The sequence below is a fragment of the Esox lucius genome, chromosome 22 (genome assembly GCF_011004845.1).
Source record: "Esox lucius isolate fEsoLuc1 chromosome 22, fEsoLuc1.pri, whole genome shotgun sequence".
Taxonomy (NCBI): Eukaryota; Metazoa; Chordata; class Actinopteri; order Esociformes; family Esocidae; genus Esox; species Esox lucius.
Genome location: NC_047590.1, coordinates 13,054,813 through 13,164,020, shown reverse-complemented (window position 1 = coordinate 13,164,020; position 109,208 = coordinate 13,054,813). Strand labels below are relative to the sequence as shown.

At 41.3% G+C, this 109,208-nt stretch overlaps 8 protein-coding genes across 12 annotated transcripts; 6 read left to right on the top strand and 2 right to left on the bottom strand.

The window, feature by feature from the left end:
* Positions 1 to 23,480: 23,480 nt before the first annotated feature.
* Positions 23,481 to 25,451, bottom strand: LOC105019766 (Sin3A-associated protein, 18kDa). Its single transcript, NM_001303923.1, is given in 4 exon segments — positions 23,481 to 23,901; positions 24,648 to 24,770; positions 24,889 to 24,998; positions 25,278 to 25,451. Coding segments are annotated over 4 exon segments (471 nt in total). The 5' UTR covers positions 25,350 to 25,451; the 3' UTR covers positions 23,481 to 23,735.
* Positions 25,452 to 31,997: 6,546 nt separating this feature from the next.
* On the top strand, positions 31,998 to 33,427 carry LOC105019792 (gap junction beta-2 protein-like). The gene is made up of 2 exons (XM_010886215.2): positions 31,998 to 32,482; positions 33,082 to 33,427. The coding sequence occupies exons 1-2, from the start codon at positions 31,998 to 32,000 to the stop codon at positions 33,425 to 33,427; spliced, it is 831 nt and encodes a 276-aa protein (XP_010884517.1).
* Positions 33,428 to 36,083: 2,656 nt separating this feature from the next.
* On the top strand, positions 36,084 to 43,234 carry LOC105019767 (gap junction alpha-3 protein-like). 2 transcript variants are annotated; one of them, XM_020042200.3, is made up of 4 exons: positions 36,084 to 36,324; positions 37,750 to 37,812; positions 38,639 to 38,823; positions 38,995 to 43,234. In XM_020042200.3, the coding sequence occupies exons 3-4, from the start codon at positions 38,755 to 38,757 to the stop codon at positions 40,369 to 40,371; spliced, it is 1,446 nt and encodes a 481-aa protein (XP_019897759.2). In that variant the 5' UTR covers positions 36,084 to 36,324; positions 37,750 to 37,812; positions 38,639 to 38,754; the 3' UTR covers positions 40,372 to 43,234. The 2 variants fall into 2 exon arrangements, with proteins under 2 accessions (XP_019897759.2, XP_019897760.2); XM_020042201.3 differs by lacking the exons at positions 36,084 to 36,324; positions 37,750 to 37,812 and adding an exon at positions 38,393 to 38,452.
* A 2,662-nt stretch (positions 43,235 to 45,896) lies between these two features.
* On the top strand, positions 45,897 to 73,289 carry pspc1 (paraspeckle component 1). Of its 2 annotated transcripts, XM_010886172.4 has the most exons (9): positions 46,052 to 46,444; positions 48,536 to 48,837; positions 48,946 to 49,041; positions 49,149 to 49,345; positions 49,504 to 49,588; positions 49,700 to 49,805; positions 60,484 to 60,541; positions 63,826 to 63,980; positions 64,613 to 73,289. In XM_010886172.4, the coding sequence occupies exons 1-9, from the start codon at positions 46,052 to 46,054 to the stop codon at positions 64,826 to 64,828; spliced, it is 1,608 nt and encodes a 535-aa protein (XP_010884474.1). In that variant the 3' UTR covers positions 64,829 to 73,289. The 2 variants fall into 2 exon arrangements, 1 of the variants encoding a protein (XP_010884474.1); XR_004575146.1 differs by lacking the exon at positions 60,484 to 60,541 and having other exon boundaries at positions 45,897 to 46,444; positions 64,613 to 64,727.
* Positions 73,290 to 75,680: 2,391 nt separating this feature from the next.
* On the top strand, positions 75,681 to 79,581 carry LOC105019770 (zinc finger protein 135-like). The gene is made up of 2 exons (XM_010886174.3): positions 75,681 to 76,155; positions 77,517 to 79,581. Exons 1-2 carry the CDS (start codon positions 75,963 to 75,965, stop codon positions 78,095 to 78,097), a joined length of 774 nt encoding a protein of 257 aa, XP_010884476.2. The 5' UTR covers positions 75,681 to 75,962; the 3' UTR covers positions 78,098 to 79,581.
* A 3,858-nt stretch (positions 79,582 to 83,439) lies between these two features.
* LOC105019771 (rho GTPase-activating protein 20-like) lies at positions 83,440 to 97,932 on the top strand. 2 transcript variants are annotated; one of them, XM_010886175.3, is made up of 15 exons: positions 83,440 to 85,285; positions 86,876 to 86,961; positions 89,098 to 89,268; positions 89,374 to 89,523; positions 89,658 to 89,699; positions 89,809 to 89,977; positions 90,084 to 90,150; positions 90,294 to 90,482; positions 90,571 to 90,752; positions 90,866 to 91,030; positions 92,753 to 92,877; positions 93,764 to 93,953; positions 94,877 to 94,979; positions 95,130 to 96,070; positions 96,149 to 97,932. In XM_010886175.3, the coding sequence occupies exons 1-15, from the start codon at positions 85,190 to 85,192 to the stop codon at positions 96,923 to 96,925; spliced, it is 3,453 nt and encodes a 1,150-aa protein (XP_010884477.2). In that variant the 5' UTR covers positions 83,440 to 85,189; the 3' UTR covers positions 96,926 to 97,932. The 2 variants fall into 2 exon arrangements, with proteins under 2 accessions (XP_010884477.2, XP_010884478.2); XM_010886176.3 differs by having other exon boundaries at positions 83,441 to 85,285; positions 95,130 to 96,061.
* Positions 97,933 to 98,460: 528 nt separating this feature from the next.
* On the bottom strand, positions 98,461 to 102,185 carry LOC105019772 (adrenodoxin-like). Its single transcript, XM_010886177.4, has 4 exons — positions 101,641 to 102,185; positions 100,557 to 100,681; positions 100,271 to 100,400; positions 98,461 to 99,769 (listed from the first exon to the last, which is right to left on the bottom strand). Exons 1-4 carry the CDS (start codon positions 101,817 to 101,819, stop codon positions 99,661 to 99,663), a joined length of 543 nt encoding a protein of 180 aa, XP_010884479.1. The 5' UTR covers positions 101,820 to 102,185; the 3' UTR covers positions 98,461 to 99,660.
* A 618-nt stretch (positions 102,186 to 102,803) lies between these two features.
* Positions 102,804 to 108,216, top strand: wu:fa56d06 (uncharacterized protein LOC795664 homolog). 2 transcript variants are annotated; one of them, XM_029116677.2, is made up of 16 exons: positions 102,804 to 102,862; positions 103,161 to 103,198; positions 104,077 to 104,280; positions 104,376 to 104,507; positions 104,614 to 104,808; positions 104,974 to 105,108; positions 105,194 to 105,346; positions 105,512 to 105,646; positions 105,732 to 105,884; positions 106,050 to 106,184; positions 106,270 to 106,422; positions 106,645 to 106,779; positions 106,887 to 107,005; positions 107,109 to 107,243; positions 107,365 to 107,476; positions 107,872 to 108,216. In XM_029116677.2, the coding sequence occupies exons 2-16, from the start codon at positions 103,162 to 103,164 to the stop codon at positions 107,943 to 107,945; spliced, it is 2,007 nt and encodes a 668-aa protein (XP_028972510.2). In that variant the 5' UTR covers positions 102,804 to 102,862; position 103,161; the 3' UTR covers positions 107,946 to 108,216. The 2 variants fall into 2 exon arrangements, with proteins under 2 accessions (XP_028972510.2, XP_028972511.2); XM_029116678.2 differs by lacking the exons at positions 106,050 to 106,184; positions 106,270 to 106,422.
* The last annotated feature ends 992 nt before the right edge of the window (positions 108,217 to 109,208 follow it).

Genomic DNA, 109,208 nt, shown 5'->3' with positions numbered 1-109,208 from the left:
GACAGAGTCAGTCTCACCTTGCAGCTCCCATTTGGCCCAAGAAGCACAGGTTTCTGAACTGTGTCTGCCTACCCGACGGTTCTTCATGGTGTCTGCCTTTTACCAAGCCAAATGTCAACTCCCACACCTGTGACCCTGACAGTTGGACCTCTGGGTCTAGTCCCTAAGTGGCCTTCGAGGGAGGGACCGAGGTGCCAGTCGTCTTGGGTCTTATGCCGTTCACTCGCAGTGAAGAGCGGTACCGAAATCAGTAAATTTAGCATTTGGGTATTTATAGAACGGGTGGTGGGGCCCCTGGCTTCTACACTCCTGTAGGGGCCTAATCAGGCATGATTGTATTTGTCTTTACAGACATGCTAGACGCATGCAGAATCCCCATAGCGTTCCGGTGCCTGATTCCCTCCCTCATGGAAAGAAAGTTAGAGACATATCTCAAGATTTGGCTGTGTTGCATGATTGTGGAATGTTGACACTGACTTTTAGTGCATAATGGAATGCCATTCTTGTTGCCATCTCCCACTGAATTAACCACCTGCAAGCAGTTTGCTGTGATCATCCCCATAGCCCTGTAAAAAGACGATCAGACATAACGTACCAGATGGGCTCTCTGATCCAGAGGGTAAATGCTGTCGACGGTCCTCCTCTACTGTTCCACAGTAATATCCAAGCTGTCCTGTTACAAACCCTCCTCAACTATGGACTGAGCTGATTCAGAGGCCACATCCTTCTTGTATAGGAGAGAAAAACATATTAAAGGTCCCATGACATGCTACTTCTTGTAGGCTTTAATATAGGCCATAGTGGTCCCTAGTACTGTATCTGAAATCTTTTTTCAAAAATTCAGCCTTGCTGCAGAATTATAGCCACTACAATACAGTCACAGAATGAGCTTCCTTCAAACGGCCCGTATTGGTGTCTGTGACTTTAAATTTTAATGAGGATGAAAAAGGCGGGGCAAGGTGGTGGGTGGGCGGGGCATGGTGGTGGGTGAGCGTGGCCTTTACTATCTTGCGGCAAAGGTAACGTGAATGTTTACCGGTATGTCTGGATCATATTGCAATGGCAAGAAGACACATTGAAGCATTTCAGTTTGACCCAGAATCCGATCCAGATGGAGAAGCAACGGATGAAGAAGTTGCAACTCAGCGCCTCCAGAAGGATGTTTCCGAATGGTTAGTTAAAAATATTATGTCTATATGATACTTTGTTAGGATGTCTGATTATCATGTAAGTTAAAGCTAAAGCTAATCTGCTTTTGCCTTTTCATGTTTCTCTGATTTGTGATGATTTTAAAGCTGTGTTAGCATCTATATCAGTAAATATTCTAGTTTAGAGAAGAGGGTTTTTTTAAATGTAAAAATTCTCCCTTCATATCATGAAGTCACGTTCCACAAGATATATAAAGCCTATATATTTATGTGCACGCAGGAGTAAATCATTTTGTTGTGTAACATTATGTACATAGTCGTCGGTGAAATGTTTGCCACAGACATGCAAAACTTTGGGAAGCTGTGTAGGCGCTTTTCCGGAGAAAATGAAATCATTCCACTGGTTCTTCTGTGGCATGTACGAAGGAAGTAAAAAAAGGCTTCGTTGCTCATCTCTACATCCTATTACTGAGCAATTATTGTGTTTCCTTCGCTCAAAAGCCATGATGCCCCTCCTCGTCGCGTAGACAAATTGAAGTCGCGCTCACACACATGTGTGCCTCACACCTGGCTCTATTTAAATTCTTTCTCTGGGCGGACAAAGCAGAAAAAGGGGAGTTACCATGGGAGTTAACAATTTCTCCTTGCGACGTCACAAAGAGACGGGTCCAGATCAGCCTGTTTGATTCTCCGTTTTCTCCAAGTCAGAGAAAGATAGAAAATGCTCAATTTACACCGAATGGAATTTTTTGAAAATTTGGGACCATATATAGGCTAGGTGAACTCATATTAATGTTAAAAAACCTCACAAAATGAAAATTTCATGTCAGGGGACCTTTAAGAGTTCCAACGGGCCACTAATGATTTGCTACAGAGGACTGATATCGGGGGACTTTTGCGTTGTTGGGTATCATCGATACATGAGTAAGCAGGATCCCTGGAAGCTAGGCAAGTTCTGAATTGTATTCACGTAAACGGAGAGGCTTCAGAAAAGACTGACCGGTGATATTACCACAAAGAGATCATATATCCATTTAGATAGCATTAAAGTCCCATCAGAGAAATTCCATCCTGTGAATCAGGGGAGGGCTAAAGAGCCCCAAGTCTTTTGTAGATAGAAGAACTAGTTTTGTAAAAATCTACTTAAAATGTTTAAAGCCTCATTTCTATCTTGTTTTTACTCTATAAACAGTATAACGGTTCTTTCGAAGCTAGGGCTCTAAATGAACACCAGCCTTTTAGTCATTTCAGTGAGTTGAAAGGCATTCTTTCATGAAAGAAGATAAGATTACTATGTATGCGTATATACCATATGGTGTACCTACGTAGTATCATGCAATATTATCGACAGAGAGTGTAAATAAATAAAAGCAGAGATGTTGAGGTCAATACTTGCAGGCACCAATTTTCCAAAACTACAATTAGATACCACCTCCATGTCAACAATATTTAAATGTCTGGCCAAAAGAAAGACTCTATTCATGTCAAGACAAAACATCTGACTATACAACAATATTGCAAACAAAGTTCCAACAGTGTTTAATGCTCCAGGTCCTGACGTTTACTGTACGTTTTCATGAGGGTATCTTGGATGTAAATGTCAGTTTTAAAACACTTCCCATGTGGAAAATCAACAAATTGCATTAGACCTTTTCATGCTGTGTCACACTGTTACCAAGGTTATGATCCGAAAAATCCAACCAGAAGTCAGGTTGTATGAAACGAGAATCTTAATTTTTTTTATTGTGTGATTTTTCTTTCTAACATGATTTGGTATTAAAGAATAAATATCACAGATCTTAAAATAAAAACACAAGCTGTACTTTTATTTTTCCATGTTATTCATGCTTTTGTTTTTTTTAAGTTGGCTCTCATTTGACTTCCACTCACTACTATAAGGACTGCTTGCGCTTGTTCATTACTCCTTTTACAAGTGCCTTGTGTCTTTCTTAAATCAGTACACAAGTAACAACCTATGCATCAGTAAATTGTGATTTGCTCAAATAAGCCTCACATGGAAAATAAGCACTTATGTCTTCTGCTGACAAAATTCTACAGTCACTACTTGCCATAAAGAAGGTAAAGAAAAAAACCTGCCAGAGAAGATGTTATGGTCAGTTGGGCCTCTGCCTTCTCCCCCTGCTCTGCTAGCACAGTGTGCTGTTTCATAACCCGGAAGGACAGCACCCATCACAAACAAACGCAGGACTGAATACTGATTAACCAATCACAGCCCACGCATTTCCAGCTGCCTGTCGCCAGGAACATTTATTGGCCACCATGGCAACCATCAAAACACCGTTGACGGGCAGAGAGGGAGGAAGTGGAATTAATGGGAAGAGAGAGGCTACCTGACAGTGATTACGTTGAATGAGAGAACTGGGTAATGATAAGTGTTCTGTTTTCTAGGGACGGAGTGTTGACATGGGATGTGGGAGCAACCAGATGTTTTTGTTGATGAGGATGTAAGAGAAAAAGATTTCTCAACAAAATAAATAACACACACACACACATGCCTTGAACATTCAATATTATATTACATGGAATGAATTATAATTCACTTGCTATGAATCAGCAGAGAATATGAAATGTGTATGAATCCAGGTGAGCATTTATGTGTGGGTGTGTGTTTGTGCTACCGTTTTTAATTGGATGTGATATCAAGATGGCCTAATGTCACGTTCTCTCTCCAGCACTAGCTAGGTGGCAGACACTTGAGCAGCAGCTGTCTCCCTAAGGCTGTCGGTGTCTGCCACACTGACACTCCTCTGGAATTTTAATATACAGGACCAACACTATCAACACTGCCACTCCTCTGGAATTTTAATATACAGGACCAACACTATCAACACTGACACTCCTCTGGAATTTTAATATGCAGGACCAACACTATCAACACTGACACTCCTCTGGAATTTTAATATACAGGACCAACACTATCAACACTGACACTCCTCTGGAATTTTAATATGCAGGACCAACACTATCAACACTGACACTCCTCTGAAATTTTAATATACAGGACCAACACTATCAACCCTGACACTCCTCTGGAATTTTAATATACAGGACCAACACTATCAACACTGACACTCCTCTGGAATTTTAATATACAGGACCAACACTATCAACACTGACACTCCTCTGGAATTTTAATATACAGGACCAACACTATCAACACTGACACTCCTCTGGAATTTTAATATACAGGACCAACACTATCAACACTGCCACTCCTCTGGAATTTTAATATACAGGACCAACACTATCAACACTGACACTCCTCTTGAATTTTAATATACAGGACCAACACTATCAACACTGCCACTCCTCTGGAATTTTAATATACAGGACCAACACTATCAACACTGACACTCCTCTTGAATTTTAATATACAGGACCAACACTATCAATACTGCCACTCCTCTTGAATTTTAATATACAGGACCAACACTATCAACACAGATACTGCTCTTGAATTACAATCTTACAGGACCAGTACTATCAACACACACAGACATCCGGAAATACAATCACAGTCTGAACCTAGACTGCCAACACAGACTCTTCTCTGTAATTACGACATACTGGACCAGCACTGTCAACACAGACACTCCTCTAGAATTACAATTATAGTCAGGACCAACAACATCAACACACCTCCGGAATTATCTGGATTGTTCATTCGCTGATTGATTTATTGAGGGATTTATTAAAGCTCCGCATTTGCTGTTGTAACTGTTGACCATGATCACCTGGCAAAGGTGGAACTGTCACTTGTTCAGGCTATTGCAGGGATGTCTGTGTGTCACAACATAACATCCATCCGTCACCGTGGCAGCGACACAGGGAACCTGTTCTGATTTCCGAACCAGACGAGTTCCAAAGTGGGAGGCATTGCCATGGCAACCACACGCCATGTCGGCCCCGTTGGCAAGGATATGGACGGGCATGGATACCGATTCCAGCGAGCCATTGGTCAGAGCGGGGCGGCAGAAGAGGGGGATGGAAGGAGGGAGGGAGAAGAGGGGTGGAGGGAGAGGAAGTGAGGGCGACAAGGGAGACGTGACTGCGGGAGAACGGAACAATCAATGAAGGAGACAAGAAGAATGGCCTTGAGTGACAAACGGAGACAGAGGCAGAGGCTGTGCGGAGGGGGAAAGAGGAGGAAAACAGACTGAGGGTAAAGGTAAAGGAGTGAGAGAGAGAGAAAAATAATGAGTTTGAGTCCGGGGGGGGATGGGGGCACCTAGGGAGAGGTATACAAGACTGTCATTATCATAAGTGAAAGCCTGTCATTTTGGATGCAGGTAATGGATGTGCCCTTATTCCGTCAAACAAGCCAGCCAGCTGTGTGTGAGTGTACTGATGTTGACACTGTAACTGGGTCAAGGCTGCTGTGAAGTCACACAGCTGGAGGGAATCCCAGGAAATCTGACTATGTCCAGATAGAGAGGGAAAATAGCAAGGGAGAAAGAGAGGGATGAATAGATGACTCTGGAAAAAAGAAAGAGGGCATTTTGTCCCCTGTACAGGAGAGAAAGAGAAAAAGGACTGAAGGGAGACACAGGAGAGAAAGAAACAAAACAAAAAAAAGGCTATTTAGTACAGTACTTATTGATTTATGTTGTATATTTACCACTCTGACAGATATTTGTTGTACATTTACCTCTCTGCTTGATGTACGTTGTGTATTTACCTCTCTGACAGATGTATGTTGTATATTCACTCTCTGCCAGACATATGTTATATATGTACCTCTTCTAAAGTTTGAATTTACAGTATAATCAATAACTTTAAAGTGACAATATATTCTCAGCCGAAGATACAGTGGGGAGAACAAGTATTTCATACACTGCTGATTTTGCTGGTTTTCCCACTTACAAAGCATGTAGAAGTGTGTAATTTTTATCATAGGTACTCTTCAACTGTGAGAGACAGAATCTAAAACAAAAATCCAGAAAATCACATTATATGTATGATATGTATGTATATATATGGGTGATTTTTAAGTAATTAATTAGCATTTTATTGCATGACATAAGTATTTGATACATCAGAAAAACAGAACTTAATATTTGGTACAGAAACCTTTGTTTGCAATTACAGAGATCATGCGTTTCCTGTAGTTCTTGACCAGGTTTGCACACACTGCAGCAAGGATTTTGGCCCATTTCTCCATACAGACCTTCTCCAGATCCTTCAGGTTTCAGGGCTGTCACTGGGCAATACGGACTTTCAGCTCCCTCCAAAGATTTTCTATTGGGTTCAGGTCTGGAGACTGGCTAGGCCACTCCAGGACCTTGAGATGCTTCTTATGGAGTCACTCCTTAGTTGCCCTGGCTGTGTGTTTCTGGTCGTTGTCATGCTGGAAGACCCAGCCACGACCCATTTTCAATGCTCTTACTGAGGGAAGGAGGTTGTTGGCCAAGATCTCGCGATACATGGCCCCATCCATCCTCCCGTCAATACGGTGCAGTCGTCCTGTCCCTTTGCAGAAAAGCATCCCCAAAGAATGATGTTTCCACCTCCATGCTTCACGGTTGGGATGGTGTTCTCGGGGTTGTACTCATCCTTCTTCTTCCTCCAAATACAGCGAGTGGAGTTTAGACCAAAAAGCTCTATTTTTGTCTCATCAGACCACATGACCTTCTCCCATTCCTCCTCTGAATCATCCAGATGGTCATTGGCTTGGACGGGCCTGGACATGTGCTGGCTTGAGCAGGGGGACCTGGTGTGCGCTGCAGGATTTTAATCCATGACGGCGTAGTGTGTTACTAATGGTTTTCTTTGAGACTGTGGTCCCAGCTCTCTTCAGGTCATTGATCAGGCCCTGCTGTGTAGTTCTGGGCTGATCCCTCACCTTCCTCATGATCATTGATGCCCCACGAGGTGAAATCTTGCATGGAGCCCCAGGCAGAGGGAGATTTACCGTAATCTTGAAATTCTTCAATTTTCTAATAATTGCGCCAACAGTTGTTGCCTTCTCACCAAGCTGCTTGCCTATTGTCCTGTAGCCCATCCCAGCCTTGTGCAGGTCTACAATTTTATCCCTGATGTCCTTACACAGCTCTCTGGTCTTGGCCATTGTGGAGAGGTTGGAGTCTGTTTGATTGAGTGTGTGGACAGGTGTCTTTTATACAGGTAACCAGTTCAAACAGATGCAGTTAATACAGGTAATGAGTGGAGAACAGGAGGAAAACAGGTCTGTGAGAGCTGGAATTCTTACTAGTTGGTAGGTGATCAAATACTTATGTCATGCAATAAAAATCTAATTAATTATTTCAAAATCATACAATGTGATTTTTATGGACAGAATTTCTAGGTGCAGCCAGGGGCCGGAGGGTGTCAGGTTTGGGGACCACACGATTTCGTCTCTGCTCTTTGCGGATGATGTTGTCGTGTTGGCCCCTTCAAACCAGGACCTTCAGCATGCACTGGGACGGTTTGCAGCCGAGTGTGAAGCGGTTGGGATGAGAATCAGTACCTCCAAATCCGAGGCCATGGTCCTCAGTCGGAAAAGGGTGGCTTGCCCACTTCAGGTTGGTGGAGAGTTCTTGCCTCAAGTGGAGGAGTTTAAGTATCTAGGGGTCTGGTTCACGAGTGAGGGAAGGATGGAACGGGAGATTGACAGACGGATCGGTGCAGCTTCTGCAGTAATGCGGCCGATGTATTGGTCTGTTGTGGTGAAGAAAGAGCTGAGCCGCAAGGCGAAGCTCTCGATTTACCGGTCAATCTACGTTCCTACTCTCACCTATGGTCATGAGCTTTGGGTCATGACCGAAAGGACAAGATCCCGGATACAGGCGGCCGAAATGAGCTTTCTCCGCAGGGTGGCTGGGCGATCCCTTAGAGATGAATGAATGAATGAATGAACAATGTGATTTTCTGGATTTTTGTATTAGATTCAGTTGAAGTGTACCTAAGATAAAAATTACAGACCTCTACATGCTTAATAAGTATGAAAATCTGCAAAATCGGCTGTGTATATATTGGTTTCTTCACTATGTAACGATGTCCCTTTAAAATGTCCCTTATCAGGGATAAATATTGGGGACAATAAATATCGTAAGCAAATGAAGCACTTACTTCATGTTAAGTATTTGGTTGCATATCTATTGTGTATAGTAAGTGCCTGAAGTGTATGAACCATTGACCTCACAAGGCCCTGGGTAACCATTGACCTCACAAGGCCCTGTGTAACCATCGACCTCACAAGGCCCTGGCTAACCATTGACCTCACAAGGCCCTGGGTTACCACTGACCTCACAAGGCCCTGGGTTACCACTGACCTCACAAGGCCCTGGGTAACCATTGACCTCACAAGGTCACAAGGTCAGCATTTGCATTATTTCTGGAGATTGAATTTGTCAGCAAAGACCTTTCCACTTTTTGGTCCCCAAAATGCCCAATTGGATCCATTGTTTTGCTGATGAACTGCCATGTGATTAGTTTAGATTCATTTGCTTATATTTTAGCAGACAAAAATATTCTGAACACTTCAGAATTAATTCTGCTGCTGCCATCAGCAGTTTGTCAGTGCCAAGAGAGATAATATTTGTAGCTTGCAGTGTAGCCTTACAGTTCTGTTGGTAACATCTATAGATGGCTGAATAATCCACACCTACCAGCTGTTGATTTAGCTAAGCCTTAGGATTTGGCCATCTTTCTGATTGACCAATATTAACAAAAAAAGCCCTTGACTTTATTCACACATTTATGGTTCTCCTATTGATAGTCACCACTAGCAGAATCCAAAAGAAAATGCAAAGATTAAAATCAAGATAAGATATTGACAGCTCTCTTACACCTGCTCAAATGATATGATGGAATACACATGACTAAACAGAAACCAATAAACAGAATCCAGTTGTCCCTAAAATTATATTTTTGGACAACATATAAACATTGCTTTCATTGGGGAAATGGTGAAGTCAGCATGTACAGGAATACCCACAAATTAAGGCTGAGAATCTACACTTCAACCTTGTAGTAATTGTTTGATTTCAAATCAAAACCTTTGGGTTATAAAGCCAAAAGAAAACAAAAAGTATCACTGTCCCAATAATTACAACAGGCTCTGTATATTTAGACAGAATAATTGAAAGCAGAAAACGAAGGAATGACTGGAGTGAAAGCATGAGGAAAGTTGTGTGGGGGGGTATAAAAAGTCTACACACCCCTGTGAAAATGCCAGGTTCTTGTGATGTCAAGGATAAATCATGTCAGAACTTTTTCCACCTTTAATGTAATCTATAACGTGAACAATTCAATTGAAAAACAAACTGATATCTTTGAGAATATATATTTTTTTAAATCAACCTAGTTGCATAAGTGTGCACCCCCTTAAACTAATACTTTGTTGAAGCACCTTTTTATTTTTTACAGCACTCATTTTGGGTAGGAGTCTATTAGCATGGCATCTTGACGTGGAAATATTTGCCCACTCTTCTTTACAAAAGAGCTCAAAATCTGTCAGATTGCGAGGACATCTCCTGTGCACAGTCCTCTTCGGATCACCCCACAGATGTTCAATGGGATTCCAGGTCTGGGCTCTGGCTGGGCCATTGAGATGCAACTATGAAAATGTCAGGAAAATCCTACTAGAACAGCTGAGCTTTATTTGTGATTAATCAGAGTCACTTTAAATGATGGCAGGTGTGTAATGACTTCTATTTAACATGAGTTTGAATGGGATTGGTTAATTCTGAACACAGCCACATCCCCAGTTATAAGAGGGTGTGCACACTTATGCAACCAGGTTATTGTTTATTTTACCCCTCGAAGATTTTAGTTTGTTTTTCAATTGAATTGTTCACATTATAGGTCACATTAAAAGTGGAAAAGGTTCTGACATGATTTATCTTTGTCTCATTCTTTTACATCACACAAACCTGGCATTTACACAGGGGTGTGGATACTTTGTATATCCACTGTATTATTGAGGGGCCCCACACAACCCTGTAAGTGTTGAATTGGAAGTATTGGAAGACAACCAGATAGTGGAGAGGATGTGCTGGAGGTTTGGTCTAATATAAACATGATGTTAAAGTCAAAGATTAATTTGGAGAACACAAGAACTATAGAAGATCAACATCTTGGACTCTTGTAAATAAAGAAAGTTATCCCTTGACTTCCGGTTGAATACATTTTGTTTGTGGATCAAAAGTGGACAGAAGCCAACAACTTATAATTACACTGACATTTCCTCCTTCATGGCATTGATCAGAATGCTAGGCCCACGTGAGCTCCCAGCTTCTAACATACAATGTAAAAGATATCTAAGTGATACCTTTCAAGAACTGTTAAATAACTTGAGGCAATTAGCTGGCCGAAGTCCACCAAAGAGTCCCAGGAAGGCTGACACATTTAAATTTCAGTAATATAGCAGACAGTCATCCAGATCATAAAATAGCTTGATGGGGCATACACACAACCAGTAGTATATGTACTTACTCCACGAAGTAGGTATCAGCAAAAAACTGAGAATAATACAATTGTATTCATAAGACACAAACCTTTATAAGACAGTTGTTAGTGTATGTCAGAGTCAGTAAGTCTATGGTCTTAATGACCGGGCATACATTTGATTTGTTCCGAATATAGAAAGACAATGACTCATTCTGGCCATTGGGAATTATTTTCAATGAAACATGTCCTATGTTTAAGACATTGTTGATGACTCTGGGAATAACTAATATTCAACTCAGAAATAGGGAAAGAGAGGAGGGCTGAAAGGAAAAAGGGAAATGAATGAAAAGGGAGAGGGGGAAGAGGAAGGATGGAAGGAAGAGAGAAGGAAGAAGAAAGAGGAAGGATGAAAGGATAGATAGAAGGAAGTAGAATAGATGGGATTAATGCATTATTCAAGATTTTCAGCACTGGAATCTGGGTTTTGATTGTTGGGAAACCAGCCCTTAGGGAGCCATTGAATATGATATCTAAATGCAGAAAGGTCCCAAAATACTAATAACCAGAGGGCTCTCCACAAGGATGGGAACAGACTTGATCTGCTGCGAAAATCATTCACACAGTTATGGAGTTTATAATTGGTATAAGGGAAGCACGAAGAAGAAGAAAAGAAATTACAGCCATCAGCGTTTGATGCATTTCGCTCCCAGCGTCTGTTTAAGTTTAATTTAATAGAGGTACTATAAAAAATAATAAAAAAAACAATAATCAATCACAGGGAAACACACATTTCAATCAGTTGAAATTAACTAACAAATAAAGTGTGTCATTATCACTGTGAAGATCTCGTGGAGTGTCTGTGTCAGATTTATGCTCAGTGGTTAAAGGAGACAAAGGATATGTTTGCTGACACTCTTATTAAAACTGAATCCTAACATATCTTTCCCCAATCCAAGTCTAGATACTGGAATCATCAGCTGAATGAATGCCTGGTCTATTTCATTTGCCAGGGTGTGCATTCATTTGGACATACTTTTCAACATACTGCTCATTGACAAAGTCAATGTTAACACTGTCACGGCTCTATTCAAAGACAAAGACAACATTTCTGAGAGAAAGTGCACTGCCAGAAGATCTGTCACAAGGAACAGATGTACAGCTGAGAGTGTTCATGTTCACAAACGCGTTTTTTCAAAATGTGTAACACTTTATTTTCCAAAAAAAGAAAGACAAGTTAATTGAATTTCATTCCTTAACAACAATCACAGATTATTGTGAACCAGACAGTCATAATCAAGTTAAGACCTGTCCGTCCAAGTGACTGTCTATTAGGTGTGTTTGTGTGTGTGTGTGTGTGTGTGTGTCCGTGCGTGTCAGACCACTTCCATTGGAAGAGGATGTGTGTGACTGGAATGGTTATCTGTGTGTGTACAGTGGGCTGTCTAGACAAGATGACGAACCACACACAGTGTTCATGTTTTTCCCCATCTATCTCTGAAAGACAGACAGGTGAACTAGTTCATTAGATAGAACTCAACAACATTCATCATCAAATACAACAGATACAAAAGGATGCCAGGAAAGTCACATTCACACACACTTTCTCACACACACACACACACACTACAGGGGTCCCCGTGGAAGGCACAGAGGGAAAATGTCACATCACATTGCATCTACTGATGTTGTACAGCATGGGTCCTGATATCATCTAGAACGGGAACAAAATATGTCACAATACAGGAAATGTCACAGCACCTAAACACAAACAGAAACAGATTGCGTAGCTACAGGTTTTCATCAAGAAGGGGAATAGCCACAGCTGTTTTGTGTGTTTGTGTCTGTGTGTTGGCTAAATGTCGACATAACCGTGTAATAACAGCAAGTATAACCTGTTATAAGATTGTCATGACACAGTTATAAACCTGTAGTTTACTGTTAATTCATGACGGCACAAAAACCTACAAAACCAACTACCCAGTGCAAACAGTTCAATCCAACACCTTACTTGAAAATAAACTGAATAAAAATATGCCCAAAACTTGTAGTTGATTTTCAGTAATTTTACTTATTTACAGTTCACATAAGGAAATTAGCCTACCCCAAAAAATGATTACTCCATAATTTATGGATTTCACCCATGATTAGGAATTGTGAAAAATGGCATAAACACTTCACGTGTTTCATTATTATATTATTGTTCTGTGTAGTAGCTATGAGAAGCCACAAAAAGGCCAACAATCACTCTAAAGGAGCTACAGAGTTCAGTGTCAGGAAGCGGAGTAATGGTGCAGCGATCAAACATTTCAATAACTCTGCATAAAACTGGTCTGTAATAGCGGTTGGCAAGAAAGAAAGCATGAGATTGACCCATCTGCAATGTAGAAAAACATTTTGTTGTAAGATGAGACCAAGATAGAGCTTTTTGGACAATACTGAAAGTGCTATGTGCAGAGCAAAACTAACACTGCTCATGCTTCAACACTGACTATACCTACAGTGAGGTATGGATGTGGCAGCATCATGCTGTGGGAATGCTTCTTATCAGCAGGGACTGGGCATCTTGTTATAATTTAAGGGCAAATGGATGGAGTAAAATAAAGGGAAATACTGTAAGAAAACCTGCTTCAGTCTGCTATAAAACTGTAGTTTAGGAAGAGATTTAACTTTCAACAGGACAATGATCAAGCACAAGGCCAAAGCAACATTGCAGTGGCACATTAACAAAAAGGTTAATGTCCTAGAGTCGCCCACTCACTCCCAGTCAGTCCTGATCTCAATCCCAATGAGAATATGTAGCACAACTTGAAAAATGCGGTCCACAAGCATCAACCACGAAGAATGGCCCAAAATCAGTGCAAATCAAGTACAGACATATAATAAAATAAATACACCCTCTGGAATTGGAAAGTACATAACGAAAGACTTGAAGCTGTTATTGCAGTGAAAAATGTCTCTACCAAACATTAAGGATCATTTTTCACTTTTTCTTACAAATATTTTTAAAATATAAAAGTTTAGTCACCCTACAGCTCCCTTTTGAATGTCAGTGTGTCAAGATAATTTTTGGCCTAGTGGTTAGGTTTTGGGTACATTTGGGAAGAGAATTTTGGTTAGGGTTAAAAATGTTAGTTACGGTTGATGTTAGGAGTTAAGGAGTTATCGTTAGGTGCCGGTTAAGGCGTTAGGTTTAGGAATTAGGGGAAAAAAGTACTTGATTTTCTGGGGTCCCCACCAGCTAAGTAGGCCAAAACCTAAAATGCCTGTGTGTCTGTTCCTGGCTTCACTATATGTTAAGATGAAGGTCCCCACAATGTATAACCTGAAAATGCACAACCCACAGGTTTGGGTTTAAGGTTTGGGATAGGGTAAGATTAAGACATGGGCATAAAAAATAAGTAATGAACCTTAGGGCTTGGTTTGTGGTTAGGTTTAGGGGATAAGGAAAAGAAGGATTCTTTTGTTCTGGTCCTAACAAAGATAGAAAAACTAACTGTGTGTGTGTGTCTGTGTATGCCGAGTATTATTCCACACCAGCCATTTGTGGCTCACAGCGCTAAGCTTCTGTATCAAATTAGATTCCATCTGCATGGCATACCAAGTGGATGATACCAAGTGGATGATACCAAGTTGATGATGAAAGCATACACAGTAGCCTCATTTGAGTATGGCCCTTCTTTGACTCAAGGTGTAAAGATCAGTAATGGAAGATTATCTTTACACCTTGCTACAGTAATTTACAACACAAACTGTACATTCACACACAAATTACACAAGTTTGTCTTTCTATCCCTTCGGGTACCTTAGGCCTAATCTTGACCCAAAAATCCATGTTGCCTATTCCCTAGCCATAAACCTAACCCTTACCCTAATCTTAATAACCTAGCCTTCCACGCTCTCCTTACCGAAAAATACCAGAATAGCATTAGCTACGGGTTGTTTAGGGGGATTGTACTGTGAGTGGCTAAAGTGAGAATGAGAAGACTGCTCCCCAATATAAACCAGTGATCATCACCTTTTTATTCTTACTTTGTTTAAGTTTTTATCTGTATATTCAGACTCTGGACAACAACCCTAATATAGTTGGAAAACCCCTTTTGATTGTACACATGAGGGGAGGTAAGATGTACCCTAAATATCCATTATTTCATAGAAAAATAAAATAATTACAAAAAAATCTGTCATGTTAGTCATTGCTTTTTTCCCTGTGAAATAAAGCATGTCTCTTACTTCCATCATGTGCACAATCAGACAGCCTTGTCCATCTACAGCAGACCTGTTGACCAGAGTTATAATAGACTCATATAAACAAAATCAACTAAAAGTACTAAAAAGACGGCAAATGTAACACTGATACTGACTGACAGACCGGCGAGAAATTTCCAACAGGTTCTTATTCAAACAATTAATCCAAGTTCTACATAACATGGTAAAAGCCAAATCAATACATTTCTGTTTGACTAGAAATCATGGTTTGATTGTGCGGATTTGAAATAATTGAATAAATAATAATTGAATTATCCTAAATATCTTGAGAGCAGAACCTTTAAATTAACAGTAAATTTTGATTTAAAAAACTTTCCAACACACACTTTCCAACACTCTCCATTGTATAATGTTGAGTAATGGTTAAGTGTGTTTTCTGCTGGGAACAATGTGCTTATGTTCCTAAATCTCCAACAGCGTAGACTGATGGGTTTATGTCCTTAGGGAACGTGATGTAGTTTGCCATTAGCCTAAAAGGCTCTTGGGGAGCTTTTTAAGCATCTCAGAAGCATCGGAGTGAAATGGCAGCCATAACACCCACTGGTTGCATTGGTTTACACTGAGGGCTAATACACTTTCCTGAGGAAATTGTAGTAAAAAACAACATAAACAAGCCATATCTACCATATTCCAGCCTCCCTTCAAATAAAAAGGGGAAATATATTCATAAAAAATTTGCTTGTAATATTAGCCAACATTGAAATATTGTTCAATTAATTGTTAAAAATCTGTAACGTTTTGTTAGTGATGCTTAAGGAGCAAGTATACCAAGGCCCGATGGCCATTACATTGACTGCATAGTGGCCTCACACTATATTTTGGCCATACTGAACTAATGGGTTTGAGGAATTTCAGACCCCATCATAAAAGCTCAGAGGCATTCATCCTGATCCTGCCAACCCTCTCAGACCCTGATCTCCAGAGGCAGATGTGTCAGTCCCTCGCTCCCTCCCGCACTCCCTCTCCTTTTCATTCGCGCTCTCTTCCCTTGTCCCTTTCTTTCCTCGTCTCTTTCCTTTCTCATTCTTCTTCTCCCTGTCTTTCTCTCTGTGCCTCTCTCTCACAGGACAGAGCTAGAGGAGACAGGCTTGACATTTACAGCGTCCAGCCCTTAGACAGTTCTCCCTGTGGGGCTACGAATGACAGCACAGCCCAAAGGATTCTGTGTGCGCGTGTGTGTGTGTGTGTGTGTGTGTGTGTGTGCGCGTGCGCACGCGTGTGTGCGCGCGCAATACTGTGTGCGCATGTTCTTGTTGCATCGCAGCCTCTAAGCGGACTCTTGACAACCGAGCAGTATACAAAATGATAAAAACACATATGGCCTTGTGTAGTATATTAAAGAATAACAGACATCAAAAGATCCCAACTTGCTGTTGCCTTCAGGATGAGTGGGAAGTTAGGGAAAGTCAACGATGTCGGAAAGCGTATGTCGTGATCAAGAGCGGATATTCTGCATGCTGTGAGTGAGCCTCGTGTCTCTGTCTCAGGGTAACAGCGTGGGGCCTTTCTGCAGTGGACTGTGCATGTCTAGTCACCACCCTCTAATCCTGTCCTCCAGAAACCTGTGGAAAAGCTCCATACAGAAACAGAACTCTCCAAAACAAGGCCTTGTGGTCCTGTGGAGCTCCGCAGAGTGCAGGATGCAGCTTGCACCAATTAAGGGCTTGAGCAGCTCCCAGACCCATTTAGCTATATATAACTTCACATGGACCATAAGCCTGCTGTTAATCCTCAGGAACTAATACATTACCGTTAGCAGTGAAATTAGCATGAATGACACACTGGGAAATGTAAATGTCCAATTAGGTCTGTGTAACCCTTTAAGAGACCATCGTTAACCTAGATGATCTAATGAGGCAGGGAAAGAAGGAGAAAGAAAAGGTAGAGAGAATGAGAGAGGGAGAGAGAAAGAGAGAGAGACAGAAGGCGAGAGGAAGAGACATGGATGCAGGGCTTCAGGTAATTATTTTTAGTAAGAGCATGAAGCTCTAATGAATTATAACTAAATTAGCACAGCTGGCAGATTTCAGCATAGAATCTAAATACTGCAGTATCTAGTGGCATCAGTGTTATGTGTTTTTCGATGTGCTGTCTATCTTTCTGACGTTAGTTCTGCAAAGGACCTCGACCGACATGGAGCTTCCAGACTATAGCAAGGTTGTTATACTGAAAAAATACAGCAAGTGACAAAGCCAGTCTCAAGAGGTGCACTTTTCTTCACGGCTGTGCCTTCAAAGGAAAAGATTGAGAAAATAATAGATTGAGAAGCGAGAGATAGAGGGCTTTGTCGCTATGCTCTTCAGTTCACATCCCATTGACCTCTGCTGAGAGTGCACATGTACATGCAGGCAGGCACACACACTCACTAGAAAGGGGTGTGAAAGATGTAGCCCTGCAGCCATTCACCTCCTGCCATCTGATAACGCCTCCCCAAAACCTCCCTTCCAAAGGAAAGAAAAACATTGAAGCTGGTGTGATGTGAATTCATATTAATGAAGTTAATTATTTTAAACATTATGCTACCAAAGATGATCCTCTGATGTACTTTTGGGCCTCAGGCAAGATTTGGATGGGGGGGCTCTCCACCTCACAGTAAATTTAATTTCCTTTAACTCTACACATTTTGCCATGAGGCACAGAAAACATTTTAAAGCATGTTTTCTCCCATTATACATACTTTGACATGAGAATACAGGGCAGTGAGAACAATTGTAATAGGGGCCAGAGAAAACAACTGAATTGTTCAACTAATTTCCTTCAATCCAACCTATTTTGATATTGGTTGGATATTTGTGTTTGTATTTTCAAAGCTAATTTCCTGACATTGTACACATTACACCATGACTTATATTATATTTATATAGCCACCTAAACATTGCTTGCAGACGTGACTAATTGAGTAGCCTCTTAGACCAGGCCATGGAGGCGTGACAGGATTTGGAGGTATGTCCTCGTGAGACTACTAATTTAGTGACTGGCTAATTGAGTGATTAAGATAACAAGAGGAAAAACTGCTGATCCACAGCCACATTTTGAAATGACTTGATGTATTCTACTACTTACTGTCACAAGTTGTGACCCCGATTCATTTGGATTTTAATTGGTAAGGGGCAGCCCAGCAGCTCGGAGCAGAGCTGGCTACAGCCAGGACTCAACACAAGCGAAGATGTCATAGAAATCTTCGCTTGACTCAGGAGGGTCAGGCTTTCACTGTAACACATGTATTCCAGTGAAAACCTCCTGGTGGAGCAAGTGGTGTAATAAGAAGCAGAACATCTTGATCTCCAACTCTTGCACCTCCTGTGGTGTTGTTGCGACAAGGCCGTAATCACATATTAAACAATTCAACATTGGGATGGAAAACACTTAAACTCAAGCTGCTCTCTCTTTGTTTTCCCACAGCCCAAGAATGTCAGGTCATTTTTGTGGTGGCAGAGGCTTTATTTTTTCTCTTATTTTTTTTCTTGCTTAACTGTCATATTTTGTCTGCAGGTTTTCGCTCTCACCTTGTACTTAACTGACTAATTAGGTCACTAATTGGTTAGTTTCTACCCCCACGTGGTTGTTTAGGTCTGAACTGGGAACCAATTTAAAGGAAAACCCAAAAACATGCAGACACATGGCCCTCTGTGGAACCGGTTTGAGACCTCTGCTGTATGCTGTTAATATTACTTGTTCATTCAAGCTTAAATAAAATGCAACATTTTGACTGCATGATTTACATTTTTACTCAAAATTTATCCTGATAAGGATACAGGTTGAAATACATCCTGATTAGAATCTACATTCCTTCTCAGTACAGAAAATGCAAGAAAATGGTGATTGGTAATAAGTCTGAAAAATGTGAATATTTTATATTCAAAATGTGACACTTTATAAGAATCCAGGTTGAAACGCATCCTGATTAGAATCTACATTCCTTTGGGGAAAAAAAAAAAAACACTGTTCCTACTCAGTACTGAAAAGGCAAAAAATTATAATATTGGTTATAAGTCAGAAAAATTTGAATCTTTTATATTTTCAAATGCATTTTTTGTTGATATGTTTTGCTCAGGCCGTTACAAGGTAAACAACATATTCGAAATGCATTTATTTGTTAAAGTAGTTCTTTGGAATTGTTACAGCACTTAAAATGTGGGTGAATTGCATAATATCTGATAAATAATATTTATTGAATTAAGTCCAAATCCTAATCTATGTGCTATTGCAGGCATTGCCTTCCTGGGACAAATACTAAGTTGGCCATAGTGGTAGTGACTTTATAATACTAAGGGAGTGACCCTACTAGGTAAAGTATTTCTCAGATCTTTTGAATTTGGCCTATCAAAATACAGCGGGACGTGGCTTGAAATAGAGCTGCATTCCGATTGACCTTGAAGGGTTAAAACTCGTTTCATTAGAATCATCCACAATGTGAGATGCTGTTTATCGACTAAAGCTCAGCTTTCAACACCTCAAAGCTCAACAGGAAGCTGGGGGCCCCGGGGTTGCCCTCGGAGACGTTTACTCCACACAGTGATAATCATGGGCCTCAGCCACCTGAGCCAAGGGCTGCAAGCGTTGCTATCAGACAGTTCCGGCACATTATATCCAAGATAGAGCAACATAAAAAAAAGCTTCTACCTCTAGGCCATCAGGCGGTTAAACTAATTGCCCATCTGCCCAGCACACTGCTCTGCACCTTACAGCCTTCTGCGCACACACACTCACACAAAACACACACTCATGCTCATATTTACACACACACACACACAATCCAATATTGACCCCTATGCAATTCTAGAGATATGAAAGGATCTGACAGGTTTGAGTAATCTGGTAATACTGTCCATCTCCATGTTGCCCTCTCATAGGCTAGGTATAACATTCACCATATTACTCATCTCTACTGGAATCAACAGGTGTTTGGGGTATAGGGATTTAGGGTATATGAGTTGGGGACCCTCCCCCTTAAGATCATACACCGACAGAAGAATCCACTCCCATAAACATTCAATCCATGTTGCTGTCCCCCGAATGTCCTGAACACATGGTACTCAGGCCCGGTTCTGGATGTCCTGCCGCCATGCTCATGTCACCACGAAAATATCAATACTACAGTGTCAGTATGCAATGAATGACCATCCATGTGGTGGGGTTACGCATTTGGCCCAAATCAGTACATTCATCATCACAAGGGAAAGGACAAATGTCACATAGATTAGGTTTTCTAAATACACTGCATTAACTGGACATGATTATGGCCTGATGGTTGACTTTCTTCTCAATACATTCGGTGGGAAGATCATGGCAACATAGTTGCCGTTTCTCTTAATACAGTGCATTTATGGGAAAAGACAAGTGTCATGAGGCTGAATCTTTTTACTGAGACATGGTTGACATTTGTTTTTGTTTCTCACTCATCGTAACAGATGGAAAAAGGTCATATAAAGTGTCTCACAAAAGTGAGTACACCCCTCACATTTTAGTAAATATTTGATTATATCTTTTCATGTGACAACACTGAAGAAATGACACTTTGCTACTATGTAAAGTAGTGAATGTATAAACAGTGTAAATTTGCTTTCCCCTCAAAATAACACAACACACAGTCATTAGTGTCTAAACCGCTGGCAACAAAAGTGAGTACAGCAAACTGCCAAAAATGTAATTCCAATTAAATGTTTATTTTGCATTGACTGCAATGAACTAACAAAAACATTATACAGTAGGTATTATGTATAATACCTACTGTATGATGTAGGTATTATGTCTCTTAATGTGACATTGGGCTGCATTAGGGAGTTTATAGTCTCTGAACATATAAATAAATATATAGGAGGGAATATATATTTTGTACTGTCATACATTCTTTAGTCAATGAGCAACTCCCCTTGCAATTTGCCTTTTGGAATAATGACTTGGATTTAATGAATTGGTCTGATCAGCTCTGAAAAATATTTTGTTAAAAGGTTTAATGTAAATGATCAAAAGACCTAATAGTGTAAAAAATATCCGAATTATACTGCCTGTCTAAATGAAGCCAGAGAGAATTAAGAGGCTGAGAGAGAAGTCTAGGGACTTTAATAATAGGATTCCTTCAAACACACCTGCTGCTTGCAAGAAAAGTCATTTAATGTCAGCGGCCCGTATCGGGGACACAGACAAGCACACACACACTCACTCACTGGCCTCAGTCCCTTGAGCCTGCAAGGTAAGGTCAAGGTCAGTGAGCCAGCCTGATGCCAGGGTCTGTGACTCAGGTGGCTGCCGGTGGCACAGATCTGGAATCAACAAACTCAAACCAGTCTAAACATTTACCATAATTATTTATTTATTCACCCAATGTATAAAATAATATTTTAAAAATGTATTTTTTATTCACCCATTGTAAGATGCGACAATAATGTTAATTTACTATATTAGATTTTGTCCATTTTGTTTTCAACAAGGTTTTTAGCATTAAAACTATAATAGACAAAGGCAAACCATAATCCGTCTATAACTCGGTTGGCCCAGCCCTAGCAGTCCAACAGCACCATCGCACACAGGGCAATAACTACTCATCTTAATTAGCCTATTAGACAGTCCTCAGCCAGAGTTACTGAAGAGGGCAATCCAGCAGCCCACTGAGAAAGAAAAACACACATCTTGGCGTGACCACACTGCATGCGTGATGTGATAGATGAGGCTGGATGTAGTCTACGTGCCTGCTAATTTCATAATGTATTATCTGAAATTGTAATTCAATTTAGAATATTCACAGATATTAAAACCTTTCATCTGTTTAACAAGGGGATATGTGTGCAAGTGCTGCCTCGTTCATTCATTAATTCATGTCCTGCCCATTTCTGATCCCTCTTGCCTACTGTTGCCGCCGTGTCTGTCTCTAGATCTAGTCTGATAGATCGAGCGCCTTACCGAAGCGGTCCGGCAATCATTGGTGCGCTCGCTCCTAAATTGCCAATTTCTCAAGTGCCACACACACGGTCGGGGGCCAACTATAAATAGACCCAGTGATTGCTCTCAGAGAATAAACAAGTTTTTTTTTTTTTTCACACACTCTGACAGCTGCATGTCGAATGAATGAACCAGAAGAGTGTGAAAGCGGGCAGAGAAAACACTCGAAATGGGCTTGTCTTTACATCTCCTCCCATTTATTCGTCTGGATCTTCCGTGTGTGTAAGCCAGGTGGAATACCGCAGCAGTTATTTGCTTTGATCTAAAATGGTTTGCTACTCCGATTCAAACGTCAGTTGGGATTAAAGCTCATTTTCTCTGAAGCATGGGTCTGTTTTGTTATTCTCTGTGAGGTCACATCTCATTTCAGAAACACAATACCTATTAGGATATCCCAGAATATTTTAAACTCAAAAAGCTCAGTGACTAAACCACTGAACGTACATGACAACGTTTGAGGCTGTAAATCAACAGATTAATAGTGCTGTGAATTAGCCTTACCTAAAAGCATTACAATAATGTTTATCTGGCAGCGGGTAATTTGTTGGTCAGCATGTCATTGTTTTAATTGTATTTGTCAGCTGCAGTATAGAAAACATTGGAGAAATTAAATTGGATATTCGTATCAAAACCACAGAGACTGAGATAAATACATGCTTCATTAAATATGCATTAAATTGTAGCACATTCATTGGTAGATAACTGGACAATTGAGATGTCTCAGCAGAAGATATTAGGAAAAACGCACATTAATGCACCTCAGGGCAAAAGGCAGTAAATCAATAACACATATATGCCTGATTTTAATGTCACACATGGTTCTTACTTAATTGGACATATCTTCATGTCTAATGAAGTCCTCATTGGTGTCATGAGCGTCCATCAGACCGCTGCACCAAATAACAGTAACATTAGGCTAAGTAATGTGAAGTAATGACGGATAACATTAGTAGCGATGCGCGATCAATCAACCGACCTCTAAATGAAGAAAGGAGCAAAAGGTTTAAAAACAAAACTCAGCCAGGGGCTTATTGGATTAGAAGTCATTGTCACATTCTTTCATCCAGACATCAACATACATCAAAAAATTGGCACAGGAAAGCCAATGCAACAACCAGAGAAGACTTGGTATGCTTAAAGCTAGGGTCATCCATAGAATTCAAACAAGAGTCCCCAGTCAGCAGATGTGTTTTCTGTTGGCTCAGTCATCTTTTTCCATATTAATGTGTTCAGTAGGTGCATTTGCCAAAGGAAACATCAGCTTGAAGAGCTGGACTGGGGCCAGGCGGCAGAGGGCTTCCCCATACGGATTTGGATCAGCTGGACAACAGGCATCCATCACATCTGTGAAGTTCCTGTCAGCCTGGCATTACTTCCGTATTATACTGGCCAAACAGAAATGTGGTGTCTGGTAATTACTGTTAACAGCTTTATTACTCCACTCTCCACAAGGAAGAGCACAGTAGGGACACAAACAAAAACAATTTCAAAGTCATGTCTTTGAAAAGGGATGAACTGGGTTGAGAAAAAAAGTCCCCAGACGGTTGCCTCTGTTAGTGGGAGTTGGTCTAGACTGGGTTATCAGTATTTGTTTATTAATACTGCCCCCTAGAGAAAGCATAACAGCATTGCAGCACCTAAAACCACATCAGGTATCATTCAAATGCCCTTATTGTATACATGGTACTGCTGTAGAAAAGAACGACAGATTTTGTTAAAGGCTACTTTATTACACATTATCCACGCAGAGAGACAATCTTAAAAGGGTTCCATACGTTGTCTGATAAAAATATCACCTATAAGATAAAAAATACAAAAATGATGCATATGGGTGCAGTAGAATCTGGAGGATGGTGCTATGGAAAGTCAGTCTCCTGAGTGAAAGTAAGACTCAAAGTCAGTGTGTTCCAAAAAGGCTTTTTGTATGTTTAGAGGTTGTCTTGTTTGGTTGAATGTTGTGTGTGTCTGGGTTCAGAAGGGCCTCCCCATTCCCATGCGCGGGTTTTGTGGCGGGGCTCTGTTGGGCGGTGTGATGGCTATGTCGAGGTAGTCCCCTATCTGGAAACGCTGTGACTGTAGCGTCATGGAGTCATTCTCCCCCTTCCTGCCTGACACGGTGTTGCCGATGTCTTTCACTCTGTAACCATAGAGACCGGGGGTGAGACAACCCTACTTCCACAACAAAATCAATAATCAACAATGATTTGTTTCTTTTAAAAAGGTGAACATATTTAACTAATTGAACTAATCCACTTAGCATCATGCCTTGATTAAAGGAACAATTAATGAAGCGCAAAGCAAGCATCAACTACCTCTAATGTTTTGATCCCAGAGAATCCACCATGTCCATGATGTTCTGACACCATTATATAACTGAGTTGTGGTGTCAGCCTCACGATTATAGTTAGAATTGGCAAGTACAGTAACATTCCATGATAAGACATTTCACAATAAATGTGCAGAACACTTGTAGCCAGCAGTGACTTCACGCAGTATGTTAACCGCAACACTCAAGAGTGTTTTCAATAGACCGTTCTGATATAATGGGGCAGGTTTAAGTTGCAGAGCAGTGCCCAGGAAAGTTTGCTGCCGCAGACCGGAATTGGAACATTGACATCCATTTTGCTTTTGATTTGAAAGGACAGCATCAAAACACAGGGATTTAATACATTATTGAGCAATGTTCGACAATGTAAACAACGCCCAATGTATCACAGCCATCCACCCATAATGACTTCTTTGTCACAATGTGAATCTAAACAGATAAAGCAATGCATCCACACTCAACTACAAAGCTGTTGCTAGCATATGCGATAAGACTGCCATTACATTAATGAATTAAAGAAAAGTTCTAATAATTGGGCTCCAGTGTAGAATACTAACCTGTAACCATTTCTTTGGGGGTCGGGATAAACAATGGCAAAGCCAAAGTGTGTTCCTTTTTTCCGAGATTCAGGGTACACCTCCTTCACAAGGCTGGTCAGCTCCTTCAGCGAGGCATCCATCCTTTAACAGAAAAACACATCAGCTATTTCATAACGATACTATAAATTGTTGCCAAGGTACCCCGTATAATATACATGACACGAATGCAAGAACGATCATATCTATTATATTTTCTTACCATGTGTAGATTTGAAGCTCACTGGAAGGGACTTGTCCTCGGGCAAATTCATCGACTCGGTGATGCCTGCCAGTGTTTGTCGTAAATACCCGCAGCAAAAGGGGGCACGTCTGTAGAAACACACAAAATTAGACAGCTTGTTAAGTAGCTTCGTGTCTAACCTCGACGAAAATGTGACAGTAAAAATAATATGAAACTTACAGCTATATGGGTTTAGTTTGCAGTTGGAGTAACTTACACAGCTCAACGCAAGGTCTCTAACAACGACTGAGTTCGTAAGCTAGCTAGCTACCACAGTAACTTGATGCTAGTTACAGTACCGTACTGCAGCTAATATTGCTGGTTTATAAACCACGTGAATGAAACGAATATAAAGTGCTTATAGCTACCTTTTCCCGGTCTATAGGCTTTTCTGTGACCTTTCGAATTTCTTCTTGTGTAACTCTTGATTCCAAAGCCATTATAACAAATATTTAAATGAATGAAAACGTTTTGGTCCCTGTAGAAAATGTGCAAAACACGGAGCCAAATCGTTGTTTCCGTTTCCGCCTTCATGACGCACCACGATGATGACGTTTAACATTAACAATTGTTTAATAAAATGTCAAAAAAAAATACAGTTCGTTTTATTTTACAAAAACTTTTTACATTACAACCATTTCATCTTAGAAAGCCCATTAAATATATTTTAAGATAACATTTCAAGTTAATGGTTGTATCTCTATTCATCTGTCAACAGATGGCGTAACACAATTAGCAATTTTTCGAGGATGCATATAAGTCTACATATTAAAATAAATGGAATATGCCGCATTAAAAGGAATTAAAATTTTACAAATGAAATAATCGACACGTATTCACGTGATAAAGGTCTGAAATGTATCTTGTCAAATACAAGTTATTTGGACGGTATAACACTGAAGAAATGACACTTTGCTACTATGTAAAGTAGTGAGTGTACAGCTTGTATAACAGTGTAAATTTGCTGTCCCCTCAAAATAACTCAACACACAGCCATGACTGTCTAAACCACAGGCAACAAAAGTGAGTACACCCAAGTGAAAATGTCCAAATAGGGGCCAAAGTGTCAATATTTTGTGTGGCCACCATTATTTTCCAGCACTGTCTTAACCCTCTTGGGCATGGAGTTCACCAGAGCTTCACAGGTTGCTACTGGAGTCCTCTTCCACTCCTCCATGACGACATCACGAAGCTGGTGGATGTTAGAGACCTTGCGTTCCTCCACCTTCCGTTTGAGGATGCCCCACAAATGCTTAATAGGGTTCTGGAGGTCTGGAGACATGCTTGGCCAGTCCATCACCTTTACCCTCAGCTTCTTTAGCAAGGCAGTTGTCGTCTTGGAGGTGTGTTTGAGATTTACTTTCTTACAGAGTACACTGTATGGACAAAACCATAATATGTATGATATTTTTCAGCAAACTGCAAAAACGTAATTCCAATTACATTTCTACTGTATGATGTAGGCATTATGTCTCTTGGTGTGACATTGGGCTGCATTAGGGAGCTTATAGTCTCTGAACATATAAACAAATATTTAGGAGGGAATATATATTTTGTATGGTCATACATTCTTTAGTCAATGAGCAACTCCCATTGCAATTTGCCTTTTGGAATAATGACTTGGATTTAACAAATTAGTCTGATCAGCTCTGAAGAATAGTTTGTTAAAAGGTTTAATGTAAATGATCAAAATACCTAATAGTGTGAAAACTATCAGAATTACACTGCCTGTCTAAATGAAGCCAGAGAGAATTAAGAGTCTGAGAGAGAAGTCTAGGGACTTTAAAAATAAGATCATTTATTCAGTGTTGTCACATGAACAGATGTAATCAAATATTAAAAAAATGTGAGGGGTGTACTCACTTATATGATACTGTATATGAAGTATTTGTCATCACATCTTATATTAGACAAGATCATTTTCCTGTAATGAAGGAGTGTGCATGTCCATACAAAACAGAGGTCCCCAAAGCAGAGAGAGCAGTCAATAGTGCACGTGCGTGCGCTCAAACTTCCTTGTCTGAGCCTCTGACCTGTAACTCTGTGTGTGTGTGTGTGTGTGTGTGTGTGTGTGTGTGTGTGTGTGTGTGTGTGTGTGTGTGTGTGTGTGTGTGTGTGTGTGTGTATATGTGTGTGTGTGCAAATGTATGTATTCTTGGACCATAACCGTCCAGTCATAAATCAACTCTAACCCCTGTTCTCAGATCAGGAGTAAGAAAACATAAAGATTCATAAAACTGTTCGCCTTGAAATTAATTAATCAGACTGACTCCATCAAAAACATCTTTCCATTCTTGAAAACTGAAGCAGATAACTATTCAAACTTTGTTTTAAGTAACGGACATCAAGCATGTTACATCCTCATCTATCACAACTAACTGGTCTCAGATCAGTCGTAATTGCCCACCTACACGACTGAGACCTGCTGTTTGGTCACATGCAAAGCATCTCTCCCACTGTCTCCTTCCTGCAGTAAGACCCCTCACACTGGCCCTCTCTGTTCTGCTGCTGGCTGGATGACCAGGGTCCAAACCTCCAGTAACAATCACATCCATTTTACCCAGACCAAGCCAACACCATCCCTCACAACCCGCACCAGAATTCTGGATAAGCTTGAAAGAATCTATCCGGCACTCTCTCTCTCTTCTTTTTTCTTTTGCTTTCTTTCTCTCCCCCTCTCTCTCTTTCTCTCTTCCTCTTACTTGTTCTCAATTCTTCCTGTTTTACACACAAACTCTTTCTCTCACCAAAGCCCTTCTCTCACTCTTTGTCTCACTCTTGTTCTCTTTCTCCCTCGCTCACCATCCCCTGTCTCAGTCCCACAACAGTGTGTTTTTTAGAGCCCTCCTAATACACTGATATCCATTCATTGGTATGCATCTGAAAGAAGTGTTGCTGTTTTCCTCCATCCAATAACCTGACTACTATTAAGGACTCCCTCGTTCCTCTCTAACAAGGGATTGTTTTCTGTCCATCTTATTTTCTCATTCTCCCTGAGTCCCTCCATCTTGTGTGTTCAGTTCTAATGTACAGGGGAAAGTCTCTTCAGGTGGACACAGTGGGACCATTGTAGTCCTGTTGCCTCGGGGAGATAAGACACATTTACTGTATCCACTTTGCCTGTGTCTGGTTTCAGCGCCAAGGGACTGGTTTGAGAAGTGGGGAACGGGAGTGGAGTCGGGGTTGTGTGACAGAGCACAGATGGACTCATCACAGTCCCTGAGAAATGTTATAGGGTGATTTTGAAGGTAATTTGGTCCTTTTAGTGTGCGCTGTCCTGGTGGTGGAGGTGCCTTTGTGCCTGTGTGCAAGTCTCTGTTCATTGTCTTTCGCCGGAGTGTGAGTGGCTGATTGCGGTCTCCTCCGCTATATGACAGTTGGAGACTATTATAGCTAATAGCCTTTATCCATTTGCTTACCCGCAGAAAGGTACATTAGGATATACATATTACTGCAATTGTGGACTGCTATTATTTAGCTTAGTGGTTGGGGAGAGTTGCAGAAACATAGAAGGCAGTGACATGATAGCGATGAGCTATTTGATTGTAATAAGCGTACCTCACTTCCTCAAGACCAGGGGCGTAGGTTTCATTATACATGAGTGGGACATGCCCCCCCCCCACATTTTGAAAATGGCATTTTGTGCCCCCCACTTTTTATCAACACAAATCTTATTATAAGAAAATCTCAACCTCAACTTTATAAGAAAAGCTGTGGCAGTACGGTAACCAATTGTGTAATTCGAATCAGACTGGCTTTAGGACCACATGCAGGCACTTTGCTTTGAGGTAGTTGCTGGATAGGTCTGGTTACCTTAGCAGAGTATAGGCTACTGTTGCAACTAGCAACTGTGATCTATGCCTCATGAAAGTTTGGTAACCTAGCTGACATTACCTCTAGCTAATTACCTCCTGTAACGTATGAATGGGGTAGATATTTATCTTATCAGAGTGTTTTTCTAAAAGCGGTAAGGTGTAGTTAGGCTAACGTTATATATGAGTGATAGTTGCAAAATATACAGCTCCGGAAGACATTAAGAGACCACTGCACCTTTTTCTTTCCTTTCCAAAAAAGTTTTCAATATCCATTGGTCTGTTCATTTGAACCCTTCTGTTCCTCATTCATAGCTACACATTGAAATACAGAGGTCTGTAGTAGCTCTTCACTAAGAGCACACATCACAGACAATATGTAAACAAAGTAATATTAAATTAAATGGCTGAAGGCTATATTTTGTGTGTAGTAGAATCAATTCAATGTGGTCCATCAGGGCACATACAGCATTTGGCCAATAGTATGTGGACACCCGACCATCACATGTAAGGACAGCTTGCACCCCAGCCCGGCATCACCACACTACGCTAGTGTTTGTCCCCCTCACATTTCAAACCTACACCCCTGCTCAAGACCTTCAAGATTAGAAATGCTTGACAGTGAAATTGGTGGATGGAGACATGAGAGCGAAACATCTCTACAATCTGCCACTTTGGTAAGCCATTATTTGGAGCAATCATCTGAATGGGATAAAGCAAGCAGAGAATCAGAGGTGAAATGTTCTGCACTCCAGCACCCGGTTGTCTTTTTTGGTGTTAGTGTCTAAAGACTGATTTGCACCGATAGTGCAAAGCAATAAATGATCTGTCTCTTGCACAGACAAAAACTTGCCATGGAAGTATACAATGCACAGCCACCTCATCTCGCAAGGGAACATTTTTGTAGTGCATGGACATTTGTTAGATGTAATTATTCCAACGTGATTTGACCGACGTGGTCTGAGTTACGTAATCAGACAGTTATCAAGCTCTGGTTACATGTACATGACATGGTTGCTTCACACACACTCACACATACGGCCACGATAACTTTGCTAAAGGAGCACATTGTCAGATTACCAGTTATCACCACTCGTGTCTCTTGTTATGCAGCACTGGATCTCACTTTCACCTCAACTCATCCCTGCCCGGCCCAGAAACCCCCTCCTTCCTTGGCTAAGGACCCACCTATCAGCCACTCTGCCACCAGGAAATAGTAGGCAACTATGTGTCCCTGTGCCCCGCTATTATCCAGAGGGTGCAGGATGGGGGCGATTAGGGAAACCCAACCTAGTGGGAGCAGCTTGGCACAGAGGGATGAAGAGAGAAGGGAACAGAAAGGGGAACGGGCAGAAAGGTAAGGGATTCACCACTCGACGTTTGAGACGGGTGGCTGGTTTTGATCTGTGAAGGGAAAGTGCCTGCTGTATAACTCGCACCGTGCAGTGGGACTAGGGCTGGAGCGGGGTCAAGTTCCAGGTGTGTTTGTGGGGTGCTGGAGTCTAGATGGTTCACAAGACAAGAGAGACCGGGTTTGTTCATGAATACACCATAAAAAACTATAATCTCTCGTGTGGGATTTGCTGTTTAGTTATAACCACAAGAAAACAAAACCTCTTTTGATAGACTGACTGAATGAACTCCTCCTCCCTCAGCACACACAAACACGTAGACACACACACACACACAAATATATTTGAGTGAAGCAGAGAAAGATGCAAATCAGACAAAATCCATGGCTTTGGTTTCTCATACGTATCATCACCTTAAGGTTCACTCCAAGCGTGCAGCTACAGCTTGCGGCTCCAGAAACCAGCTACGCCCAGAAGTTGACGTCACATGGGTCTCACCGGTTAAATCACTTCACAGAGTCTCGCCCTGGACCGTCTCCTCCTGGACCCGTGTTTGACCACACTATGGCCGAGTGAATCAGGCAGAGGAAACCGGGCTTTTACATGGAAGTCCCATAAACCTCAGGAGAGAGGAAGGTGAGAGGAGCCATTTAAAGGTGTTCTTGATGGAATATGATGGAAGTGTTTTGGATTGTGGCATTTACCTGTGAAATGCATAGAAATAACAGAGTAACTTGACCCATTCTAATATTTTGTATTTAAGAGGCATTTGAACCCCTATGACAGAGGGTTCTCAAACCATGTTGAAGGAAACACCTGTTTCCACTTGTGGATGATATGTAGTTACATTTTCTGGTTTTATCACAGTTTACATATTTCATTTATTACATTTTCCTACCAACTACAGGAGAACCCTTTTTCAAGTATATTTTAATTTAACTGGATTGGAAAACCTATTTAAATAAGAACTATTAATCTAGAGGATTAGCACTCTTAAAAATCAAAGATTCAAGTCTCACATTCAAATAGATCCCTGTTTGAATTATGAATCAATTAATCAAATGTATTTTATAAAACCCTCTTTCACACCAGCAGTCACAAAGTGCTTACACAGCTACCTAAAACACCAAAGAGCAAGAAATAAAATGTTAAAGCAGAGTACGTCATTGGGTGGAGATTATAACAGGAGAGCAAGATGGGGTAAGACTCCCCCCAGAATCAATGTCTACTTACGGACATAAAATGACTCATTTGGGGAATATAATGTATATGGATGTACGTTCATGGGTACATATGTTCAAGTATGTTTTGGGTAACATTATAAATACTAAAATGTCAATAAATGTCTCCACTTGAAAGATTTTTGTTATGTGATTAAATATATTTCTTAGTAAAGGGGCATTTCACACCCATAATGGATTATATCTACTCAATGAACTTAGATCATTGGATGATCTTACTTAATTGGATTACACCTACAATGTTTTCTAAATTACAGAAGAAGTTTAACAATTAGATCAATAATTTTAATGGAATTACAGAGGAACTGGTTCAATAGTCATTACAATATAGACACTGCTGTAGTTGAGCAGAATACTGTACACAAGTTCTCTCTTTTTATCTGTCTCTAACTATCCCCCTTTATCTTTCTATCCACCACTCTGTCTCTCTTTTCTTTCTCGTTTCATTCCTATTCTCCTTCCTCTTTATTTAATTATCCGCCCTTCAACCTTTCTTCACTGTCAGTAGAGTGCGTGGTTTGTTCCTAGGGGTCAGCGAAGATCCAGCGGGTCTTGACTTCGGCCTCCTTTGTCTCCCTTCCCTCCAGCTCTCCCATCTTTAACCAAGTTCTCCCTGCCCCTCAACCTCCTCTGGTCCCTCCCCAGAGTAGAGGCGTGAGCTCTTGGCCAGCAGAGGAAGAGAGATGACCTGGGGGACCCTTTACGCCCAGCTAGCTGGTGTGAACCACCACTCCACCAGCCTGGGGAAAGTGTGGCTCTCTGTCCTCTTCATCTTCCGGGTCTCTGTGCTGGTCCTGGCAGCTGAGAGCGTGTGGGGGGACGAGCAGAGCGACTTTGTCTGCAACACCCTACAGCCGGGTTGCGAGAACGTTTGCTACGACCACTTCTTTCCCATGTCCCACATCCGCCTCTGGTGCCTGCAGCTCGTCTTCGTCTCGACGCCCGCCCTCCTCGTTGCCATGTACGTGGCCTACCGTAACCACGCCGACAAACGGCAGGTCCTACTGCGGGGTTCCGTCGCGGGAGACCGTCGCAGTGACAGGGCCCGGGCTGCCCAGGAAGCCGAGCTGGAGGGCCTGAGGAGGCGGAGGCTGCCGATCGCTGGGCGGCTGTGGTGGACGTACGCCTGTAGTCTGGTCGTCCGTCTGCTTTTCGAGGGAGGCTTTATGTACGCTTTGTAACTGACATTTGGCAACGGTGTGGTACAAAATGCTTTACGGCAGCTGTGGAGGCAGACGGTGTAGACAGAGAGACGGAGCAGGGTTTCCCCGTGCAGTTGCGGTTGGGTTACGTTTAGGTTTAGTTTGGGTTCTTCGAAAGAAACGGTTAGTTCTTCCTTTAGTGTTGCTCAAACGTTGTAACGGACCGCATGCTAAACAGCGTTCCGGCGCTCTCTGTTTGTAAGGGTTGGCCGTCTTTAATCCCACACCTATTTTAGTGACCCCCCCCTCTTGCAGGGGAGAGAAATAATTGGGGTTTTAGTGCTTATTTGCTTTAAAGGGACATAAGGTAGAATCCTGCCTCAATCACAATCCTGCCTTGAAATTCAAGACTGAATTGAAACAATAAAACAACTTGTTTCCTCCTCTTCTCTTTCCAAACAAGACCAAAATAGTATGGGATAGTCCAGGTTGGTTTAGAGTGGGAGGGATAGCATTGTGAGTGTTAAAAGCACCAACAAACCATCTAAATCAGGAGAGCATGTGCGGAAACACATGAACAATACCATCCGATCCTAATTTTTTCTTTGTCCACTTCATTCTTCAGGTATGCTCTCTATGTGTTGTACGATGGCTTCCAGATGCCTAGGTTGGTCCAGTGTGATCAGTGGCCCTGTCCCAACCTTGTGGATTGCTTTGTGTCCCGCCCCACAGAGAAAACCGTCTTCACCGTCTTCATGGCTTCCTCCTCCTGCATCTGCATGGCGCTCAACCTGGCTGAACTGGCCTATCTCATCGCCAAGGCCATCGTTGGCAGCCTGTCGTCAAAGCGTGAAGGGGGGAAACGCGAAGGGAAGGGGGCAAAGTGTTCTTCAACTTCAAACACAAAGATGCTGCAGCAGAACAGGAAGAATGAGGACGTATTGTTGTCTTGTTCACCTGGGTCCACCTGAAGAAAGACATTGTGAAGACTGGGGAGCTACAGACATGGGCTTAATGGACACGCTCTATATACTGCACGCACACACCCCATTGTAAATATGTTCTTCGGGGTTTATCTGGGGTTGGTTTTGCAGACACAGATTAAGACCTAGTCTAGGACTAAAAAAAACAAGCTCAATGGATTTTTTTATAAAACTTTTTTTTTTGTCCTAGACTAGGCTTAATCTGTGTCTGCGAAACCGGCCCCTAAAGAATACTAATCTCTGGAACCTTGCTTCAGTCATACATGTGGTCACTTCGCCATCTAGTGGCCAATATTTACAAATTTGCCTGGACACAGGCTTAAGCCTACAGAAACACGGACACACACATACACATACACAGACACATACATACAAACATGCATTACATGCCACACAGACTGAAAGATTGAGATACAGAAAAAGCAAAGGAACGAGATAAAAAGAGGAAGAAAGAAAGACAGTTTGCATTGCTTTTGTAGAATTATGAGGTTGAAGAGACAACAATGAAGAAACAACACTATAGCCTTCACAGTACTATGAGTGAAGGCTTAGCACACCCCAACATTGTGAGAATTTGGAAATCTCCCAAAATAAAAACCAATATTTTATATACTCAAAAAAATGACACGTTTTAGAAATATAGCATTTTAGTTGGGCGGTGTTGGGTGTTTAGTGGTTTTCCAATCACTGTGGTTGTTATAATGGGCCTGAGGAAACACATCCAAGGACCTGATGAGATACGTTTGACAACAACAGGTAAAATGCCCTGGTTTAGAATTGCAGCATACATTTACAATATGTATATACTGCACATTGCAAACCCTGCCCAAATGGTAAATAGAAATGTTGTTCTGTTTATTATTCTATTTTAAAACACTAACACTCCAAATCCATAAATGTAAGGTGAAATTAGTTTTTTGTAGAGAAAGATTTGTAAGAAGTTTTTTTTGCATAAGTATTCAGCACCTGTAATGTGGAAACTTCCAGTTTAAACAGATTGGAAAAATCTGCCTGAAAAGAAAGATGACTATAATAATCGCCCGTTGTAGGCCTATTCAAAATATGAGAAGAAAAATTAAGTATTTATTTAACAAACTAAATGAATAAACAATTTGGTTAATTTTTGATTAAGTTTTCAAATGTTGTTGTGTCTTGATCATGCTCCATGGGGTTATTCACAGCATTAGAAATATGTTGAAACCATGTGAGTGCCACAATCATTGCCTCCCGCTACAAATGTTGTGAACATAATTTAATTTATGTATATTTTACATTTTGAGAGTCTTTGGAAACTCTAAATGGTCATCCATGCCATCCTGTTTTATTGAGGTGTACATTTCAGGCAACACACAGGCTTCCCTCCCTTTGTCATCCATCAACCAGGGAAAGGCCAGACAAAAGACAAATGACATACGACACAATAGGTTGTTGACCTTCAAATCAACCAATAGCTATAAAAAGACAACTACTCTCCTGAAAATATTGATCGCTACTATTAGGACAAAAATTAAGAAATGGAAAACAAATGGAAATGTGATGAACATGCCTGGGAGTGGATGCATGTGTATTTTGCCACCACAAACTGTGAGAAAGATGTTTCAAGTGGCATGAAATTTTCAAGGATCACAGTTTGAGAATAACAGATGTTTATTATTTTCGGCTCACCAAGTCTCCAGAATTATAATTAGACGCCACCTCAATGCCAAGTTATCTGGAAGGCTTGCCAGAAAAAAGTATTTGGTGTCACCAAACCACAACATAAGCCCCTGGAATGTATTAAATGTCATTGAAATTTGATTGGAACATGGTTTTTGGAAGGTTAAATTTAGCTTTTTGTTGATAAACACCAGAGTTGGGTTTATCGTAAAAGGGTCCATGGTAATTCAGAAAACAATCACTGTGATGTGAAGTACAGTATTGGAGTGGATCTGTGATGGTGTGGGGCTATTTGGATTTCAAAGGCCTTGGAAACCTTGAGGTGAGCTGAGGATGAGAGTCCACAAGCAAAGACGAAGGAAGGATCTGGAGATTTCTTGTATGGAGGAATGGTCACAAATCCCTTCCTACTGAGCATTCTCCCACCACATCAATGAAATGTTTTCATAGATGTTTGTGTTTATAATATTTACCTTTCATGCTATATAGCACTGTTTAGTACGTAAATACTGTGTATAATGACATTTTCAAATATTAATAAAGGTGTGTCGTATGATGTCTAGATAAGTGTAACAAAATTAAATGTATGAAATGCTGAAGCAAAATATCACAACAAAATATCAAAAAAGTTGAAGGGGTGTAGACTTTCTGTTGGCACAGTGTATTAAGTGCACATTTTCAGATGTAAAAGAGATATAAAAGAGGAACATCTAGTCCTAAAGTTTAACAAATGTGCTGTTCTTCAATACTAGTCAAGGCCTAAATTTCCCTCTGGGAGTCGAGACCCAACACGGCAACATTGTAGCCCTGGTGTGAAAGTTTGGACATTCACAGAGGGGACGCTCCCATAGAGCAGGGTTGCAGGGTTGAGTCGGGGTGACGTATGGGGGGGCGCCCCCCCCCCCCCCCCCCCCCATCCGCCCCCCACTCACGCGTGCACTCATGCATGGTCACACAATGTGACAGCAGCGATGGCTGGGCACTGGACGCAGCCGCTGCGCTTTGCGGGACCCCATCTCCAGGTTCCACACGCACCCTTAGAATAGCCTCGCTGTTCTCCCCCTCGCGCTCTCTTTTTCTTTCTCTCTCTCTCTCTATCTCTGTCTTTTGCTCGCTCTCTACCTCTCGCACACACCTGGCATCGAACCCCCGGGGGAGAAAAGAAGAGAACGTAGAACGCGACGCTTCCGGACAAAAAGTTTATGGCCGGCCGCTTTCAAAGGAGATTGGTAAGCTGTCAGGGCTGTGAGGATTTGGGAAGTGGGAGGGAAGGGGGAAGGGGAGGGATCTTTTTTACCTGAGAAGGTCTATATCATTTTCCAACCCTTTCAAAATATGGATAGCTTCAGTGAACTTTGGAAATTGCTTCAAGTGGCCATAAGCTTGGTTAGCATATCCATTCACCCTGTCCTTATCCTTTTTTTTTTGGGAACGGAAAGTAGACACTTTTACGCATGAAAAGTTCAATGCGAGTGATGTTCACTCGGCCTATCTTTCAAACAATTACTTTTTAAATAGGTCTTCTGTTAGCAAATCTGCCGTTGCAAATGGTTTATTTTTCAAATAGCTTGGGTCATTGGTCAAAACGTCAAACGGTGGGGCTGATTGAACACAATGCCATTGATCTGTCAATAGCCCGTACCAATGGGCACAATGCGCATCTGGCAGCTTCTCTATTGTCAGATGGGACAGACGGTATTTCATCGAGCCAAAACCTCAAAAGGATCCACATAATGTAGAGCTCGACACATACTGTCATAGAGGAATATTGCACCAGTATGATAGCGTGTTAATGAGTAGCTTAGGGCAAGCATGAGCGAACGAAGGAATCATTTCTTTCAATAAATACTGAACTGTATAATTCCAATGATTTAAGCTAATATGGGCTAAATACACTAAGTCAAAGACTTTGATACTTATGATCATTATAGATTTTACAGTAACATCCTGATTGTAAAAACATGGGAAAAATAGGCCCTTGTTTATAGAGTTGGCTAAACTTTATTTTAAACTGCAGTTCATGACAGGAAATAATGCAGCTTGGGGTCAGTTTTTGGAATCTGTGCATTGGTGAGATAGGACCCAGTAGTTGCATATGAGTCATTCCAGGGGAAAATATTTCCCCTCATCAGCAGTTCTATGTTCTGATGAGCCCAGCATTCGTTCATTATGTACTCATTCAGACTGCCACAGATGGTCAACCATTGGAACTTGCTTGCCCAGCAACACACAGACAGGCCTACAGATCGATATTAGTCTATATTCCTTTATTAAAATCTGTTTTTCAAAACAAACTTAAAATATGTCTGTCGGTGCTGTGACATGCATAGGGCTTACAGTTCAACATTGTCTGGCCTAGTAGAAACCCTGACATATACTCCTTTAACAGAGAAATTTACTTTTTTGGGGAATGTGATGAAGGCTTTGGACATTGAAAACATGATCATGTTTTTTTGGCTGGTTGGCTTATAGAAGTTGATATAAGTGGGGAAACTTTTTTCAAGATTATTGTTGCACTCTGAGAAGTCTGTATGTTGTAAGTTGCTTGTACGTTAAGAATAGTCCAAATGGCTCATGTAAACATATTTATATGAATGTATTTTTATTACTATATCATGTCCTTCATAACTAGAAGTATTCCTTTCTGCTTCCAGGTACTGTATTTCTTTTGAGGCACTAGTCGATGGATTTATCACTCACAATACAACAACATTTTAGTAAGTCCATTGTCTTTCATTGCATTTTAATGTTATTTTGCGTTTGCGGATATCTGGTTCTGTTTTCATCTGGCTTGCAATGTGTTCAGAAGTTGTTGTGGGCATTGGTCTGGGTACAGAACGATAGAACTGACAAAGTTGGGAAAAGATTTCCTTTAATTGCTGATGATGATTCTAATATGCCTTTAAAAAGCATAATGGCGGCTCTTAGGATATTCTTTATCTGAGCGTCTAATCTCAGTCTCCAGTTCTGTGATTGCGGAATGTAGAAGATAAAAATCTATCTCGTCTGGCAGCTCGAGATCACACCATTTTGTTACTCCCAAATTACTCTGGGGGTCGGTCGGTGTCTAGAGGAAACTTGTTGTACAGAGGCCTCCGTTTCTGTTCTGAACTATGTTCAGTGGGTGGCCGCGTTGAAGAACAGAAAAGATATGTCCCCTTATTGTAACTGCAACCCACTGTCCCCTTCAGTGCCAAACAAATTGTCTATGAGTGTGAGCAGGGGTGACGTAACTTCACAGAGTGATAGTGTGTGCCCACACTGTGTCTGTCAGTGTGCACGTGTGTGTAATGTAACAGCGAGTTTGTTCATTTCATGGGTTCAAACCAGAGGCCCACTCCCGTCATTTTTGTTTTGGTATCTGTCCCTGAACACTCTGATTTTTATTGTCTTCTTTCCTCACATCCCTCTGTCATTTTCCCTCATCCTTCCCTATTATCTCCCCATGGCAGTTGTTACTCATCCATGCATGTGCGCTGTCCCTCCCTCTCTCTCTCTGTTTCTGTGTTCTGTCCCCACCTCTCCCCTCCCTGTTCTCTCTAGTTTACACCTACTAGCCCCTGCTCATCGACCCCAGCCTCTCCTCCACCCAGGCCTCTCCCAGTTGCTACTCACCCCAGGCTGTGCTGTCTCTCCCCAGGCTAGAAATCGTGTGAAGCATGGGTGACTGGAGCTTTCTGGGGCGGCTGCTGGAGAACGCTCAAGAACACTCCACCGTGATTGGCAAGGTGACCGATCAGCTGAAACATGAGCGCGATTTATTCAATTGAAAATGAAGTGTGGATGTTGCGTTTTATGCATTTGAATTTGGATGTACTTTATACCCCTTTTGTTCCATCACACCTGTGGCTTCTTATTCAGGCCCCCTATGTACTGATGATGTGTCCCTGTGTCCCCAGGTCTGGTTGACAGTTCTCTTCATATTCCGTATACTCGTCTTGGGGGCGGCTGCGGAGGAGGTGTGGGGTGACGAGCAGTCTGACTTCACCTGCAACACCCAGCAGCCCGGTTGCGAGAACGTGTGTTACGACGAAGCGTTCCCCATCTCGCACATCCGCTTCTGGGTGCTGCAGATCATCTTCGTGTCCACACCCACCCTCATCTACCTGGGCCACGTGCTGCACATCGTCCGCATGGAGGAGAAGCGCCGCGAGAAGGAGGAAGAGCTGAGGAAGGCCAGCCGGCACCTGGAGGAGAGGGACCCGCTGTACAGGAACGGCGACGGAGGAGGAAGCAGAGGAGGAGGTAGAGGGAAAAAGGAGAAGCCTCCAATCAGAGATGAGCACGGTAAAATCCGCATACGGGGGGCTCTCCTGCGCACGTACGTCTTCAATATTATCTTCAAGACGTTGTTTGAGGTGGGCTTCATCCTGGGCCAGTACTTCCTGTATGGATTCCAGCTCAGGCCCCTGTATAAGTGTGGGCGCTGGCCCTGCCCCAACACAGTGGACTGCTTTATCTCCCGTCCCACCGAGAAGACAATCTTCATCATCTTCATGCTGGTGGTGGCCTGCGTCTCACTGCTGCTCAACCTGCTGGAGATATACCACCTGGGGTGGAAGAAGGTGAAGCAGGGGGTCACCAACGAGTTTGCCCCCGACCGCATGTCGCTCCCCCTGGCCAGAGACGAGGCGGTCGAGTCCAACATGATACAAGACGGGGTTGCCCGCCCGGCCCTGAACTGCCTGCCTACGTATGGCGGCGTGAATGTGGTGTACCAGCCGAACGAGCAGGCCAACGCCATGGCTACCTCATCCGAGCAGCAGGTGCCGGCGGAGCTCAAGATGGACCCGTTCCAGGAAGACTTCCTGCTGGAGGCTCCACCCACATCCTTCTACGGCAGCGAGGGCGGCGGCAGCCACCAGCACCTGGCAGTGGAGCAGAACTGGGCCAACACGGCCGCGGAGCGGCAGACTCTCGACGCGGCCAAGTCCTCCTTCTACCCTCCTGCTCCCTCCTCTCCTTCACCCTCCTCCTCTTCCCCCACCTCCTCCTATCCTGACCAGGAGCAGTCGTCCCTTCACCCGGACGCCGCCCCTCCAATACCCGACTCCCGTTCCTCCACCCTCCCCCTGGGGGAGTCGAGAAGGAGCCAGGAGCACCAGCTTCCGGAAGAGGTGGAAGAGGCGACACCGCCGACACCGCTTGACGACGTAATGGTCACCCGGGTGGAGATGCACGAGCCGCCCGTTGTCATGGCGGGGGACACCCGTAGGCTGAGCAGGGCCAGCAAGACCAGCAGCGTTCGCGCCCGGCCTGACGACCTCGCCGTGTAACACACACACACACGCGTTTACACTCTCACACACACACCTACACACATTCACACCGTCACATACATACACAAGCAGACCCTTATCCAACACCGCGCCCCGCTGCCTCTGGGTTCTAAACAGGCTACGATTACCAGGCGCTAAATGTTGTTTGAAGTACAGAGGTGACATGGGAGAGATCAGGGCTCTGGAGGCGGGATGCCCTTGATATTAGTCTCTATAAAAAAAAGTTCCTTTATCTGGAGATGCAATCCATGAGGTGAGGCCTAACTGGGTGCTTCACGGTTCTGAGTTGCCAACGTGTGTGAAGAAGGCACACAGTCACAGTTTGCAGAGAACATGCGATGAAAGGGTTAGAGATATTGGACTAACTAGTTTGGGAGGTTAGTGGCATTTCAGATGAATATAATTCAGCATTGTTTTATTTCTTTTTTGATGGGAGACATCCGAAGAGAGGTTTGCACTTTTGTTTCCCCCCACCCCCCACTTTCTTTTTTTTTCTGGTGATGAACCCTTTACGATGAAGAAGGTGTGGCCTATAGTCTCTTCCTAGTGGCTGTCTGTCAGCCTCGTGGCTGTCTGTCTCTCTGCCTCGTGGCTGTCTGTCTGTCCATTCCATGCTCACCTTGCCTATTAAGCTCAATGAAGAGAGGGATGCTCTGACGATGTGGCACAGCGGGGAGAGAGGGGTTTGGGTACCTGGGTAGCACTTTAATAAATGACTAGATATTTACATACAAATGACATATTCATTACACAATAATAACCTATCAATTACTTGTAAAAAAACACCACTAGGCACCTTTTGGTACCAAGTACTTAGCAGTTTACACGCTAATAACATGTTATGTACCATGTAATACCAGGTCAATACCAGTGTAGACAGCAGCTGGGAGCTGTAGTGTGTAGCCTTACCAGCGTGTATCTTCTGCCCACGTTACCACTGAGAACCCAACCTGAGGTCTTTAGGCTCCACATGCTTTGTGTGTGTGTACACGTTTGTGCGCGTGCGTGTGTGTGTACAACGTGTGTGTGCGCGCCGGATACAGCATCAAGTCTCGTTTCAATGTTTCCAAAAACATTTATGCAGTTACATCAGGGTAAATTATATATATGTAAATATAATACATAAGTATATATACGGTATACAATATTATACATATAGAATTATGACTTATAAAAACCAATACTGACGCTTGTGTTTGCAGTGTGTTAACAAAGTGTGTGTCCTCATCGTAAATAAATTCAGCAGATTAAAGACTGCCGGGGCCCACTGGTATTTGGTATGGGATTAGTTTCAGCATAGCGCTCAGCTAGTTATTGTAGAGTAGGCCATAGTATTGCTAGAAGGTAGATTGATAAGCAATAGGATTTAAAGCAATTAGATTTCTTTGTTTGTAACTGGATCATAACAGCAATATTAACAGGAATGTGCATTTCCCTGTTCTTTTTTTAAAACTCCTGCCAGTTATTTTTTAACCAGAAAAATGGCTCATAACATGCAGTTGTATTTATTTTTAGGTATCCGGTTCTGTTTTCCCAAATTCAGTTCCTTTAGTTGTCATCTAACATTCAGGAAAGAGGATAGCAAGAACACAATGTTTTGATTTTGTGTTTGTTTTAAACAAGGGTCAATTTTGTTACTGTGAAACTACAACTCACAACAATTGGCCAATGGGCTTTTAAACCCATAACTTTTAACATTGTTATGATGAAATCACATGTTATCCTACCACGACTTAGGGTGTCCTCCCTCAAGCAACATGAAGCCGGGGCACTTCAATTTTGGCACTTAAAATAAAAACAGATAGTTGGGATTCTCACAGTATATTTGAGCATTGTACAAAGGCTGTTTCCCCCCTAAACTATTCTCCGGCTCTTCCTTCCTTTTCTCTTTTTCGCTCTCTCTACACACACATACAAACATATAGGGGTATATTTAGGGATGGAGGGGGTTTAAACTAATACTGTCAATGCTCTTGCTGTGCGCTGCTGTATGTTGTGTGAACATGCCTTGAGAATCAGGTCTGCTGTAAGTTGCGTTACATTTTGCCACACAAAATAAAATCCAAGTGCCTCAAATCCTTTTAAAAACTATTGGGTACAGGATTATATTATTTCTATAGTTCCTTCAGGAGGTGGATATATCAACCATTCATTCTACAGGTGACTGGATCTGTGACGTTGTAATCCTAAATGCCAAAATCCAATAATTAGGTCAGCAGTCCACCAAAGAGAGAAAAACTAAAATGCCAACCAAACAAATTTTGTCAAGAGTTGTTGAAAGAGTACTGTTAACTTACAATTTCTGCTGAGAAAAAGTTTTTATAACCTTGTTGTTTTTCGGTTGTTTATTAAAGTTTATACTCTTTAGTATGTAGATAAAGATTTGCACAGTTTAGACAGAATGCTGTTCTAAGACAATTATAGCAGTAGAAGAGATACAATAGTGAAGGACATCTCACAAAAAAGGATGTCTGGATATTTTTTAAAGTATTTATATTTATGAGATAATTAAAAAAGAAAACAAACTCAAAATTTGATTTTGAAAATAGTATTGATTGTTTTTTGTCTTAAATTGATTGGTGAGGTGTTTGGCTAGGTTAAAGTTCTACACCACTGTTGTGTCCTGCACCCCCACCCACCCTTTGGAAAACTGACATTTTGTTGGACTTTTGGAATCTCTGGTGTGGAGCCAGATGTAATTGGCCAGTGAGGCAGGGAAGGAGATTTAGACACGCTCAGAGCAGATATACCCATTGTGAAATCACTGTCTATGAAGAGAAGTGCCTTGTGTCTCACCTTTTGTAAGAACATGTTGATGTAAATGTTCATTTACCTCAAATGTTTACAAAAATGTTACTGAATAAACTTTTTGTACCATCTAACTTATCAGCCTGGGTGTTTTATTGGGTGAAAGGAAATAAGCTGTAAAGGGGGGAGAGAGGAAACGTGTCCAAATGAGGGTTGGAAGAGATGTGAGCAAACAGAAATAAGCACATGGTTTTCACAGTGTGGCAAGGAACATCCATCAAAACTTAATATAGTTACCATATAACATGCTGTAGCTAGCCTATCTATCAGTCCGTAACCAACTACAGTGGACAACAGTTGGGTGTGATTTAATTTGCTGTACTGAAGAAAAGATAGTTGGGGATGTCTTGAACTAAGAAAGGAAGATATTGATCCTTCGACAATTACAATTAAAACGTGAAGTATATTCCAGTTTCACCTCACTTTCTTCTCATGTCCCTTTCCTTACATCCACTCTACATTTCTTTATCCACCCATTAATCCATCCCCATCAGACTTCCCTCAAAGCCCCACCCTGTCCTGAACTCAATCCCTCCACCCCTCATCACCTCTTTCTTTCTTTCCCTCCCCGCACCCCCCCCCCCTCTCTCTCTCTCTGTCCTGTTGTTTTATCATGGCCACATTAGTTCATATGATGTGATTGACAGAGGATTGCCTGGTTAATCGCAGGCTATAGTTCCTCCCTGGCCGCTGGCCTCCCCAGCAGGCCTATATCCCACTGACCCTGCTGAGAGCAGCACTTTCATTATGCCCCATGAAAGCACAGGGGATTGAGCCCTAACAAAAAAACGAATTGGGGTGAAAAGTCTGCCCCACCCCGGTCTCTCAGCCACAAGCCTGACTGTGTGTGTGATTCTGACTTAACTATATAACAGGGACACAAATGTCCCCAAACTGTTGCAAAATCAGAAGAAGTTGACTAACGGGGACATTGTAATGCAGTTAAGTCGGAATCAACAGTTTGGGGACATTTCAGTCCATGTTATATAGTTAAGTCAGAATCACACACATAGAAATTGACAAAACAAACAAGATATTTGGGGTAACAGGGAGCTGTCCAACAACTTTGGCCAATCACCAAGCTACTGTAAATGCCTACCACTAGTTGTACCAATAGTTTCATCCAGCTTTTGCTGATCCAGGACCAGGTTACTACCACCTTAAGTTAAAGGGGAAACAAAACAGATTTGAAATCAGTGTCAAAGGGCATTTTAGTTCATCCTAATCCCAACGATGAAGTCAACTGTCATAGATCACAACGAAGGTGGAGGAGGACAATTCGGGAAATGACTGGGCACCCCCTTTTGGAGCAGATTTAAACTGCATGGCCCAGTGGCATGCTATGTAAATCTGTGGTTTTTCTGGCTCAGACAAGATGGGGAAATTAAGAACAGTTGGGCATCATAACTCTGCCACAACCTGTCTAAGGCAGCCCCACAATGGGGGGAATAAGCTGGCTTTTTATTTCCGTCTACCTTTATACTTTTCACACCCCATAAGAGATAGGATGTCATTTGAGACATGATGTCGGAGGGTTTCACTGCCAGGCATGTGTGTCTGTCTGGTTTCCAGCAACCATGACATCCTTTCTGTCATCACAATGGGCAAAAATGTGGCTACAGGACCCTTCCGTTGTGTTGAGGTCCGTGGATGCCATCCTCATCACATGACCAGTCTCAGACATCCAGTACAAAGGGATCACCCCATGAACCCCTTCCCTCCACTTTAACCCCATATTGTGTGTGTGTGTGTGTGTGTGTGTGTGTGTGTGTGTGTGTGTGTGTGTGTGTGTGTGATTGTGTGTGTATGTGCACATGCTTGCCAGGAGCAGACATTACAGAGTACTGTAGCTATTTGTTAAAAGATGTTTATTAAAATACCTTAAACACTCTAGCTGTGTGATGCTTTGAACACTTTGTGAACAGTTGTGTCTCATCGCCTAGAGATGGAATTTGACAAAATAATACTGTTTAACAGCCTTGGCCATGTACATAGGCTTACAGTGTGTGGACTCCTGGAGATCTTTGTATTTTTCTTGAATGATTGAATGTGATATGCACTCTAAAATTATATGGTGTGTGTTTTTCATCCACAATAAGGGAATAAAAAAGGGAACACTTTTTTAATGCTCAGGGTGGAAAAAAAATATTTTTGACTTGTGGGTTATGCTTAGAGTAAAAGTTATAATTGTGATTGGGGTTGTAATTATGATTAGGGTTGGTTTTACAGTCAGTGTTAGTGTTACATTTTGGAGGTTAGGTTATGGGTCAGAATTAGAAAATATTATTTTTTTAATGGAATCATCTTCAGAGTCCCTGCAAGAATGGTAAAGTCAAAATATTTGTGTGTAAACAGTTTTCACTATATACATTTCATATACAAGACAATAGTAAGAGCTAATTAAAAGTAACAGCTACAATAGGGTTTAGGATTAGCTATAGGCTTTTGGGGTGAAGGTTGAGATTATGTTTAATAAATAATTATATGGATAATACTTTTTAATATCCACATTTAAATAGCAAAGTTACACAATCATTTAGAATGTTTAGCGTCAGCAGAAACACATTGAATATTCCCATAATATTAATACAGAAAAAAGTGCTACACGTCGACATCCACTTGACGTCTGTGATCTTGCAAAAGTCTTCGCACACCACCTAGTGGCCACATCAACATTCGGCTGCGCACGCAGCCATCTTCTAATTCGCCATTTTGAAGAGCAGTCACAGTTCCTCAACTGATGACTGTGCGGGGGCAATATTTCTTTGTGTCTTTAAAAGCATCAGCCCTTTTAAAGCTACACTTTTTTTCTATATTCTATATTGTTGGATACATGTGATATATTTTGAGGAATTTACATAGCTTAAGTATGGCTAACCGAAATCTAAAACAGGTCAACATTCAAAACAACGCACCGTCGCCGAAACCTCAGCAACAGCAGCACACAAAGCGCAACGCGGACTCCCCATCCATGGAGCGAGGGCCGAAAAAGGACGGGCAAACCCCTACATCACAGCTGCCGACGGCTTCCAGCCCTGCAGCAGAGGGGGAGGGCGGATCCGTAGAGTCGCTGGAGATGACACTGGATATGAAGAGTTTTCGGAGACCGGGGGAGAAAACCTTCACCCAGCGGTGTCGGTTGTTCATCGGTAACCTACCTACTGACCTGACCGAGGATGATTTCAAAAAGCTGTTTTCGAAGTATGGCGAGGCTAACGAGGTTTTTATCAACCGAGATAGAGGTTTCGGCTTCATTCGACTGGTAAGACTGCGTTAAATAGTGATCATTCATATCGATAGCTTTTTCAGTGTTTCCCCTGGATAATTATTACCCTGGCGTCTCATCTCTTGGGCGACATGCCAGAATGATCCAGAAGATGGTGCTGTTTTGCATGTTTTTTTTAATTATTTAATCTTGTGTCAACATTACTGTGCACTAATGTTGTTCCATACACTCACAGTATTCCGTACAGTTAACATTCTGTACATCATTAAAACATTTATTCTACCAAGTTAAGTATGATTTAAATACCTAAATTAAGTTGAATTTCTACTCTTTCCAACTAAATCATTGTGGATACATTCACAGTTTAATGTGCTACGAAATCTAAGTGAGTAATGGAGGTACACCGTTTAAAAAAAAAAAGACACATTGCATGGGAAAACCTATTTTTTTCACCAGATTTGTTTGAATAATGAGTTATTAAATATGTATAACATACTATAAATGTTATGTAACTTTCCAGATTGTCAAATATATATAAAACCACATTGGTCTGATAAAATGTAGGCGCCTGCTTTTCTATTGTATTGTTTCGGGCATATTGAATCCGTAAGGCAGCTCACTAGTTCTTGCTGACCCGCAATGTCACATTTAAATTGAGGATTTACCCAAGTGTTTACTTAAAGTGTTTAGATTTCGGTTTCCAACTACACAGCCCAGATGCACAACACTGCACTCATGTCAGAGAAAGCTGCCTCAACAGGCCTAAATAAATAAATGCATATGGTACACTGGTATGATGCATTATGAAGAGTGTTTGCACACTGGCGAGAAATCTTGCAGGTGTATTTTATAAGGCCTTCATACATCTGTGGGTTGCCAACATTATATTATGATGTCTCAGAGACCTCTTCCCAATGTGCAAACATTCTCCAAACAACATTTTCAGTTTGCATGATACGACGGCCAAAAGTGTGCGTGTTAAGGTAATTTTTTCCGATCTAAACCCTAGATTCAAACCAATCTCTTAAGCTGCTAACACTGTCAGTACTACTCCCACAAGATTGAACCCTGACACATTTTCATGTTTGTCAGCTTTATCTTGAAGGTGTTCCTGTGATTTGAAGGCCTGCTTATTCACAGTTTGGCATTAGACTGACCGTTAGGCCTGGTGACTTGTTTCTGCCAGTGATTTGTACTAGGAAGCTTAGTGTCATCAAGATTTTTCCTAGAAGAGCAGTTCAGGAAAAGTATTTTTTGCGCATTTTTATGTTATCTTATTACCTGGGGCAGAGCTGGGACACTGGTACATTTCAGCTGGCATTTTTTTAAATCTCCTCACAAAGCAACTGTTATAAGGGCTATTTACATTATTTTGCATTGTCAGGTCAACATTTCTATGTAAATAAAATGAGGATCATTTTTATTAACATTTGAAATGGGATCTTATCAGCACATGCCTATACTTTGCCTTGACCTCGCCAAAATCTGGTCTATTAACCAAAGGTCCGAATCTTTGTTTTCAAAGGGGACCAGGCCCACAAAGCTATGATACATATGTTAAACACTATTAAATGTATACCACCAAAAAGTAATCGATCTAGCTACTTTTACAAATCAAAAGCCTCCTGCCACAAAACCTTTAGCCCTTGCTGCACCCCGCTTATCAAAAAGAGCTGTTGCCGAGCAACATGGAATCAATTAAATGTCTTTACCCTGTGCCATGGTTTTCCTATTTAACATTTAATTTGAGTTTGTGCCAGGGGCAGACAAACTATGAATTATCCCAACTCATGGTAGTTTTGATTTGTAGCATACCAAAAACCTACTATTGATGTTTTCAGTGTATTTCCCAATGTATTTCTGATATAGTTTCATAGCTGGATTACTATTCCCCATTTCGAACACGCTCAGTAGTGGCATCTAAGAACAGATTTTTTTGTATTTTGGGGGTGGATCAGCCATGTGCAAGCAGACATTGACATAGACACAGAAGTTTTTGAGCCTCTTGCGATGCTTGAATTGAAAAAATCGGAAGGAAACGAATCTAGGTGAAAATGTAAATTTGAGATATATGGTAACGCATTTAAAAAGACGTTTACATTAATATGTCCTAACTCTGTCTTTTAGGAAACCAGGACACTGGCCGAGATCGCCAAGGCAGAGCTGGATGGCAAAGTGCTTAAGAATCGTCCGATCCGGATCCGCTTCGCCACGCATGGCTCTGCCCTCACGGTGCGTAACCTGTCCCCCGTCGTCTCCAATGAGCTCCTGGAGGAGGCCTTCTCCGAGTTCGGCCCTGTGGAGAGGGCCATTGTTGTGGTAGACGACCGCGGAAGGCCCACAGGGAAGGGCTTTGTCGAGTTTGCCAACAAACCTGCCGCGCGTAAAGCCTTGGACCGCTGTGCTGACGGGGCTCTTCTTCTCACCACGTAAGACTGTCCACGCTTACCTTACCTAGCTCTTTGAATACCCGCACATGTCAAATCATTTCCATGCTGCGTGGGTAATAACTGCTACCCAACTGTTTTGCATCCCAGGTCTCCTCGGCCGGTCATAGTGGAGCCCACTGAGCAGCTGGATGAAGAGGACGGACTCCCGGAGAAGCTGCTGCAGAAAACTGCTCAGTATCACAAGTATGTTGTCTCTCGGGGGATATTGGGTACTCTATACAGGAGTCTTAACCACAGGACACAGGCTCGTAGTTTATCCCCTGACCCGGCCCACCCCTCTGCCTCTCCAGGGAGAGGGAGCAGCCCCCGCGCTTCGCCCAGCCGGGGACGTTTGAGTTTGAGTACTCGTCCCGCTGGAAGGCCCTGGACGAGATGGAGAAACAGCAGAGGGACCAGGTGGACCGCAACATCAGGGAGGCCAAGGAGAAGCTGGAGCAAGAGATGGAGGCCGCAAAGCACGAGCACCAGCTCATGATGATGAGACAAGGTACACTCGCAAAGGAAACCACTGATGAAACACGCCCTAAGGCCATCTCAAGCATGACACCTGGCCTTTTCCCTCATCCGTGTGTTGATTATCAGGCGTAGCCATTGGGCTACTGTCTCTTAAAACCGTGAAAACAAACGCCCCCTTTTCTCTCTCAGACTTGATGAGGCGTCAAGAAGAACTGAGACGTTTGGAGGAGCTACGCAACCAGGAGCTGCAGAAACGCAAAAATATCGAGATGAGGTTTGTATGTAGGCAGGTACTGCCATTGATTCTCCACGGCAGTCGTGAAGAGAGTCTGAGGTGTGTAGCTGTGTGATGGTGCGCGTGTTAATCTTCCTCCCTTGTGTGTAGGCACGAGGAGAGGCGCAGGCAGGAGGAGGAGATGATGCAGCGCCATCGAGAGCAAGACGAGATGAGGCGCCAAGCAGACGGCTTCAAGCCCAACTATGCTGACAAGGTCAGTAAACAGGCGCCGACACAGGCCAGAGCAGTTCAAACGTAACTTAACGAACAGCCTGTATGCCCTGGAAACATTCTGAAGACTTTCACCTCAGTCCGGAGGGTTTCACTTTTGCCGCCTCAATTTTAGTTTTCTGTATACACAATAAATCAGATTGTTCTCTAGGTCAATCAAGTCCATCACAATTTTCTCCAGAAAAGCAGTGTTCACATTTGCATTCAATTGATTCTGCCTGAGGCAGGTTTCCCCTTCGTTCCCCTAGTAGTGGAAGCACACCACTATTAAATCATTACCACCATAGAAGTTTGATTTGTATTTTTGAGATGTGCCGACAAGAGCAAAGTAAGCATTGCATCGTGTCACAAAGCAAGCAAGCAGGAGCATCGAATGAGTGCCAAGTTCTCCCAGCATGAGTTGCTCCTCATCTTTCTACAGAGTAGTGGCAGCGTAACCTGTCAGCACGTGGCTGTAGGACACATTTTCAACACTTGTCGAAGAGGAAGTTATCATTTCAAGTTATCTAACTAGTTTTTATTCTGGTTTCCATTGCCAGTTATTTATTTATTTATATAATAAAAAATTTGATCCTGATTAATTTGCATTGGTCAGAGAAGCTGTGAGCCTAATGTTTATTTGGCAGGGTGTAGGTCAGGGCTTGGCCTCAAGCCAAGATATAATACTTCAACTACAATCTGATGTAATATATTAGTGCAGAGTAATTACTTTAATAACAGTAATAACCTTCAGCGGAATCACGTGATTTTAGGGATTTGCAGTTTGGTTGCAGTGTTCTTTCTGAACAGAATTCGGTAATGTTTATGTGGTCACCTTTTATAGATATAAATGTTAAAATTGCAGTCGAATAATAATAATAATAATGCTGCAACAAATATTATAAGAAAGTAGAATAATACATCTTCCTTATTGGTTGCCTTTTCCAATTTGGCCCCTGCCCTCATTGACACACTAGAACTAGCATGTAGTAAACCAAGCATACAATAGACACAACACAAAGCATTTATCACACCAATACTGCTGCTCATGGTCGGAAACTACAACTTTCCCAACTTTCATTTAGCGGTCCATTTTGAATTTATGATAAAGCCGTCTTTGCCATTTGGCAGTTAGTCCAGTTAGATTCTACATTGAAATTGACAGTGATTTCCTAGGCCTGTTTATAATCTCAAAGGCGCCACATTCTTAGCGGGGAGCATGAAGCTCTAGTGACAATCTTAAAATGTCTTTGGGTTATTCTTCACACAGGGGTCATACAACGCTGTATTGTTTCTCTGTAAATGCAGTATCAGAGTATCTTAGCTGATCATCGGAAAATCCCTGTGTCCCTTTTCCCACTCTGCAAAAAAACCCAGCTCCATTCTCCCACAAAACACTGCGTCACCATATTGCTCAGTTGTTTTGTCTAAAAGCATAATTTAACACATACCCCATCTACTTCTGTGATTATGTAGGCTACTTAGTAATCACTTAGGCTATCCATGAAATCACTTTACATAGACAATTTGCAACATAGAAATGCTTGGCAGAGCCTGCCCACAAGCCCTCACTTGAGCACTACCAGAGCGAAACTGGAGCGAGACAGAGCTGCCACTGCAAAACTGTGGAAACCTGCTCTGCGCTCAAACCAAGTTCCACATGCTCCGCTCGTCGCTCTATTCTGTTCTCCACTCCACACACAGACTTTGGCAGTGACAAATCATTCAGTCGGTCTCTCTGCATAAATGCCCAATTGTACGTTTATCCTATCCTTATGTTATTTATATATATATATGTATATGTATGTGTATATATATATAGATGTGTGTGTGTGTGTGTATATATATATATATTATGTGTGTGTGTGTGTGTGTATACAGTGGGTATAGAAAAGAATCACCCCCCTTTTTAAAATAATCACATTTTGTTGCTTTACAGCCTGAAATGAAAACTGACAAAAAACATTTTGGTTTTATTCAGCTGTATTTACAACTTATAACCATCCAAGTGAAAGATATAATACCAACAAATTAAAAAACAGAATCACTGAGTTGGAAAAAGAATCACCGCCCTCCTAAAAATTACTTGTAAACCCAACCAGGTGTAGTTAATCACCTTCTCAATAGCACACAAAGCCAATTGACTTTCAACTGTGATCAGCTGTGGTCATTTTGATTAGCTTAGCATGAAACAAGCTTTTCCTGAAGCATTTCTGTCCTTGGTAGTGCAACTTAAGAAAACAATCAACTATGGGTGGCAAGGCATTGTCAAAAGATCTCTGGGATAAAGTTGTGGATAGGCACAAGTCAGGAGATGGATACAAAAATAATTCAAAGGCTTTATCAGTGCCTAGAAGCACAGTGAAGTCTATTATTAAGAAGTGGAAGGTATTTGGTAAAACACAGACCCTCTCTGGGTCAGGACGTCGCTCCGAACTGGATGAAAGAGCCAGGAGGAAACTGGTCAGAGAGGCTACCAAGAGGCCTACAGCAACTCTGAAGCAGTTGCAGGAATTCATGACAAAGAGTGGTCATTGTGTGCATGTGACAACAATATCACAAATTCTCCACAAATGTGGCTTGTATGGAAGGGTTGCAAGAAAAAAGCCACTCGTCAAGAAAGGCCACATGCAGTCACGACTGAGCTTTGCCAAAACACACATTGAAGATTCTAAGGCCACGTGGAAAAAGGTGTTATGGTCAGATGAGACTAAAATTGAATTATTTGGCCTCAATGCCAAATTATATGTCTGGCGAAAATCCAATACAGCTCACCATCCAAATAACACCATTCCTACAATAAAGAATGGAGGTGGTAATATCATGTTATGGGGTTGTTTCTCTACAGCAGGGACTGGAGCACTTAGGATATAAGGAAAAATGGATGGGGCAAAATACAGTCAGATTATTGAGGAAAATCTGCTGTTCTCTGCCAGAAAGTTGTCAATGGGGAGAAGATTTACCTTCCAACATGACAATGACCCAAAGCACACAGCAAAACTGACCACACAGTGGTTGAAGGAGAAAAGGGTGAATGTCCTTGCATGGCCTAGTTAGAGCCCGGACTTAAACCCCATTGAAAATCTGTGGAATGACTTAAAGACAGCAGTCCACAAACGGTCACCATCAAATTGAACTGAACTTGAGCAGTTCTGCAAAGAAGAGTGGTCAAATATTGCAATATCTAGATGTGCAAAGTTAGTAGAGACATATCCCAACAGACTAAAGGCTGTAATTAAAGCAAAAGGTGGTTCAACAAAATACTGACACAAGGGGGTGATCCTTTTTCTAACTCAGTGATTGTATTTTTATTTTTCTGACATGTTGGTGTTATATCTTTCACTTGGATGTTATAAGCTGCACTGAGTAAATACAGCTGAATGAAACAAAAACTTTCTGTCTTCATTTCAGGCTGCAAAGCAACAAAATGTGATTATTTTAAAGGGGGGCGATTATTTTCTATACCCACTGTGTATATATATATATATATATATATATATATGTGTGTGTGTGTGTGTGTGTGTGTGTGTGTGTGTGTGTGTGTGTGTGTGTGTGTGTGTGTGTGTGTGTGTGTGTGTGTGTGTGTGTGTGTGTGTGTGTGTGTGTGTGTGTGTGTGTGTGTGTGTGTGTATGTATGTATGTATGTGTGTATATATATATATGTGTATGTATGTGTGTATATATGTGTGTGTGTGTGTCAAAACTGCTGATGTTCCTGGTTGAGCCAATCTCTGCAGTCGGTGGGTCGGTAACCACCCAGGCCCACTTACCAGCCTGGTGCAGAAATGGTTAATGTAACCTTCAGATCTTCTATGGCTTAGTTTTACTTTTCTACTACAGTGGCTGAAGCACTGGCTTAATAACTTGCACTTCTGTTCTTGGCATGACTAAAACCTGTATAACAGGTGTATAAGAAATATTTATGATTTTATAACTATAAATTAACCTGTCCGGAGCTGTTAGTGCATAGACTACTACAAAAGTGAAATGTTTGTGGTGTTGGCTAATTCTAACCATCCGTTGGCTAAAGAACTGAGGAATTTACATGGTGCTTGCACTCATAAAATCACCAATGTATGTGTAAATGAAAGTAAGTTATGTTTGTGGTGATGTAGGCCTGTTTCTCTGTGCGTTCATTGTTGGGGAGGTTGAGATCAAACCATTTGCTTGCTAGCAAGAGAATGTCCCCATCAAAAAGTCTCAAAATAAAGATGGATTAAGAAAATCAATGTTTTCTAGGCTATGTGGGACCTATGGGTTAGATATATAAAAATCAGTTCCCTGCGGGCCTCCTGTGGTTGACCCATGGTTTCGATGATTTGGTGGAAAAACTGAGGATGATGTACAGGTTGAACATTGATAAATCAAATGGAACTGTTTTACCTAAGGAATGCAAGAATTCTATGTCAGTAACTCACTGTAGGATTACTGCTATATTATAGGTTATATAGTTGGCTAGGGATGACGTTGATATAAAGCAGTGGTCCTCAATAGGCCACTGCCTATTTAGTAGATTGCACGAAATTTCTGAAATTATGCTGATTACAATTTTTATTTTCCACTACAAACCGTCATTAACTTATTTCACAAGTATCTGAAACAGCTTACTTCTATCTTATTAAATGCAACATTGACATTATCCCACTCTTGTATAGGCATTATTGGCTTAAACAGACAATCCTAACACATTATCTGGCCAACATTATCCAGGAATATATCCTGTGTCTGTATGTTGTGTGCATTTTATCCCCCTGTGTTGCCAGGTTAACCTTAACCATGACTGAAATGTTTAGAAGGTTTTGCAGAAAATAGAAAGTAGGCTTACCTGGCAGGTGGCATGTTTTATTTAATTCCTAGCTATGAATTGGTGTTTTAACAAACTTGGAAAAACCATGAAAATCGCAGCATGGCCCTTTGATTTTATACAGCTCTGGGAAAAAATTTAAGACGACTGCAAAATTATCGGTTTCTCTGGTTTTACTATTCTTAGGTATGTGTTTGAGTAAAATAAACTGTTTTGTTTTATTCTATTAATTACTGACAACATTACTCCCAAATTCCAAATAAAAATAGTCATTTAGAGTGTTCATTTATAGAAAACTGGTCAAAATAACAAAAAAAATATGCATTGTTTTCAGACCTCTCTATAATGCAAAGAAAACAAATTAATATTCATTTTCAACAACAAAATACTAATGTTTTAACTTAGGAAGAGTTAAGAAATGAATATTTGGTGGAATAACACTGATAATTAATCACAGCTTTCATGAGTCTTGGCATTCTCTCCACCAGTCTGTCACATTGCTGTTGGGAGACTTTATGCCACTCCTGGCACAAAAATTAAAGTAGTTCGGCTTTGTTTGATGGCTTGTGACCATCCGTCGTCTTCTTGATCAGATTCCAGAGGTTTTCAATGGGGTTCAGGCCTGGGGATTGGGCTGGCCATTACAGGGTCTTGATCTGGTGGTTCTCCATCCACACCTTGATTGACCTGGCTGTGTGGCATGGAGCATTGTCCTGCTGGACAATTCTCAGAGCTGGGGAACATTGTCAGAGCAGAAGGAAGCAGGTGTTCTTCAAGGATAACCTTGTACTTGGCTTGATTCATGCGTCCTTCACAAAGACAAATCAGCCCAATTCCAGCCCAGCCTGATTCCCCAGATCATCACCGATCCACCAAATTTCACAGTGGGTGCGAGACACTGCAGCGTTTCTAACCATTGGTGTTGGGCAAAGCTGAAAATGTTACCTGTCAAAGAAGATAACCATCCTCTGTTCCTATACGCTCCAATCCTAATGTTCTTTTGTAAACTTCATCCGGGCTCTTCTTTACTTCTCATTGATTAAGTATTTTTTTCTAGCATTGCACGACTTCAGCCCTGCCCCTAGGAGCCTGTTTCGAACCGTCCTCACCGTACACTTCACCCCAGCTGCTGTTAGCCATTCTTTTTATAGGTCACTTGATGTCCTCCTACAGTTGTTGAGTGACATTCGAATGAGTTGACGGTCATCTCGGGCAGTGGACAGTCGTTTTCACCCTCTGCCAGTCTGTAGCTTTGTTGTCCCCAATGTCTGTTGCTTGACCTTATTCTTATGAACAATATTGGCCCCACCATCATTCTAAATAATGAATATAGGAATCTCATATTGTCCCATATTAACATATCGGCCTATCTTCACTAGTTATAGATAACTATAATCAGAAATCCTGTTTGTATCCTTATGGCTGTAGATTTCGAAGGCCTCCTTGGTGGCTAATTGTTCAAATTGATTAACGTAAATCGGACAATCAGTTTTTCAATGTGCCTAAAGGCTATGGGAGAAGTCCCCAGAATCTCTGGCTTTGTGTTTTTTTTAAACATGTTCTAATTTCTTGTACTTTAAATGTCCTCCGTAGGATCCACAGTGTTTTTTATTGCTGATTTATCTTAAGAGTTGTGCATATGTAGGCGCTTGTTTTGTGCTCGGAAGCTAGTGGAATTAGCACCTCTTAGACAAGTTTCAATTAGCGATCACGTCATTCTCAGCCGTGAACGCTGTCTAGAAACTAATTTATTTGCACAAGGAATACAAATTCAGTCTAACTCTTTAACTAGTGGTTTCTTCTCCCATTTTCTGATTACAATCACTGCAACGTGCCGCTACCTTTAGATTCTGCTTATTTTAAGGACATTAATGCCGGCTGCTTTTATACTAGACAAACATCAATAGCTGCCCTTTCAATCCACATTTGCTAAACGGAAGTATAAATGCAGTACAATAAAAAAACAATTGCGGAATTGGTATGATGTGTTGCTCTTTAAGTCCCTTAAGCATGAAAGTCATAAACCAGATCTACAATTTACTTCTAACTGCTATCTTTCTCCTTCAGATGGGGGAGATTAGTAGCACCGTTATTTCTGAAACGAACCCTCCACTGGGCTTAAAGTGGCAACTATCAGCCACAGTTTTGTTTTAACCTATCCTGCCTGGATATTTTCATATTGGTTGGTCATGGTTTTACCCTTGGGTCAGGAGGTGCTTTTCTTACCAAACGTCTGTTCAGGAATATAAACCCTTCTCAGCAGTGCATCTTCAATACTGGCATTACTCCTAGTGGTATGAAACACCGAATAGGTGTCCCAACTTATGTCTATATGGTTATCGAAGGATGTTTTGTTTTTTTCCTGGATTTTGACCTCTGTTTGACTGCAGCAGTGAAGGCCGGGTGTTCTATTACATGCTGTCACTAACGTTATGTTGACATAACTCTACTGGTTGGAGGGTGGGTGAGGTAGAATGGCTGTGGCCTCCATTCACCCCGTTTCTTTTAGGGGTTGCTATGACGAGGTCCAGGTCGTAGATACAATTTAATATCACAAGAGGGGGGGGGGGGGTGGAACATACAAATGTGATAATAAGAATAGCCCATCTGAACCAATTAGAATGAGTTGCCCATCCCAGGGTCATGCACTACTCCTAAAAGATCCCAAACTTTCAATACTCAGAACCATGAAATCCTAGAATGCTAAGATGAACATTAACCTGCTTGTGATGAACTTTAATTTCGTTCTTAGTGAACTAGCCAGACCGATCAAGAGAGATGGTAAGAAAACTGTTATGTTATTTTGTCCCACCTTGAAATGAGAGGGTCATTCAAGAGCAGAATATTGCTTTGACTCTAAATAAAGCAGTCTTGATCCTGTATCAGACAGGTTTGTTGTGGCAATGTTCGGAAGGGTAAGGCTAATTCATAATGTGTCTATTCACAGCAGAATGTGTGGTGCTTTTTGAGTGTGTTCAAGAAAGAACAACCCGTCCTCTGTGAAGTCCAAGCTTTTCTATTGTGATTAAAAAATATGGATGTCACACAAATTGCTGTAAAAATGATAATGACATTAACTAGAATTAGGCTATATCCTTGGGGTGTAAAAACATGAAACTGAGATTTACAATCAGCTGTTTAGGGAGATTGTAATAGCTGCGTAAACAACCGAAACAACTGATCTGATTAAACATCCGTAGGTGGTGGAAAATGTCAATTGGGTTCCCTTTGTAAAAGCTGCTGTTCTTTCATTTAATTCTAAATCTTGGTCTGAATGTGCAGCACTTGCAAAGCGCTCAGTCAACATGTTAGTGATCGCAACAACTCTGCGCTGGTGGGTTGGGAACCATACGGACACTGTCAGGAAACATGCCTTCATCTACCTAGCCCACATGTATTACTGCATGCCTATGGATGTCATCTGTCATATGATGTTGATGCATAATAACTTTTCTTCTCTGTTTCTATGGTGTGTTGAGGCCGTAAAGAAAGAGGACCGTCTGGACATATCGTACAAAGCTCCCTCTGCTGATACAGCCACCCTTACACTTCTCTTAGAATTCCCCTTTAGTCCTAAACAACTGTTACTCTGTGTTGACCTTCACCCATTAAAGGATCTGGGAGTCTTGCTGGATTGGCTTCAGTTTCAGAAAATGCCAGTCCAACTCTCACATAAACCCCACATGCATGTCTTCCTCCCCTACTTTAGTGCCATGTCGACAGATGAACAGCCAAGGGAATGTCAGTAAAATTGTCAGTAAGACAAAGCTGAAAAGGCAGTAGAACCTATTGCATACACTTCAGTTTATGTATACATTTGGTGCCACTTTGTATTCAATGTGTGCCAATATCACTTTGAAAGTGTTGCAAACTTAAAAATGAGTAATTCTTTAGAGCAGAGAGCCAAAGTTGTGTTTGTGTAAAACATTCAAAACATTACAGTGCGGTATATATTGGCCTATTATTGTAACATTTAAGAATGTTATTGTCTTTTATTTCAGTAGTAGCTTAAACTCAAATTCTGGAAAATTGATCTTCAAATTGGTTCAGGCAGAATACCTTTATTAGATATTCAGATTATCAATACACTAGAGTAGAGCTTGAACACAAACTATACAGCTTGTTTTGTTAGTTGTTTAACAGTCCTGAAATAGTTTTTGTTACATTTAATTAGCATTATAGACTGAAAATGTTGTAATGCTGTCAGTTCGTTTTAATGAACTTACCTCTGCTGAACAGAGAGTGTGAGTGAATATGATGAGAAATAGTGTGGACGCATATGGTTTTATTATGACTGTGTCATTCATTTGTGAGTGACTGTACAAATGAGGGAGTGGCTGTACGAATGAGGGAGTGGCTGTACGAATGAGGGAGTGGCTGTACGAATGAGGGAGTGACTGTACGAATGAGGGAGTGGCTGTACGGACGAGGGAGTGGCTGTACGAAAGAGGGAGTGGCTGATTAATGTGTTTTATCTTCAATACTGAACATTTCCACTATATTCCAGGTAAGTATATTAAGATGGAGTAACTGAATACTGACATACCCTCAACAAAATTATGGAATGCGATCTGTTAAGTATTTTGTCAAAAGAATGTTTTGCATCTCAGTGTTTTTATGTAACTTAGGATTTAAATAATTTAAATATATTGAATTTATATGCACGTATTGGCCAAATATGGTCATAATTATATTTAAAAGAAACTCTTCCATCTTGCAATCTATTACATTTAGGTTTTCATTTACAATTTAGATGTCGGCATTACTTTTACACTTTGGACTAGCAGTGTTCTGTGGTGCTGAATGTTTAGAATGTAGCTGATAGAAATGTAATATGTAGAGCTGACCATTCCCTGTTACAAGTTACAGAGAAGAACGTCTGTTCTAAACAATGTTTTCCTACTGGTATCACTTCTGATAATTTTACGTAGTATATAAGAATATTTTGTGTCCAGAATTTTGCTAGCCTGACGCTAGTCCCTTTTTCAGACCCAGCTAGTAAAACAACTAGCCCATGTACTACTAAAACTTCATTTTGACATATTGCCTGGCACAGAATTTGGACACGGTCTAGTAATTATTTTACTAGCCTGACTAGCCAGTGTCCAAAGTGCGTAACTACCTTCCCTGTGTATGTGTATTATGTTTCTGTGACGGTTTGTGAGTGGGAAGAATGTGTTGAGGGTTAATGTATTTACAGATTAGTGGCGTTTGAGTGTCCGGGGAGGGTCAATAATGATGTTTCCACATGTTTGTATGTGTTTGAGAGAGTTGGGCCAGGATCATAGCATGTACTTCATGATAAGACGCATGAGTGATTGTGCGTGTGTGTGGTTGCGGACGTCAATGTATTAATAATTTGTTATTACAGTTTCATGTTGTGTGTGTGTGTGTGTGTGTGTGTGTGTGGTGAACATGTACTATTAATGTTCAGCACTCCTGAACGTCAATGTGGGGAGGGGGTTTGGGGATTTATCTACTTTTTTCTAGGTCTTTTCTTAAATACTTATCAGTAACCATTTTTTCTTTGTTAACAACATGTCCCCAATTTGTTTGGTAATCATCAAATACAGACATGTTGGCATGTTAAATGTGCCGCGTTGACTTAAGAATTTATACTGGATAAACATGTAATTTATCAAACATACAAACATAGAATTTCAGATACTCATTCCATATAGCTCCTTAATTAACAGTCACAGCATCCATCCTCACGTTATTGTAACTCCTCCTTCAGGACATCTAGTTGGAGAGCATTATAAAGGTTATTACTTGAGTGCTGAGAAGTATGAGGAATCGCTCTAGATATGTCCTAATCGTACTAGTAGTTACTGTCCACAAGGTTTACGGGTGCACCCCTCTTCTTCACTTTTTCCAGAGAGAACAGGAAATGAGAATGGGTGAACTGGGCCCTCGTGGAGGCATTAATATGGGAGGTAGGGTCATGATGATGACTCAGCACTGACTGGTCCGTAAACAACCATAAACGAGTCCTAAACCCTTTTGGTGCCTGCAGATGTCAAGGACTGTGAGGATGTTTGCTGTATGGCTAAAAGTTAGCTTAAACCAAATTCTCCTTGAACTCTGAACTGGGAAACGTGAGAATTTGGGGCGGGGGCAGTTAAAACATTAGCCATACAGAAGACAGCCAAACCTTTTGAAAGGCAATCTGGACCTGTGTCATTCCTTCAGATCAACAGGCATTAAAAGGCCATGAGCAGGGCTGCAGATGTACTTCCTATAAGATGCTGCTCTGAGCGGGACAGGCTGTTTGAGGCTTAAGGTGGCTCTCTGACCACTTCATTCATGAAACTTGGGTCTGCACATCACCCCCATACGAACCTGTGACACTGCTTGGTGAAGGATGTGTTTTTTCAGCATAGTCTAACAACATGCTGTGGTTTTATGTGCATGTGCTCCTCATTCGAATGTGGATGGTTGGGTGTGGGAGAGCTATTGTAATGCCTGAATTCAATTAGAAAATCGGTTACGGGCATTGAGGCTTTTACAGGCAATGTTTGCAGAGATTTTCGTTCAGAATGAATGCTGCGTATGTCAACTCAATACGTTTTAGCCCTTGAATGTTGCAATAGCTATAGCCCACCATTGGATTGAATAATTGCTTTAGTGTATTTTGGGGTGATATGTGTATTTTGGGGGGTTTATCAAAAATGGGGTACATACCTAGTCATAAGTATACATGACAAACCCTTAGTGTGAAATGTACATAATTACTTTTAATACTCATTATCTTTTCACTGTTGTCTCATCTGATATTTACTAAACTGGTTAGAGGAAAATCAATCTCAGGTCTTTAGTCGTAACCTTTCGTTTTCATAATATTTAGCCTTGTGCATGGTCTGTACAAACTTGTGCTCTTTATACAGACCTCCATGTTTATCACATTCAAAAGTTGCCTGATTGGAACAGTGACTAAAGTTCAAGTTCAAATAGCATTATTAGTTGTTGCATTTATTGCATCAGCCACCAGTCCTAAAATTTGGTAGACTATACTTTATTTACAGGCATAGAATAAGTGATTGTGTGGGTGTTGACTAGGTACAACTGTTTTGGTTCCTATTTTTACAGTATCATTCCTCTGTACCTCTATCCCTTTAGGAAAGGTTCATACTTTCTTTATTTCCATCTGTGTGAATGGGATCAGTTCAAAACCTGTACAGCTGTCTCATCCAGTAGTTAGACACCACTGTGAACACTTACTTCCTTTAGTAGGTGATGCACCATTTGTCATTTATGAATTACATGTCAACGTACTGATTACTGACTTGTTTTGTGTCACTGTTGACGTTGTGAATGGTGTTTGGGTCCAGGGAGGAGTATCTGGCAATGGTGATGTGCAGTCCTGAGTTTTAACCTAGAAGCAGAACTTTGATGGAGGTCTTTGGCCTATTATCTGCCATTCAATCAGACAATCAAAAGGCCTCACACAGTTTGTCCCCCAATGCTCTTGTACTGTAATGGAACTCTTACTGTATTGACTGTATGGTATGATATCTGTTCCCTGGGAAGTGACCTGGGAAGTTTCACAATATTGATGGCGTCTTTCTATCTGCTAACGTTGGTTTTTGGTTGTTTTCTTTTTTTACATGAGCTTGTATATAATTACCAACATTATTAACTAAACATATCGTACATTTTTCACAGGTTTATCATTCTGAAATATAACCTACAATTTGTAATCACAAATGAAGGTATTAAACTCTTTACTTTTTTATCGGCAGTTACCACAGAGTAACAAATTCAGACATACGGTCATGTGAAAAAGTGCACCCCCTGGAAAGTTATATATCAATACATGGATAGTTCAGCTAAATTTCAACCACATTCATTGATAAAGGTAACCCAATTTAACAAATTGCACACAGAAAATAACATTTGAAACATTTATGCAGTTAAAATAAACAATAATGCAATTTCCTTATGCCTAGAATGTTAGTACACCTCTACCTTCACATAACGTAGACTAAATTAAAATCAGCTGCCTAAAAACAGGTGAAAATAATTAGAAAATCAATACAGTATATTGTGGGGGTGGGGGGCAGTTTTTCATAAAGACTTGGTCAGGTTTGTGGTAACGCCGTGCTAAGATCAAAAGATCTATCTGAAACCCTCAGAAGAAAGATTTTTGATGCCCACAACTCTGGAAGGGGTTACAAAGCCATTTACAGCCAATTTGAAGTACATCATTCCACTGTCCTGCAGATCATCTACAATGGAGGGAATTCCAGGTCGTCCCACAAATTAAAGCCAAGAGCTGAGTGAAAAAACTTACAGACATCTAAGAACCCCAGGGTAATGTCAAAGGATCTACAGGCCTCTCTTGTCACAATGAATGTTGAAGTGCATGAGTCAACTGTCAGGAAGAGACTGCACAAACTTGGCCTACATGGAAAGTCAGCAAGGAAGAGGCCTCTGCTCTCAGAAAGATACAGTATCAAGACACAACTGACATTTGCCTGGCACCACCTGGATAAAGACCAAAGCTACTGGAACAATGTGTTCTGGACAGATCAGTCAAAGGTGGAGTTGTTTAGCCCCAATCCCAGACTCCATGTTTGGCAAACACAAAACATTGCCTTTGAAAAGAATACCTTCATGCCATACATAAAGCGTGAAGGTGGTGGCATTATGGATTGGGGCTGCTTTGCTTCCTTAGGAGAGTGGGCAAAAAATACTCCAAGGTGATGTAAGAGACTGACAGTAAAAAGAAATGATTAGATGTTATTTCATTGAAAATGGGGCAAAACCAGCTATTAAGGCTAGGACTGTATTTAGTTTTTCTATGCTATAAATAGCATTTCAGTTTATTTTACTTGCAATGGCTTAAAAAGTTTAGATGTTTGTTTGTGTGATTTCTTAAATTGGATTACCTTTATCAATGAATGTAATTGGAATTTAGCTCAGATATCTATTAATCCCCCACCAAAAAATCCAAGAGGAGTGTTTACTTTTTCACATGACTAAGTTTCAAAGGTTTACTGGAAGGCTAAATATTTAGAACATATTTTCTTCTCATAATACTTCAGCAACACCAGTTGTTTATTTTTCTTGTGACCAACAACCAACGTTAGCTTGTTCTGTCACACCTGAGAGATTTGTACAATCCCTCTAAAACAACACAAACAGTGCCAACGGGGAGTGTGATGGGTGGGGTTTACTTCCAGTGTGACCAAACGATGCTACATTGTTTTGCGTGTAGATGGTTTTAACCCCGCCTCCTTTGCTGGGGCCAGTGGTAACCAGGGCCCCCCCCCAATGATGGGCATGGGCATGAGCGGAAGGGGCGGAGCCATGGGCCCAGAGGGAACTCCAAACATGGTCGCACCAAACATGATGCCAGAGAATGGAGCCATGGTAATGTATGCGCAAAAATGGGCGCTTACTCTTTTTCTCTCTCTCGTTGTATTAATCCTACTTTCTTACCACTTGGTATTGAATAGAAACTGCAGTGTATAGTTTTCGCTGCTGTGTCTTTATGGTTTTAACCAGTGGTGAGAGGAGATGCCAGAGGGCTATTTAGATGCTCTTTAAACAATGACTGTGATTTTAATGGTCAATGGAACTTGTGTTAAAAGTGTATTCAAGGCCCAAGGTTTAGCTGTTCAGCTGGTCGTTTCTGGCATCTTTTTACTTACCATTGCATTATCTTTAATCATATAAATAGCATTTAAGTGCCTAACAAAGTATGTTGTCCTGTCCTCACTAACACCAGGAGGTTAGTGGGGGTTAGGAAAGGGATTATCATCATTTAGATTAGATCTTCACCCATAACTAATGGACTGATTCCTCTCTCCTTATGACTCTACCTGGAACTCCTCTGCTTGCCTACTTTGACGTTTGGAACACCTTGTTGCCTCGCCGAAATGAACATTTTTTAAATTAAATATCCCACCTGGTTCTTTGAAAATTGTTATTGAATAATCCATCTGATTCTTCGTCACCTGGACTGCTCATATCTCCACAAAACCTATCCCTTCATACTGTAGCAGCGCAGTGATAGGTGCCCCCAGGGAGGTCCCAATCAGATGGGGTCTTCCCTTATGGGGGGCCGTCCAGGGGTTGAGTCCCCACAGCAGCAGCAACAGGCAGTGGGAGCAGGGCCTGGACCTATGGGGGTAGTTGGTGGGCCTGTGGGCTTTGGGAGGGGAAACCCAGTTGGGGGAAGTTTTGACGGGCCTAACAATAAACGTCGCAGATACTAATTATGTTTGTTCTTTTATTTTTTAACGGTGTACCCCAAGGCTTAATATTTGGACATCTTGCTTTTTATTTCTCCTTATGTAAAGCAACATACAAATTTTTTGGTCTAATCTTTGTTTTATGGTTTTATTTTGAATTGTTTCTCTCAGCTTTGTGTGTTCCAAATGTTGACAGAGCGACAATGCCTTTAATGGCACAAGCCAGGCCCTATATTGATTCAAAAACACCAATCTGAATGATGGTTACTAATGGCCCAATGTCAACTGCCATTTATCTTAAGGTAGGCAGGTCTGTAGATGGTTTATACGATCTTGTATGATGTAACTTCCTGTTGTTAGTGTCCTGTTTTCTTGTGATTGTTGTTTTCAGTAGTTTGTAGTGTACTAGACAAAAGCCCTGCATGCCTGTAAAGTGGTGAGCCTTCTTTGGTTTCCTTCCATCCATGGAATGTATTTCAGGCACATTGCATCCTGTAGTAGTTTGGCTAACTGCAATAAAACTGTGAAATGTGAAATGCCATTTGTGAACTACGTTAATTGAAGTAAAACCAAAAATACATACATTTGCTGAGAGAAATAGCATTGCTTTGGGCAACCAGATGATGAATTGCGGTTAAATGAAACGGTGTCTTAAAGGGTCTAAGATCTGGCTTCTATTTGTGTGTTTTTTTTTTATAAACATTTCTTAATTTGGGGGATGTCGTAATGGATCTGTTTGCGTATGTAAGTACAACATGTTAGTCACACTTGGTGCCACAATGTGAGACTGATTGTCCGAATGGGGCTGGTATAGTAATAAACGTATTAATATAGTAATAAACTTATTAATATAGTAATAAACTTATTAATATAGTAATCAACTCTAATTTGTTAGTCACACCCAGACACCACTGGCGGATTTTAAGGAAACTTAGGTGCAAATTTAGAACAATGCTTTTTGCCATACCCAGTACCAGATAGAACATCTTAACTGAAACCTGGTTGTCTGACATGGCTTGGCAGCAATTAGGTTCTCCAGCTGTCATAATCCCAAGCACACACAAAATCCACAACAAAATGAATTTGCCTGGCATAATCAACATTTTGCAATTGCCATATCAGTCTACAGATTGCAATCTATAAAAGACCTCTTAGGAAAATTGAAGCGAGCAGTGAATGAACACAGATCAAAGATATAAAGGATCTGGAAGGATTTAATATAGAGAAATGGCTGAAAAACCTGTTTTCAAAGAGTGAGTTACAAGGGATTGAAGTGGATCTTTGCATGTTTAGAAGGCATATGCTAATTGTCATAACAAGTATGCAAATAGACAAACAGCAAATCATTTTGCTCGAACGCAATATATAAAGCATGCAGACATGGTCAAGAAGTTTTGTTGTTCGACCAATTTAGAATGGGGAAGACGTTATCTAAGCGACTTTGACCGTGGTATAATTGTTGTTGCCAGACGCAGTTATTCCAGCATCTCAGAAATAGCTGGCGATATGGGATTTTCATGCACTACATTTTCTTGAATTTACAGACAGTGATCCGATAAACAAAAACAACCAGTGTCCAGCAATTCATTCAGCAAAAACAACTTGATAATGAGAACGGTCATAGGAGAAAGGCCAGACTTGTTCAAGCCAAATAGGCCAAAAATACTCATACACTCTTTACAACTGTACTGTGCAGAAAGGCATCTCTGAATGCATTACGCATCGAACCTTGAAGTGCATGGGCTATAGCAGCAGAAGACCATGCCATGTTCCCATGCAGTGGACATGCTATCACAAAAAACTGGATGATTAAATATTAGAAAAATTGCCTGATCTGACAAATTTGATTTCTGCTGCGACATGCAGATGTTATGGTCAGAATTTTGTGCATGCCATGTAAATCCATGGATTTATCCTGCCTTGTGTCAACAGTGCATTCTGGTAGTGTAATAGTGGCGGGAATTTTTTCTTGGCACACATTTGGCCCGTTGTTTACAATTGAGCATCAGTAGAATGCCAGAATTGTTGCTAACCATGTGCATCCCAATATGGCCACAGTCTTCCCAATTTCAAATGGATTCTTCCTGCAGGACAATGTGACCATGTCACACAGAACGCATAATCTCAAACTTGGTTCCATGAACATTAATGACTTCAGTTGGCCTCCACAGTCCCCAGATCTCAATCCACTTGGGCACCTTTGGGATGATGTGGACTGGAGATTTGCAGCATGAATTTGTGACTGAAAAATCAGCAGGGACTGCATGATGCCAGTGAGTCAATGTGGATCAAAGTCCTTTATGGGAAGTACCTTGCTGAATCCATGCCGCAGTGAATGCCAGCTCTGGAGACATTGCTCACGCTAGGCGGTTGTCATTGACCTAGTGAGTCGGTGACATATCTAACCTTAAGTGAACTGGACAAAAAGAGAACAGAGGCATGTCTTTGAGTTTTGATTACTGGACTCTGTATGTAGCAGGCTAAGACAGCACTCACATTGATTTGTAAGCAGTTAACTAGCGGGATAGCACTCACCTGTTCATGTCAAACTTGCGGCTAGTTAGCAAGTAACAAGTAATGCTAAATCAATGTAAAAACAATACAGGCAAATAAAACAGACTGTACTATTCAGACATGAGTTAATGGCCAGAAATCAAATATCAAACTGCTAATGGATGTGGTTTGATAAGGGCTTTAAATATTTAATTTAGTGTGGATTTTGTCTGTTCCGACTTCTGGGAAAATAACACATTCCAATTGGGTATGGTAATTAATGGGATTTGTGTCACTTCCTCAGTGTTCTACAACTTATGAAACATTTCAGAAAATGTTCTTCATTTATTCTTGCAAGGTGAGGTTATCAAAGAAATTTAAAACCGAAGTGTTTATTTTCTTTGGTTTGGAATTCTTTGAAACAAAATCTATTCATCCAGGTACAACTCTATTAGTACAATTAACAAGCAACTATGTGTTTATTATTTAGGTGCTTTACTGTGTTACAACACATTCTAACATTGACATCACCTTTAAAGGCATTTGCCTTTTTAATGTTGTCAGCTTGGTGGGATTCCTAACTTTATTTGGCTATTCCTCACAATGACCAGGTCATCCAGAACATTGGAGGGATCAGCCAATAAATAATAATGGAATGGACTACTTCAAAATGGAGATGCTATTGCTGGAACAGATATGTAATTAAGTTATAAGGCACAAAAGGGTGTGGTATATGGCCATGTGCTGTGTTTTCACACAATGCTTGGATATAGGCATAAACAGCATTTAACCATGTTACATTGGTAGTATACCCTAAACCCCTGATGTACCTTATCGCTATCATAAACCTATTCCTTGTGCAGTAAAACAAAGGTTTGACATATACCACTGTTTTCAGACAATCAGCGTTCAGCTTTTGAATCATGGGTTTATATTGGGAAATATACTCTTGAGTCTGTACATGTCTCTGGTCTGTAGTCCTGTATGATACCTAGAGTATTCAAAGTAGTTGGATATGTTATATGGAGGTGATATTTATAAAATAAAATCGGTGCCCTGACACACACTCCTTTAGAGCCATGTGTTGTTTTACCCACCACAATCCTCACATTGTTTTATCCTCCTTGACATGACGATATACTATAAATACTGTGTTATTTACTATATCAAAGAGATGAGGGATGAATGAGTCAATTTTTTTTGGTAATTTTTTTTATGTAGATGTAACCTGAGAGTTTTATTGCACATTGCAAATGTAAATCACTGGCTTAGTGGTGTTGCATTCCTGAGTAGCTCTGCCAACCTGACTGCCGTTTGTAATGTTATGTTTCCTAGTGTAGTTAGGCACTTTTTTTGGGGGAGTGAAGACACAGAAAACAGCCAAAATGACTGCCTGTGAGACCTAACCTGGCCGGAATCAACATTATCAGTGGCATCGTGCCACCCAATACTCCTCCCAAAGCAAAAGAAGAGGACAGTGAGGACAGTGTCTAGTTTGTGCTGGTGAAACATCGTTTGACCATACCTGTCCCAGAGAACACAAGTGGTCGGGGATCTGCTCTTTACTCCTCAACATTATGTCACAAAGGTTTTGCCCATAGCGTAGATTGTACGTGTGAACTTCCTCCACATATAAGCGAATCCACTGAGATCAGGTGACGTCTTTGTAGTCCAGGAGGACCTAATCACTTGTTGTATAAGGAGCACAATGCCAGTAGTCTATTTACACAGCATATCAAAAACTTGTGGAAGACGCACTGCGCAGTGTTCTTTATGGCAGACGGGACAACAAATGCCAAACAAACATGCCCGCTTCACATTTGAATGGAGGTATAGCTGCAGGTTAGTAGGAAAAGTTGTGTAAGATGGCGTAAACAATGTGTGTATAGAACAGTTAAAACAGGTGCAGAAGTTGATCCAGGCATGCAGAAGCTTTGCTCTTTGGTGAAAGAGATCATCTCTCAGACAATAAGAGAATGAGTTATAACTACACTACAAGTGTATTTTCATGTGTTATTACCATTTTCGTTTCCGGGTGACTCGGGGTTCAAGTGGAGATTTACATTACATAAAGGGTTGCATTCATGTATTTAAGTTAATTACCAACTAGTGTCAACTTCGTGGAGTTTGTGACAGCAACTCGGAGAGCCTGATACAGTTTTATAGATGCCACGTTCTGGGATTTCCAAAGATGTTCAATTTAAAATATCTTACTTAGCAACTCACTTGTGACCATAACCTATACATGTTAATGAGAGTATTAGCTCTCAGTGAATATTTTTTCTGGTTATTTGTGTGTACCACAAAGCATTCAGACTACCCAGGCCGTTCAGGATCTCCCCTTCTTTCAAAACAGGATTTGAGGTTAGCTTCTGTTAATCATGGATTCATTTTTTATCTGTAGTCCCAGAAAGCATGTAATTGAAACTCAGGATTAAAGCAACATCAAGAGTCTGCACAAGAGATATGTGAAAAACTTCGTCCAAATACTGACTCGATAAATAAATAAAGGGACAATCTGACCAGAGAGGTGCAGGACCTGAGAAAGTCTACACTTCTCCCAGGAAGAGCTTGATGAGCTTAAACCACTGGAAAAACATGACCATTCCAAGGGACTTAACAAGAAGAGACATAACACTATCTGTGAATCATCTATACCATTTGAGAAAATATCAACAAAAAAAACATTGTATATGGAATTCTAGTGTATCCTTGTCAGAATCTGAGAAAAAAATGGAATTCAACTTCCAAACCACTTACTGTAAAGTCTGTTTTCAAGATAAATAAAAAAGTTATATTATCATATCAGGTCAGGCATTCAAGTCTTTGAATGCTCCAAAAAATAATTTTAGGTCATGGCTGTACTGAATGGTGACCAGAGAATGGTGAAGGGCAAATCTGGGAAACAGCCAGGATCTAAGAGCCACCAAAATTCTCTTCCAGTCATTGTAGCACCCATTTGGGTGACGCCTCAATTTCTAGGCTCAGGCAAGTTCAGAATAGTAGACAGTTACCCACACAACAAGCCCTTTTAAATTCATTTTGAGCTTCAGACTCACAAAATGTTTCAAAAGATCAGGAACTGGGCACCAAGTGAACCCACAGAATACCATTGTGGGTTTAGTAATCGAGTTGAGTTGCAAAACAAATTTTTACAGATTTCACATGTTGCATGCTAACTCATTATAACAAGAAAATGCACAACATTTTTACATTATTTTAATAGTTGTTATTTAATGTAAATCATAGGATTTTTGGGTTTGGGGTGGATTACCACTAATTCTATGGCATTATAGTTATCCCAATGTGCTTGGAATAAACAGTGGCTGGCTTGCTATGGCTAAGCTGCAGAAATATGTATCTAGAATGATATGTGCCCATTGCTTCTCTGTCTGATTAGCTAAGTACTTAGATTTAAGTACTCAAACAAAAACAGTGTAGGAGATAGTTGAGCTAGCCAATAAAGCACTGGTACAGGTACAGTAGCTAGCCAGCATTCTATAAATCAGATTACTTTTAGCATGTTTGTTGGATTTCTATAAAATGATATGTGCATATTCTGTTAGATTAGCTAAGAACTCCACACTTGAATATCCAATATAGGATAGCTGAGCTGGCTTCATTATCTATCTGATAAATCTAACATAATAAACTTATGAACCATTCTTTAATTTATACAATACTGTGCACAGTTATAGGTCCCCTAAGAAACAGCTATTTATGTAAGCTATTTATCTGGCAGTAAGTTTTTATTTGCTTGAAATAAATATTAGAATAAATACAAATTGTTATTGATAAAATGCTTGAGGCTGCATTTACACAGGCTGCCCAAATCTGATCCAGTAGTTTGTATTTTGACCAATTAGGTCAGCTGTTTTGCTCATAATTGAACAAGAGGTCAGAATTGGGCTGCGTTTCAGTCATTATGTTGTTTGTGTTATTAAAGATGCTCTGCTGAAGTGTCATATAGCCTCTCGTGACTTATATATCTTAATGACTCCAGGAACAGTAGCTGCTGTCTTTGTAGCATGGGGATACAAATAAAATACTCTGAGACAAGGGAGTATGTCTACATAGAAACAAATCAAACATAGAAATGTTAGAGTAAAATAGGGCTCTGCTTGCTGAAAACCTAACCCAAGTGTAGTTAAAGTGGCTGCAGAAACTATTTAGAAACCTTCACTTTCACCACATTTTGTTGTTGTAGATTGAATTTGTAATTACTTTACAAAAAGTTGACATCAATCTACCCACAAAACCCCATAATGACAAAGCAGAAACACATTTTTAGAAATGTATTGGGGAAGAAATTAAATAACCCATGTTAATTATGCAATGAGATGTCTATAAAACTTCATTATAGCCCATCTGTGGCAAATGTAATGATGGTAGATGATTTAGAAATGCACACACGTATGCATGAGATCCCACTCGTCACAGTGCAAAACCCAAACCAAGTCCAAGGTACTCTCCGTAGACCTCCAAGAAGAGTTGTGTTGAGTCAAAGGTCTGGGAAAGATTATGAAGTTGCTAAAGCATTAAAAGTTCTAAAAACCACAGTGGGCTTCATCTTTGTGAAAAGGAAGAAGTTTGGAACCACCACAGCTTCCTGGTGTTGGCTGTATGGTCTAAGTAACCAAGAAGGGCCAGTTAGGGTGGTGACCGAGTACCCAATGGCCACTCTAATAGAGCATCAGAGTTTCTTCGGATGGATGAGACGACCTGCCAGAAGGACAGTCATTTTGTCAGCATCCATCAATCAGGCTTTTATGACAGTGGCTATACAGAAGTCCCTCTTCAATAAACGGCAGATGACATGCCACCTGAAGGACTCTGAGAGCATGAGGAAAAAGATGCTCTAGTCTGATAAATCCCAAATCTAATTAATACGAAAATGTTACAAAATGGAGTGTTCATCACCTGACTAATACCATCTCTGCAGTGAAAAATGGTGGTGGGAGCATCATGCTATAGGGATGCTTCTCCCCATCCAAAATGACAGGGATTGAGGATAGTCTGCAAGGAAGAATGGGAGAAAATGCCCAAATCTAGGTGTGTAAAGCTGGTTGAAGCATACCCAAAACAACTTAAAGCTGTGATCACTGCCAGGGTGCTTTTCCAATGTACTGAATATAGAGTCTGTCTAAACCACAACCAAATATGGAGACCTTAAAGGGGTCTGAATACATTTCAAAGCCACTGTAATCTGTGTTACCAAAAACACCAGAATGTCTGTCGGAGTAGAGTAACCAAAATGTCAGTCAGTAGTTTCAGCATAATGGGTTAAACTTTATTTTGGAAACCCCAAACTTGCTGAGGTTAGGGTTAGGCTTAAGGTTTTAGAATCAAGTTTAGGTTAAGCTTAGGGTCATGTTGAGGGTTAGCAGGTAGTTTAGTTAAATGTTACTTATAATCAGTAGATCCATAGAGCATCTACAGAAACACATTGGACTCTCAAAGTGTGGCCCTAGAATGTCTGACTAGTGTTATCAGAACGTATGTATTGGTATTTTCCAGTTTCACCACTGTTTTATATTTGCTTGAAACATCTTTGAAACAGCTATCTTTCAATAGCTTTCAACCAAATGTACCAAGCTTGAAACCAAAAAAAAGATAAATGTCACCCTAAGTGTTTAACAGATTCTGATACACAGCTGTAAGTGCTTTCAGAAATGCATTTACTTAGTATGAACTCTGGGTTTTAAAGACATGCATTAACTTTTTAGTATTATAAATTGGAAACATAAAACAACACGTACATTTTGTTGACATTTTAAAAATATGGTTTGGGATTGTGTAGATTGGTATGAAGAAAATACAGTTTATGACCTTTTTGTAGCACTCCCCAATAGGGCTTTCATGATATCAGATTTTCACTACACGATTATCATGGCCAAAATAATTCACGGTAACGATATTATCGCGGTCTCTATAGAAAATTTGAAGTTAAAAAATGCTTTTAGTCAAACTCATCTTCAACTTTGTTTAATGTTATTTTTTCTTTTATGGCAAATTAATTACATTCAAAATATGAGTGTATGGAGGTGGAGAGGGTCTGTAACCATAACTCTACAAATAAAAAGATATGCGTACAAAAAGAACAATTACACTTAACGGATAGTGAAACGGCAACCAGATTAACTGCTAAACCAAAGATCCACAAGGCCTAACACCGAGAGGAGTTTTTGGAAAAATACATAACATTTTGCCTAGTGAGTAGGCTACAAAAAGGCATTAATTCCAACGCTAGTGTATAGTTCCAGACTCGTAGTTAAAGCACATGCATCGTTTGTCAATTCTTTCCATCTGAATAGGCTACAAAAACGGCACATCTTTACGGACCCTCTCCCAGGGATTCTAGTGGGGCTAACGAGTCCAGTCTTAGGTGCATAGGTCCAGTCTCCTTGTTTAAGCACATGCATTGTTTGTCCATAAGTGACACAAATAAGCTATTGACAAACCAAGAGGGGCTCTTGGAAAAATACAAATGGAGTTTTGTCTAGTGAATACGATATTATCATGTGTATTATTAACATGATGTCAATATTTTGTTTTTTAAATATTGCGGTAATTGTCAATACCGGTATATCGCGACTCACCACTACTCCCCAACAATGTTGGTATGGAAGTAGGAGGGTCACTGCTGGCTTGTTAGAAGAGGCCTGGAGTAAAACAACCCCATTTAACCCATGGGTTCACAGATATGCTCCTCGAGGGCAGTTTGTTTTCATCCTAGTCTTTGTGGTTGAATAATATTGTATTCAGTGTTTAGTGACAATTGCTGATTGAAAACCGTATCCTCACTAATCTACAAAATGTATTTTTAGCTGTAAAGAGTTTCCGGATGGGACCTGGTAAACCAGTGAAGATGTGAATGGAGTTTTAATAAAATGTAATTGTCCTCCTCTCTTTCCCCAGGTGTACGTGCAGCAAATAGGAGACCAAAGAACAGGTAAAAGAAAAACACACACACACTGCTTTTCACTGTTACCCACACCAACTGTATGCCCAATTGGTAAGTATTTCTTTCTCCTCTTATTCATTGTTCAACATAGTGAAAAAGGTGGCACATACAAAATAAAACTTTCAAAACCCAAAAGTGCTTGTTGATTTCTTTGTGTATTGATTGATTTAGGAGAATAAAATGGATTACTTTTGCACATTTTATTCTTACAACAATAAATCTAAATTGATTTAATCAGGTGTTTTTGCCGGTGATCAACACAAAAAAGTTTATGTCAAAGTGAAAATATACAAGTTGTTCTGAATTACAAATACAAGACAGACTGATTGCATACGTATTCACCAAAGTCAATAGTTGACAACTTCAGAAAACCATGAGTCTTATTTGTATAAGTCTGCCAGCTTGGCACGTGTACACAGCAGTTTTTGCCCATTCTTTGCAAAATTGCTCAAGCTTCCTGAAGTTGGATGGGGACATTTGGTGAGGAGTAATTTTCACCTCTTTCCACGTATTCTCAAATGGATTGAGGTCGGGGCTTTCCCTGTGCCACTCAAGGACATTCAAAGACTTGTCCACTCCAGTATTGTCTTGGCAGTATGCTTCTGGTGATCGTCAAGCTGATAGTTCACCCCAGTCCAAGATCCAGTGCACTCTGGATCTGTTGTTTTATTATGCTATGTTCATCGTTCCCTCAATCATGACCAGTCTCCCGGTCTCTGCCTCTTGGAAGCATCCCCACAGCATGATGCTGCCTCCAACATGCTTAAACATAGGGATGGTGTTTTCAGAAGGATTTGCAATGTTAAGTTTGCGCCAAACATAGGACTCAGTGTTGAGGCCAAAAAGCTCTATTTGAACATTGTGGTTCTGAATCTACAATGTACATCAGGGGGTCTGTGGCCTGATACAAATATATAGTGTTAATAAAGCATGTTGGCAAGTGGGTCTGTGATTTTATAGGGCGTAATACAATACAATGTCATATTATTTGGCACAGATAATGGTATCCATGGTACCCCACCAATCAGGTTTTCAACATATTACTTATAGCCTGCTGTGGAATGTCATTAAGCTGCTGAGCTGAAAGAACTGAAATGGATCAAGTTCTTAATTTAGAAATAAATCTTTGGTATTTTTTTATTCAAAGTGATTCATTGGTCAGACTGTTGGCCATCTTCATTTTGATCCACTCAAACATGTCATTTTTGTAGGCTGGGTCTAACCAGAATGTGGAAAATGTGTTATTTAAGCTACTTTGAGTCGACCATGTTGGTGCCAGACATGGTGGTTCCGGCATCTCAGAAATAGTTGACTCCGAAAATGTTCACTCACTACAGTTTTATTGCACCGTTCTTGGGTTTACAGAGAATGGTGCGATTCAACAAAAAACATCCAAATCAAATAACCACTCTTTACAATATCACTGGGCGGAGAACGTCTCGAACCTTGAGGGGAATGGAGGCAAAATGGGGTTCCGCCCGAATAGGTGTGCAAAATAAAGTCGCCAGTGAGTAAAGAGCCACATTAATATAGGTTGGGTATCGGAGTTGGATTGTGCTCCAAGACAGCAGGTGTCGCTATTGTAACGAAGTACATCGTCCACGGTTTAAGGATCCACATTATTTTTAAGCCGGTAGAATTAGACAGATTTCAACTAAAATGTATAAAAGCAACATCTAGACTGTCGCAATAACGTGTAATATGTCTAAACTACAGCTGTTAAATGTATTTGTTACCGAGCGTTTGTCTGCGGCTGCTGTGGAGATATTTGGGGCGGTGGAGAAGACCATCGCAGTGTACCAGGAAGAAATATTTCGTGCAGCCGAAGAGAACGTCCGTCTACGGAAGCTGTTGGACATGAGTATCAAGCCAGAAACACAATTACACAGCGAAGGTTTGTCGAGGACTAATGTTGTCTTCGTGAAATTTGACTCGGGGCGTGAGGCAACGACCCTACCCAGAAATGTAGCTTTCAAGTGCTCAACGTTGACTGCTATATGAAAACGTTAAAAACAGCATATAATAACTACTCTTATATGGGGGACGGATGTTAATACTTTCAAAATAATTAGTGTTGTACTTTATAAGTTAGTATTTACGGAGGAAATTATGAGTAGGCCTATTTCAGAATTATCGAAATATTTATAAAAGTTATCGCTAAGTATTTCTATGATAAAGCCTACGATGAGTTTTATGTTAAACCTGATTTATTGCACAAACTGCGTATAAATAAAGTTATTGTTCGACTGGGTTAAACTCAAGTATTAATTACTAATAAAGCAACCTTTCTTGACGTCCGATGGCTGAAGTAGTTTAAAAATGTAGATAGCTTTAAAATCTTAATTTATGTCAAGGAACGATGTATGTATTTTGTTATTTCCCAAAATAGGTCTGTCATACGTGAGTACATCTGAGCATGTTGTTTAAAGGTTTTTATTTGGACAGTAAGGAAAAACGATTACATTGGAATGAATAGAAAACATAAATGTTGTGTTGTCCCAAAGATAATTGAAATCTTGTCCAAAAATATCCAGTTAAATGTTTGCTCAGCATCTAGTTGAACTCCAATGTACACACTTCGACCATTAGAACAGAAGAGAATGGCCATGTTGGGCGTATATAACTATATTTGCGGAAAGGAAACAAGCAGAGCAAACTGCAAAAATGTGGTCTTAGCTGCGACACGCTTAAGCAAACTTAGGTAGTCTGCTCAGGTATATTTTAGGAAAGCATGTCGAGTACAAACCATTCCACAACGGTAAGCGCGTGTAGCGGTAATACGTGATGTTGTTGCAGGTGCCTCACCTGCGCTATTGGTAAAAAGCAATATAATATAAAGGTTCACTCCCTGGGTTGGAATACACAAACACAGATTTCAAAGTTCAGTGTGATGAGGAGAGGAAAAACGTTAAATGAATTGATTTGAGCCTCATTCAAGTCTCAGCTCACTGATGTAACTAAACTGAAATAGATGCACTACAAAGCCTTAGCCTCAATGTGAGAGTAGTAAATATAGTTGCTTAAAACTATTGTGGTGAGTTACAAAAATTATTCTGACATAGCGTTTGCGGGGCTGTTTAATAGGTCGAAAGTCAAAAGTTGAAGCTACCTTTCTGAGCAGAGGGAGGCCTGTATAATTGTCCCCTCGTGACCAAATGCTGGTTGAATGTGGCTTATATGTGCAGCCTGAAAGCAACTTAGAGTCTCCAAGATGTTTTATTAAAATATTGTTTGAATGTATGGTTTTCCATCTAGACCTCCAGCTTCTCACTCCAGTTGTTCCGCCAGAGCAGCAGAACTGTGAGCAGGAGTGGAGCTCCAGTCTAGGGCAGGAAGGCCCAGAGCTCAAACACATAAAGCAGGAACAACAAAAGTTGAGACACAATCAGAAGGACAATCCCCAGCCCACACATCTTCACCAAAACCAAACTGAGGATGACAGAGAGTGTGGTGATCTACTTATCATCAAAACAGAAGAGTTTCAAATAGAACTTGATAGAGAGAGCTATGGCACACCAGAAACAACAAGTGATCCGGCCCCCTCTGTTAATCCAGAAGGCCCTGCATCAGCGGAGAAACCATATCGGTGTAAACAATGTGGTAAAGGCTTCACCCGCATGGGCCACTTGACTATTCATTTAAGGATACACACAGGAGAGAAACCTTATCAGTGTAAAGACTGTGGTAAACGTTTCAACCGGAAGCATGACTTAGGCAGACATGCAAGAGTACACACAGGGGAGAAGCCATGTCAGTGCAAAGATGGTTACAGAGCCTGTAAACGAAAGATGGACTTGACATTGAATATGAGATCTCATACAGGAGACAGAACATAACCGTAATGTATGCAGAAAAACTTAAGCTATTTAAGATATCAGCTTGTTCACAGGGAAGAGACCCCACTAATGATATGAATGGGGCAAAGGTTTTAGTTTGAAAGGAGGCTTAGTGTCACACAAAAGCAAATACATAGTCCTGCAATGAGCATGGTAAATGTTTCAGCCAAAATTGAACCCTGAGAGAAGCAATGATATGCTTCATCATTGTGAATTTTTTGTTGATTCCAACTTATGTTCTGACAAAATAACTATGACTTGTTTTCTGTCAAAATGAGCCGTTTCTGTAGAGGCGACAATAATGTGAAACACATTTATAATATTGATTTACCGTTGTGCTTTCAGGAAGGCAATGCTACTATGTCTAGCAGAGAGCATACACATCAATATTTTCTTGGCTTGAATTTAAATTGTTTTAGAATTACAGAACATATTGGCCAATATCTTACATCTGTACTGATAGCTACATGTTAGAATATTGAACTAACCTATTAATTAAATACCATTATATACACTAGTCTCCAGATTTGGGTCCTCTTAGTAAAACAAAAAAGGCTATATAAATAAACAGTTTTATGAGCTTGATCTAACCTTCAAATTGTAAGAGAACTTTACTCTTTTATTGAGATATGTCACAACTCACAAGGAAGGAGACGGGCACAGAGGTTGAGGTGTCTTTTAATGAGAACAAAAAAAAGAAAGAACCAAACAAAAACAGCGTGCCAAGCACTACAAAACTCACTCATGACATGCATACACGAACAATGACTGACAAGGACTGGGAGAACATGGCTGAACTAAATACAGTCTATGAGGAGAACTGAAACAGGTGGGAGCTAAACACAGGTGAAAGGAATAGACTGATAAACTGAAACAAGAACAGGAAGGACCATACAAGGACAAGACAAGCCAAGGACAAACAGAAAACACGAAGCGGAACGGTCCCATCAGGCTGGGACAAGATAAACATTTTCAGATTATAAGAACAATATTAATCAGATTTATAAATCTCTGTATTTCAGCAGTTGTCACAAAGTGCATATTCAAATACCCTAGAAGAAATAACAAGAAAATGATGCGTAATGGATTAGAAAAAAAACTCCCTGTTAGGGGTCTCAACCTAGGAAGAAACCTAGAGAGGACCTGGATTCTGAGGGGTGGCAAATGCTCTTCTGGCTATGCTGAGTGAAGTTTATACGAGCAGGTCAATAAATACAAGTGGGGTGTGTCCAGATCAGCCACATTGTAATCTTGACACCCCTAGGAATTCTTATTAACCAAATCTAATAGAAGTATCTTCACATGAGAAACAAAGTGATTTACCTTCAAAAAGTAGGCAATGAAACACTAGCTACACCGTAATATTCCGTATTATACCAAATTATACTGCGACGCAACCGCTAAATGACAAGTTTCAAGGTTTATTTCTCAAATGCACCGAACAACACAGCGTCATCCTGCACAATGACATTCTTGTGACATGGCACCCGACAAGTACGTAGTGAGAGTTAAGAAGAAGAGTATATAAGCAAAAATATAGCCAGACACAAAATAATAATATATTATTTATATAGTTATGTAATATATAGTATACATAAGACTGTGCACTAGCAGCTGTTTAAGAAAGAGTACTGTAAACTAGCAGCAATCTGGGTAGTATTATTGATAATGCAGCAATCTGGGTAGTATTATTGATAATGCTGCAATCTGGGTAGTTCATGAATGCTTTTGTTTGATTTCCTACTGCAGGACCAAAACAACAACAGAAATGGAATTGAGGACTTTCATATCAAAGTGAACATGATTGTTTCAACGATAAAACATTATCTGACCTGTGGTAAGTTGCAGGTGCTGTGTGTTAATAGCCTTTCAATTGGTTTGGCAAAGAGAAGAGAAAGTGTAAAGGTGTCAATGTATTTTTCCGCAAAGTCTTTGTAAGACTTTACTGTTCATGTTGTTCACCTTGGGAAGGAATTTTACAAATGTTTTAGTTTAAAAGTAAATGCTTTGTCAAAAGGGGCTACATAATATTATTGCTGTAATACAGCAGAAGCTAGAAATGGAAATATAATTTAGCCTGGTTTAATACATCCGAACCTTGGGCTCCATTCCTTACCTCCTATCGTAGATCAGCTTTGCTGTCCTAGATCGGTTTTCCTAAACGATTTGTGAATTTAGAGCCTGTGTCACAGTGTCATGGCCTCGAAGTAAATTGAGAACAGTTGAACTCGTCATGAAACATTTGACACAAATTTTGTTCGGTTATGGTCAGGCTATAAAGCACTTAGAGGCAATTCCTCAGTCCAACATTGGTTTCCTGCGGTAGGTGTGTATGTGAATAAATGTAGGTCAGCATGATGACAAACAACATTCCTAATGAACACCAACAATGAGGATCCTCAACATTCCAACTGACTTGACCATGCCCTCCAAGGCCCTGTTACTCTGCCCTATCCCAGAACATGAGTCCAGATGACCACCCTGGGGTGCTGTGAGTGTATCAGTAGTCTCTTCAAGAGAACGGTTTTCTTTTCACTTGAGTAACTACAGCAAGAAGGGAAGTGGGTGAGAGTGGGATACTAACAGAAAATGTTCAGGCCTTGCTCTGTATAATTTGTGTCCATTGTTATTCTATGGGAAAAATACCTCTATAATGGTGAACTTAACTTGCTTCTGACCTACACTAATATGACAAGTTAATATACAATAAAACCTGGCATAAATGTTTTGTTACGATAGATATTATGCAGAAAAATGTACTCAGAGGAAGATTCTTTGTTCGATATATGTTGAGAAATCATTACAAATATAAACTTAATATTTCTAAAGAAGACAGGGATTGTTCCACTTATTGTACTTACATTGTCAGACAGTTGTGAGTTGTTCTGGTTTCTGATTTTGCCCAATTTGGGACTGGCCTTTAAAGAAATAATTTGGGATTGTGACACATCTATGTTAAAAATCTTTTATTTATTTATTTTTATTTTTGGGGGGTTTGGGCTTAGGCCAAAAACAAAATAGTGTGGAATTTTAAATATTCCGGCAAGTAAACCACTAGTTGGCCAGCATACCTTCCCTAGACCTCTGATAGGCCCAGAGTATTACATCTAACGTCACAAATGTATGCTTTAACAACATTATTTAAACTATTTCACTAGGCAGTTACTTTAACGTGATTATTGACTTTAAGACAACTGATTGGCCAGCTCCTTCTCCTGTATTGTGTGAAATGGTTTGAGGTGTTTGGAGTGTTGTGGTGATGGGCGCATTTGGAGTGCACACAGACAGTCACTGGCAACAGGGTTGTCATAGGTTTTATAACTTGCACGTAAGAATGCAGCTTACACTTTCCCTGCCGATTCATAATTATTGAACTGCACTTTAATCATTCCAGAGACATCATTTACAGAATGTTAACTTTTAAAGGAGAGGTTTTAACTAGTTTGTTGGTTAGTTTGTTTCCTGTGTTTCCAGGCTCCCTGTGATTGTTTTCTTAGGCACCACTCATTACAATCCAACAGAGATTAGTAAAATAAGCTGCAACTGATGAGGCCTCTAAAAGTCCTAAATTGTGGCATGAAACCTGTTTTAAATTGGATTAAAAGTAAGCCACCATTGTTCATCTGCAATGTGAAAATGGCAGATTAATTTGGGAGAGAAATAGGTCGACAACACAGGGAGAGAAGCTGCAGGGTATAGGACTCCTTTATTACCAGATTGAGAGTGAAAATATGTCGGATAGAAATCCTTTGAGATCTTTCATCTAGTTTTCGAAGGGGTCAGAGACGGTAATAGATATAACCCAGGCTAGCAACAAACAGTAACTAGAGAATGGATCCAATCAAAGCCGTGTAAAAACATACACGCTTTCATACACATTTAAGGGTATGGTAATGATGCGTTTTACTATTGTTACAATCAACACACGGTTACAAATTGCAGAAGGACTGATGAAAATAATTAAAGATTTGTGATTTTGAATGCTTTGTTTATGTGATGTCCTAGCTTTATAAGTCTTTTTCTAAATGTTCTCAGTCCACACACATTTTTTAATATGCGCGGTGGTTTAACCAGAACGCAGCACGTTTGAACTCATCCGTCCGCGAACACTTTCATCCTCACGCAACAGCACATTACCACTTGTAGAGCATGAGCGTATCTGCAGGCCTTTCTTGGGCAGCTGTGAAGAGAGATGCGTGACTCTAAAACTGGAAATCGCTGCCATTGGACGAAGTGAATGCAAAAGAACAGAAATAATCTACTACAATCTGATTTCATCTGTATGAACCTGCTAAACCCAAACCCACACAGAGCTCTAACCTAAATCATCTGACATCTCTTGCCCATTCCCGAGGTCCAAAAACTTCGCTGGACATTTTTATCTGTGGAATTGATGCACTGCCTTTCAACGATGCTGACACAGCAGAGGAATCTTTCCATAAACAGAAGCGGGAGTTTGTGTGTGTGGGTGAGCTTGAGCGAGTGAGAACTGGACTGGAGGGAGAGAACAAAAACACACTTAATAAATATTTAGCTCACGCATCAGTCTTTCGTTTATTGGTAATAAACATCTCTTGCCTCTGACGTCTGCTGCTCATAAAAGCTATGGAGGGCAAGAAGGAACATCCAAGTCTATTACATTGGTTTAAGAGACAGGATGTGACATGTGACTATTGTATGCAATCTAATTGGATGAAGCCAGCCTTGTGCTTTTGTAACATTCAATACTGTAGTTTTCCGTTTTCTGTCATGTGACTTCAATCAAGATTCTTTGTTGCTAGCTGCTGATTGTGAAGAGGAGCTGATGTCCTCACACACACTCCTCTTCCCAGCCGGTCTGTCTAGAACATTGCCTGCTTATGGCAGCTAATTAAATCAATAGAACCATTGGAGGGAAAAGGCATGGAGACAGGTAACAGATGAAGGGACACAGAAAAGCAGAGAGGGGGGGGGTGGTTGGGAGGGTTGAGAAAGTGGGGGATAGGCATAGGAAAAAGGGTGAGAGAGTGATGTAAGGTTAGTGATGAGATTTTAGTTGGCTTCTCTGATGGCTCACAACATGGTTTGGCTATGAGATGAGATATTCCCTTCTAATGGAACCCCACAGAGCATGGGCAGAATGCCACTCTAATCCTCTAATTATCTGGTGAAGTAACAGACTGTCTGTTTGTATTGGTTTCCCTTATCTTTTCTGGACCAAAACATACCAACATTTCCTGCCATTACATGAAGCATGGTGAAAAGTCATGACTTTCTGCAATTTGTGAATTTTGAAAAATATATATATATTTTTTTAATCCTATCTCAGAAACGTTGTAATCCTAACTCATTTAAGGTTAAGGTTAGTGCTCAGGTTAGTGGTTAGAATTAGGCATAAAAGTTAGGGTTAGGGTGTGGTTATGATGTTATTGTGAAGGTTAGAGGTCTAAGAAAATATTTGTAGTCATGAAAACAACGTGTGTTTGCAAGTTTTGCAACGAAAGTTTAAACAACCTTAATTTGACCTTGCGGGTACATTTGGTCTGTCCCCATGACAACATTTACTATTTTTAACTCAGTGGTTAGGTTTTGGTTAAAAATGACAATTAGGATAAGAGCCCCCAACTGTGTCGTTATGACCAGGAGTTTGAATCGAGGGTGTGGGGGGGTCCAGCAGCGGCTGGTGCAGTTTGGCTGCCCAATTGGAAATCCTGAATTCAGGAGGGATCAATTTGCTGGTAAAAGAAAACTTTAGGAGTTACAGTTAGTTGTAAGGTTAAGGGTTGGCGTTAGGGGTTCGGGAAAATAAGATGTTGATTGGGAAGAATTTCCACAACGATAGTACAACCTAAAATGTATTATAGTGCTTCCATGGTGAGGACTAGAAGTATGGAAAACCAAGGAAAATACAGTTCACTATTTAAGTTGGGTGTTAGGGTTAGAATTTAGGTTTAAAGTTAGGATTAGGGGTTAGGTTTAGGAGTTATCGTTACGTTTTGGGTTAGGAATCGGATGTCTAGGTTATGGTTAGAGTGAGGATTCGGATTAGGGTTAAGGTAGGCTTTTTTCAGTGGAAACCTTATTCATTGCAGTATGGATCAAGCAGACCTGAAAGTTAAAGGAGAAAGTTGAACTTTCAAAGGGACAATAATGAGCATACAGACGACTCTGTGTTCAACCTCTGCCCAAGGCACTTCATTATTACCCTAATTTATCTAATCAACTGATGTTTTGAACGACTTTAAATGGGGCTGTGATTGGGAATGGTTTGGGTAACACGCGCCGAGCGCGCACACAGACTCTCACTGCCCTGGTTCTTTTCACTTTAGCCTAGTTCGTGTCCCACTTTAGCTTGCTGCTGCAGTTACAATGGTTATATTGCATTCTTTTATCTATTTTTTTTACAAAACAAGAACGCCTTCTACAAAGTCGAGGATCCCAATTCAATAACGTCTTATATCCAGCTAGCATTAAAACTATTAAGGTTGCCATTTCTTTTGGCTTCGGAACTTCAATCTTAAAACAGCTATCATTCTTCCAACAACGTAAAACAAACTCTCATATATTATTCGTTACTTTCCCCCAATAACTTAACACCCACCCTTCCCCGATAAACCCCCACCCACCGAAACCCTCACCACCCGACCCACACAAAACCTGCACTTCTCCAAACCCGTCCCTAGTAGGACCTATGCACCTCCTCTTCTGCGCGCCCAAGTCCGTGCGAAAAGACGCGTAAAAGCCGCATAGACTATTGGATCTACACAGTGGTGTGTGTAGAGCCTGTGTGAAGTGCGTGCATAGCCGACGGGACATACCAAGTGCATAACTTGGACAGTTCGTTTTCAAAAACAGACAACTCGGATTGACAAATCAACTCTCCTTTTCCCCTTTTTAATGGTTGAACTGTATAGGTGTGTACTTTAAAGGAATTTGTTTGGACTGTATTTCGAGAATATATGTTTTCTTCATTTTTCGCATGCACAGCGGCACGTGAGTGAAACCAAACCAATACGGACTGTTATGGAGCTTTTTCTTTACTTGGCCTTTGGATAGCTTTGAAACAGTAAGGCGAGCGTTGTCGCTCCCCTTTTCCCGCAAATCTCTACCTGGATGGAAACCATGTCGCCACAGCAACAGAACGAGCTGAGCCGTAGGACGTCGCTCTCGTGCGAGTCCAAGACCAGCGTGCAGCAGGACAACAAGAAGGTAAATAAAAACCGTAGGCAAATTCTGTATTACGGTCGTTTTACGTACACATGTCCAATACATGTATTGCTATATCTTATATCTGCATTCAGGGTTAAGGGGACTGTTGGCAACTATGAGGTGATGCGCGCCCGGTGTCCAGGGTCGCACTGTACTATACCCGGATTGCGGTCGCTATGTTTTGAGTCTCTGTGTTCGCAGCTGGAGGGAGTGAATCAGCACAATGCTACCGCTCAAGTTAAAGAAACCGATGAAAATGTCCTTAAACAGAGCCAATAATTGTGCTGGTCACTCAGTTAATTGCTGAAAACCACATGAATTTCTGCATCCACGTGTAAACGTGCTTTGGCGGTATTTCAAAAGCATTTACAATGCTTTGTTTAAGCAAAGTATAATTTAGCCATTAAGATATTCCTACTGGGTTGAACTGACCCTGTTGTGTTTGTGTAAAAGCTGCTGTTAGTGCTGTTCTGCAACAGGGTGGGCACTTTCAGTCTGCCTTACCAGAGTCTTGTGAGACTTCGGGCAGGATTTTGCAGGAAGCATTCCCATTGCTCTTGCGTTGTGTGGAAATCAGCAAGCTTTCCAATAATACCCTGACTGCTTCTGTAATTGTTTGAATAACTCTTTACTTTATCCCTCTAGTCATAAGTCCTACATGACTGAGTCATTATCCCACTGACATTACCAATGTTTACTGAGGCCTTCTAACCAGTAGTGACAGCTGATGATGTCAGATCATTAATTAAAATGGTCTTTACAGAGTAGATGCTAACTCTGTGTAGGTTAGATGTTAAATTTATTTTAAAATAATGAATACCAAAAGAAAAAATATATATTTTTGCTGTTGAACTAAACATGGGTATGACAGCAGTTAAAAAAAACAAGCCATTATTTGATGCAAAAGATATTGGTAAATTTGAGAATTGGTAAATGGTAAATGGTATTATTTACAAGTTTAGTTTGAGATTCCTTTTAAATAGAACAGGAAACGCTTTGCATTAAATTGGCCCCGTGCCATGTTCAAACTTATAACAAACTGATAACATGCTGTAATACATTAGGCCTAATCAGCAGTACATAGGGGAGGATAGTATGGCACGATGCATGACTGAACCCACAGAGCCAACCCAACTTACATAACACTGGAAGAGAGGAACACGTTCATGTTTGCCTTCAGATAACCTCATCCAATCTACTTTGGCCTCTCAGTACAGTGAAGGATGTAAGGTACAAGTGTCATCGTCGTAGCACCCCTAATGCATGAGGAAGTCACTTCCGTTAAACCGTTCTGGTGGTTGTAGGTCACCCTGACGCCTACATCGGTGGTGAGTACATTCCGGAGCTACGTGATGAGAACGAACACATGCGTGTCAGTGTGTGTCTCACCAGCCAGCCGGGGAACATTAGTCAGATTTGAAGGCCAATCACTGGATCCGGGTCTCTGCTGTGTCCAGCCTGGCTGTAGCCCTGACTCCCTCTGTTTTCCAGTCCTGTTGCGTCCCGATCTCTGCCCTTCCATCCCCCTCTTTTCCACCCTTTCACTCAATATTCCCATCCCTCGATCCACATCTCTCCTGCTTTCCACAGAGGTTGAAGTCTCTGAGTCAACGTCGACAGTCAGCCCCGTCTCTGGTCATCAGCAAGGCCCTCACCAGGTCCAGAACTGTCTCCAGGTACGTCCAGAACTGTCTCTAGGGACGTTTCTCACAAATTAGGTGTAAGTCTCGGATTCCAGCTGGAAAACTCAGTGTTTGGTTAAAATCAGAATCAGAAATAATTTTATTGACAATTAAGTTTGGCAATAATAACAGCGACTGATTAATTATGAAGCTTGATGAGTGGTTTCATATTTTGTATGTGATTCCTAGATCTTCTAATTAACATAGTTTTGATGCTCTATGGCTAAATGGTTTTGGGTGGCTCAGACAATGAAGAGGGAATGATATGCTCAGTATGCTAGAAGCATTGTGGAGCCCATGTATTTGAGGGCTTTGGAAAACAGCCAAGCAGAAACTGTAGGCTGGATGCACTTAAATCCAATAAAATGTCTACTACTCCTGGACAGGGAGAGGAGAACAAAAAATAACACAAGGGTAAAATCCTACACAAACAAAATCGAATATGTAACATGTTGATATGTAAAGAATAGATTTATTGCTTGTTTTTTCGAGTTGCTATTGTATTAGGGAGGACAATTTGTTGTGTGCATTAGCTGCTCAAGTGAACTTGGACAACAGGGCAGATTTAACACTATAATAGTCTTTTTCAAGTGGCCAGATATTATATAAAGTGTATCACAGAGAGGCGTCCGGTAGAGCGTGGGGTAGCAGGGGTTAGGGTGCCACCTTTGACACGTTTTCAGCCAGGAAAACCCCCACTTTAGGCATAAAGGAGTTCTCCTTTAGCGCCAATCAGGTGGCAACTGGTCATGAAGGTCGTAGTGTCAGCCTGGTCATGAAGGTCGTAGGGTAAAGTGGTCAAGGTCTAGGGCCACACACACGCGCACATGCACACGTGTAAACAGAAAGAGTCCAGGCTAGCCGTAACACACAGATACTCTTTTGTGTCACTGTGTGTGTGTGTGTGTGTGTGTGTGTTTACACACGTCAGGCATGAGGAGACAGCAGCGTGTTAGCAGTCTGAAGTAGCCGATCAGGACAGGCAGACATAGCAGAGTTTTGTTTCCCAGATCCTAGCTGTGTTTCAGGGTCATCGCTGCTTAGACAACCCCTGGGAGCCATAGGTGTGATGGAGGGTAAATGGAGTTGAGCTGATGTATAGACAGGAAGGAGCTGGGCGAATTGTTTCTGAGGAGCAGAGATCTCTTTAAGTATAGACAAAAAGGCAGTTGTAGCCCACTGCAAGATCCACGCCCCTGCTGATGTTTCTCTGAAGCTAAGCCTGGTTGGCCCTGGATGGGAGACCGCATGCTGCTGGAAGTGGTGTTGGATGGGCAGTAGGAGGCACTTATCCTTCTAGTCTAAAGATCAAATCCCTATGCACCAGGCCAGTGAAGTAGGGTGTTGTTTTTTTGACTGGACACTGGTATATACTGTATGAGTTGGAGCGGAAACCCTGAAGTCCTACCTGCATTCCCACTTTGGCCCTCATGATGTAATGGCCTCTAATCATCTCCAGCTTCTTTCTTCTGTACTTTATGTGCTTCAAGTGTTTTTTAAAGATTCACAGTGTGAGCTAAATGACTGGAATGTTAGAAGCATTTAAACCTTAGTTCACGTGGCTTTATATTCAGGATGCTGTTGTTATTTACACTGAATTAAACAGCACCCCCTTTCACACTCTCACACACACACACACTCACACACACATGCAATCAATCATGATCACACACTCACACACACACAAACGCGCAATTACTCATGATCACACCCACACACGTGTTAACACTCACACATACACCAAGCTTTCAGTACTAGAGTGGCTCCTTTCAGGCATTGCTAATCCTCTCAGATAGCTTATCTATCCCAATTAGGATCGGGATATATTAATATCTCTGGCTTTGACCCCACTGATCAGGGCAATGGATAACCTTGTTAAAGAGAAACTGCGCCGTCATCCGCTCTGCTGAGGCTCACTGACACCTTTCACAATGGGGACACTTACAGTTTCATTCAACCCATTCAATCACAGTCATACTCCACTTAAGACCGAGCCTCTGTCATCAGTGTCTAAGATTCACTGAACTACAGTGTCTTCATCCCATTTGTCCAGGTTTTGTGTATTTGTTCAGATGAATTTGCGTTGTTTTATGATGGGAGGTTGAGATGTACCATTCACACTCTCCCCAGAGAGACCTCCCTGATTCCTGTGTGTCCGGAGACGTGCCCCCTCGTCCAGTCGTTCATGTGTCCCGATAGGGAGTACCTCCTGCACAGCCACGTCACGCTAAAGACAGGGCTTCAGACACAGGAAAGAGACATCTTCCTCTTCACGGACATCCTCGTCATCGCCAAGGCTAGGTAAAGGTGGTGGAGGAGCAGAGATTGGTCAATTAAGGTCTACGTTTCTGCCAGTTCAGGCGATGTGTTGCTTATTCCATTTCTGACATTCCTGGCCATCCTCAGGTCGCCCACTCACTTCAAGCTCAAGGCCCAGGTGTGTGTGTGTGAGATGTGGACTGCCCATTGCATGGAGGAGGTGTGTGAGGGCAGCACCTGCCCTGAAAGGAGTTTTGTCATGGGCTGGCCCACCTGCAACTGTGTGGCCATCTTCAGGTACACAGGGGCCATTTTGGATCTGCATAGCATATTTCTAATGGACACATTGCTGAAGAAAGTTTTTAGGTTGTTACTTGGTATGTTTGGGTTGCTGTTAATGTTGTTCTGACTTTAATGGTTATCTATTCCAGTTCTGAGGCCCAGAAGGATAGATGGCTCTCCTTGCTCATAAGGTAAGCCATCATGGACTTTCTACAGTAAACATACTGTGTATGGATGGGTGTTCTGTACAGCTTCTCTCTGTGGGCTCTGAGTCCTAACTTCCCTCTCCTGTCTTTCAAGTCGAATAAAAGAGGAGAAGGAAAAAGAAGATCCTAAAACCATCCCACTGAAGGTCTTTGGGAAAGGCATAGGGAGTTGTGCTCAGGCTGTCTGTAAGACCTTGGCTGTCAGTAACTCTGACTCAACCAATGAGGTCGTCCGTCTCGCACTGCAGCAGTTTGGTGTCACTGTGTGTATAGAATCAATCAAACAATTATGTTTCTCCCCCCCGTGTTTTGCTTAAGCAGTGTCTTAGTAATCTTGCTTCTCTAAACAACTTGGTCTGCATTCCATAGAGCTGTGTGAAGGATTATCAGCTGTGGGTGAGCTCCAAGAGGGACAACGCCCCCTACCCTCTCATTGGTAAGGTACTCACCGAGAACTTTTTTTACTGGTTGATTTTCCTAGCGTGATAGTTGAGTCAGGCGTTGAGTCACAAGCCAGAACAGAAATCTAACACCCTGTAACCCTTACTGTTACCCCTCAACCTTGTGTCCGTCCAACAGGTCACGAGTTCCCCTTCACTATCCAGATGAGCCACGTGCGCCAGTCCCTTACCCAGCAGGGCAGCAGGGATGCAGTATACACCCCAGACAGACAGAGGGCGATGCCCCACGACCAGGTACAGGTGGACAAACAGTGCCAGTTCATCCTCAAAACTCGACGCAGCTCCACAACAACAACGCCTGTGATTGGTGAGGACGATGGAGGCCCTTAATATGCTAACGCTAGTGCAAAATGTGTTTGTGACAACATCTTGTCTGACCTGACTTCTCTCACCAGTTGACCCAGCTCAGAAACCCTTCAAGCGAAGGCGTTCTCTCATAAACTGGGCCTTCTGGAAAGGCTCCAACTCCAACCTCGACAGTTCATCCACTAACATCTCCTCCCCCGCCACTGGCTACCTGTTCGGCCAAAAGCTAAACACCATATGTTGGGACAACACCCTGCCCAAGTCAGTCATGGTGAGTGAGAGAGGCGTTAATGTCAGCCTGACTTTCGAATGATGTCATGGCAGCAATATGAAGCCAATCGGGACTTTTTCTGGACTTTCTCTGCCACTCCTCGCACTGTCTAGGACATGCTGGTGTTTCTGTACAACGAGGGCCCATTCACGCGAGGGATATTCCGACGGTCGGCGGGGGCAAAGGCGTGTCGTGAACTAAGGGACAGATTGGACTCTGGGGCTCAGGGCGTCCCGCTGACCCGGGAACATGTCTTTATCATCGCTAATGTCTTCAAGGTGAACATTAAAACATGCTAGGCATGTTTAGGTCTGTAAGAAGGTTTGCACAGTGACATAAATAATACCATTGCCATGGCTTGTTATGTGTTGTGTTCATTTGCAGTTAATTACATTCTTTTTTTCGCCATCGGTCTACACACAGTACCCAAACAATGACAAGGCAAAAAGACTAATGTCCTCCTAAGTTTAAACGGAGCAGGACACAAGGATCATTTTGAAAAATGACCAAGGCCCTCAACAACAACAGCCTCAACACAACAGTCTTAATACAGCATTATCAACAGCCTCAACACAACAGTCTTAATACAGCATTATCAACAGCCTCAACACAACAGTCTTAATACAGCATTATCAACAGCCTCAACACAACAGTCTTAATACAGCATTATCAACAGCCTCAACACAACAGTCTTAATACAGCATTATCAACAGCCTCAACACAACAGTCTTAATACAGCATTATCAACAGCCTCAACACAACAGTCTTAATACAGCATTATCAACAGCCTCAACACAACAGTCTTAAAACAGCATTATCAACAGCCTCAACACAACAGTCTTAATACAGCATTATCAACAGCCTCAACACAACAGTCTTAATACAGCATTATCAACAGCCTCAACACAACAGTCTTAATACAGCATTATCAACAGCCTCAACACAACAGTCTTAATACAGCATTATCAACAGCCTCAACACAACAGTCTTAATACAGCATTATCAACAGCCTCAACACAACAGTCTTAATACAGCATTATCAACAGCCTCAACACAACAGTCTTAAAACAGCATTATCAACAGCCTCAACACAACAGTCTTAATACAGCATTATCAACAGCCTCAACACAACAGTCTTAATACAGCATTATCAACAGCCTCAACACAACAGTCTTAATACAGCATTATCAACAGCCTCAACACAACAGTCTTAATACAGCATTATCAACAGCCTCAACACAACAGTCTTAATACAGCATTATCAACAGCCTCAACACAACAGTCTTAATACAGCATTATCAACAGCCTCAACACAACAGTCTTAATACAGCATTATCAACAGCCTCAACACAACAGTCTTAAAACAGCATTATCAACAGCCTCAACACAACAGTCTTAATACAGCATTATCAACAGCCTCAACACAACAGTCTTAAAACAGCATTATCAACAGCCTCAACACAACAGACTTAATACAGCATTATCAACAGCCTTAACATAACCCCAAAAATATGACACGTTTCATGGCACGCTAGGTCCTACAAGGTGACCAGATTTAGCCGTGCACATACGAATGATTTATGTCTGTCAAGGACATTGAATTAACTTGTTACATTACACCTGTTGTTGTTGTCATCAGAGAGTGTGTGTGTGTGTGTGTGTGTGTGTGTGTGTGTTCGTGTTCGCTGGGCAACTGACCTATATCTAAAACATAATTCATCTCATGCAATCCCATTATCCACTATGAGTGACAAATACAAGTCCATACCAGTGCAGCACACACTGTGCCAAACAATAGCTAAGTAGAGATATGGGTGTCAAATGTAATCTGTAGCTCATTATTCGTTCATCTGGTAAGTATCCAGCGAGTGATTGTGAGAACGTTCACGTAAAAGTTCACCTGAAAATGAACTTCAGTGAAGATGGCTGATGTAATGTATGTTTCTTCCCATTGTAAATGAATTCAGTGTAGTGACTCTGTTCTCTATTTCAACACCCAGGACTTCTTAAGGAACATCCCAGACAGCCTGCTGTGTTCCAGTCTCTATGACCAGTGGATGGATGTGATGGAAGAGTCAGAAGCAGAGGAAGCAGAGGAAGAGAAGCAGGCACAGGATATAAAGAGGTCATGAACTTTCAATTCTAACCCTAATCAACAGTAGGCTAATTGGATGAGATGTGAACTTTCCCAGTAGGAGATGTGTAATGATCCAAAATAGTTAGTTGAAAGGGAAACAATCTACATCGTGAACACATAGTACCAAGAAAGGCCTGGCACAGATATAATAGCTCTAGGCTCACTGTGGCAGGTCAGTGCTTTAGACTGTAAATCCCACAAAGCCTTTTACCTGGCTCCTCTGTGTCGCATTGGTAAGCGAACCAAAGGACTGGACAACCACAGTACAACTCTGCACTGCTTTATATTGGAAACAAAGGCAAACTTTGATTTGTTGTGAACTATCCCTTTAAGGCGCATTTGTTCCTAGTTGATCTGGGACATTTTGCTCATATCAATTAGGTTATTTGTTATGAATTAGTTCCACTCGGTCACAAGGGAGTGTTATGGATTATATGTATTATTTTTAGCAAAGACAATTCAGTGATTGGTCAAAAGACCAAAAATTGGGCAAAGATCTGAATTGTGGTCTCAATGCAAACTCAAAAATATTGACTATTGAATGAGCTATTATGTAATTACTAATTTCTAAGACAGTAATCAGAGTAGATGTTCAGCTGGAGGTAGATGTTGCCCTTTACCACAGATCAGATACCACATTACTGTAGCCCTAATCCTAATCAAACCCATCCAGCTAATGAGAAACATCTGACCATGTAGCTACTCCGTAGTCATTAGAGACAACTTGTTCCTACACATACACAAATCAAATCAAGTAGGATTAACTAGTGTCTTGAGGGGAAGGTCTGGGCCCCATTCATACTGCATAAACAATACACATTTTAATAACCAGTAATAACCTTTGACCCATTTGTGATTTTTTTATTTTTTTTAGTCTGATTTGCTTGCTGCCTAAAGAGAACGCCCTGTTGCTACGCTACCTGGTTGCCATGCTGCATGGTATCCAGGAAAACGCCCATGACAACCAGATGAACGCCTTCAACCTGTCTGTGTGCATTGCTCCCAGCATGCTCTGGGCTCCAGGCCCCAGCAGCCCAGAGGTGGAAGGGGAGGGAGCCAAGAAGGTGCGAGAACGGTTTGGGGGAGAAATACCCATACTTGTTTTTTTTAACCCATAGTCCTTAGAGCAGCCCTTTAATTGACATCTACCTCCTTTACCTAGATTCTACTAAAGCACTAGATTTGAACTTTTACTTGATTTCAAACCCATACCCCAATTTCAAGATTTGACCTGTAACCTGTAGTGACATGCCCATCAAACATTGGAAAATCACAGGAGAGTGACGGTTAAACATTGCTGGGAAAATAACAGGGACTCACTGGGAAATATGCAAAGCATTTCTGCTGGTTTTTTACACTTTCTGTGAGGCATGCCGACACACACACACACTTGTTGGATTTTATCTGTAAAAGTTTTGTTACGTTTTTCTAATTCTGTGGCTAACAGATTTGTCTGAGGGCTCAGCGCACAGAAATGTACGGTTGCAACATTGCTATTATGCAACAAAGTCTGAAGTCATGGTCAGTTCATTCAGAGTGAAACGTAGATGTAACAGATAGAAAGTTTGTTTCAGGGATTGTGTCGGAATAGGTTGTTCTTTCTCTGACAAGGTTATCTGATAAATTCCCATTATTCTTAAGTGTGAAAGCTTTGAAACCCTTTATCCTAAGAATGGCATTGGATTTAAAAACGTCTCACGTGAAGTTGCAACGTGGTGGAAGTTAGTAATATGGGCCTAAAATACAAAGATACATCATTGGCACATTGGATGTATTGTCATATCCATGTTATTTGTGTTCAATTTCTCTCCTTTTTTCTCTCTCGATATGTCTTCTTTTGCTGAGGCCGGGGATCAATTGTAAACGAAACCTTATTCTCAGCTTTATTTCCCTGTATAAATAAAAAGAAAAGGTCAACCTGTTGTTTCCATGTCAGTAGTGATGGAGAGGTGACAGGCTTAAGGCATGTCCGTTGTGCTTTTCCTAGGTGTGTGATCTGGTGAGGTTTATGATAGAACACTGTCAGGAAGTCCTGGGAGAGGACGTCACTTCTCTATTTGGAGAACGGCCACGGACACGCACTGGGTCAGGTAACCGTATACTCTATATCTCCCTCACACGCACAGTTCATATGAATATTTCCCAGCTCAAAAACCACACACTGTATGTGTGTTTATATCTCGTCTCTGTCCACACCTATTGATTCGTTTCGCTTGCTGCTTCTTTCTCTGCCTTCACAGATCTATCCTCCTTCCACCTGACGGACTCGTCCTATGACAGCCTGGAGAACATGCTGAATGACGACAGCTGCGAGTCTCCCAGCCTCCACACCTCACAGGGGCGCTGGAGAGCGAACCCCTTGCAGGGAAGCCTGGACTCTGTCCTTACCCTGAGCGACTGCGAGCTTGATCAACCCGAAGCGGACACAGACCCTGACACAGCAGACAGCCAATCTGGTGGCCGTTACCGCTGTGATGCAGTCCCACAATCAAGATCTGGCAACCTCGTCCAGCTCCCCAAACCAGGCCGTGGCAGGACCAGGAGACTAAGCCCAGCCATGGGCCCCTCCCGCCACAGCTCCCCGGCACCGTGCAGGGGTGGCAGAAGGTTCTCGGAGCCTGCCATAGGGTACTCTGTGGCCAGGTTTGTGGCGCGACTGACGGGGAACACGGACAGGCTGGGCAGCATTGACCTAATGGCTGGCTACGATGAGGGTGAGCATATGTTTCACAGCTTACAGAGGGATGGGCGGACACAAATACAGCCACCTGGAGCGACAGAACGTCGAGGCAGTAAGGGTACGCTCGTGGGTTCGGAGTCACCGGGCCCACCGATGCGGCGCCAGCGCCAAAGCCACTCCAGCCTCTCTTCACCCCCAGCCTCCCCCCATCACTCCTCCCGGGACACCCTGGACACTTTCCCCTCCCAGTCCGCTCCAATCTGGCAACCCAGGGTGGGTAGCGACACTCCTGTCCTTTCAACACCGAAGTCTTCCACATCCGACAACAGTCTATCCATCCCCACCTCAGCTCCCGCCCAGGAGCTCAGTCCAAACATCTCCTCCCTCAAGGAGATTCCTTCCTGGGGTACCCTGAAGGCCAGCAGGGGGCTTCATCCAAACACGTGGTTGAAAAGAGGTCGCAGACTGTCATTAACACAGCAGGAGGAGGAGGTTAGTGTGGTGAGTGAATTTTAGTTCCTTATTGCGGCTAACTCATACGCACTTTAGCATTCACGCTCCATCTTTCTCTCTGTGTAGGTGGGCTCCACTAACAAGACTCCCCCAATTGGCAAGTCTACTCAGGATCAAGCAGGGCTAAAACAGTTTTCAGAGGCTCCCAAGTCCAGCCTGGCCAGCGCCCTCCCAAAAACAGGGGGAGGGGTACAGAGTCATGGCAGGGACCCATCGCACCAGCAGTTCCCAGGGCACTTCCACTACTGCCGCTCTCCCTGTTACCAACCCGGGGACAGGTCGTTCACGGTCAAGGAGCTGAGAGAGATTTACAACCGGGCCTGCACAACGAGCAACACGGGATATGATGTCACGAACCAGGGCAGCCGTACTCCATCCCAGAATGTGTTCTTCGGGCAAGACGGGCCTTGCTTGTCCCTGGTCCGGTCCAAGTCCCACTTCCTAACCCCAGGAATGGAGGGTCTCCGTGCAGGCAGGGGATCCCGGCGCCGGAGCTCGGAATCCGAAGCAGTGCATACAAACGAGGCCTTAGTTTTGGATGAGGCCTCACACACGGAGAGGCTTAACCGACAGGCCAAACTGGGCCCGAGGTCAAAGTCAGCTGACAGGTCACATGACCTGGGGTTAAAGGTGTCTGGCGATCCCAGCTGTTGTCTGTCTCCCTCTGCATCAAAGGCCGTGAGGGACTATTTCTTGTCTCATACGTCCAGCAATCCCCACAGTGGTCAACAGGTGGCGCTAGCCTTGATTCAGGGGCAGAGGGAGAAGCTCAGGAGGTGTAGCGATCCCATGTCGGAGCCTGACTTTGACCCACTGCTCTCTGCTGAGGAGTCCTTCGTGTGAAAATGTCGATAAGCCAGAGGTTGTTAGCGATAACACACACAGCTTTGAACGTAGAGGTGTTCATTTAGGAACTTAACCAAAACATAGTGCTTATTAAAACCATGGATATAACACACCATGTGTTTATTATGGTCACTGAGTGTTGGATAAACTATCCTTCGCTTAGGCAGCAATCATTTGCTTTTTAAAATAAATAGATTATTTTAAGACTCACAGTCAGGTTAGCTATCCATTTCAGCAGTTTACATAAGCACATTCATATTCTGAAATAAGACACTGAGGTGAATGTATCGTGTACATAGTGTATTTAAGCCTAGCGAAGGGAAAAGTACTTTTGGGTTCTCATTTTAAAAGTGAACCGTTTAGGGATTAGGTTATTTGGTTGGATTAAATGGGAGATTATTCACAGGGATCCTTGCAGTGGACTGCCTATTATAAATACACCATTACTAAAATGTTTGATCCTTAATAGATTTTAACGCACCTCTAAACAAACATTCCTTACTAAATAGTTTAATTTGGTCCATGTGAGCATGCAAAACTGGGCAGAGTATAATGTGCTTTTGCATTTACAGTATTTTGTAAATAAAGACATACTTGATGGCCAATCCATATTGATAATGACAAGTGCTTTAAGCTTACAGCTGTAAAGGTTTGTAAAACTGTATATTTTAATCTGAGATTTTGTTTGGTTCAATCTATTTGTGTCTGAAATGTGTACATGTTTAATTATGCATGAAAAATATTTCTATTTTCTACATTTAAGAAATTCAGTTAATATAAACTGCGGCCGGTGATGTGAATTTTCATACAGCTTTGTAGCGGATTAATTTTAGTGTCCATAGGATGCTAATGTTTAAAGGGTTCCCTTTAGGCTGCTGCATTGTGTAATAATACAGGCTGACTCTGCTGCTGTATTTAATTAACTACACTAATTCTACTGTTTTCACGTGTGCTATAAGGCTTAAGGATTTATGCAGATCATTATAATAAATAAATGTAACTAACCACTTTGGCGCTGACATTTTGTTTCCTGAAATGTCACGAGGCTAGTAGCACTTGGAAACATCTTTGAAGTTTGTATCACAAGCAACCAAGCCCAAACCCCGCTGGTCTCGCATCCAATTGGCCAAGTTTAGCCAAAAACCACTGCCACATTGGTCTGCAGGGGTTCCCTCAAGTTTCAGAAATGGCCCTCTGATTCCAAGCCTTTGTATGACTGACAAGAATGAATCTAACTTACAGTAATACCCTCAAGTTGCCAGCCCATAGACCAGTGCAGTAACTCTGCTAAAGTCAACAGTTTGCTGATGTGGTTTAGAAAGCTATGAGCAGACATCAAATTAGTGGCTAATGGAGGGGTCGGATTCTGTCGCTTGAAAACACTTCCAAAAATTAAGTAACTGCATTAGAGATTGAAGCTTATGGAGGACTGGATGACACATTTTCTGTATTTGTGTGAATAGCACATTTGTATAATTTAACAGTATATTTCTCAATTTAGAACGAACAGAAAATGAAACAAATCAGTCAGACTCATTAGAAAGACATTTTATTACAGCAGTCCTGACTACACAGGTTAGTGCCATTTTGGGATATGAAAGTAATGTTTGGTGGCCTGGCCATTACAGCATCTGGCCAGTAACCAAAAGGTTTTTAGATGGAACCTCCAAGCAATCAAGGTGATAAATCTGTCATACTTTCCTTGAGCGAAGACATATACCCCTAATTTCTTGACTCAGGTCAAGTCACTTTGGATAAGACTGTCTGCTAAAGGACTGAACTGTAAATGGTACATGAATGGTATGAACATAAAAATGTAATGGGACAGGCTACCCCATTCAAGTCTATTAGGTAAAAATGGGTAATAAAACAAAGGATATAAGAATTAATTTTGTATTAACCTTGTATTGTTGACGCTATAACTCTGTCCCATAATTCAACATGGGACCAGCTTCCATTTTAGGTATGACTGAGAGTGAATGGTAGCAGAACAAAAACCGTCAGCAAAGTGAAAAAAAAACACAACCATAATAGATTTCAGTTTACTACTCCATTATAGAATTACGGCTTAACTGACATTCGAATCTTTTAGATGTTTAAAAAAATATTCTACTATTTAATAGCCATTTTCTGACTAGTGACCAAGTCTTCAATGCCAATCCATGAATTATATTTTCACACATCAGCTTGAAAACATACGCTGTCTTAAGCTTAAGAAGGAGTTGTTCCCATCAATCTCGGCTACATCAGTTCATATCAGTGTCACATAATTATTCTACATTGCGTCACAACACCAGGCAGACACTGGGAGTGTACCCACGGCTTTGCCTGTCACTGCCATGGTTACAAGACCATTCAGTTTCTTCTGATTTCTACGGGTATGACAGTGGGGATATGTGACTTGATTAAACAACGGGTGGCCATAGAAATGGTAAAGTAAAGCATCAGAATAATTAGTCAGGTCTAGTCTCTGGACATATCAGTCATTCTGAAATCCGGAAAATAATTTTGCAACCTGATACAGCTGGTAGTTCACTGGAAAAAGATCTATCTGAAAATGTCTTTCTGAGCTTTGTGACCGTTCCAATATCTACCCTACCCCTTAAAATCTGGAAATGCTAGTCTGGTGACTGAAACATGGCAGTTGATGTGGTACCAATATGGGGCAGGTTTAAATGGGATGGCTCTTGAGCCTTGTCGGCCTGAACTTGACTGGGACCCTTGGGTCACCATTAAGAGGACCCGTCTCCACTCTGTCGGATGTCTGCCACGCTCTCAGGCACCCTTGCCGTCATACCATCCAACGACCTGGTTAAGCAGATCTGGCAACCCAGACGGGACCTGCCAGAAAGAAACAGGATTATAACAAATACGATCATAATATTATGACTGAACTCAAATGGATCATTTCCAAACCAAAAGGAAATGGATCACTGGAGTTAGAGGGGCAGACTTATTAAAGATCTGTGTTTATCGGGTAACATTCACCGACAATAGACATCAAGTGACCCACTGTCACAAGGGATCCGGTCAACACACAGCTAATGTGATTAGTGAGGTCATGATTCTCACCCTTTTCCCCATTCTCTTCCTAAACCTACAACAGCAATACTGAACTCCAAGACCCATCAGATTTGGAAAGAAGGCAACACGAGCCATGCCTCCTATGTGTTTCTCCCCCTGTTCCTTACAATGATTATCTCCTAATCGCATTACAAAACAATTGCTGACCAGCATAACACCCTGGTTGAACTGGTGGCAGTGTGTGATCTCTCTTATGTGATGAAGTGTTTGTGCATCTAATTAATGGGCCGCTCGTGTGTGTTTGTGTGTGTGCCTCACGTGTCTGTGAGTCCATAGGCCAGGTCTAGCATGTCCATTTCCTCGTCAGTCACTGGTCCCAGCTTATTATACACATCTTCGTCAAAGATCAGGTGACAGGTAGAACAGGCCAGCGTTCCCTCACATGCACCTGATATATATGGAGTATGGAAAGAAAACAATATGACACATCATGCCACAGGGTCTATAAGTGAGAATCACAGACAGAGATGGAAAGTATCCGACACTTAAAAACCATCACCAAATGAACAAGCACTAAGAACCTTAAATATGCCATCCAACTCACCAAAACCATCAAAATCGAGGTCCTGATTGATAACGACATCTAGGAGAGAGTCTCCAGGAGAGCCTTTGACCGAGATCTTCTCGCCATCTCGGTTGATAAAGTGGACTGTCACCTTATTGTCAGCTCTGAATAGCAACAAAACAACAGGAGCCATTACAGACAGGCTGTGATGCTGGGCTTGGGGCTTGGTAGCTAGCTCCCACTGACTCTGTATTGGTACCTCAGGACTTCAGGTTTGAATAGAACAGGTTAAGTTAAACTACTTTGGACCAAACATCGAGGCATTAAGTTACTCAAAAAAATCATAACCACCTGGCGCCACTCTCCTGTCCATCTCACTAATGTGTTCTTTGACCAATCCAGTGTTCAGATCTACGAGGAAGCGCCTGGAAGGTTCTGTTCCCTGTCTCCCTGTTCCCTGTCTCCAAGTCATCTTGAAGGCATACTGCCTCTAAGTGGTCAAGCCTGACTACAGCCCAGAACTTTGATATATTATGTGCGGCACAAAATGCTAATCCTGCAGTCGTCCTGTACTATGCAGTGCATAACTAGAGACTCCTAGAAGCATTTCAGTAAAAATGTTGGTTAACTGGTTGACAGTATACAAATTATTTGATTTCAACATGTAAATCAAATAATTTCAAAGCATAAGACCTGATAGGTACCGTCAAGGACATTTTATTATGAAGAAAAAATAACTATGCATTACTTACAGATAGTAAGGTTTTGATCATTTCTTATTAGGAAGGAGATTATAAACCTTCAATCATAATGTTCTACCAAAACAGTGGGTGAGTGAATGTCACTGACTGTCCGACCTTTCGGACAATGCTGGATTTTGAGAAGCCATGACTTAAACAAACCGCCGTATGAAATTATAGGTGCAATGCAATCCGTTCTATTGAACCCAACCTTGATTAATCGTCTTATTTTACAATATGATGTGAAAAGACTGCCAGCAAGGTGGCTAACGTTACCTTGCAAAAGTAACAAATACAATGTGTCTACTGAAGAATGTCTAAACACGTCTACTAAAGTAAAGCAAAGAAGGTTTGGGGTAATAATAAAGAACACGATGCTGTACCTGAGAGGCTGTATGCTGGTGCTAAAATTCTTTTGACGGACACAAGCATTTCTCAGAACTGTCAATGACAAATTCTTGGAACCTGTGTCTGTAGCTAAAATTAATTCGGTGGTTCGTCGTAGCGGACTTTCTCGTAGCGAAACAATAGCAAGTCTTCTCGTTAGTGTCACCAGAGCCATTTCTTGAAGATTATGGTAGAAAGATATCTTATCAGTGAATAGTCCGATTTTGTCTGATATAACCCCTCTATATAACTCAAAAAATACACGCAAACCTCATGCTAAGTTCGGCTAAATAACGTTAGCTTAACGCTCACAGACACAACTCGGTCGATGTCACTTTGTTGCATAACGCCTTGCCTAACTAACGTTGGTCTTACACGATCAATCATAAATACACAAAGCCAACATGAAACTCCCGAAATATATTTACTTTGTTTCAATAATATAACCCTCTAGCCGATTGTAACGGCAAAGCACAAGACCATACATTTAATATACAAAGATTTTACTCGAAGAATAACTTCCTGGAACAAAATTCTGACGTACAATTTCACGTGAGCCTACATGTCCAATGACAAACGTTTTTGGGGGGTTAGTTTAAGTACTGATCTCTTAGGTAGCTCATTCCAACTCTTGAAGAAACTATTGTTTTAGGGCATACAAAAATGTAATCCATTATAAATAAGAGTCTATAACACAACAGAATGTTAAGAAAGTGAAAGGGTCTGAATACTGTAAACGACATGGAATACAGATTTAGAAGTGAGCACAATAAATTAATATACAGGCTACTTCAGGGCAGTGCCCACATTTTGAAAGTGTATCATGTCTTGTAAATTCTGTTTGTAAAGTTGTTTACTTTGGTCTTTAAAAGTAGCCTACTCGTGTTATATACTTAACTAATTACAAAGGAGCAAAAGCGTGAAAACTCAGTAAAAGAAACTACAACTGCAAGTTCCCTTTCCTTTGTCATATCATTGTGTATTATCAGATGTCAGGTATGTATATTCATCATGCGTTTAGGGGCATACAAAAGTGCAAAGTTGACTCAGATAATGCTGATTTGATCCAAGGTCAATGATTAGAATTAAACCAATTAATTCTGCTTGTGTTATTACCAAAGTATACGCCCCTTAAAATCTTTATTGCTGTAGTGGAAATATTTATGGACCTGTGAGTTTGCTTAGTGTTCAGACCTGCTGAGCCCCATCATCAAACAGGTAAGGGGCTATTCATTCACACTGTCAATGTAAGCCACTAGATATTCAGGTTCTTAGAACTGAAGACATTAAGTTACACATTATCTAAGTAATGTGAGCTACAGTAAGCTTTGACTGTAGCTAAAGAAAGAAACTTTGAACAAGAGTGCAAGTTTAGATTGAGAAAAATCACTGAGCACTAGCACATCTGGATTCACCCAACAGAAAACATGTGACATTAACGTGTAAATACCATACTTTCAATTAATTCTTGTTCATCTGTTTTATTTTCTTATTTTGCTGCTCATTTGGATTACAGGATGCTGAAGTTTACAGTGCTGTTCCTGGCTTTGTCAGGTAAGGAATTTTAGTACATTATATATTGGCAAACACAATTCCTTATATCAAAATTGTTACTACTGAAAATAGTATGGGTTGCTTCTGAAAAATGTCCACGTATCAGTGTACCCTAACTGGACTTATTCTCGACATCTAAAAATGTAACTCTTTATGCTCTTTTGGACTTTGTTGCAATAAATAATTATCATGTAAGATTTTCTGGCACAAGGGTTAATAATTACAAACAGGGCAGTGCTTCCTTCACAATATACATTTGTATCTGATAAAAAGAAGCTCATGCCTTTGAAACCAAGGGCAGGTTCAAGGTTCAGAGCCGTTGTTTGTGGGCTGGCATGCATGTGTGTATGATGTGTGTGTGTGTATGTACCATTTACTTGAAAATCATCATGAAAATGGTTCAGTGACCGTAGAATCAAGCTTTTGTTATGGCCTGTACAGTCCCTTTACCTAAATCCCTTTGAAAACCTGTGGGGTGAACTGATGAGGAGAGTCCACAAGTGAGAACCAAGGATCTGGAGAGTTTTTGTATGGAGGAATGGTCTTAGATCCCTTTGTTTTACAACCTCATAAAACATTGGCGACATCTCAGACCTGTTGTCTTAGAAAAGTGAGGGGGAACAAAGTACTGAATGGGGATGGGTCAATAATTGTGGCACGCATGTTTTTGAATAAAGAAATTATTTATTGATCAAAATGTTTTATGATTTTTAAGTGTAAAATCAAGCTTATAAACAACAATGGTATTTTTTCATAGCCTGTATGTATGTATGCACGTGTTTACATGATTATGTGCACTCAAGCAAAAATGAACCTTACGGTGCCTCCTCTCGACGTTTGCTCCAAATTGTAGTATTTTCTGATTGTGTGTCCCCCAGGCCTCAATGCTGTCCCACTGAGGGATGATGTAGTGTCACCCCCTAGGGGTAGACTTCAGGATAGCAAGGTCTTAATTCTGCCCCTGAGTGTCCCAGTGGAGGAACGCAGCCAGGGAACCGAACCCTCCAGCCGTTTCCTGATGGACCTTAAGACCGGCCTGGTCAAAGAACACATTAGTGAGATGGAGAGGAGAGTAGGACACAGTAAGCACAGGATTTCCCTTTATTTCTACGTACATAAGCTTTGGACCATTTGCTGAAAACAGTGTAACAAACATTCTGTATTTCTCTATCTTCAGTGTATCCTTCCTCTGTGGACAAGTTCAGACTGGGTACCAAAAACTCCCAAAACACTCTGGTGGACATTGGAAGCAGACACATCATCGACCATGTTGGAGAAATGGTGAGAAGCGTGAGACTGACTCCTCAAGGTGAGAAACATTTGTTTGTTTGTGTGTTTAGATGTGTATGCAATCGTAAAATAAGTAATACACTTGTGCATTGTTGGCCAGTAAGCATGCGTATTTTCCTGTCCAGAGCCTGTAGATGTTCCTGTCCCACTCCCATTCCAGAGAAGAGTTGGAGGATGGATTAGGACTGATGCTCTGTATCAATCTGCTCCATTGGTGGAGCGCAGACAGGGAACAGAACCTTCCAGGCGCTTCCTCGTAGATCTGAACACTGGACTGGTCAAAGAACACATTAGTGAGATGGACAGGAGAGTGGCGCCAGGTGGTTATGATTTTTTTGAGTAACTTAATGCCTCGATGTTTGCATGTGTGTTTTGAATAGGAAGCGCTGGCTATGTGATTCATTGTCAATAGGAGACATCCATTTCTATTATTCATTTGGTGTACCTAATAAACTGGCAATTGACTGTTTATGCTCTTTCCCCAGAGTACAGTCCTAGCTCTGTGGACGAGTTCAGACAGGGAACGGAGAACTCCCGGAAGACTCTGGTGGACATCAGGACCGGACGCATCATCAACCCCATTGGAGAGATGGAGAGGAGTGTGAGACTGACACCTGAAGGTGAGATTGACAGTTAGATGCCAAAGTACAAGAATGTTTTGACATGATAAGTCCAAAATCCTGTTGACTCTCCTTCTACCTGTAGATGAGAGGCTGTTCAGGCCTGAGTTGGAGAACCTGAGTGCTCCATTGGCGGAGCGCAGACAGGGAACAGAAACTTCCAGGCGCTTCCTCGTAGATCTGAACACTGGCCTGGTCAAAGAACACATTAGTGAGATGGACAGGAGAGTGGTGCCAGGTGGTTATGATTTTTTTGAGTAACTTAATGCCTCGATGTTTGCATGTGTGTTTTGAATAGGAAGCGCTGGCTACGTGATTCATTGTCAATAGGAGACATCCATTTCTATTATTCATTTGGTGTACCTAATAAACTGGCAATTGACTGTTTATTCTCTTTCCCCAGAGTACAGTCCTAGCTCTGTGGACGAGTTCAGACAGGGAACGGAGAACTCCCGGAAGACTCTGGTGGACATCAGGAACGGACGCATCATCAACCCCATTGGAGAGATGGAGAGGAGTGTGAGACTGACACCTGAAGGTGAGATTGATAGTTAGATGCCAAAGTACAAGAATGTTTTGACATGATAAGTCCAAAATCCTGTTGACTCTCCTTCTCCCTGTAGATGAGAGGCTGTTCAGGCCTGAGGTGGAGAACCTGAGTGCTCCATTGGCGGAGCGCAGACAGGGAACAGAAACTTCCAGGCGCTTCCTCGTAGATCTGAACACTGGCCTGGTCAAAGAACACATTAGTGAGATGGACAGGAGAGTGGTGCCAGGTGGTTATGATTTTTTTGAGTAACTTAATGCCTCGATGTTTGCGTGTGTGTTTTGAATAGGAAGCGCTGGCTACGTGATTCATTGTCAATAGGAGACATCCATTTCTATTATTCATTTGGTGTACCTAATAAACTGGCAATTGACTGTTTATTCTCTTTCCCCAGAGTACAGTCCTAGCTCTGTGGACGAGTTCAGACAGGGAACGGAGAACTCCCGGAAGACTCTGGTGGACATCAGGAACGGACGCATCATCAACCCCATTGGAGAGATGGAGAGGAGTGTGAGACTGACACCTGAAGGTGAGATTGATAGTTAGATGCCAAAGTACAAGAATGTTTTGACATGATAAGTCCAAAATCCTGTTGACTCTCCTTCTCCCTGTAGATGAGAGGCTGTTCAGGCCTGAGGTGGAGAACCTGAGTGCTCCATTGGCGGAGCGCAGACAGGGAACAGAAACTTCCAGGCGCTTCCTCGTAGATCTGAACACTGGCCTGGTCAAAGAACACATTAGTGAGATGGACAGGAGAGTGGTGCCAGGTACAGGACTTTAAAAAGTCACATTGTCCTTAAACAAATCCAAAAAAGAAAATATATATTTTTAATCTGTTCAGTTGACATCTGTTTTTCCACTAAATTGTCAATTGTCCAGTTGTGGATGGTCGCATGCTTTTTAGCTGATTTGATTCATTGTCTTCACCTGAACTAGGTGGTATACCTAATAAACTGGCCACTGAGTGTTTATTCTGTCTCTCTCTGCAGAGCACAGTCTTTCTTCTATGGACGAGATCAGACAAGGAACCGAAAACTCCCAAAAAACTCTGGTGGACATCAGCAGGGGACACATCCTCCACCCTGTAGGAGAGATGGAGAGGAGCATGAGACTGACACCTGAAGGTAAGAAAATGTTTGCCTGTACTTTTGTGTGTTTGCGTGTGTGTGCGTACACACGTGTATGTTGTCTGTGTGCTGATGACCTATGGTTACTTTACTTCTCCCTTTAGATCCCAGGCTGATGAGGGAAGAGGCTGACACACACTCAGAGACCGAGTGTGTCGGAGAGATCATCGATGGCCGTTGCTATCAGTTCAACCCCAAACCAATGACCTTCAGCGAAGCAGAGGTGAAAATCGCTCAATCATTATGGCTGATTGATAAACTGATTCATCAGATCAACTGAAACTTTTCCCGCAGACATGCAGTCATCTGTGTGTGTTTTTGTCCAGTCCTCTTGCAGAGTTCTGTCCCAACATGGACACCTGGCCTCCGTAACCAATAGTGACCTGCATTCCCGCCTGGTCTCCATGGTGAAAAAGGCCACCAAAAGTCCCGTTCTCACCTGGCTGGGAGGAATAGTGAAGGTCAGTGTTACATCACCCCCGCGTCTCCTTGCCCAATCAGAATGTCTAATGCTAACATAGTGGAGTGTTTGGTGACAACAGTCATTAGTGTGTGTGTTAATGTGATGTGACCCCACTATAGGACAAGCAGTCACAGTGGGCTGATGGATCCACGTGGGGCTACAGTGACTGGATGCCTGGTCACCCAGACACACAAACAGACAAGCAGACTTGTTTGGAGATGTTTAGAATTGGTAAGACTAATACATTTTTCATAGACCATTTACTAGACATTTTATTTCACAAGTGGAAGGATGGTCTAGTTGCATTGGCTTTATAAAACGCTGTTGTTATGTGCCGTGTGGCATTCTGTCTAGCACAGGGGGGTGTAAACTAAGGTCTGCATCTGGAAAAGAAACATGCCGACTTCTGAAATCTAGGTTTTGAGGGGTCCAAGATGAAGTTTGTTTTGGTGATATCAGCATTATAAATTAGACTGAATTGTGTTCTATCATGATTATAAAAGTTAATAATCAGTTCATTCAACAGATACCATTTTAACCAAAATTACACCATAGCAGTTCCAGAGTATATGGTCTATGTGTCATCCATTCTATAAAAAAATTATGTCGTTTGTTCCCTTACCCAGATGAGAGCTGGTGGACGGCAGTGGACTGTGAACTGAAGAGAGCTTCCATCTGCTCCTTCCCAATGGTAGCTTGAGGCCTACTATTTGTAGACTAAGAATAAGTAGAATAGACACTATAAAATGGACTTATCACTTGATACTACAATAGCTGTTGCAGACCTGTTGCAGAAAAACCCAATACAAAATGATCTGACTGGTAATGGTATCAAGTGTCTCATCACTAACCAAGTGATCTCAACACATGGCATGTTCACTTTCATTACACTTCCACCATATTGAGTGAGCCAATATAAAAATTTACAGAATTGTTTTTACATGACCATTGCATATACTGTTGCATGATGTGATCCTCTGAAGATAAAATACATGCATGATTTTTGTATTGAGTCTTGGTAAATATTCTCCACCCTCTAAATAATTAAAAGCATTATACTTGTTGTTTCTCTTGTGTTAATACTCTTTGAATACCAATATGGTAAATACGGTTTGAATACCTGTTTGAATACCAGTAAATAATGTTTGAGTACCTGTTTGAATACCAATACTGTAAATACTGTTACCAGTACTGTAAATGAACACCAACAGAAACTGGAAAAGTGATTTACATATGCAAATGTGGTGTTCTAGCTAAATTGTTTTAGTTTAAACTGTTTTTTGAACATGTGAACGTTTTTTTGTGTCTCTCTCAAACTGTTCAAGAGTTTTTAAGCTATAAGCTTAATATTTCTGGCGTTTTTACTTTATTTAGACATTTGATGAGACAAAGAAGACAACTTACGTGCTTATAACACCAGACCATGGAGACATGCTTATACAAGACCATTAGAGACGTGCTTATAACACCAGACCAGGGAGACGTGCTTATACAACAAGACCATTAGAGACGTGCTTATAACACCAGAACATGGAGACATGCGTTTGTAACCAATCTTATTGTTGCTACATCTGAGATTCACAAATGTCCTTAAACACAAAGTATTTTTAGGGTTAATTGTACTTATTATTTTACATAAACATAATCAGTGATTTCTTCGCATAAATAAGGTGGACAGGAAGTTTCTGTCGGGCAATAGACAGTGTGGGAGAAAGGCAGCTGCCTGCACGGGTTTTCGTGAGCCTACTGGATGAGGTTCATAAACACATACCTTCTATAATAATGTAGCCCACTAGATACCAAATACGTAATGTTTTATAATTCTGCAGTCTTTCAGCCCTGCAAACCAAACCCAACATATACCTTCTACGAATTAGTATGTTGATACCCGTTACGCACATTTCTTGACTTAAAACCTTCTCCATTCCAAAATACAGCTTCCCTCACGCAACCTACGCAAATA

What these genes read in the sequence shown, in the direction of transcription:
- LOC105019792 (XM_010886215.2), top strand. Translation starts at nt 31,998, where the DNA reads ATGACCTGGGGGACCCTTTACGCCCAGCTAGCTGGTGTGAACCACCAC. An exon ending in CTTTTCGAGGGAGGCTTTAT is followed by an intron (nt 32,483 to 33,081) that starts GTACGCTTTGTA and finishes TTCATTCTTCAG; the next exon opens with GTATGCTCTCTATGTGTTGT.
- LOC105019767 (XM_020042200.3), top strand. Translation starts at nt 38,755, where the DNA reads ATGGGTGACTGGAGCTTTCTGGGGCGGCTGCTGGAGAACGCTCAAGAA. An exon ending in ACTCCACCGTGATTGGCAAG is followed by an intron (nt 38,824 to 38,994) that starts GTGACCGATCAG and finishes CTGTGTCCCCAG; the next exon opens with GTCTGGTTGACAGTTCTCTT.
- pspc1 (XM_010886172.4), top strand. Translation starts at nt 46,052, where the DNA reads ATGGCTAACCGAAATCTAAAACAGGTCAACATTCAAAACAACGCACCG. An exon ending in GTTTCGGCTTCATTCGACTG is followed by an intron (nt 46,445 to 48,535) that starts GTAAGACTGCGT and finishes TCTGTCTTTTAG; the next exon opens with GAAACCAGGACACTGGCCGA. An exon ending in GCTCATGATGATGAGACAAG is followed by an intron (nt 49,346 to 49,503) that starts GTACACTCGCAA and finishes TTTCTCTCTCAG; the next exon opens with ACTTGATGAGGCGTCAAGAA.
- LOC105019770 (XM_010886174.3), top strand. Translation starts at nt 75,963, where the DNA reads ATGTCTAAACTACAGCTGTTAAATGTATTTGTTACCGAGCGTTTGTCT. An exon ending in AACACAATTACACAGCGAAG is followed by an intron (nt 76,156 to 77,516) that starts GTTTGTCGAGGA and finishes TTTTCCATCTAG; the next exon opens with ACCTCCAGCTTCTCACTCCA.
- LOC105019771 (XM_010886175.3), top strand. Translation starts at nt 85,190, where the DNA reads ATGGAAACCATGTCGCCACAGCAACAGAACGAGCTGAGCCGTAGGACG. An exon ending in CGCCCCCTACCCTCTCATTG is followed by an intron (nt 90,151 to 90,293) that starts GTAAGGTACTCA and finishes TCCGTCCAACAG; the next exon opens with GTCACGAGTTCCCCTTCACT. An exon ending in ACGGACACGCACTGGGTCAG is followed by an intron (nt 94,980 to 95,129) that starts GTAACCGTATAC and finishes CTGCCTTCACAG; the next exon opens with ATCTATCCTCCTTCCACCTG.
- LOC105019772 (XM_010886177.4), bottom strand. Translation starts at nt 101,819, where the DNA reads ATGGCTCTGGTGACACTAACGAGAAGACTTGCTATTGTTTCGCTACGA. An exon ending in ACCAGCATACAGCCTCTCAG is followed by an intron (nt 100,682 to 101,640) that starts GTACAGCATCGT and finishes GTTGCTATTCAG; the next exon opens with AGCTGACAATAAGGTGACAG. An exon ending in GCCTATGGACTCACAGACAC is followed by an intron (nt 99,770 to 100,270) that starts GTGAGGCACACA and finishes TCTTTCTGGCAG; the next exon opens with GTCCCGTCTGGGTTGCCAGA.
- wu:fa56d06 (XM_029116677.2), top strand. Translation starts at nt 103,162, where the DNA reads ATGCTGAAGTTTACAGTGCTGTTCCTGGCTTTGTCAG. An exon ending in GCTGTTCCTGGCTTTGTCAG is followed by an intron (nt 103,199 to 104,076) that starts GTAAGGAATTTT and finishes TGTGTCCCCCAG; the next exon opens with GCCTCAATGCTGTCCCACTG. An exon ending in GGACAGGAGAGTGGTGCCAG is followed by an intron (nt 106,423 to 106,644) that starts GTACAGGACTTT and finishes CTCTCTCTGCAG; the next exon opens with AGCACAGTCTTTCTTCTATG.